The 134,216-nt window shown below is 34.5% G+C and overlaps 10 protein-coding genes across 10 annotated transcripts in view; 6 read left to right on the forward strand and 4 right to left on the reverse strand.

Annotated features, from left to right (window-relative positions):
- LOC125608739 (tobamovirus multiplication protein 2A-like) overlaps positions 1-1,930 on the forward strand; it is a 2,190-nt gene extending 260 nt beyond the window's left edge. The window contains exons 2-7 of the mRNA XM_048779202.1: positions 204-504; positions 584-683; positions 793-873; positions 940-1,044; positions 1,242-1,451; positions 1,557-1,930. Of these exons, the coding sequence (XP_048635159.1) occupies positions 269-504; positions 584-683; positions 793-873; positions 940-1,044; positions 1,242-1,451; positions 1,557-1,664 (840 nt within the window). The 5' untranslated portion in view covers positions 204-268 and the 3' untranslated portion in view covers positions 1,665-1,930. The remainder of the gene's footprint in view (positions 1-203; positions 505-583; positions 684-792; positions 874-939; positions 1,045-1,241; positions 1,452-1,556) is intronic.
- Positions 1,931-6,428: 4,498 nt separating this feature from the next.
- Positions 6,429-6,686, forward strand: LOC125608641 (glycine-rich protein 23-like). Its single transcript, XM_048779075.1, has one exon. It carries the CDS (start codon positions 6,429-6,431, stop codon positions 6,684-6,686), a length of 258 nt encoding a protein of 85 aa, XP_048635032.1.
- A 20,729-nt stretch (positions 6,687-27,415) lies between these two features.
- LOC106352957 (zinc finger CCCH domain-containing protein 12-like) lies at positions 27,416-29,110 on the reverse strand. Its single transcript, XM_013792609.3, has 2 exons — positions 28,151-29,110; positions 27,416-27,875 (listed from the first exon to the last, which is right to left on the reverse strand). The coding sequence occupies exons 1-2, from the start codon at positions 28,863-28,865 to the stop codon at positions 27,583-27,585; spliced, it is 1,008 nt and encodes a 335-aa protein (XP_013648063.2). The 5' UTR covers positions 28,866-29,110; the 3' UTR covers positions 27,416-27,582.
- A 1,914-nt stretch (positions 29,111-31,024) lies between these two features.
- On the forward strand, positions 31,025-34,346 carry LOC125608740 (ubiquinol oxidase 3, mitochondrial-like). The gene is made up of 4 exons (XM_048779203.1): positions 31,025-31,602; positions 33,376-33,569; positions 33,790-34,084; positions 34,173-34,346. Exons 1-4 carry the CDS (start codon positions 31,192-31,194, stop codon positions 34,230-34,232), a joined length of 960 nt encoding a protein of 319 aa, XP_048635160.1. The 5' UTR covers positions 31,025-31,191; the 3' UTR covers positions 34,233-34,346.
- Positions 34,347-38,271: 3,925 nt separating this feature from the next.
- LOC106352954 (E3 ubiquitin-protein ligase RNF14-like) lies at positions 38,272-40,955 on the forward strand. The gene is made up of 7 exons (XM_013792607.3): positions 38,272-38,828; positions 38,935-39,009; positions 39,092-39,599; positions 39,687-40,072; positions 40,143-40,369; positions 40,458-40,617; positions 40,699-40,955. The coding sequence occupies exons 1-7, from the start codon at positions 38,322-38,324 to the stop codon at positions 40,825-40,827; spliced, it is 1,992 nt and encodes a 663-aa protein (XP_013648061.2). The 5' UTR covers positions 38,272-38,321; the 3' UTR covers positions 40,828-40,955.
- Positions 40,956-56,072: 15,117 nt separating this feature from the next.
- On the forward strand, positions 56,073-57,023 carry LOC125608642. Its single transcript, XM_048779076.1, has 2 exons — positions 56,073-56,265; positions 56,500-57,023. The coding sequence occupies exons 1-2, from the start codon at positions 56,073-56,075 to the stop codon at positions 57,021-57,023; spliced, it is 717 nt and encodes a 238-aa protein (XP_048635033.1).
- Positions 57,024-64,079: 7,056 nt separating this feature from the next.
- LOC125608643 lies at positions 64,080-65,030 on the forward strand. Its single transcript, XM_048779077.1, has 2 exons — positions 64,080-64,272; positions 64,507-65,030. The coding sequence occupies exons 1-2, from the start codon at positions 64,080-64,082 to the stop codon at positions 65,028-65,030; spliced, it is 717 nt and encodes a 238-aa protein (XP_048635034.1).
- A 410-nt stretch (positions 65,031-65,440) lies between these two features.
- On the reverse strand, positions 65,441-71,201 carry LOC125608644 (beta-galactosidase 15-like). The gene is made up of 16 exons (XM_048779078.1): positions 71,132-71,201; positions 69,518-69,606; positions 69,221-69,429; positions 68,852-68,918; positions 68,673-68,765; positions 68,434-68,577; positions 68,263-68,351; positions 68,067-68,172; positions 67,881-67,968; positions 67,690-67,808; positions 67,451-67,612; positions 67,036-67,340; positions 66,851-66,956; positions 66,547-66,768; positions 66,249-66,460; positions 65,441-66,147 (listed from the first exon to the last, which is right to left on the reverse strand). The coding sequence occupies exons 1-16, from the start codon at positions 71,199-71,201 to the stop codon at positions 65,760-65,762; spliced, it is 2,469 nt and encodes an 822-aa protein (XP_048635035.1). The 3' UTR covers positions 65,441-65,759.
- A 12,489-nt stretch (positions 71,202-83,690) lies between these two features.
- On the reverse strand, positions 83,691-84,666 carry LOC125608741 (protein SAMBA). The gene is made up of 3 exons (XM_048779205.1): positions 84,407-84,666; positions 84,088-84,198; positions 83,691-84,001 (listed from the first exon to the last, which is right to left on the reverse strand). Exons 1-3 carry the CDS (start codon positions 84,555-84,557, stop codon positions 83,937-83,939), a joined length of 327 nt encoding a protein of 108 aa, XP_048635162.1. The 5' UTR covers positions 84,558-84,666; the 3' UTR covers positions 83,691-83,936.
- An 8,754-nt stretch (positions 84,667-93,420) lies between these two features.
- Positions 93,421-94,282, reverse strand: LOC106432390 (probable calcium-binding protein CML17). Its single transcript, XM_013873220.3, has one exon. It carries the CDS (start codon positions 94,156-94,158, stop codon positions 93,658-93,660), a length of 501 nt encoding a protein of 166 aa, XP_013728674.3. The 5' UTR covers positions 94,159-94,282; the 3' UTR covers positions 93,421-93,657.
- Positions 94,283-134,216: the final 39,934 nt, after the last annotated feature.

Consider the following 134,216-nt stretch of genomic DNA (forward strand, 5'->3'; position numbering starts at 1 on the left):
TCTAATTTTTGTTCTCCGGAAATACTTCGTGGAATCATTTCTGTGATGATTAGGAAAATTTGATTTATTTCATCTCTTTCTTGATTGTTGATTCTTGTATAGTCACGACATGTTGGATTTTTGAATTTTTGTAATAACATATTTCTAGGGTTGCCTAAGTAGTTTTAGTTTCGATTAATTTTTGTTTTTCATCCTTTTTTCAGCGAAAGGAAAAAAAAAAAGGGCTGAGTCAAGCATACATAAAGGAGCTGAGTCGTTAAAGAACAAAATGGCATGTAGAGGTTGTTTGGAGTGTTTGCTAAAGTTACTCAACTTTCTTCTGGCGGTTGCTGGACTTGGCATGATTGGTTATGGTATCTACTTGTTTGTCGAGTACCAGAGAGCAACCGATAACAACTCTCTTAACTTCACCGGCGACGACCAAAGCTACGTCTCTTACGGGAGACCCATGCTTATGTCTCTCGCTCTCTCTTCCAATGTCTTTGACAACCTCCCCAAAGCTTGGTATGTATATGTCTTTTACTAGTTATTTTTTTCTGTGTCCCAAAAAACATAATCTTGGTCACGTAAAACTGAACTGCAGGTTCATCTACTTGTTCATTGGTATCGGCGTGGCCCTGTTTGTTATTTCATGCTGTGGCTGTGTTGGTACTTGTTCCAGGAACGTCTGCTGCTTATCTTGTGTATCCTGGCTCACCATGCTTCTCTTTGATTTGTTTGCTCTTGTGAATCTGTCATTATTACTACTCTCTGCTTTACAAACAACCTTTTAGATTCCTTAATTGAGATTAGTACTCTCTGCTTCTCATCTTGTTGATCTTGGCGGAGCTTGGAGCTGCTGCGTTTATCTTCTTCGACAACAGCTGGAGAGATGTGAGTGTTCTGAAGTCAGGACTGTACTCAATTCTTAGCTAACCATTTTGTATATCTGTTCTCTAGGAAATTCCTTCTGACAGGACTGGAAACTTCGATACTATCTATAACTTCCTCAGAGAAAACTGGAACATTGTGAGATGGGTAGCTCTAGGAGCCGTTGTTTTCGAGGTAAGAGCAAGCAAGCTTTTGATATCAGTATTAAATATTGTTGATGAATAAAACTTGTCTGCAAAGCTCTCTTGAAAAATTTAATATCCCTGTGTAAGTGCTTGTATGGTCTTTACATTGAAATACTACTCAGAATATTGCAATGGAAACATACTATCACCTCTAAAAACTCTTAATGCTGTCTTGTTTACTCGCAGGCTTTGCTTTTCTTGCTTGCCCTTATGGTTAGGGCAGCTAATACACCAGCGGAGTATGACAGTGATGACGAGTTTATTACTCCACCAAGGCAGATCAGGCAGCCATTCATCAACCGCCAACCTGCCCCTGTTACTGGTGTCCCAGTCGCTCCTACTTTAGACCAACGCCCGAGCCGCAGTGACCCTTGGAGTGCACGTATGAGGGAGAAGGTAACATGATTAAATTGCTTAAAAGCTTTTGAAACAACAAGTGAAAAGAAACGAGATACTCTTGAGATTCGCTGATGTGTTTTTTTTTTTTTTTTGTTGAACCAGTATGGGCTTGACACATCTGAGTTCACATACAATCCCTCAGAGTCGCACCGGTTCCAGCAAATGCCAACGCAACCAAATGAAGAAAAGAGTCGATGCACCATCATGTGAGTCCATGCTAAAAGGTCTTCAAAAGAGAGAGTTCAGTCGGTTCTCTTTTCCTGTTTTCTTGTCTTCGTGTGTAGCAATCAAGAGAGTCAGTGAAACTAGAGGGTTGTTTCTAGGTTGATGATAATTGACTCCTAGCATTGGAGATCTCTCTAATCAACCTAGAAAACTCTTTTTGTTGTGTCTTTGTAGTCGTTTGTAATTTCATCTTTGGTTGTTTGATTCGGTCCTATAATTCTTATTATATATAAAATTCATCTGCTTCATCATGTTATCTAGGTTTTAAGACCAAGTTTTATGAGAGTTTTCATGAATACACACACCTAAACATGTTAAAGAGAGTCGAGAAGATGATATACATTTTTGGTTCTTCATTTGGTGACCTCCATCGGTCCAGATTTGAACAATTTCAAATATATGAAAAAACTTGGTCTTTTGGATTTTTGTTTGATTTAAAAAAACTAAAAGTGATACTTTGAGAACATCATGTTTAAATTTTGAAGTTTCTTTACAGAACGGTACGCATTTAAACATAGTTCAAGAATCAATATTCATGGAAATTCAAAAGTCTACCGAGTGCTCGACCTTTTTTTTTTTAAATGAAATATTATTATCAAAACACAGGTTGATTATTTCAGTATCGGTCGCACAGCTGAAAGAGTTTTTTGAAATTGAAACTGATAAAATTATTTTTCGTTCTACTATTTCACAAGAAATGTTAACTGGGTTGGCTACAGGAATGAATTGTAAGAAAAGTTATATTTCAACAGTAAATGATCTAAATATCCACTGTTTTTTATGTAGTGCTAATAGATTTGCCTTGTTCATAACCTTGAAAGGCTTGTTACTCAAAAGAAGATCAACTTTAATCATTAAGGGTCGATGACCGAAAAAGAAGTGATTAAAGCCCAGACGAATGCACGTGGCAAAGTAGTAGTTGGGGTCAAAAAAAAATATAAACATGATGTTATTGGTAAGTGAATTATCACGAATTTTGAAAATTTTTAGATTTCATTGTTATTGGTTCTTAGATTTCAAAAATCTTAATAAGTCGATGTATATAAATTTTCACAATCTACATAACTTTTAAAATATATCAATTCTTAAAATTCACAAACTCTACACAAATTTATCTTCTAATTACTCCCAAAAAATTATTGATTTATTTTAAATATTTTGCATCTACATTAGATATTTAAGTTTTTAGCTTTATTTATAAAATCGTTTTGATGAATTATAAAAATCACATCAACAAAAAATAGTATAAAATTGTGGATTTGCACTAAAATTATTGTGTAATTAAAAAAAAATTATACCAGTTTAGATCGGTTTATACTAATTTAAATTGATTTAGACCAATTGAAATTAATTTACAAAGCATTGTTTGCTTTATTATTTTTATTCTTTTACAATATACAATTTAGGGAGGCAAGCTTAACTTTGATAGATCATTACACTCCATTTAGCGAACGTCTTAAACATATTTTTATCTTAGAGCATCTCTAATGTATTACTCCAAATTTTACTCCAAAATGGTGTAACTCCAAAATAGAGTTGGATTTTATTCCAATGTATTACTCCATTTTTACTCCAAACAAAAGGATTTTTTTTTCATTTAGTTAATAATTGTTATTAGTACCTTCAACTTATAAAATATTAACAATTAACCCAATTATTTTATGTTTACAAAATTTCTATAATAATATATTTTATTTAAATTAAATATTTATCATTAAAAATACAACTAGAGATTATCTTCCAATTTCAATTCGTGCAGATTTTATCATATGCAATTTTTCTAATTCAAAAATATTTTTATGCATTAGAAGAACGTAAAGAAAAAATAAAGTTTTGTTTTGTAATTTGAATTATGTATTGGGTCATATTGTTGGTTTGTGCATATATCAAGTTCAACAAGTACAAATGTTATCAATCAAAATATTGACCCACAAAATTAAAAACTCATCTATTCCGTTTGAATAATACTTCACCGCTTTTGGTAGTTTCGAAAACAATTTACTGAATTAATTATTAAATTACTTATTTATATTATATTATATTTATTTTATATTTTTATTCTTAGTTTTGACTTTTATGAGTTTATGCATATTTTCTGTAAACTATAAAGTAGTAATCTTTTGTGGATATATTTTTTTTATGTTATTATGTTATTTTAAGTATGAAATAAAAACATTAAAAATCAAAAAGACCATTTCATAAATATAAAAAGTTCAACTCCAAAATGGAGTAATGGGTAAGATTACTCCATAAATGGAGTAACCCTAGCTATTACTCCATTTTGGAGTTGAATATGGAGTGGGGTTGGAGAAGATTTTACTTCATAATTGAGTTTGGAGTCAAAAATAGAGTAGGGTTGGAGATGCCCTTAGAGAAATCTCTGCAATTTATATTTGACACTATGTTTCCATTGCATAATATTTTATACATCAATTGTTTCCTATCTAATGTTGATTAATTTTCTTTTGTATTTCGGGGTTAAATTTTGGAGGAAACTCACTTTCAAATTTTCTTACATCATCATTTCCTATAAGAAAAATCCTAATTAGATATTTTAGATTAATTTATTTTAAATATGACTTATTACATAGGGTTAGGACTAAAAATTAATGTCCACATTCTTATAAGTAGTTACACCTCTTAAATAGTCGAGACAACACTTCTATTGCCTCTTTATCTTATAAGACAATCTCTGAAGGACTTTGGTAAAAACTATTTTCTTTTTGAATTATTTTTAATTCGAAAATCTAGTTGATTACATTTTTGTCCCTGATTATTATATCTATGAATCAGTTTCTATTTACTAGTTCTCCAATTTTTCCTTTTCTTTCTCTCTTCTTCTACGGCGTCTTTTCTCTTCCTCTCTGCAACCTTTTTTTTTGTTTCTTCTCCTTTTTCTTCGATGTAAAATCCAATAGTGAAGATTTCTTCTTTCTTTCTTCGTTTTATATCTAAAACTACATAATCAAAGATGGCAGAGAAGTTACAGCGGTTATAAAGTGCTTGTGGTTGAACCTGATATTAGATCTGAAAACCAGAAAAAGAAACAGATCCACGGTGGCTCAGCCTGATGTGGCGACGAAGAAGGTGACAAAAACAGAGAAAGAGATCAGATATTCTTAAGATCTACTTAGTTTTAGGGTTTTTATTGTTCTGGTGTTTTTCGATTTAGGGTTGTTAAATATATTTCTTGGTTTTTATGATTTAGGGTTCTTATTGTTCTTGTTCCTTCTTGTTTGTAATTGATTTTCATCTCCAGATCTGGATTCAGTATAACTTGGTATTACTCTCGGTACAACTAACTCAGTAGTATTTAGTAAAACTCAGTAGTACTTGGTAGAACTCAGTAGTACTTGGTATAACTCAGTAATACTTAGTAGAACATAGTATAACTAGTAGAACACAGTATAACTAACTCGAGTAGTAATTAGTTTTACACAGTATAACTCAGTAGAACTTGGTCTAACTGCACTTAGTAGTACCACTCAGTAGTACTTACTTGTAATACTTAGTAATTAATACTCAATATAACTCAGTATAACATAGTATAACCAGTATAATTCAGTATAACTAAGCATCAGTATTACCCAGTAGAATGAAGTATAACTCAGTAAAACTATACCGTATAATTTGAAATTTTGAAATTTTCAAAATTTAAAAATTTGAAATTTTTATTAAAAAATAATTTCGAAAATGAAAAGGGCAAAACCGGATATTCATGTTTCAATAAAGCAATGAGGGTATAGGAGATTTGATAGACCTATAGAAGATTATCTCTAGAGATAATGGAGGCATGGAAAAAGTTGGCTCTAAATAGTCACTTTTTTTTTTCTCATTTGTGTCCCTCTAAAAAGGTCATTTTTTGTTAAAAATATATATTATGATAAACCAAGCAATAATATTATTCTATGCAATTTCTAGGTGTATTACCATTAGATTCTCTGCACCAGTCATATAATTTTTAATCTTTAATCAATCTGTTATTTTTTCGAAATCAGGGTGTATATTGTAATAAAAAACTTCACATCCAGAAATTGATATTTTTCAATAATGATATTTGCATGTTCTTCTTTTGAGTATTGTCAATATCTTATACACTAGTCTTGTAGTTACTTCATTATCATTAGAATTATTTTTGATTTATGAAATTTTTGATTGATGATAAGTATTTTAAAATAAATAAATTTTGTTGAATATGAGTATTTTGTAAATACGATTTATTAATATCAAATAACTAAAATTTCCACTAGAGAATTGAATTGCCCGCGCGAATGTGCGGGTTTGTTTCCAAGTGTATAGAAATTTAAACCAAAATTCAATAGATCGGTCAAAAATCAAATGTGCGTAATGTTTGTATCTGGTCAGAGACCGCGTGAGAGATGACACATCGGTTCAGCGTAGAAACATCAATTGAAATTCAAATCCATTTTCTTTTGCAAAAAAAAAATTCAAAACCATTTTACCAGATTTGTCATATAATATTTGGCGTCAAAGCTTCAGAGGTTACGTTTTATTCAAGTTTTATCCGTAACTAAACCTTGTAATGATTTTACAAAAAAACCTATATCTTTGAATGTAAACATATAAATACTAAAAGTCTAAGTCAATGCAACCTAAACACGTTATTTATTTACAGGAAAACATCAGAGACAAAAAAAAAATATGAGTTATATATCATCAAGACTTAATATATAACGTCGAGATTTCAATCATCACTCTCAACTCAAGCCTCAGCTTGTGTTGTGTAACATGCATTTCTCAACAATAATCTTCATAATCGTTTTTGTTGTCGTTTTTGCTCTGGGGGTTCTTATAGCCATATCCAATGGATGTGCGACGGGTGTCGTTATAGGAGGAGGTGGCAGTGGGGGTACTGAAGGCGGAGGTGGTGTTGGTGGTGATGACGGTGACTGTGAATGCGGAGGTTTTGGTGGAGGCGGTAACTGGGGAGGCGGAGGTGGTGGTGGAGGCGGTGGCTGTGGAGGTGGTGGTGGAGGCGGAGAATGATTAAGAAATGAATCGTAACCAGGTCTTAGTTTGATTAGCTAGACTTCTTTTTTTTTTTTAACGCTTTGTAATCAATTTATAAAAACCAGAACAACATTCTTGGAAGAAACAGAGTATGGTGGAACCAACAGGGCCCCCAACTCCAGAAATTAAAAAACTACTAAGAACCAACACCATCTCCTTTGTTTGCACCCATCACCGTTGAGAGGATAATGAAATGCTTCAAATGAGCTGTAAACAAGACACAAGATCCTTCTTAGTATCCATTGTCCGCTCGAACAGCATCTGCATGAATCATAGGCAATAACCAAGAAGGTCCATCTTTCCCCACATACGAAGCATAACGCTGATCTCTTGTCACACTACGAGCAATGGCCTCCGCGCATTGGTTTGCTCCGCTGTGTACATAAGCTATAGACCACAGTTGTAACCTAGACAGCTTCTCTCTTATCGCGTCAATCAACCCATGAAACATAGGAAAATTATCAGGATTCAAAACTGCTTCTCCCGCCAAATATGATGAAGATTCAAACACCACAATTTTATGTCACAGCGTCGATAGGCTCTCTGCGGCCCACAGAAAACTTAGCAACTCAGCCTCTAGTTACGATGCCACCATTGAGTATGAGCGACGGCTGTGTATTAACGAAACACCCAAATGATTCTGTGTCAGCCAAGCGACCCCACAATTTCGGTTTGCATCTATCCAAGACGAACCAACGTTACATTTTATGAAACTTGGACATGGTTTTCGCCAGCAAGCTAAAGCAGATTCACCCACATTCTCATCAATGTCTTCCTTGTCACCCACGTTAGCCGCATTCCAAGCTTCAAACTCCAACTGACTTTTTCTCCATATCTCTTCTGCCCCTACGTTCACTTGTTGAAAGACAAATTTGTTTCTAGATTTCCATATGTTCCAAAGAATCCATGGAAATACCAAGCGAGTTCTCTCCTCCAACCTACTTCGCTTACATGTCTCCAACAGGTGATGAAAGTTCAGGAAAACCGAGTTTGTAGAGAAACCAGCTGCTGGCATAGGAAACTCTGATAGTCTCCAAATCTCCTTCGCTACCGGACAATGGAAAAGCACATGACAAATAGTCTCAGGCTGTGCATGACATAACTTACATGTCGTGTCTACCGGGATCCCTCGCGATCTCAGTCTTTCAGCTACGGCTAAGGCACCGGCTAATGCTCTCCACAGGAAGTGTCTGATCTTAGGCATCGTCTTCACTTTCCATAAATTAGACCAGAGCCGTTGCTCAATAGGAGGCAAGGAGGGTGCGGCTAGAGGATTTTCAACAATTTGTAGGAGATGCAGTAGCTTGTAGCCGCTTTGAGAGTCATACAATCCATTCCTGCTGAAGCCCCAGACCATTGTATCATGACGGTTTAGTTGTGGCCTCATTTCCAGAATCTGATTGGCATCTTCCTCTACAAACAGATGCCGTACCCGTTGAACATCCCACGTTCCATACCTCGGTTTGATATTTATTGTTTGCTTCTTACGGGTCATTTCTAAGTGTTATAGGACAATTTCTTTATTTTGTTAGAATTATACGGATCTTTAAGAAGAAGATTAGCACTCTGTGTATATAATTATCTATTCTATTAAAACAGTAACATGACCTATTGATAAATGTTATGTCCAACTATTATTTTCTTTACATAAGTGGATATACATATTAGTTTTAAGCAAATAATATATCCGTAATCCACTAACCCTATATTTGTTTTTGTAAACTAACCCACTAACCCTATATTAAAGGAACAGATAATAGATATATCAGAGCAAGAAATTATAATAGGTTGACTTCTACCATTAATTCACGTGCTATATATCAATATCAACACTGTTAAAAACAAAGTATATCAGACATTGTGGACATTTGGAAGATTTCGTATTATGTTTTTTTTATAGAAGGCTTAAATTTTCATAGATTATTATTAGAACTGCAATATTATAATATAAGGTCTATCTCCTATTACCTATAAGTATATCGTCTTCAAAATTTTATATACAAACTACTATAAGTAGACAACTATTCTTTTCGTTAAAATTTTGAAAATGAGGTCTAAATAATAAAAGTCATTCGAACAGGTTTTGATTGATATTTAAGTTCTAAAATTACAATCTGAAATATTCAATACAAAAACTAAATAAATTTGGATATATAAACAAATATATTAACAAATTCTTTTACTATATTAAACTAATATATAAGGAAATCAAGTATGTCTAATACATCAAATATTAATCTTAAGATTTTGTTTTTCAATATATTTGTTTCATTTACATTACTCCAAATAATATATAATCAATATATTTAGTATTTTAATTAATCAATATATTCAAAACATACACGCATCAAAAGGTAGGATTTTGCTATAAATTAAATTAACCAATGCATAGAAACATTCACATTTTTTTATTTAACCAAAAAAAAACTGTTTGTTTTCAACGCATAGTTCAAAAACTTAATAACTAACCACCCAATTACTAACTATCAACCTTGGATAAATCGGAATTCATATAAATGTCAGTTTCAATATTGTAATTCAATACCTAACAAAAATATTTATAAATATATTTTGAATAAAAATTATCATATATGAGTTTTGTCCAAAGTTTTTACTAATAAGAAGAGCAAATAAAAAAGAACTATCTTATTTAAATTTTATAACGTTAAACATAAAACTAAAATTAAGTGAGATGACTTAAATAAATGTATTATCCTACTTTGATACAAATATAGTAATACAAATTGTTTGATCATTCTTAAATATTTCAGATTTATTTAAAATAACATAGGTTATTTAGTAAAAATATATATCAAATTAAATTTACAATAACTGTATAGGTGACAATTAACAGATCAAAAACTAAATGTTATGAATATTGAAAATTATATTTAATAGGATTAAACTTTGATTATATTTGATAACATAAAATATATTCTCCCCTTCTATTTATAGATATAAATTCAAAAACTAAACATTAAAATGAGAAATAAAACTGAAAATGACATTTCTGTAAATATTTAAATTAAAATAATATTATGTTTTCTGCGGGTCAAAACTCTCGCCTAAAATCTTAATCCATCTAATATACCAACTAAAATAGTTCATGTAACCATTAATTATATATATAATTAAAAATTTAGATAAATGAAAAGGTTATCGTCAAAACGTTAATCGGTAACGTAGATTTTATTTCATTGGGTCAAAATTTACAAAATACATTTTATTTTGATGAATAGAATTACAAAGAAAAACACAAATATGATTACAAATAAATACATAAATATGATTACAAAGAAAAATACAAATATGAAATTAATTTTAAAATAAAAAAAAAATATATATATATATATAACAAAAAATATACCCGCTCTTTGAAGGGCGGGTCAGAATCTAGTGACTTCTTAAAACCGAAGGTAAGAAGTAGCGCAGACTGCTCCCATAAGTTGTAAAATTAATGTTTTGCATGTTTCACGTACGGTTGTTTGTTGTAAAATAAATGTTTTGTAGTTGTGATTTGTGAATATCCATCTAAATAATTAAAATTGCTATCAAAAGTTCAAAAACTACTTATTTTAATTTATTTATTTTATAAATATTTTACTTTATATGAACACGGAAAGTCACCAAGTACATATTTTAATCAAGCAGTCTATGGTTGGAAGAAATCTATAATGTGTGATGGTCATTGTTGCAAAGGCACAAAGAAGAAGAAGTTACATTATGAGTTTTTAAGAAAATTATATATTTAGGCAACAGACACGGACGAATCAATCAGCTAAGACTTGGCTTGACTGCACGCTTTTGTAAGGACATCTTTTTGCCACAATCATAAAGACGCACATATTGGCAGCGGTTAGACCAGCTAGCAACCAGTAACCAGTCCAACCCACTGTGGTTCAAGGTCTTACCGAACCAACGCTTGGTCGAGAAATCATCCGCTAGAGAATCAATGACTGTGATCACTAGATTGTTAAGGAAGCTTACCTGCGCCTAGCACGCTTAGGTAAAATGCTATACCTAAGCTTCTCATACAATATGGGACTTTGTCGTAGAAGTACTCTTGGAGTCCAACGAGTGAAACGCCTCCGCAGTGCCAATGACAATGAACTGAGAAGCAAGATGAAAGATTATTCTCGATTCTACGAAATTTTTATGAAAGTCTTTCATTTGCTTCTCTTCTATGGAAATTTTATTTCCCCAGAATATATCCTAATTTTGGCCTACTCCTTTTTCTGACGATCGATTCAACAAAACACACTCATGGCTCTGTTGTGTTCGGTACGGTCAAGTCGTATTTTCTCAACTAGAGCCAGTGGCGGAGGCAGCCACAGTATTTACCGGGGTCAATATAGTTATTGGTTTGGAAAATCTTGGCTTTAAACTGATTTTTAGCAAATATTAGGGGGGTCAATAAACAAATTTTACAACATTTTGTTAATTTTTCTTACAAAAATACAAGAAAAGTTTTATTTTCTGAAAAATCATAGGGGTCAGTTGACCCCCCTCCCTTCAACGTACCTCCGCCACTGACTAGAGCTGCAATGATCATTAATGTGATGATGCCTCTTTGGTTCAGCGTAATAAAACAATTGGAATTCAAATCCAGTTACAAGATTTATCATATAATATTTGGCGTCAAAAGCTTCACAGGTTACATTTTATTCAAGTTTTATCCATGACTAAATCTTTGAACAACAAAAGCAAACTGTCTTTTGAATGTAAGCATATAAATATTAAAAGTCTAATTAGTCAATGGACAACCTAAACACGTTATTTGTATACAGGAAAACATCAGAGACAAAAACAAATATGTGTTATATATCATCGAGACTTAATAGTTAACGTAGAGACATCAATCATTACTCTCAACTCAAGTCTCAAGCCTCCTCAACTTGTGTTGTGTAACATGCATTCTATACAAATAATATGTCATAATCGTATTTGTTGTCATTTTTGCTTTTGGGGTTCTTACGCGCATTTGCATTGGATCATGTGTGACTGGAGTCGGTATAGGAGGAGGTGGTGATGAGGACATTGAAGGCGGAGGTGGTGGTGATCACGGTGATTGTGGAGGCGGAGGTGGTGGTGGAGACGGTTGCTGTGGAGGTGGTGGTGGTGGTGGTGGAGGCGGTGGCGGTGGCTGTGGAGGTGGTGGTGGAGGCGGAGGTGGAGGCTGAGACTGATTAAGATATGCAATCGTAACCATGTCTTAGTTTGATTAGCTAGACTTCTATGTAGCGGTTTGTCTTCGGTTTGATGTTTTTTTTCCAGTTCAAAAGAAAAAACTATAGGGATTTTTTTAAGAAAGAAGATTATCAGTCTGCCTATCATTCTGTATTTTGGGTTGTGAATATATAAATAATAAAATGACTATTAAAACTATATGTTATGAATTATTACTCTGTAAATATTTATATTCGAAGTAGACTATTGTTGCAAGAAGTCTACAATTTGTGATCGTAGAGAATGATAATAGTATAAGCACTACGAGAAAACATATTTACGGAGTCCATGTCTGACAATACTTTTTGCGTTTCAAGATATCTTGATTTTGTAGTAATACCCTAAGTCGATTTCCAGAGTCCATGTCTGACAATACTCTTTGCGTCACGATGAAAATCTCATATAAATATCTTTTTAATATATATATATATATATATATATAATTTGTTTTTTAGTGTAAAAGTATTAATTAACTCTTAATCAAACCATCAAATTAATTAAGAGCTTTCACCAAAATCTTGATTCTATGGTACACTTTGTTTTAATGGGAGGGAAACCAGTGGGATTTTAATGATTAACTAGATTTTGATCCGCGCTTTCAAAGCGCGTATTTATTATTATTTTTTTTCAATTGACAAATATTTAGTAAATGTCATATTTTCATGTATTTGTGTTTTATTTTATAAAAGACTTAAACTTTTTATCTTTATTTATCGTATTTCATTTTAAATGACTATTTATGTTTAAATTTTATTTCTTTAATGAATTAAGTTAGTATAACTCTGATAAATTAATTTTATTATGTGGTTAATATTTTAATAAAAAAAATTTATACTTTTAATAAAGATTTATATATACTTTTCAATGAAAAAATTCAATTTTTTTTATGAATGCTTAAATTATATTAAGAAAAGAAAAAATAATAATAATTAAAAATAGTTGAAAAAAATTATTTGAACTTGGATTCAATGGCCCAAAGGAAAAAAAGTGAGAATTGAATCTGATTTCTTAATCAGTCCAAATGACCCAAGAGAGATATGATGTGGGCTGGATCTTAAAAAAATGGCCCAATATAGATGTGGACAATAGGATCCTGCTTTAATAGTATAGATTCAATCAAAATCAAAACCGGTTTACCACGATAATAAAGTCAATGGTTAAGTGTTTGATCTGAAATTCAAACCGGTTTGATTACACAAAAACAGGTTTTGGAAAACGCCTTCACTTATCACACAGTACATATGTGCCCTTTAGCCCCTAGGAGGATATACATCGGAGTCTCCGCCAAGACTCTTATCTTATAATTAGTATTCATTGTATCTCTCTCTCTCTGTGTGTTATACAGCAGCGATCATGATGAATTCCATGCCGACTGATCTCATTGTCGAGATATTCTCCAGATTGCCTGCAAAATCAGTAGCCGTATGTTGTTGCGTGTCGAAGCTATGGGCGTCAATACTGAACAGTCAAGATTTCAGAGAATTGTTCCTGACTAGGTCCTCGTCTCGTCCACGTCTCTGATTCGCCATTCAAGGATCATATAATAACATTTGGAGATTCTTCTCGTCCCCTCAGCCTCATTATTCATCAGATAAGTCGGCTCGCGTAGTTACCGCTGATTCTTATATGAAGTATTTGGAAGACATGCGACCGTACTTTTGCAGCTACGCCTCTGGTATGATGTGTTTCCGTCAATCTAGGTGGATCCGCAAGGAAACGGAATTGTATATAGTGCATGTGATATGTAACCCTAGCACATGACAATATGATTTATTACCTAAACTGATACTAAATTGTTTTGGTGACTCGACAAGCTTTTTAGGGTTTGATCCCGTTGACAGGCAATTCAAGGTAATGTTCACTGATTATAATGTTCAGAGAATTTTAACGTTAGGAAGTGGAGAACTGAGATGGAGAAATATCCACTGCTCTTTACCCCACCAAGGTCCGAATGAAGGGATATGCATCAATGGGATTTTGTATTACTCGGGTTTTACAGGTGTTTCATGGCCGTATTCTCGAATACTAGTTTGTTTTGATGTTCGGTGTGAGGAATTCAACTTCATTGAAGAAGAAGAAGTAGTAGAATGCTTTAATGGGTTTTTGATAAACTATAAGGGTAAATTAGGTTCTGTTAAAACATATTATGATGGCTATACCCTTCAGTTACGTATGTGGGTTCTAAAACATAAATGCATTACGCTCATCTCCACAGACCAAATCAGATAACAAACATAATAAGATTTTTTGAATTCATTACTGTAGCAGCATCCAACACAGTCTATAATACATACACGTTTACGTACGTAATGTGTATGATTGAATTCGAAGAAGATACAAGACTGCTCACCGCCGAATTGGAAATCGAGGAGCGGGAGAAGAGAGACGAAGACGAGGAGGCAAGGTACGATGGAACCTTCACGCCGGGAGGAGAAGTCAGAGCTAGCGACGCCATGCTTTATTATTATTATACGTCGGGGAAGGGAATCTACGCAGTATCAGATTCTCGCCGTAGAGACGAAAAACTGATTCGACGAAGAAGAAGAAGGTGCTGCTGGTCTCCGAGAATCAGACTTTTTTGTTTTTGTTTCTCTCAGGCGGTGCGGCGAAAGCTTTTTTCACTTTCTCGAGAGTGCAAAACGGAGATACTGTGTCGTTTGGAGTTTGGTTGCATTATAGAGACAAGAGTTAAAGAAAATAAGGTGAGAGGAATTATTGAGAAGGTGTTTGGTGATTGGTCATATATGACTAATTATGAATATAGCTTGGGTGGGAGAGTTTGGGTGGTTTGGAAGGATTCTGTTTGTATTATTCCGGTGTTCAAATCAGGTCAGTTAATAACGTGTTCAGTTGGGTTGCGAGATCAAGAGGTGTTCAATTGTTCATTTATTTATGTCAGCAACTTGGTTGAAGGAAGGAAAGAGCTGTGGGATGATCTTTGTCATCATCAGAACTGTGCTTTGTTTAAAAATAAAGCTTGGGTGATAATGGGTGATTTCAACGAAATTTTGGATGTGGAGGAAAGTTTGGGGTTATCTAGTCAGGGGAGAGTTTCAGGAGGGATGAGGGATTTTCAGAGTATGGCTCTGCATTGTAGGTTTGCTGATATGGGTTATCAGGGTCCATTGTTTACTTGGTGCAACAAGCGAGATGAAGGGGTGATTTGCAAGAAGCTGGATAGAGTTCTAATGAATGATGTGGCCATGCTGCGATTTCCAAGCGCTTATTCAGTTTTTGAGTCTGGTGGTTGTTCTGATCATTTGCGTTGCAAAATTCAGTTTTATCCACCAGATGTAAAGCTTAGAAGACCGTTTAAGTACGTAAATGCCATTGGGAGTCTGGATAATTTTCTACCGATGGTCAAGGAGTACTGGGACGCTACTCCAAGTTTATTTCATTCAACCTCGGCGATGTTCCGACTTTCTAAAAAACTAAAGAATCTGAAGCCTTTAATCAGAGATCTTGGGAGAGATAAGCTTGGAAATTTGACTAAAAGGGCTAAGGAGGCTTACGATACTTTGTGTGAAAAGCAGAAGCAAACTTTGTTGAATCCAAGTGATGATCTGGTTAAAGAGGAATCTGAGGCTTATGAGCGATGGGTTCATGTTGCTGGGCTAGAGGAAGATCATCTAAAACAGTGTGCAAAACTTCATTGGTTGGAGATTAACAAAACGTTTCACAATGCCATACGAACTCGGAAAGCTCAGAACTCTATTAGAGAAATCAGACGGGAGGATGGAAGTATAGCTTCTACTCATTTGGAGATAAAAGCTGAGGCAGAAAGGTTCTTCTCAGATTTTCTTAACCAGTCTACTGATGATTTCCATGGGGCTACTACTGAAGAGCTTGAGCAGTTAATTGATTTTCGATGTAATATGGAGGATTGTAGGAAGCTAAAGGAGGAAGTCACGGATGAAGAGATACGTAAAGTTCTATTTGTGATGCCTTCAAATAAATCTCCTGGCCCGGATGGTTTCCCTTGTGAATTCTTTAAAAAGACTAGGCCGGTACTTGCTCATGACTTTACGGTTGCTGTTCAGTCGGTTTTCAGATTCGGGTTCTTGCCTAAAGGGGTAAATTCAACTGTTCTCGCTCTGGTTCCTAAGAAGTTAGACTCAATGGTGATGAGAGACTATAGACCTATTGCCTGCTGTAATGTTCTGTACAAGGTGGTATCGAAGATTCTAGCTAATAGGCTGAAAGTTCTTCTGCCTCGGATTGTTTCAGCAAATCAATCTGCTTTTATCCAGGGAAGACTCTTGATGGAAAATGTTCTATTAGCCTCGGAGCTGGTTAAGGGATATCATAAGGAAGACATTACAGCCCGGTGTGTTATGAAAATTGATATATCCAAGGCATTTGACTCAGTTCAATGGGAGTTTGTGCTGAGAAGTTTGGAGGCTATAGGAGTTCCTGGAAGGTTTGTTCACTGGATTAAGCTCTGTATATCTACTCCTTCTTTCTCAGTCCAAGTAAATGGTGAGCTTGCAGGCTATTTTCAGAGTTCAAGAGGTCTTCGTCAGGGATGCTCCCTATCCTCATATTTGTTTGTACTTTGCATGAATGTTCTTTCTCTCCAGATAGACAAAGCAGTTGGGGAGAAGAAGTTCAATTTTCATCCGCGTTGTAAGTCTATCTCATTAACTCATCTCTGCTTTGCCGATGACCTCATGGTCTTTGTAGAGGGGTCTAAGCATTCTATTGAGGGGGTTTTATCAGTCTTTGATGAATTTTCCAAGTGGTCGGGGCTAAAGATCAGCATTGAGAAGTCGACTCTCTACATGGCAGGTGTTTCAGCAGATGAGCGTAGTAGAATTTTGTTGGATTTCCCCTTTGCTGTAGGAAGTCTTCCTGTTAGGTATTTGGGCTTACCGCTTATGACTAAGTCTATGAGAAGGCAGGACTACTTACCTCTGGTGGAAAAAATTCGTAGCAAGATCAATATGTGGACTTGTAGATTCCTTTCCTACGCTGGTCGTCTACAATTGATCAAGGCAGTGTTGGTGAGTATAGCAAATTTTTGGGCTACTGTCTTCAGATTACCAAGTAAGTGTATTAAGGAGGTTGAGCAGCTATGTGCCTCGTTTCTTTGGTCGGGACCGGCACTTAAATCCTCAGGAGCTAAGGTTGCTTGGAAGGATGTCTGTAAGCTAAAGTCTGAGGGTGGTTTGGGGATCAGATCATTAAAAGAAGTGAATAGAGTCTATGGGTTGAAAATAATTTGGAGGTTGCTGTCTGGGGTTTCATTATGGGGGCAATGGTTACAACGTAACCTACTGAAGAAGAAGTGTTTTTGGGAAGTGAAAGAAGACACTCAGGCTGGTTCTTGGATGTGGAGAAAAATGATTAAACTTCGAGATATTGCAAAGGGTTTTTATAAAAAAGAAGTTGGGAATGGATGTAATACTTCTTTTTGGTATGACAATTGGTCTACTAAGGGTGTCCTGGTTGAGATTTTGGGGCCAAGAGGCGTTATTGATTTGGGGATTAGTAATGAAGCTACAGTAGCTGAAGCTGTTCTCTGTGTTAGACGTAGAAGAAGGCATCGTACTGAGTTGTTAAATGCCATTGAGTCTGAGATGGTTGCTGTTAAAGAGAGGTTGCGGGTTAATGTGGAAGATGTCAGTCTCTGGAGGAGAAGATCAGGTTTTAAAGACAAGTTCTCTACCCAGGAGACTTGGTTTTTAACTCGTACCTCTTATGATCATATTGATTGGGTACATGCTGTCTGGTTCTCGCAGATTACACCTAAATATGCTTTTATTACTTGGTTAGCCATGCTGGATAGGCTAACTACTATGGACAGGGTTGTGAGATGGAATAGTGGAGTTGATGTTACTTGCGCCCTTTGTAAGAATGCTGCAGAGTCCCGAAGTCATCTGTATTTTGAGTGCTCCTACTCTTCTCAAATATGGGAGTATCTTATGCTTGGCATCCTTAGGGGTTCATATACTACTGACTGGAATGCAACTGTGGATTTGCTTAAACAGTCTGATAGAGATAAGAAGAGATCCTTTTGTTTGAGATATGGGTTTCAAATCGCCATCTATGTGATATGGCGTGAAAGGAATAAGATTAAGCATGGAGAAAGCCCAATGCCTGTGACTGCAGTGAAGAAGCTTATTGATAAGGGTATTAGAAACAAGTTAAGTCTACTGAGAACAGGAGGAGCTAAGGGCATGGAGACTGGCCTTCAATATTGGTTTAGCACTAGGACTTGAGTTTTGAAAGTCTGGAGGTTTGGGAACATTTTGGAGACTTGGGTGGGTTAGTAGTTACAAAGTTTAAATATAGGATTTTCTTTACTAAGGTCTACACTTTGATGTAAAAAGGCTTTTTTGATGAATAAAATTTAACATTCATTCAAAAAAAAAAAAGATACTGTGTCGTTTTACTTGCCTGTTCTCAGCTCACATGTCAAGTGGGGACTTCCTGTTAAAAGTAGTCAAAAGACTATTTTTTCTTTTTGAAAATATTACAGGACTTCCTGTTAAAAGTAGTCAAAGGAGGTTTTCTCTCTCCTTTCGCTCTATCCTCTCTCTAAATTTGTCACAGAGAAAGGATTGAGAGAAAACCTTTGCCGGAACTTCTAACAATCTCATCTCCGGTCAGTAACTTTGATTCTGGGAAGCGGTGATCCTTCTTACACCGCTATCGCCAGCTTTTGTCTTCCGGGAAACGGTGGCTCTGACAGCACCGGTTTCGCCGGCTTTCGTCTCCGGGAAAGCCGTGACTCGGGTAGCACCGTTCTTTCGCCGGCTTCTTCTCCAGTTTAATCCGGAATCAAGTTCTCGATCTGCACTTTTGGTCTTCCTCTGTCCAACCGACTCTCGATCTGAAAATCTGTATTGATTTTGGATCGATCGAAGATGATTGATGTATTCTTCTAATCGTAGATCGAGTTTGCTCGAGATCTATAGTTTCATCGGTTTTGGGCTCCACGGTGGAGTTGAATCGCGCTTTGATCTGAATCCGGCGGAAGCTGTTGTAGTTTTCTGGCGGATCTCCGACTATTGCGGCGACGAAGGTTGCATGCCGGTGAAGGGGTGGGCTTCGGTTGTAGGACACGTGCCCCTCTGACGGTGGTTCGGTCAAGACGTGGCGGCCTGGTGACGCGTGTCCCTCGCAGTGAGGATTTCAGCACGTGTCCCGTTTCACGCATCACGCGGGAATGAAGAGGCACCTTCTGGAGTACGATGATGGGCTTAGGGCCCAATAGGTTACGGTGTAGTTAGCCCCAGTGTGTTTGGGCTTAGTGTTTGGGCTGGTTAGTAATTATGGCCCATGTTCTGTGATCGGTTGGGCCTGGATGTATGGCCCAAGTTGGGTGAACGGTTGGGCTGATGGCCCATGTGTTTTGATTGTCCTTTTGTATGCCTTTGTTGGGTTTTATGTTGTTTTGGATTGGGCTTTGCCCTTTATATAATGCTAATAGATGGAAAAAAAATTAAAAAAAGTGTGCGAGGAGCAAATACACGTTTCACCTCTTCTAATTCATAAAACAAGTGAAATTTAATTAATTCTTAACTAAATATGAAAATAATATTTATTTTTAATCTTTTTAATATAACAACTTACGGTTTCTCTCTCGATTTATTTATCTTTCTCTTCTATCATTAGATTCGGATATGTCCTCATGTCCTTGAAAATGATTATTTTTTTTGTAAGTTAAGCTACATTTGCGTAAATTTGTTTTTTTGTTGTTGTTCATTTTATTTTACTCTCTAATATAATAGTTTGAAGTATTTGATCTGTAACTTAGTGCTTTGTTTTCTTTTCTTTTTTGCTATTTTAGACTTTGGACAAGAATCATTTGATGTTGACAAGATCTTGAAATATATTTCTTTCAGCTCTTTCAAAGAACCCATCTTCTTAAGGAATAAGCTTCATGACTCTTCAACTATTTCTTTGAAGGAGTTTCTAGCTACGTATAAGAAGCAGAGTTCATCAAGTTTTGTAGTTGAGGAAAGTGGAAGCTACCAACTTAGGAAGATGAACTCAAATAAGCCTTAAGGGCTTGTAGATGTGTCTATCAGTATATCTGTAGAAAGACAATACTTTGGAGGTTTTACTAGTAATGTTTCTGAATTATGTTCATTTAGCATTTGTCTAGAATATGTGAGGTTTTACTGGTAATGTCTTTGTACTATGTTTATTTAACTTGTGTAGATGGGATGAAGGTGAAACCGACATAGATGAGTTCTCATCTTATGATGATATGCTTGCTGCACAAGATTTCACTCACGATACAAGTTAAGAAGGCCAGAGAATATGTATTTCCAAGCTCATCATTTTAGAAAACCTATTAGGTGTACAAGTGAACTAATGTACATGTAAGGTTTTGGAAATGTATGTACATGTGAACAGTGCTAATTATGTGTACATGTTTGATAATTATGTGTACACGTTCGCAAGTTTTGTTTTTTTTTTGTACACATGTATGCCACAATTTCTATTGTACACATGTACACTCACGGATATGCACAATTTTGTCGTTCTCAACATATGAGATTATGATAGAGATACAAAAGTTTATCTATTTTTTTTAGAAATATTTTTATTATTGAAAGGTCGTGTAATCATTGGCCAATCAATTCTAAAGTGTACATTTTTACCATACCTACAAAAAGATTTCTATGTCATACATCCAAATTTTTTTGTACACATGTACGCCACAATTTATATTGTACACATGTAGACTCACGGATATGCACAATTCTTTTGTTGTGGACATATGAAATTATGATAGCAAAGGGTAGTATTGTAATTTTATATATCTTCTTCTTCATCGACACTTTCTTTCTACACAATTTGCAGCCATTTTTGTTTTCAGAAATGAATCACTATTTTTGGGATGATTTGCGTTGATTCAACCTCGTTTCTTTATTATTACCATTCAAATATGATAGATCCTTGATATAACAACTGATTTTTTTACTCAAATTACCATAACATAGATGTTTTTTAACTGACTTTGTGGCTGAGTATACTAAACTCGCGGTGGCGGCGAAGTCATGATGCTCCGGTCTTGGTGGTCAGAAATAGTTTAGGATCAAATTAAGGACGACAAAAATGCTAACCCAAGAAAAAATCCAGAAAAGCAAACCAAAAAAAGTTCAATGTTTTCTACGTTTTCTGGGTTTCAACATTTTAAGAAATTTAGAACAAAAGCAAAAAAAAAAAAATTCTTGTTGTTACGCTTAGTTAGGAGCACATATAATGAAAAACTAACTATATCTATAAGGATGACACAAAAAGAGCTAATGGTTACACTTTTCCAAGGCCAACAATGTTTTTAACCCCAAAAACTATCATAGTAGCACAAACTGCTCTTTTGTGTAATAAAAAGTCAAAAACTGACTCATAGTGTAAATCACTCTTTCTTTTTCAGGAATGTCGCTTTTCTGTATTACTTTTCTTTTGTATAATACGTGGAGATAAACAATATGAGTGATAATGCATATATATACATTGTCATGGGAAATTATTGGAACTTTTTAGAATTATATATTTGACTGTTGTGCATTCATTTGACACATTTTATACTATATATATAGTAAATGAGTAAATTTAATTAATATTATTAAGTTTAGATTAATCAGTATTCTAAAATCTATGATTTATTTTATTAACTATTAATATAAACATAATAAAAACTGTTTTTACAATTATTTCTATAGTATCATATGTATTTATATGTATCTCATCAATTTATATAATGTAATCTAGATATTTAATTATTTCTATAAACAAATTATGTTAATTCATCTATATTTAAGATATTTTGTATGTTTGGAAATATAGATTAGATTAGGTAATTCTATGAATTGTTTCCTTTTAAAAACTTTAATTAAATAAATAAAAAATGAAAAACCATCAACCAATCAAATTGTAACAGTTAATCAAAGAGCTTATCTATGAGCGACACATAACTTAAATCACTAAATTGACTTCTCAATTAATATATAAGAGGATAAGTTTACATTGTGGTTAATTTGATTTTCATAATAGGTCACTTTATGAGTTTTAATAACACTCTAAGACACTTTCAGCTCCTTAGACACTTTCTTTTAACTTTATCTTCTTTACTAACTAAAACAGAACTAAATGGGTAACCAATAGGACCCACTAATTATGAATTAGGTGCCCACTTAACACGCTTCTGTCAAACATAAATGCACATTTTTTTTCTTCAAATTTTTGTTTCTCACTTCTTCATCCATAGAATCATCAAAAGTAGAAACACATTTAATCCTTGAATCTTCAGCCATGCTTAAACTTAATCTGCTACCGTGATAAGCCAAGGGCAACGTGGCAGAGCAGTGAGGAGAGCTCTGTCGGTGACCTCAAACTGCCGCTCCGCCCTGATAGATCTCTACAGCAATCAGTGTCAAATTCAAGTCGTCTTCTCCTCCCCGTGGTTGCCATGGTTGGGAACAGAGTTGTGGCTTCCGAAATCATCGTCGTATTGGTCGCAAATGAAAGAAAAGCTTCACAGGAGCAACAATGGTGAATTGTTTTTATTTTCACAATTGGTCCTTCAACTTTTGTTTATTTTTCAATTTGTCTCAAATTTGTTCACGAATTTTTCTTTAGACTTTTAATTGTGCAATCCAGACCCAAAAAATATTCTGATTTTACAATATTGGTCCCTGTCATTTTGTTTCTTCCACTGATGTTTCTGATTTTCAAATAAATCCATTTTATTTGGTCTCATATTTCCATATATATATATATATATATATATATATATATATATATATATATATGTGTGTGTATATATTTAAATGCATCTTAAAAATGATTAATATGAGCTAAATGAGATTATAAATATCTGTAAAATAATAACATATCAATGGTGTATAAATTATTTCTTGTGTATATTGTTTATAATGATATTTGTATGTAAGTCATATGTACATGATACTGTGTACACAAAATTTCTTTATCCATATGTACAATAATCACATGTACACTAGTTAATTGGGCAATGATTCACATGTACACATTGTAAAAAAAAAATCATCAAAACCATATATTGTATTAAAAATACAGTAAATATTTAGAAAATATAAATTTGTTGAACAAAGAAAAAATATATTCAATAATAGACATGTTATCTTCATACCATTCGACATCATTCAACAGTAATATTTAAGTATGATCACATGTACAATGATTCTTGAATATCTATATGTACATGGAATGGTGCACACAAACATTTCGGTATCCACATGTACAACAATGAATATGTACACGGTTTTACGACAAATAATATGTACACAAGTTTTGTTGGTACATTCCGCAATTTTGAGTAACTTGTTTTAGTTCATTTTAGATCTCGTTAGGTTTCATTACATATATGCTTATATATTGAATTTGTTTGTATAATAATACATAGAAACCGGATAACATTTTAGTTACATATGCAAGAAATCACATACACCTGATAAATTTGTTAGAAACATTTTAAATTTGAAATATTTGAATGGTAAAAATTGTCATGGTATACACATATTTTTTTATTGTCCACATGTACAACGTTTCACCAAATGGAACACATGTACACCGAATTGGACATTGCAGAAATAATGATAATTTATGATTCAAATGATTTTGCGTATCTTGTTTTAGTTAATTTAGATCATTAAAATTTTTATTTATGTGTATATATTACATCTAAATGGTTTTTACCATTTTAATTTAGTTGAATTTAGACACTATTTGTTTCATTTTAATATTTTATGATTTTAACGGTACTTACCATTTTAATTTAGTTAATTTAAGTCACTTTAGGTTCTATTTTGTAATATACATTGCCCTTGTGTGTTCATATGTATATACCAAGAGCAAAAGTGCATATTTGTAAGTTTATGATCAATTAAAGAGGACAAATTTGTATATTCAAGAGTTTGGAGTCAATTGACAATAAAGCTAAATATGAAGGGCTTAAAATGTAAATAAAAGAAGTTGTTTGGGTAACACTCGCTCGATCCCAATCTCAGGCTCGAGTTTCAGTTCACCATGGGAGAAGTTCTATCAAAGCAAAGGATCATGGCGAGAGAAGGTCCTAGTAGGTAGCGGCGGCGACATGAAATCATTGAGAAGATTTGAAATCGTTGAGAACAAAAAGGGCTGCGGTGGATTAGAGCTTGTTGCGGTGGAGCTCGGATGGAGCCATGGATCTCTGTCTCTCTTTTTTTTATCAAGGATCTCTGTCTCTTTAAGCTTGTAACCATGAATCTCTGACTTTTCAAGCTTGGGATTCACAAAAAGAGATGAGCTTGCCGTCGTCTTCTGTCGGAGTAAACCCGTCGTCATCTAAGGTCACGAGCTCTACAACACTGATGCTTCTCAGCTCGGCCACAAGAACGGCAACTGTAATTTTCTTTGCTACTGGTTCAAGCTTGCGGTGATGGTCGTCGTGGAAGCCTATCTCATTTGCCTTCGTACCTTTTTCTCAATGTTTGTTAGGTAATTGAAATTTCATCGGAGAAAGGAATTTTTGTTATTTGTTTTAGTGAAAATTAAAGAACGTCGTGGATGAACTGAAAAATGTAGAATTTTAAACTTAAAAGAAAATTTCTTGAACATTTCAAAATTAAAAATATTTAAAAGACAAATCTTCTGACAAAAAAAAAAAGAAGAACTTGATTTGAGAAAGAAGAAGTTAATGAGAAAGGGAAGAAGTTCATAAGAAAGAGAAAACTGGGACCCATTAATTATCTTATTTAGTTGGTTTGTAGATAGAAAGTAGATTTGGTTTTTGTTCAAAAAAAAAAGTAGATTTTTTTTTTGGTGGGCAAAAGGGAGAAAAGCCTCCCTATATTATTAGAAAAAAGTCCGACAACTACGATATCACTACATGCCTAGGACGAGAAATGCCTAAGACATCATCCTCAAGAATCGAAATTACATCAGATGGTACATAATCGAAACTATGAATTCCTAATGGTAAAGTAAAAGCATAGTTGGCTAACCCATCGGCTAGACGGTTAGCTTCCCTATACACGTGATCAATTCGGACAATCCAGTCCTTTGAAAGATAGCCATGGCACAGACGTACCAGGAACGACAGTGGGTGAGTCTCCTCAATTCCTGTCTTAAGAAATCCAACCACAACTGCTGAATCCACCTCTAGCTCCAACCTTGTGATCCCCCTTTCCCATGCCAATACCAGTCCATAATACACCCCCCCCACAATTCTGCCAGTGGAGCAGAGCATCGACCAATATTCATTGCAAAGCCTCCGCACCAATCTCCAAATTTGTTTCTCAACACCCCACCTGCAGTTGCATCACCAGGGTTTCCATGTGATGCCCCGTCTGTATTGAGTTTAATCCACTCATCTCGCGGAGCCATCCACCCTATTCTTCTCTCCTCTCGTTGCGGCGCACTGTTCTGATTTCCCAGGGCGCATGTTGCTCTGGTCACCTCTGTTGCTTTCTCCTTGACAAATTTTACTCTGTCTCTGCTCAATCGGGTGTCTCCAAAAACATTTCCACACCTCCATTTCCACGCCCACCAAACCGTTACTGCAAAAAAGGTGGACCATGTGCTCTCTCCTACCCTCTGGTTATCCCCCAGGTTTGTAAACAGCCATTGGAGTAGTGGTTGGGTAAAGAAAATCTGTCTTTTACCCATTGGAACCACACGAATCCATATTCCTTCCATTGCTGGACAATCCCGAAGAACATGTAATACAGTCTCTGGAGCTCCCTTACAGACTTCACACGTATTCGTAGCTCCAAGATGCCGTCTGTATCTCTCACAATTGGTCATGATAACCTGCTGTCCAGCTAGCCACAGGAAACATCGTACTCTCTCCGGAGCAACCACCGTCCATATACGTTGATAGAACCTCTCCATGTTCTGTCTCGGTGAGACAACAGAAGTTAACTGCCTGTAGGCTGACTTTACAGAAAAGCTTCCATTATTGGTTCCTTTCCAAGCTACTCTATCCTTCGCTCCAGTTACATGATCAGGCACGACTGCAAGAAGCTCAAGTCGTTTATCCTCTGTAAGATACGGAGCAATGTTCTCCAAATCCCAGCCAATGCCGTTCTTCCACAAATCCTTGATTAGTTGATTTTCCACAAAAAAAAGTAGATTTGGTTAAAGAAAACTACATTTTAATAGAAAGAAGTGTTTTATAGTATAATATTAAACTAGAAAAGTGAACTATAATGTAAATGTTTCTTAAATAAATGCCAAATAATATACGGATTGTTGGCCGAAAAGACTAAAAGTTGGTTAAATAAATTGCAGGATAAAGAAGAGGCGCCTAACTCTTGTAGCTCATACAGTCAGAGAAGGCACATTAATGTGAAACGCTTGACGAGTTCGAAGCTCGAGTAAGGCACTAAAGAGAGAGAGAGAGAGAGAGAGAGAGAGAGAAGAAGAATCAAAATTGAAACCAAACATGACAAGAACATTAGAAACATATGAGGTATTTCAAAATATCTCTTTTTTATTTTTCCTAGTGTGTAATTGTGTAGTTGGCAGAGAACGACGAAGCTCCTCCACGGTGCAATCGCAGTGGTAATTCGTGATGAACGAACAAGTTCCCGTCACGGTGAAGAACATCTTCATAACTAAGAACCGTTTTGTGTAATTGAAGTGGTTCAAAATCTAATCAACCAAATGTTTACAGTTCTACGGGAGGATTATGTTTGATTGAAATGCACCAGTTTACAAGTTAAAAACATGAAATAGTTATAACATATCTAACTCATAACACTATTTTAGTGTCAAAACCACACTATTTTTATGCAATTTCAGCACTAAAAAGCGTTATTTTCCAACCATAACACCAAATTTCGCACTAAAAGTTATTTTATAATATTATATGTATTTATGTTTTTATTTGTCATTAATTTAATTATCCATTTTATTAATAAATTAAGTAAATAGTATTTTAGTGGGATGAATAGCGTTTTAGTGAGGTGAATAGTGTCACATCAAATTTGGTGTGAAATTATAGTGTTACACTAAAGGTACGAATGATAAAAGCAGTTCAAGCAGATCATGCAGATCAAGCGGGATAAATGCAGATCAAACGGGATAAGTGCAGAACAAGTGGATCATGCAGGAGAAATGGTTGTTTAAGTGTGGGAGATCTGTTTTTGTCCCACCCTTCCATTCAAACACTAAAATAGTGTGATTTTTAGTATTGGGTTGGAAAAAGGTTTTTGTGTCAAAATCAAACTAAAATAGTGTTTTGGAGTTAGATTAGAGATGGCCTTAGATACGATTAGGAACAACGAATACATGGTCAGCTTTTTGTTTGTTTGTTAAGAATGTAAATAACATAAAAATGAAATGTTTAGGTGATACAAAGTGAATTAACAATTTGTTTTAACCTAAAAGATTGATCCTGTGACAAAAAAAAACTTGAAAGAAAATTGAATTGATATGTTGTCAAGATCTTTCTGCTTTATATATCAATACATGGTTGGATTGATAAAAAAAATGGAAAGGATACAGAGAATCAAAGATGACATTTCAACTTCTTAGAGCAGTCATAATGTACAACAACAATATAACGAGATACAAGCCATTACAAAGATACAAAACTCTACAAACAAACAAACCAACAAACTGTACCATCATCATTTATCACTGGAGTTCAAGTAGAAGATAACTTTCATTCAATATCGTCAATCCAATCACCGTATATCAGACTGATTTTCCCCGGGCCTTTCCATTTCTGAAGAGTTCTGATCCCAGGCTTCTGCGTAACCGCACTAGAAGCTCGTTGCAATGCTACTCCACTGTGGTAACCAGCGTCTGAATGATGGGGAAGTCCTGGAGATAAAAGTGTCGTTGTTGTGTCTGAATGTCCTTTTGGGTTTGGTCCTGTTTGCTTTACGTCTGGATTAGGCGATATGCCGTCTTTGCCTTGTCCTTCTACAAGTCCTCCACCAAATCTATGCAACTCTGCCAATCATAAAGACTCAAAACTTTAAAGGTACACGACTTTGGAACTCCTAAAAGGTCAGCAATTCTAAAACTTGGTTACCCATAAGATCTAATTATATAAAGTTCCTTTTAAAGAAATATAAGCTAACCAAGAACTCAAATAAAACAGTTTCTTAAGATACAGAACCGGATAGACTTGGCAAATGTGGCACTCAGCTAAGAGCTTCAGGGTACAATGATCTTTTAATTACATTCTACGATAAAGCAAACAGAGATTCTAGAATGTGTTGTACCTGCAGCTCCGTGAGCAAAATGACACTTAGCACCAAAGGGACAATAACCAGTAATCTCCCACTTATTGCAAATCCTTGTCTTCCAGTTTGAAGGCTTCACAATCTGAATTCCAATTCCACCAAGCACTAGGAGGTTGCTATTACCGTAACCAGCAGGGCCTAAACTAATGGCAACGCTCTCTCTATTCCTGGAAGCCTCATCGTGCATAAAAGAACAGCTTTCTCCATAAGGACACCCTTCCTCAGTGTAAAACTTCTTGCAATGCCTTCCTTTAAACGACCTCCCACTCTCGTCCGTCGTCGACGGGATCTGAAACTCTTCCCTCTGCTCAACCGTAGTGGGCGTTCCCGCCACGATCTCCTGCCAGTTCGGCGGCGGACGACGAAGCTCCTCCACGGTGTGAGCGAAGTTGCAGTTCGTGACGTACGGACACGTCCCCGCGCGGAACTTGCAGCAGAGCTTCGTCTTGAAGAACATTTTCCCGATCGCTTTGGTACGGTTGCTCGCGGCGGAGGACGACGGAGACCCTCGACTTTTCTTGTTCGGAGGACCATTCTCGCCGTCCGGATTCACCGCCCAGACGCGATTGTAGTCGTCTTCCGTCGCCCAGACGGCGCTATCGCCGACGTTCGGAAACCAATTCTCCGGCGGAGGGTTGTTTGTGGGTATCACGTGAACTACATCTCCGCCGGAATCACGCCGGTGGTGACTCATCGTTTGCCTCTAAACCCTAATTCTGTCCTTTCAATTTGCAGAGATAGATCAGATGGGTATCCTCGAAAAGCATCAAATGCATTGATCAACGACAAGTTTTGAGACACTCAAAGCGATAAAACTGGGAAAATGAATTTGGACAGATGATTGAATAAGAAGTGACTACAAAAAATCGATATTTGGAAACACCAATGATCGCCCCAGAAAAAAATCAATATGAAAAAAAGGAATATTCCGAGCTTCAAAGTGAGAGAATATAATGGGGGAACTTACCGTGTTGACATCGGATAAGATATTTATTAGGACAATAATTTCAAACTGACTAGTATTGTCTATAGTAAAAATGAAATTAAATACAGGTTTGAGATTTGAAGTCAGAACACTGTATTAAAATTTGTAATGATTTATAGAGGTGGGTATGGATCAAATATCCAGATTTTCGTAGGTACTGGTGATTTGGTCCGTTTCATTTTAATAATCAATTATCTAATTCGATTTTATTCGATCCATAATCATCCAGATATTCGGTGTCATGGATATCCGGAAAATTTTGGGGTTTTAACCGAATATTCTATCTGATCCGTACGAATAACATAAAATTAAAAATTAAATAAAAATCCAAATAATAATATTTTATTACAAAAAATTACTCAGTTTTAAAATTCTAGTAACTAATATAATAAATTTAATACATCTCATGATGTTTTCTAACAATTTCTTATGTGATTTTTTTTTTAACAGTGATCCTATCTCAATTATAATTAATTGTCTTTATTCATGTGTATTCAAATAAAAAGAAGATGAGAAGTTAATTTTTGTCTAGTCTTCTAGAAGAGTTTGAAGTCGATGATATATCAATATTTGAAGATGTAACGAAGAAAAATGGTTCAGAAAGCTAGTATGGAAAAAATGTGGTCTAAGTTACCATATGAGGATATTTCAGGCAAGAAACCTTTGTTTGAAAATACATGTATGAAAATAAAAGGAAGATGAATACTGGTGGCCGTTAGACGAGGGAATTTGATGCCTTTATAGAGAAAGTTGAACCTGTTGCTGTTTTTCTCAGATAGAGTTCAATAGTAATGAGAGAAATGCTCCTGAGCAAAAGGAAGGGGGGGGAGAGACCATTGTTGTACGACCAAGTTCGTTTTATCTAGTTAATTGTGGGGTAGTACCCAGCCTTGATAAATATAGCTCTCTCTCACATTAAGAAAGAGGAGGTGAACACCGCATAAACAATCTTCAGTGTTCTTTGTTTGTTCTTGTTTTACCTTTTTGATTTGTGTGAGGCGATTCAAGTCGAAACCAAATGATTTCCTTACAAGATATCTGAAGGCATGTAAAGGATTGTAATAAGATCTGTTGAAGATAAATATTTTCAAATGTACTTTTGTAGAATACTTATTATATCTATACATTTTCAAAAAATAATGTAATATTTCTACCAGATTTTTATTATAGTGTATAATTTGGTGGTTTACAAATTACTAAATTAGCCAATGATTAAAAAATCACATATGAAAAACATACAATCAGACTCATTGACTCAACATTCAAGACTTTTGACTTTTGTAAATGAACTTGCTTAGATTGTTTATTTTTTTCGGACTTGCTTAGATTCTTCCGGATGACTTTACATGTAACTTCATTAACATGAGATTTTTATTCGTACATATTTCAGATCATTGCCCAATACAAGCTTTTAACAACTAAATCCATCTCAAAAGCAGTCCGGATTTATTTCTAGTTTTACAGAACTGGTTTTGGATCTATATCTAAACGCTCAAATGAATTTATCTTCTTTTGAAGTTAATTAGAGTATAGATTTTAAGTTAACCTATATTAAAATATAACTTAAACAGATATGCATATATCAATATGTCAATCTAAGGCAATTAAAAGTCTGTGAAATAGTACGGTAGTATCATAGTAACATAACCTAGCTAATTGATACGTATAAGAACATCCATCATGTAATATTTTGTGTTCAAATTTGGTAGTCTAGACTTTAGATGTGTATTAATTATTAAACGATAACAACTAAATTATGAGACTCACATGTTCTTTTACTTTTCCAGGGCAACGAAGCGTGTCAAACTTCTCCTCTGTTCTTAACAATCCTCCAAGAAACTTTGAATCTGACCGAGATTAGTTGTAATCAGTCGTACTATATATAAACTCTTCTCTTCCCAATTCATTTGCCACATAACCAATCTGAAGAAATATAAAAAAACAAAGATATAAAACCCACTCTCATCTATTAAAAGTTTCCATTATCATCCCAAAACTAATCGAAGTTACATCCAAACCCATCTGTTGGGTACTCATGTCCTCCAGGTCGATTTACCGTACTCTTCGACCGGTGCTATCATCTTCGGTACTATCATCCGGTTTAGGTACTGGACATGGAATAAATGGACATGTCATCAGCCACTTGCCCACTATTCGGTTTTTGAGCTCTGACACGTCATCTTCGGCAACTGGGAATAGGCTGCCGGAAAATCCTGTCCGAACGGCCGACGGCAAAGTCATTTCCACTTATTGGGGTATACCTCCGACTAAGATTACTAAACCGGACGGTTCAGCTTGGAAGTGGAATTGTTTTCAACCATGGGATTCATACAAACCGGATGTGTCCATTGACGTAACCAAACATCACAAACCGGCCAATTTCACTGACAAATTCGCATATTGGACCGTCCAATCTCTGAAGATACCGGTTCAATTATTTTTCCAGGTAATCTAGTAGAACTGTTCTATCGATTGCTTATTAATTAATGAAGACTTATTCTTGGGTTCACCTCCTAGGTAAATATGTAAGTTAACCAATCAATAGGATTGTGTCATTTTAGATTCAGTATCTTTTAAAAAAGGGAAAAAAATATTATTGAATTATATTATATGTTTAAAATAAAAATTATATTAATCACAAAAAGAAGTTTTTTTAATCGCAAAAAAAAAGAATTTGTTTTTCAAAATTATTTTTAACGCTTCCAACAAATATTAAACCCTAAACCCTAAACTTTTAGGTAAATCCTAAATTCTTGAATAAATCATAAATCTTAAAGTTTAAGATTTGATCCAAGAGTTTCGGATTTATCTAAGGGTTTAGAGTTTACCCAGGAGTTTAGAGTTTACCCAAGGGTTTAGAGTTTATCCAAAGGTTTAGGGTTTAGGATTAGGATTTAGGGTTTAGTGTTTTGTTGATTGTGTTAAAATATTTTTTTTTAAATTCAAGAATTTAAAATTTATCAAAGGGTTTAGGGTTTACCAAAGAGTTTAGGGTTTAGATTTAGAGTTTAATGTTTTGTTTATGGCATTAACTTTTTTTTCGAAAACTATTTTCTTGCAACTACTATTATTTTTCTTTATTTATACTTTTTTTAAAACGTAATATAATTTGATAATATTTTGTTTCTTTTTTTAAAAGATATCGAATTTGAAATAACTAAATTTTATTGGTTGGTGAACCTATAAGTTCACCCTAGAGGGTGAACCCAAGAATAACTCATTAAAGAAACAAGAAAGCATTAATTGGTTAAAAACCTTGTTTTTTTTCATGAGTTATTCTTGGGTTCACCCCCTAAGGTGAATCTCTAGGTTCACCAACCAATAGGATTTCATTATTTCAAATTCGATATCTTTTAGAAAAAGAAACAAAATATTGTCAAGATATATTATGTTTTTAAAATAAAAAGGTTAAAAAATTAGAAAAAATAGTAGTTAGAGAAAAACGAATTAAAAAAAAAATTTTATCGTCGTCAGCAAAACACTAAATCCTAATCCTTAAACCCTAAATCATAAACCCTATAAATCCTTGGGCAAACTCTAAACCCTTGGATAATTTATACTCTAAATCAAAAACACTAAATCCTAAAACCCTAAACCCTAAACCTTTGAGTGTTTAGTATTTTTGATTTGGAGTTTAGGATTTATCCAAGTGTTTAGGGTTTACCCAAGGATTTAGGGTTTAGGGATTAGGGATTAGAATTTAGGGTTTAGTATTTTGCTAAGGGCGTTAAAAATATTTTTTTAATTACTACTTTTTTAATTTATTTATTTTTACCTTTTTATTTTAAAAATATAATATAACTTATAGCTTGAGAAAATATTTTGTTTTAAAAGATTTCGAATATGAAATCACACAATTCTATTGGTTGGTGAACCTTTAGGTTTACCCTAGGGAGTGAACCCTAGAATAATTCTCATAACCCGACTATATGAGTTAATTATGAGGGTTGTTTGAGAAACGTCTACATCTTGGTGGAGAAAGAAAAAAGTGAGTTGTGATTAGTTTTTGGGATGTTAGTATTTAAAAAAAAAGATGATTAGTGAAAATTTTCAGTGATTTAAACTCTCAGCAATACTAAATATCCTTTTGTTAATCATCATCTTAGACTACCGACTTAGCTTGATAGCTAAACAAGCCTTTGATCAATACCCATATATACACTCATATTATATTGGACACTTACATTGCCTAATTTCAATGTATATATTTTGAGTATAGAGGAAGCATATGTGCCATGCAATGTTGCTGGAGACCGTGGCGGCTGTGCCAGGAATGGTGGGAGGGATGCTTTTGCACTTGAAATCTCTACGGAGGTTCGAACATAGTGGCGGATGGATCAAAGCCTTGCTCGAAGAGGCTGAGAACGAGCGTATGCATCTCATGACCTTCATCGAGCTCTCACAACCCAAATGGTAAATTACCGATTTAAAATACAACGTATAATTTGATCAAAAAAAAAAAAATACAACGTATACAATTGAGACAGTGAAATCAAATATCGACTTTTCTACATTTTGGTTGAGTTCTTGAACCAACTGTGGTTTGACCTGGATCAGTTATCTAATTGAAAAATATTTTCATAAATTTTTGAAAATGTATAACTGATTTATCCTTTTGAATTTGTTTTTTAAGGTATGAACGGGCGATTGTGTTTGCGGTCCAGGGTGTTTTCTTCAACGCATATTTCTTGTCTTATGTAGTTTCTCCCAAACTTGCTCATCGTATCACTGGATACTTAGAAGAAGAAGCTGTGAATTCTTATACCGAGTTTCTCAATGACATCGATGCCGGAAAGTTCGAAAACTCACCAGCTCCGGCCATCGCGATTGATTACTGGCGGTTGCCTAAAGATGCGACGCTGAGGGACGTGGTTTTTGTCATCCGAGCTGATGAAGCTCACCACCGAGATATTAACCATTATGCTTCGGTAAAGTTATATGTTTATTTGTAAAATGATATACAATATTAGGTGTAAAAATGTGAATTTCGCTAAAATATGGGATTATTGTTGGCAGGACATACAATTTCAAGGACGCGAACTCAAGGAAGCACCAGCTCCGATTGGATATCACTAAAGACCATGCGACACGAATTTGAATTATAACGATTAATAAATATGTTTTCGTTTGTTTATAAATTTAAAGTATTTTGTAATTTATATGTATAATAAAAAATATTATTTATCATTATATTCTCATTTTAACTAGATATGTGATTAGAATGACCTTTTGACGTTAAAAAAAAAAAAAAAAAAAAAAAAACTAGATATGTGATTTCACATGTAATTTTTTTATTAGTTTTTTTTTCATATGACTTAAAATTTCAAGTCAAACACAAAATAACCTATGTTTTTTTTTTGAAACTTTCATTTTCCCTATTCACCTTAGAAGTTTGAGTTATTCACAAAAATGCCATTATATTTTTTTTGGAAAATGATTCTTTTATCTTGTCATCCTCATCTTCACAAAGTATTTACAATATTGCCATTGCCATCAATACACTAACCACTATGAACAATTAATTTGAAGTTCTTAATGCATTAAAGTTTTCATTTTTACACTTAATATCTCATTACTTATGCATACAAATCACATATATTTGACTCTCTCTTTAAATTCATTAAAAAAAAACCACGATTTTGATTTCAAGTTTTTAAGGTTCATAGAGACATTGAAGCTCATGATTCGTGGTCATTAACGACTTGGTAGTTCTTGTAGTGAAGTTCTAAGTGCTAGGAGAATCTAATCAAGTAATCTTACATGCTCAAGGTATGAAATCATTTTTTCTCAAATCCGTTTCGCGAAGACTTTCAGAAGACTTTGCTAGATGTGTTCTCCATCAAGAAGACTTCTAGGGAAGTCTTCTAACTTTCCTTTATTAAGAAAAAAAAACTGAAAATCCCAGAGAAGACTTCTCGAGAAGTCTTCTCGGATAAATATGTTAGTTTTGTAATTGACCAAAATTTGTCAGAAATTTAACTTTTTATAGAAGACTTCTCGGGAAAAACTTCTACATAAATCTTCTGAAAAAATTGCTGAAGTCTTCTCACTAGCGCAAGAAGTTTGTGTGGGTTACTTTTGCAATTGAAAAATAATAGTAAAATATTTAATATAAATGAAAAGACTTCTGAAGTCTTCTTCAAATTTTATTCCGGGTTTTGGTCAAATCTTTAGTTACGAGAGAAGACTTCTAAAGAAGTATTTTCTGGAAAAATCAAATATAGTCAATTGCAAAAGTATCCCAAGTAGACTTCTTGCAACATTGAGAAGACTTTTAGAAGACTTCTGTATAAGTCTTTTCCGAGAAGACTTCCCGAGAAGTCTTCTCTAAAAAGTCAAGTTTTTGACAAACTTCGGTCAATTGCAAAACTAACCTGTTTATCCGAGAACACTTCTCGAAAAGTCTTCTCTGACATTTTTGACAATTTTTCATATTCAAAATTAAGCCAATATTTACAGTGGAAGACTTCTCAAGATGTCTTCTGTAGAGTAGACTTCTTAAGAAGTCTTCCATCATAAATTTGCAATTGCAAAAATGACCTAAATAGAAGACTTAGAAGACTTCTGTAGAATTCTTCTCTGAGAAGACTACTTAGGAAGTCTTCTACGTTAATGTTTAATATACTTTCATTTTCTCTACAATTAAATATTTTTTAAACATTTTCTTATTAATTCGTGTGTATTAGTCAATATTAGAGTTCGTGGATGAAATTCATTATGAGATTTCAAATATTTATGTTTACTAATGTTTCTAGTTAATCCTAGAAGACTTCTCCAGAAGTCTTTTAGAGAAAAAGTCTTCTACGTTAGATTTTCAAGATTGTTAAGTAACTTCAAGTTATGTTTATAACTTTCAAAAGTGTTAAGTAACTTCAAGAATATCAAGGTCATGTGGTTTTATGTGTCTTTTTAGATCACAAGGTAACATTTTTTTAATTTGCATGATATTTAAAATTTGAACTTTCACTTAAAATTCAAGTTTGATCTTTTGTTAATTTGACTAAGTTTTCTTGTGAAGTCTTCTCTTTTAGTTTTGGTAAATTTGACTAAGTTTTTGAGTTGTTGTGTTTTGTTATGAATGAGTAGAATGGTTTAAAAACTTCTTTGTATGTTGTAGCAATAACTTCAATAATGTCAAGTACTTTTGGAAAACATCAACATATATACCGAATTCTTTTGATTAATATCTCTTCAAGTTTACAAAAAAATCACAACTAAAATAGTACACATACAAATCATAAAACATACCATAAACAAAACTATTACACATGAAGGTAGATATCATTCCTCAACATAGATAAGTTTGAACTCCATTTGACATCATTCCTATTCCTTTGTACCACTTTGGATAAAAGATTTCGGACTTTGTGAGAAGTCTTTTAGCATAAAATACATTAGAAGACTTGCCTAGAAGTCTTATGAGGAATCTTCCGAAAGTCTTCTGAGAAGTCTTCAAAAGTGTGTCTCAGATTTGAAAAACCTGTAAATTCAAAAACATTCAAATGGCTTCAAAATAAAAGAAAAAACTTCAAAAATATAATTTTATGCTTAAACAATAATTTTGGGCTTCTTCAGATATGATTTCAGGTTTTTCGTTTTTGGGTTATCGGAGTTATCTGTTCGGGTTCGGTTAATAACATTTCAGATTCGGATATATTTTTTATCACCCATCAAGATCCATTCAGATATTTTTTACATTTTATACCGGATACATTGGTTTTTCGATTTGGGTTAGGTTTGAATATTTGGTTACAGATATTCGTAATATACGCTGCACGTGCACACTTTAATAAAAATTTCGGGAAAATCTTAGAAGCGGAACGTTGAGAAACCTCCTATGCAAGATCTTTTTCTGTTGATTCGCTCTATTCTTTGTGGTAAAAAGCGACTTCGTGTTATTTTAAGACGAACTATGGATCGTTTAAACATAAATATCTTGTTGTTTCTGGTTTGAAAATTGACCAAAAACACAAAGTAAATTGCCCCCAAAATCACTTTATAGTGGCCCTTAGAACCGTCTCCTCTCTCTCCTTGAAGTCTTTGATCAAAGACACGAGGGTGGACATATTTAGACAACACATAATTGCTTTTTATGCTAAATGTGGAACAAACATAATGGCTTTTTAATCTTTTGATAATCTCATTTTTCCCACTTTATTGCTTTATTTCTTATTCAAATTTAATTTTGTTTTTGAGGTTTGAATATATCCGATTGTAGTACCCATTACAAGGTGTCCGACGAACTATGAATATGGATATAAGGACTACTGATTTAGCCGAAAAAACCACCAGAAAAACTAACGAAAAACGGTCTCTGAATTAAAAGTAGGCCTAAGCATATTTATTTGGAACCAGAGAACCAAACCGAAAATTAATTACCCTAGCAGATTCTATATTTTAAAATTGAACCAGAACCGAACCGAGAACTAAATAGGTACCCAAATTTCTATAGTATAGTTTATTCTGAGGATACGGTGGTCGTGGAAGTGGTTGGGGGAGTGTATTACGGCTATGTTTAGTATGTGTTTTTACGGGGGTTTTCTTGGTTTTATCTTGATTGTTTTGGTTGTTCACTTTTTTTTTTAAAGTAATGCAATTCTCAGAGTTAAAAAAATATATTTATTTTTGAAGTAATTAAATAATATAAATATAAACCAAAATACCATAAAAACTAAAATACCATAATTTTTTTATCAGAAATATTTAAAATTATCTGAATTATCCAAATTTTATCCAAAAACCCAAAAATTGATATTAAATACGAAAAATTCAATCTTTTTTTTTTACTTTTAACCAAACTGGAACTGAATGGAATCTGAAATTACTTCAGATATTAGTCGATTCCTAATTTTGTAATCTGAACAAACCGAAAGCCAAATAACAGAATTAAATTTTCTAAATAACCGAATGGATTCTGAACTTCTAAAATCGAAAAACTAAAAGAAACGAAAGAACCAACCGAGAACTGAATAACCATGCCTATTCAAAAGTGCGTTCAACATCTTGGACTATAATTAAGGCCCAATTTAAAATTGTTGGGCTATTTTGACCCGATTCTGTGTCGGAATTCAGACCAATCTCTCTATAATAAATACGGTTTTTTCTTCCCTGTCGGGGAACTAAAGCTGTGTCTGGCCCCACCCCCACGTCTCTACCTCCACCGCCATGAGTCGAAGGAATCACGACCGCCGCTACATTCGCCGTGACGGCGTAACTGCTCCGGTCGTGAATCCAGTCAACGATAATCCCCAATCGGAGCATCAGCAAGAAGACACGACCTCCACGGATCGGTTCTCTGCTGCTTCTCCCTCTACTTCTACTTCTCAGCCATCGCAAAACCTCGATCACCCCACAAAACCTCGCCGTATTCGGCGCCGCCGTGGTGGATCAAAGTCCGCACCTCCCTCCGTGGAGAAATCAGAGGTGAATTCAACTGAACCCGATGCTACTGATTGCTTGGCCGATGAGTTAAGCACCTTAGACCTGAAACATAATTCAAATCCGGTTAATAATGATAATTCAAGTGTATACTCGGAGGATAAGCAGAGCCCTGAGATTGAAAGGAAGGAAGATATCATGTTGACTATTCTGAATGATTTGCGATCTAACGTCACTGAGCCGGAGCTAACCGATGAGCAGCAAAGGTTGAATGATCAGTTACAAGAAGATGAGGTAAAGTTTTAAGACTTTGAATTAAGCTAACCTCCAAAATGCTATTGTTGTGTGTTCAGTTTCTCTGTTCATGTAGACTTTACTTGTTGTTCGACGTTCTATGCAGCTTCTGGCACTAGGGTATATCTATGGAGGTAACATGTTCATCCTTGAACGGCATAAAGATATGCGATACTTTCAGGTCAATATATAATCTTTCATACTTATATGTGACATAAACAAGTGTTCTAGGAGATTTATTTATTTATTTATTTATTTTGTAGATTCATGTAAACGTTGAGGCAACTAGTGAACATACTATCTCTGCAAAGCTCTACTTACAAGCTGATTCAAGCAAAGAGTCAGATGATTTCTTATACTCGTTCCAAGCCCAGCACCTTCCTCCGATTGTGTTGACTTGTTTGTTACCAAATGCTTATCCTAGCCACTTGCCGCCTTACTACTTGATAAGCGTTCAGTGGATGAACCCTGATAAGATCTCGAGCCTCTGCTCCATGCTGGATTCGATATGGACTGAACAGCCAGGGCAAGAAGTCTTGTACCAGTGGACAGATTGGTTACAGAACTCGTCTGTTTCTCATCTCGGCTTTGATAATGAGATTGTTCTTGGTCCTTATGGCGTTACATCTTCTAGAGATAAACGTGCTGTCTCTGGAAGTCGTTCACCTGATGTAGATATCCCTTATATTAGGAGTTATGACGACGAGAAACGCCGTGAGAGCTTCCTTGAGAGCTTACACGAGTGCTGTATATGTTTCTCTGAATCTGCAGGTAAATTTAAAACTTGTTTCTTCTTTCAGTACTCTATGGGTTTAGGGTTGGTTCACCACTTTTGTTTTTTTTTCTCCCTCTCAACAGGTTTCGACTTTGTTAAGTTACCATGTGAGCATTTCTTTTGTGTAAAATGTATGAAGACGTATACAGACATACATGTCTCTGAAGGCACAGTCAACAAGCTTCAGTGTCCAGACTCGAAATGTGGAGAGATTGTACCTCCAGGTGTATTGAAGAGATTGTTGGGAGATGAAGCGTATCAACGTTGGGAAACTCTAATGTTACAGAAAACACTGGAGTCCATGACTGACGTTGCTTACTGTCCTAGATGTGAAACCCCCTGCATAGAAGACGAGGACCAGTTTGCTTTATGTTTCAAGTGCTACTACAGTTTCTGTACTCTCTGTAACGAAAAGCGACACGTGGGAGGTACCTGTATGAGCCCGGAGCTCAGGCTTCAAATCTTGGAGGTATCACATTTGATCAATCCTTGGGATTTAAACTGGAAGCCTCTTTATTACATGTAACATTATTTTGTAGGAACGTCAAAGTTCTTCATGTCTGGGAGAGGAACAAAGGCGAAAAGAAAGGGAAATGATCAATGAGATTATCAGTGTGAGTGTGATAAAGCAAAGCGCAAAGCAATGCCCGTCTTGCAAAATGGCCATCTCAAGAACCGGAGGCTGTAATAAAATGGTTTGTAATAACTGTGGCCAATTCTTTTGCTACCGTTGCAACAAAGCTATCACTGGTTATGAACATTTCAGGTTTGTGGATTCCTACATATATATGCATAAGTAGATAGCAGATCATGGAACTAAAGTAATAACCCTTTTTTTTTACTTGGGGGGAAAGAGAGGGAACATGTGAGCTATTCCCACAGGATGCTATCCAAGAATGGAATGAAATGAATGAACGACAAGTTTTTCAGATTCAAGCTCAGTTGTTTGCACCGCACGGTCAGTTTCCTCAGCGCGGTCAGATATGTCCTAATTGCCGCCAGTTCAACCTAAAGGTAAAAAAATGAAAGGTCAATAACAATGTGGAAACATACAACTTCTTGGAGATGATTCTTGATTTGGTAATTATTGTGTAGGCGGGAAACAACAATCACTTGTTTTGCTGGGCGTGTCAAGCACATTTCTGTTACCTTTGCAAAAAAGTGGTGAAGCGATGTGCTCAGCATTATGGACCAAAGGGTTGCAAGCAGCACACTGATGGGTAAAGGCGTGTTTCAGAAGATGTAGCACCCTTTTCGAACACACCAATCTTGATTTAAAACACTACTTAGATTGCAAGGGATAAAATCATATATAAAAAGTAAACTTTTATCTATTATTACTTATTTGTGTTCATTTAGGTATTATATATATATATATATATATATAATATATATATAATTAAATTAGAGTAAGCACGTAAATCAAAATAACACCGCTTGTTTATTTACGATATTTTTTTGATAAATAAATTAATACAATTATTTTATTTATTTAATATAGTATATAACTAAGTTTCAATGATATGGACGATAGATAAGTAGTATATTTTAATATAAATATTATTGAGAATTCATACTTATTTGGTAAACAAAAAATGTGCAATTTTTTCAATGAAAACTTCAAAATTAAAATACTAAAGTTTTAATACTTTTTCAATACAAATTTAGAAATTAATATATTTATGTATTCATATGTTATATAGTTTAATTTTAAACTATATTAATATATAATATGAATTTCTATTATATGCGATTTCATATTCATATGATTTATGATTATTTGTATCTTGTTATTACAAAAAAAACTAAATCATTGATCACAAAATTTTAGTATGAAACATTTAATGTTTTTAGTAATTTATAGTTATTTTAAAATTTAAAATAATAATATAAGAAAAAAATAATTTTTTATTATATGGTTAATGTTATTATTTAATATGTTTTAATAATATAAAATTAAACAAAAAAACTAAGATACAAAAATTGTTATCAAATATTTATTATTCTAATCATTAATGTTATATATACGTTATTTATATTAGGTAATTTTGTAGCGTTTACTTAAGGAAAGTGCGAGAATATTCTTTTGTATACTATTTATTGATTGATAGTTAGTTTAGTAAAAAATATAATATAAACTTATATTGACCAACCTATTTTTCTAATAATTTTGGAATAGATGATAATCCGCGCATGCGCAGAGTGAGTTTTTATAATAATATTTGTTTATGAAATGATTTTAATGTTTTGCAACACTACAATCTTTATCGATTATAAAATGATAAATACAAATGTTGGTCTCTTAAATATATCATCGTTATTGAAGAGTTAACATATTACATCTCATATGCACAAAAGAAAATTAAATTTTGTGGCTAACACAAATCACCAAAACTAAATAGGCAGCATCGATTGTATAATGACGAAAGGGGATTAGGTTTTCTGCCCTCGATTTGTTTACTGTTGACTTTCCATAAGTGATTTCAATTTCTATCTCTATAGAATTGTGCTTTCGTTCTCGTCTTTGTTTCATTGATATGAGTTAAGTTTCCTTTTTAACTTTTTTATGAATTTAGTGAATTACATAAGCGTCAATTAAAAAAGTTGGACACATGTAAAAATTAGTTTCACTCCATATTCATATCTAAGAATCAAAATTTTGAAAAAAAAATCACCGGCAAACTATATTAACAGGTTAATGTTCAAATTTAATATATCAAGCTGTTATAGAATGCAAGTGCAGACTCGAAATATAAATGTTTGTCAAGTATATATTTACCAGCTCGGTCTAAAAATCATCTAATTAGAACAACCAAACAAATTACTTATTTCACCGGTTCGGGTAATATCTGAATCCGTACGAGTAATATCCGAAACCGAATGGATATCCGAAGATCACTAACATAAGTATACTTAACTCTATATTTCTTGTTTATTTATCTCTTTTTTATTTAAAATATTTATATTAATGATTCTTATTGCTCAAAATTAGATAATATACATATAATTAAGGACAAAATCATTTGCTACTCACTTAAAATACATATCAAGTTCTTGTTTCTTGCATTAACAAAAGTTGCATCAAAAATTTCAAAACAACAACTAAATTAGTGCCTTTCTATTTTTAAAGTTTTATCTCCAAAGCCTTTGACGCCTTTGAAACCAATCGAACAAGTCCTTTCCATGGAATATGTTACCAAATTGTTTAACAAATGATAAATGTAAATACCATGTATAATACCTGTTGGATACATGTTCTCAAGCGTCTTAGCGATGGCCCCATGTTTGTCTGAAATAAAAGCCAAATGATGATCATCATCAATGACAACCTTTAGTTGTCTCATAAGCCATTTCAAAGAATGCTCATTCTCTGAGTCGACTACCCCGAATGCAATAAGATGTAAATTATAATTTCCATCTACAGTAGTTGCAACCAATTCTTCAAAAAGTCCCGTCAACCGCAATAACCCACCCGCCTCATGACTATGTTAAATCTTCATATTGATTTCCCAAATGCAATAATCAGGTACTGAAATCTCCCATTGCTGTCGATCTCATACGATGAATGTGTATCCGGATTAGCCTCTCTCAACTTGTGCAAGTATTTCGGCATTTTCCCATAACTTGTCTCCAGAATACCTCTAACTGCATTGACCACATATTCACGTGCATCCCTTGCTAAAGAATATGTGATCTCACATCTGTAATCCATACGCATAATCTGTATGATATCATTAGATTTTGGCCCTTCCTTGACGCTTTCATACTTATGCATAATCAGACTGTCTATAGTTTTGGCCGAAGCAGTCTTACCCCTTTTGGTTTTCTTGAAAGTGCGCATGTATGTGCACCAACATACTTTTTGAAAATGAAATATGTAGATTCATTCAAACACTTTGCTCAATACTCCAATTGCATGCATTATCCGCGCATCTAATATACCAAACTTCTCTCTCTGATTTGATAACCTGGTAATTGAAGTTATGCTTCATTGCACAAATCTCGAAACTCATTTTCAGCAAAGTTTTGTTCTCATAAAAGTTGTCCCTTCTTAACAACTTTGAGCAAAGAAATCTTGGACATATTGTTTCTCTTATATTTTTTAGAGATCATGGTATCAGCATCATAGGCCTCCTCCCCATCAAATTTGACACGTTTCATCTTTTATTTCTTCTTCTCGCTATGCATCTCTGATTCGTCCCTTCTGTAAAACGAGTTTCCCTCATTTTTATCAGTACTTGAATCTGTTGGCAACTTTGTTAAGATCAAATTCTGCTTCATTCCGATTCTCAGCCTTGGCTTTATATGTTACACACAATCGAGTCTAGACATTCTTTTTAACAAAAACAACAAAATTCTAAAGCTGTCGGTCGTTGATCACAGGTGGATATGTTGATGAATTGATCAACTCAGTAAGGATATAACTCAACTCCAAATCGGCTAAGCTATCTTCTTCAATACCAAAATCTTCCAAAAACATTCTCTTTAAATCCTCTAAGGTAAAACTCGATTCCAATAACAGTAACCTACCCCTTTTGTCATCAGCTGAAAAAATCTATCCCGTTGTTGCACCTAATTTTAATACACCACATGTCGTATAGATATGCATCATAGAACAAAAGTGTGTGAAAATCAAAAGAAAAACTCTAGAGAAATCATAGTTTGAAGAAGAAGAAAAGGTTAAATCAATTTTTTTTTTGACAAAGAAATCGGCCTGGCCTCTACACGTTTTAGGATAGTTAGAAGACTAAAAATATTTTCTTGGAATATTTACATAACTGAACTTCCAAAATTTTCGGAAATCAGGTTTTCTTATTCGTAGAATGTACCTTCTACACTGCGTAGAAACCAGAAAACAATTTCATAAGCAGATTCTACTATATGTAGTCTTTTGAATTGTGTGTAGATTTCGTATTCCTAGAATTTTAGAATTGCTTATTAAAGTAGAATCTGCATTCAAAGAAAATATAGTCACCTTTACAATGCGTAGACTTCACATTCTTTATATTTAGAATTTTATTTAAAAGTAGAATATTGGTTCTAGAGAAAGTAGATCAAGTTGTTTAACCTGGAATTCAATTTCTACCAAACCATCTTTTGTAGAATATGAAATTTACTTTCCGTAAAACAAAATTTAAAATTTTAATTTAACAAGTTTTTCAACCCAAAAAAATACAAGTTTGTGTATATGGGTATTTCATCTAATTTTTCTATTTTTTAATAATTTGTTTTGATTCAGAAAACCATTTTTATCCTGAAGGGTAAAACTATTTCATAGGTTTTGAAAATGTAAAGAGTAAAAAGGAGAAAAGGATAAAAAGTGTTTTATATTAAAGGGACAAAGAGGCTGATTTTTTGTTCTATTTTAGCAAATTTCCCAATGAAGAAATCACATTTTCCACATAAACTAGCAGTGGTCTTCGGGTTTTCGAGTTCTCAGGTACAACACTAATTCCATCCGGATTTTATATATGTTTAGATCGGGTTCAGTTAATAGCAATTGGGCCTCAAATGTATTTATAATTCTCTCTCTAAGATCTATTTAAGATCTTTACCACATAAGCCGAGTCTATATGCATAAGATACAAGAAAAAACTTCATATTTTTCATCTAGTACAAGGAATCAAAGAATTTGTTTCCAAACATGAAGACTCAGGAAAAATTCCTTTGAAAAGTTTATGCGAGAAATAACAAACTTTATGGAACAATCTTCCGTAAAACGGCTTTCAGAAAGTTTATGGGGAAAAAATTACATAAAATAAATTTTACGAACCAATCTTCCGCAGAACAACGTTTGGAAGATTTTAACGGAAAACTTTCATAAAACCAGTTATACGAAACAATTTTTCTGTAAAACGAAATTCAGAAAGTTTCCGTCGAAAAACTCTCGTAAAAAATATGCAAGATAATCTTCCACAAAAAAAAAGTTCCAGAAATATACGAAGCGATCAACAGAGAAAAAAAAGGAACTATAGAAAGGAATCAACACTCATGGGACCGACCTCCTTTCTCTTCCTTGTTCAGCATCGCACACCAAACACCATGTCCTTGCTCAGAATCACCCATGAAGCCTCCTCATGGCCCGTGGGGTCCACTTCTCTTATCCTCTCTACTTTGTATCGCCCATCAAGCAAGACATCTTGCTTTGAATCGCCCATCAAGAAATACATCTTGTTTTGCATCGCCCGTAAAGCTTAGCATCACGATTTGCATTGCCCATCATTCATGACATCATAATTTTCATATCCCATCAAGCATGGCCCCTCGTTTTGCATCACCTGTCTAGATTCATCTCGTTTTACATCGCCCGTAAAGATCCTCCTTAGTCCATATCACCCTTCAAGCGGCCTCATGCCTTCATCTCCCAACAACATTCCCATGGTACCTTCTCCTTGAGTCTTCATTGTCCGAACATCTTCTTCTCGAGTCTTCATCGCCCATGTACTCTCTCTTCCCCATCAATGTCTATTCACACTGCCTATGAAGCCTCATCATTTCGATATCCACTGTTCATCATGTTCTCGATTGAATCTCGCTCGAAATGTCCTTTTTAGTCGTAATCGGAATTTTCGGTGAGATTTTACAGAGAAAACAAGTAAGATGTTTTTTTCTCATAAAATTTTAAGTCAAATGTCAAGTCGAGAATGGTTAACTTAACACCATCATGATTGAGACAAAATGAATTGATTTTCTTCATTTCAGAAGACCAAGGACATAAAAACCGTCTGAAACGCATAAATCATATAACAGTCTGAAACAACCTAAACACGATGAAAGCCCCCTCATGACTTGAAACGTAAACCATCCCGGATTGCAATGTCGGTTTACTTGACTTTGATGAAGAAAAATGGAAAAAGGCGGATCAATTTAAAGTTTCCAAGATAAACATGAATTTCACGAAAATAAGGAAGAATCTCCGCAAAAGGATAAAACCAAATTAAGACATAAAAAGAAAGAAAAACAACAATAGATGCATATATAAAGGGATCCTAGGCAGAGGGGAAGGGACACATAATAATTCACAGAGAAACTCGACACTTAAAGAATTTTAGGCTTATTTTCGTTTAAGTTATCGAGCTGCTACTCAACTAGGTTTAAGGTTTAGGTGGTTAGAACTAGAGAGCTCGCTCACAGGTCTTGCTGCCACGAATTTTACAATCTGTTGTAACATCGCAAACGCTCTTACGATGTATTCGAAGAGACCCGGATCCTCAAAGAAGACCCGGATCTTAAGCATATTAATCTCTTGCTCTCAATTTCGTTACGATTTACCTTCTCTTTTTTTGAATATTGCTTGATCACTTGTCGTTGTATTCAAAGAGACCCGGATCCTCAAAGAAGGCGTAAAAGCTACGCTTTCTCCCCATACAAATTCGATAGTGCGAATTTTGGTTGCCACACATATTTTCCCGTTAAACTCGTAAAATCACATTGCCTGCTAAAAAAGAAATAAATAAATTTCCTGTCAAAACCGCAAATTATATTTCCCACCCACCCCTCCCTCCAAACTGAAAAATTACATTTTTTATGGAAAAACTACAAAATATCATTTCCGTAAAAACCTAAAAATCACATTTTCCCAAGAAACCGCCAAAAGAAATAATGATTAACCATGAAAACCAAAAAATTTGATTTTTTTTTAAAAAAATTGCAAAATCAAGTTCTAAATATATTTAGATCAAAGTATCAGGATTCTAGTTAATTTTCTAGTTGAAACTTCTATATATAGAGATGAAAATTAACAACAAATAAGGAAGCAAACCATTTCTTTTCAGATGCTCTATCCAACTGAAAATTTGAATATAAAAAAACAACATTAAGATGAATCATTTGACTGAAATAACTGAATAAACTATATAGATGGAATTGATAGATGAGCAAATAACCATGCCCAATGTGATTTAGTGATACTTGGGAACTATGCTTTCATAGAGGTCATTTCAAATCTAAACATCTCAAAAGATGAATGTATTTTGTTACTTAATCCTCAAGGAAACATAGTATATATTCATATACTGACTATGAAACAAAATATAAATTTATTAGTATGTGACAGGCGGAAAAACTTATATATATAGGATCTTATATAACTAAAGAGCTTTGTATATCTAAAGTGTATGATATAATACATTTAAATTCATAATTTAAAGGGCATAAATGTTTTTTTAAGAAGTCATTGCATGACTTTAAATATTTAAAGGATCTAGAAATAATATAAAATGATTTTTTTATGAAATATGTTGTCTTCGTGATGAAATTTTTTATTTTCCGCGCTTAAAATTTTATTGAATTTCCAGTAATATCTATAGGAAGGAGAATATAATACAATATGCATAAGAGTTTCAAAGATAAAGATCAAAACCAAAAGTCTAAGTTAGAGAAATGTGATATAAAGACATAGAATACATTGACTTAGAAGAATGTGTTTCTCCATGTTCTTACATCAGAAATCATTCTAAACATGTTCATTAAACATGTTAAGGTGTGGGAGGATCCATGGATCCTAACGGTCCCAGCGAGGCCGGCTATCCCTGTTACACCAGTTATGCATCCCAATATGAGAGTCAGTGATCTCATTAATCAGACAGCAAAGGATTGGGATGTTGGACTATTGGAGAACTACGTCAATCTTGATGACATACCGCTCATAAGAAGTTTGGCCATAAACTCATCTCATCGTCGTGATACTTTTTGCTGGAACTACACAAGAAATGGCCAATACACGTTTAAATCTGGATATTGGGTGGTCCATAATTTATTAAAGACGGGAGAAGAGTAGAAAATCTTGGAACCGAGTATCACCAAGCTTCAAGCCTTTGCTTGGAAGCTGAAGGCACCTACGAAAATATGTCATCTTGTATGGCAGTTTTTAACTGGGCATGTGGCAGTAACAAGGAATTTAGCAAGACGCAATATGAGATGTGATAACTATTGCCCAAGATGTGGAGAATTAAAAGTATCTGTAACACATGCCATCTTTGAATGCCCGCCAGCGCTACAGGCTTGGACCTTATCAGCAACTCCAACAAGCCCAGAGGTATTTCCAGTATCAAGTGTCTACACAAATATGGACAAACCTATTCTAGAGGAAAAACTCTATTATCGAGTCGGAACAAGACATGGACCCTTTTCCCTGGATAATTTGGTATATCCGGAAGGCTAGGAATGATAAACTGTTTAGGGGGATAGATAGAGATCCTTTCGAGTTGGTTCGATATGCAGAGAGTGAATGTCAGGCCTGGTTTGATGCGAACAAAGTGGTACGACCAGTGGTACAAGAGAACAATGTGGTCAGCCCCCAAGTCATAAGCTTGGGTAATATATGCTTGTTAGCTGAATCTTTGACAGCATCTGCCAATTTAAGTGGATGTGGATGGGTTTGGATGGACAGTAGGGGAATACTCAGCTCATAGGGATAAGAAATCTTACTAGACGTGAAATCAGCCTTGCATTCGGAAGTAGAAGCACTGCAGTGGTCAATGGAGAATATGCTCCAACACTAAACATGCCAGAGCTTCGTGACGGACTGTTAGGAGCTGATTGCAATGTTAGAGGAACCTCATCCTTGGCCAAGCTTTGCGATAGAATTGGAGAAGATAGAGACGCTACAGATATGCTTCCCGGATTTCTGCATCACTCATGTTCCATGAGCGCGTAATCAAATTTTAGATTTTTTAGCTAAGACTTCTAGATCCATCCATAGGGAGTTACTTTTCATTGGTTGTTCTATTCCGGTCTGGTTACCCAGACCACCTCAAGTTTGTGTAATAGAATGGCTGTTTGACGTAAAAAAAAGCATGTTCATTAAAAATATTTGATATACAAGAGAATAAAAATGTCACTGAATTCATTAATGATTAGATAAAATCATATGAGAATATATATGTAGTAGATAAGAAAGATATAAATATAAACAAAAGAGAAAAGCAATAGATACTGAAGAGAACAATTATCTTATTTTTGAGAGAGAATGGGGATTGTTGAGAAGAAATGACCATGGATTTTCCAAGAGAAAAAGAATAATGTGTACATTTATTGAATAAGTTCACAACCAGTAATGAGTAAATTGAACTAAATATTTGAAAATGAAAAGTACTACATAATTTAGAAATACGATAAAACACCATAAATCTAGAAAACACTTAACATATAGCTTCAATAGCGAGCCTTCTAGCAGCACCACTGCAATCTGGTACTCCAAACTTTTCTGCAGTGACATCAATGGAACACTTCTCTTTTCCGACACATTCTTTTGTTAGAATATCAACAGCGTTCTTACTTCCTTCGCAGGTTCCCTTTACGAAAGATCCACAATTTCCATCTGGGTTACCAAAAGAGGCAAATTTGATGGCAGAAATAGTTTTCCTATCGCATGAAAGCTCAATAACATTTTTCTCATAGACGTTGGCACATACACTTCCCACTATAGTAGTTTGAAAATTGACAAGCGATGGGTTTCCTCCCATCTCCTCAAACAAAATTAGTGTGTTATCTCCTTCTGTGATCAAGAAAGAACGAGGAACATGGTACCTGTTCATGAAAGGAATCAAGAAAAAAAATCCAATAAATGTTCCTCAGTTTTATATTTAAAAGATTTGAATTTGTAACCTAATAATTTGTAGAAAATGTACCATCTTTGTGTAGGTTCTCCACAATTGGTCTGACACTTTTCCGCATAATAAGCCCCTCTATAGTTACATTTCGCAGAACAACCATCAGAGCTTGAAATGAATGCCGGCCAATAGCGTCCAATGTTGTTTCCATTGACCCAAGCTGTACCTTTTCCAAGTCCCAAAAGATCGACAACAACTGGATCATTTCCCAATGGAGCCTTGAACGTAGTCTGAAAGACAAAATGATATGATATTATTTGATACTAAATCAACAAGTGTTTGGTTAGTAATCTTATGAATAATAATATCTAATTACCTTATACCAAGTCATGGTTCGGTTCAATGGTACACTTTGGAATGACCATTTAGACGGTGATTCCGTTTTAAAGAGTTTGTTCTCAAACCCATTTAAACCGGTTTTATAGCTCCATTTATGAGAAGACAAGTCCTTAACTATGGTTTCATCACCATTTCTTCCAATAATTGAAATCGGTCCAGTGATTCCAACTGGAACACTTTCGAAGAAAGCACCATAGTTCTATAAAGAAATTTGACAAAATTTATTTTTTGTTAGAATAGAACTTAAAAATGCAACATAATATAATATTTTATAAGTTACCTGAAGTCCCACAGTTATGCTAAGGAGAGAAATGACATTACGTCCGGACTTAAACTTTGCATCTTTCTCAAAAATATAGTGAAATTTTCCATTTTCAGCGTGTTGACTACCTAAAACATAAATCAAAGATTTTTTTTATTGTAAGCTAGTATTGTAGAGATTTTAAAAACATATACATGAGATTACTTACCAATATGTTTTCCATTGACAAAAACACGAAGGACATGAGCAGTACTATTGACGCGGAGAGACATGTTTTTACCCAAAAATGGATCTCGTTTTCTAAACTTAACGGTAGTCATATACCATAGATAATCACTTTGGTCATTGCTTACTACTTTCTGATCAAAGAGTTGTGTGTTTGTAGATTCTCCTTTTCCTCTCAAAAGGAAATTGTCCATGTTCTCTGGTCTCCATGACCATTTTAGAGTTGAAGGGTCCTCTTCAGCTTCATTTGGTTTCTTAACCATCATTGAAGTCTGAGTGGTAATCTAAAATTTAAAACCAACAAAACAATGAATTTTTGTTACATATTTGAATGAACAATGGTTGTTAGCATGAAATTTTAAAATCCACAAAAGAAAAATCTAAAAGAAATAACCTTGGCGGTGTTATAAGCCTCTGTTTTGCAATCCGGTAAAATGGTAACAGACCAAGCTGGGACAACATAAGATTCTCCTCTGAAACTAATTGCTGCATCTGAATTTTCATTTCCGTTTCCAAAAAAGCAGCTAGATCCTTCTTGGGTTGTATAAATTGTTGCCTATAAAACATTTTTGTGATAAGTAACTAATTCAAGAATAACATGTACAATACTGATAAAAAATTACAAGAATATTACCGATGCGGAGTTTCCAAAGTCAATGGTGGAGATGTTTCCGTATGTGAGAGTTTTCTCCATAGAATGAAGAACATCATGAAGTTGTTTCAAATGACCGTATTTTGGTTGGTTCAAATTACCTAGTAGAATCCCATGTTAAAAAAATAGAAACTGCAAAAATAGATTAAAATATGACTATAATTTAAATTTACCATATTCGTCTAGGGGAGCATCATAATCATATGAAGTTGTGATGTATGGACCACCTGCGGTTCTATCAAAGTTGGTGCCTCCATGGTACTATAAAAGTAAAAGTATTTCAATTTATTATTCTAATTAATGACTATTTTGTGTGCTTACGTAATTAAATAAATTATTTTTTAATTATTATATTTTACCATGTAATAATTATTAAAAGTTCCTCCTCTTTGGAAGAATCTTGCAACAGAAAATGCAACATCTTCAGTTGTTCTATGAGGATTTTTACCACCCCATTGCTTAAACCTAAACAAATATAAGACACACAATATTTATATATGATAAAATATTTTAAAAGCAAGAAAAATATTTAATCATACTGAAAATAAAACTAACCATCCGGTCCAATTCTCAGTCCACATCTTTGGAGTGTTGGGATTGTTTGGTGTAAAATTGTCACAATAAAAGCCATTACATGTGTTCAACTATAAAAGAAAACGATTTAAAATGGTTAACCTTTGAATATCTTAAAATAAATATTCATTATAACTAGGCTGATCTTGTTACCATAGGCTGAGGGGCATCATTTTGTTGACACATTATCCATGGAACACCAACATCGAGAGCCTGAGCCATGTTTGCACACCACTTAATGTATGATTTACCCGCTTCTCCATAGGGTCCCATTATATTTCCGTACTCATTTTCAATCTGTATGATTAATAAAAAAAATTAAAACAATTATGTTAAGAACTTTATATAACATTACCAGACGGGATAATGTATTTCAGACATAGATCGATCACCTGAGCAAGGATAATTGGACCTCCTTGTGATGCAAACAACTTTTCTTTTTTGACCATGTCTACTATCATAGTTGTGAAGTTTTGCATCTCATCCTATACATAAGTGATCCATATAAAATTTAATTAAGAAGAATACATATTTGATAAAAAAAAGAATATTTCTGATCGGTAAAATTACCATATATGCTTTGTTTGTAGTTCTGAACACCATTCCGGGCATGTTGTGCAGCCACACAGGGAATCCTCTATTTAAAAATGATTAGATAACTCACAAATTAAAAATATTACAAGGGAAATCATAATATCATAATACAAGAGGCTAACTCATTATGATAATTTATTATATATATATATATATATATGTATATATATATAATTTAAAGAGACTAGATGAGGACATTTACGATATATAAGTTTTGGTATATTGATTAATAAAATCAATCCAGTGGACCATTTACCGATCTAAACAATATATGGGAAATAGTTATATCACTACACAAGATGTTAATTATGAAGACTAATCAAACTGGTATATATACTGCAGTTAAAGAGACTAGTTAAATCTGTTTTATTATATTACCCGTAATTCCACTCGGCACATGCATATGGTCCTATGCGAAGAACACCATACAGTCCTTCATCTTGAATGGTTTTTAGGAATCGAATAAGATCTAGTTTTCCAGAGAAATCATATTGACGGCGAGTAGGCTCATGCGCATTCCAGAAAACATAAGTTTCGATCGCATCAAGACCACCTTCCTTACCCTTTTTTATAAGATCTGGCCACATCTAAACATATTAACAAAACAAATATAATTAGTAGTAAACACAGAAGAATAAGCGACTCATTGTGTTCGATGTATGGTATTTTAAATACCTCAGGAGTGCTTCTAGGGTAATGGATTGAACCAGAAAGGAGGACTCGGCGATGACCATCAATGGTGATGGCTCGACCATCATGAGAAACTATTGTGGCACATGCACAATTTACTAAGACACAACATAAAATAAATCTTAGAGAAGCCATATTTATTTAGAATTTTTTTTAATGAAGAAAAATGGAAGAAAACAAAGCTTTTTATAGCGGCATAAAATTGTTACTTACAGATAATTTAGATAATTATAGATTTTCTGCAATAAAAAGCTAAAAATTTAACTGAAATTTTATTTCTAAATTTTTATTATTTAAAAATAATTATCGTGACAGTAACAAAAAGCATTTATCCAGATATACAATTTAGATTTGATTTGGATAATAATAGATTTTATGCCAAAAAAACTGAATCGATATAGCTTGGTTGTTGAACTTTGGTTTCAATTTATTATATCTTAAAACATGTCTGAATAATAAAGTTAACTGTTTTGTAAATAATTTTGAATCTTAAAAGCTTCATATTTATATTAATCTACATGTTTAAACAATTTAAGTTGGAATCATTTTACTACTTTCCATTTTTCACAAAGGCGATAAAAATAATGTTCTCGACAACCTATGATTTTTATATAATAAATATCTTGTTTTTGTTGATCAAATATTATGTATGAGCATTGAATAACTGTTTTACTAACTTGACAACGAGAAATATATATATGATTTTCCAGATTTTTAAATATATACAAAAACTCGTATTGATTTATCCCCACTTTTTACTCAAAAGTAGTTGTTTTTAACATTTTGGTAGACATGTTAATAAAGAGTTTGATTTCATTTTGTTATATGTTAGATATAACAACTCTCTGTCTAGTTTTTTTTTTTTTAATTTATAACATATCAATTCAAACTTCTGAATACAAATAAAAGTTAGCAAATTTCTTAGAAAGGAAATAGTATATATAATTTCCAAACATCTAAACCACTTAGTCTCTCTAAATTGTTTTCGGGGAATCAGAACTTAAGGTACTATAATTATCAAACATATTGGGTACTTTGTCAACTTTAAAGCTTTAAGGTGCTATGCAATTAGTATAAGTTCTCCGGACACCGATATACAATTTAAAGAATTTTTGGCTTATTTTCGTTTAAGTTACCGAGCTGCTACTCAACTAGGTTTAAGGTTTAGGTGGTCAGAACTAGAGAACTCGCTCACAGGTCTTGCTGCCACGACTTTTACAATCTGTTGTAACATCGCAAACGCTCTTATGATGTATTCGAAGATACCCGGATCCTCAGAGAAGACCCGGATCAAGCATATTAATCTCTTGCTCTCAATTTTGTTACTATTTTCCTTCTCTTTTTCGAATATTGCTTGATCACTTGTCGTTGTATTCAAAGAGACCCGGATGCTCAGAGAAGGCGTAAAAGCTACGCTTTCTCCCCATACGAATTCGATAGTGCGAATTTTGGTTCCCACACATATTTTCCCGTTAAACTCCTAAAATCACATTGCCTGCTAAAAAAGAAATAAATAAATTTCCTGTCAAAACCGCAAATTATATTTCCCACCCACCCCTCCCTCCAAACTGAAAAATTACATTTTTTTCTGGAAAAACTACAAAATATCTTTTCCGTAAAAACCTAAAAATCACATTTTCCCAAGAAACCGCCAAAAGAAATAATGATTAACCATGAAAACCATAAAATTTGATTTTTTTAAAAAAAATTGCAAAATCAAGTTCTAAATATATTTAGATCAAAGTATCAGGATTCTAGTTAATTTTCTAGTTGAAACTTCTATATATAGAGATGAAAATTAACAACAAATAAGGAAGCAAACCATTTCTTTTCAGATGCTCTATCCAACTGAAAATTTGAATATAAAAAAACAACATTAAGATGAATCATTTGACTGAAATAACTGAATAAACTATATAGATGGAATTGATAGATGAGCAAATAACCATGCCCAATGTCATTTAGTGATACTTGGGAACTATGCTTTCATAGAGGTCATTTCAAATCTAAACATCTCAAAAGATGAATGTATTTTGTTACTTAATCCTCAAGGAAACATAGTATATATTCATATACTGACTATGAAACAAAATATAAATTTATTAGTATGTGACAGGCGGAAAAACTTATATATATAGGATCTTATAAAACTAAAGAGCTTTGTATATCTAAAGTGTATGATATAATACATTTAAATTCATAATTTAAAGGGCATAAATGTTTTTTTAAGAAGTCGTTGCATGACTTTAAATATTTAAAGGATCTAGAAATAATATAAAATGATTTTTTTATGAAATATGTTGTCTTCATGATGAAATTTTTTGTTTTCCGCGCTTAAATTTTTTTTGAATTTCCAGTAATATCTATAGGAAGGAGAATATAATACAATATGCATAAGAGTTTCAAAGATAAAGATCAAAACCAAAAGTCTAAGTTAGAGAAATGTGATATAAAGACATAGAATACATTGACTTAGAAGAATGTGTTTCTCCATGTTCTTACATCAGAAATCATTCTAAACATGTTCATTAAACATGTTAAGGTGTGGGAGGATCCATGGATCCTAACGGTCCCAGCGAGGCCGGCTATCCCTGTTACACCAGTTATGCATCCCAATATGAGAGTCAGTGATCTCATTAATCAGACAGCAAAGGATTGGGATGTTGGACTATTGGAGAACTACGTCAATCTTGATGACATACCGCTCATAAGAAGTTTGGCCATAAACTCATCTCATTGTCGTGATACTTTTTGCTGGAGCTACACAAGAAATGGCCAATACACGGTTAAATCTGGATATTGGGTGGTCCATAATTTATTAAAGACGGGAGAAGAGTAGAAAATCTTGGAACCGAGTATCACCAAGCTTCAAGCCTTTGCTTGGAAGCTGAAGGCACCTACGAAAATATGTCATCTTGTATGGCAGTTGTTAACTGGGCATGTGGCAGTAACAAGGAATTTAGCAAGACGCAATATGAGATGTGATAACTATTGCCCAAGATGTGGAGAATTAAAAGTATCTGTAACACATGCCATCTTTGAATGCCCGCCAGCGCTACAGGCTTGGACCTTATCAGCAACTCCAACAAGCCCAGAGGTATTTCCAGTATCAAGTGTCTACACAAATATGGACTACCTATTCTGGAGGAAAAACTCTATTATCGAGTCGGAACAAGACATGGACCCTTTTCCCTGGATAATTTGGTATATCCGGAAGGCTAGGAATGATAAACTGTTTAGGGGGATAGATAGAGATCCTTTGGAGTTGGTTCGATATGCAGAGAGTGAATGTCAGGCCTGGTTTGATGCGAACGAAGTGGTACAACCAGTGGTACAAGAGAACAATGTGGTCAGCCCCCAAGTCATAAGCTTGGGTAATATATGCTTGTTAGCTGAATCTTTGACAGCATCTGCCAATTTAAGTGGATGTGGATGGGTTTGGATGGACAGTAGGGGAATACTCAGCTCATAGGGATAAGAAATCTTACTAGACGTGAAATCAGCCTTGCATTCGGAAGTAGAAGCACTGCAGTGGTCAATGGAGAATATGCTCCAACACTAAACATGCCAGAGCTTCGTGACGGACTGTAAGGAGCTGATTGCAATGTTAGAGGAACCTCATCCTTGGCCAAGCTTTGCGATAGAATTAGAGAAGATAGAGACGCTACAGATATGCTTCCCGGATTTCTGCATCACTCATGTTCCATGAGCGCGTAATCAAATTTTAGATTTTTTAGCTAAGACTTCTAGATCCATCCATAGGGAGTTACTTTTCATTGGTTGTTCTATTCCGGTCTGGTTACCCAGACCACCTCAAGGTTGTGTAATAGAATGGCTGTTTGACGTAAAAAAAAGCATGTTCATTAAAAATATTTGATATACAAGAGAATAAAAATGTCACTGAATTCATTAATGATTAGATAAAATCATATGAGAATATATATGTAGTAGATAAGAAAGATATAAATATAAACAAAAGAGAAAAGCAATAGATACTGAAGAGAACAATTATCTTATTTTTGAGAGAGAATGGGGATTGTTGAGAAGAAATGACCATGGATTTTCCAAGAGAAAAAGAATAATGTGTACATTTATTGAATAAGTTCACAACCAGTAATGAGTAAATTGAACTAAATATTTGAAAATGAAAAGTACTACATAATTTAGAAATACGATAAAACACCATAAATCTAGAAAACACTTAACATATAGCTTCAATAGCGAGCCTTCTAGCAGCACCACTGCAATCTGGTACTCCAAACTTTTCTGCAGTGACATCAATGGAACACTTCTCTTTTCCGACACATTCTTTTGTTAGAATATCAACAGCGTTCTTACTTCCTTCGCAGGTTCCCTTTACGAAAGATCCACAATTTCCATCTGGGTTACCAAAAGAGGCAAATTTGATGGCAGAAATAGTTTTCCTATCGCATGAAAGCTCAATAACATTTTTCTCATAGACGTTGGCACATACACTTCCCACTATAGTAGTTTGAAAATTGACAAGCGATGGGTTTCCTCCCATCTCCTCAAACAAAATTAGTGTGTTATCTCCTTCTGTGATCAAGAAAGAACGAGGAACATGGTACCTGTTCATGAAAGGAATCAAGAAAAAAAATCCAATAAATGTTCCTCAGTTTTATATTTAAAAGATTTGAATTTGTAACCTAATAATTTGTAGAAAATGTACCATCTTTGTGTAGGTTCTCCACAATTGGTCTGACACTTTTCCGCATAATAAGCCCCTCTATAGTTACATTTCGCAGAACAACCATCAGAGCTTGAAATGAATGCCGGCCAATAGCGTCCAATGTTGTTTCCATTGACCCAAGCTGTACCTTTTCCAAGTCCCAAAAGATCGACAACAACTGGATCATTTCCCAATGGAGCCTTGAACGTAGTCTGAAAGACAAAATGATATGATATTATTTGATACTAAATCAACAAGTGTTTGGTTAGTAATCTTATGAATAATAATATCTAATTACCTTATACCAAGTCATGGTTCGGTTCAATGGTACACTTTGGAATGACCATTTAGACGGTGATTCCGTTTTAAAGAGTTTGTTCTCAAACCCATTTAAACCGGTTTTATAGCTCCATTTATGAGAAGACAAGTCCTTAACTATGGTTTCATCACCATTTCTTCCAATAATTGAAATCGGTCCAGTGATTCCAACTGGAACACTTTCGAAGAAAGCACCATAGTTCTATAAAGAAATTTGACAAAATTTTATTTTTTGTTAGAATAGAACTTAAAAATGCAACATAATATAATATTTTATAAGTTACCTGAAGTCCCACAGTTATGCTAAGGAGAGAAATGACATTACGTCCGGACTTAAACTTTGCATCTTTCTCAAAAATATAGTGAAATTTTCCATTTTCAGCGTGTTGACTACCTAAAACATAAATCAAAGATTTTTTTTATTGTAAGCTAGTATTGTAGAGATTTTAAAAACATATACATGAGATTACTTACCAATATGTTTTCCATTGACAAAAACACGAAGGACATGAGCAGTACTATTGACGCGGAGAGACATGTTTTTACCCAAAAATGGATCTCGTTTTCTAAACTTAACGGTAGTCATATACCATAGATAATCACTTTGGTCATTGCTTACTACTTTCTGATCAAAGAGTTGTGTGTTTGTAGATTCTCCTTTTCCTCTCAAAAGGAAATTGTCCATGTTCTCTGGTCTCCATGACCATTTTAGAGTTGAAGGGTCCTCTTCAGCTTCATTTGGTTTCTTAACCATCATTGAAGTCTGAGTGGTAATCTAAAATTTAAAACCAACAAAACAATGAATTTTTGTTACATATTTGAATGAACAATGGTTGTTAGCATGAAATTTTAAAATCCACAAAAGAAAAATCTAAAAGAAATAACCTTGGCGGTGTTATAAGCCTCTGTTTTGCAATCCGGTAAAATGGTAACAGACCAAGCTGGGACAACATAAGATTCTCCTCTGAAACTAATTGCTGCATCTGAATTTTCATTTCCGTTTCCAAAAAAGCAGCTAGATCCTTCTTGGGTTGTATAAATTGTTGCCTATAAAACATTTTTGTGATAAGTAACTAATTCAAGAATAACATGTACAATACTGATAAAAAATTACAAGAATATTACCGATGCGGAGTTTCCAAAGTCAATGGTGGAGATGTTTCCGTATGTGAGAGTTTTCTCCATAGAATGAAGAACATCATGAAGTTGTTTCAAATGACCGTATTTTGGTTGGTTCAAATTACCTAGTAGAATCCCATGTTAAAAAAATAGAAACTGCAAAAATAGATTAAAATATGACTATAATTTAAATTTACCATATTCGTCTAGGGGAGCATCATAATCATATGAAGTTGTGATGTATGGACCACCTGCGGTTCTATCAAAGTTGGTGCCTCCATGGTACTATAAAAGTAAAAGTATTTCAATTTATTATTCTAATTAATGACTATTTTGTGTGCTTACGTAATTAAATAAATTATTTTTTAATTATTATATTTTACCATGTAATAATTATTAAAAGTTCCTCCTCTTTGGAAGAATCTTGCAACAGAAAATGCAACATCTTCAGTTGTTCTATGAGGATTTTTACCACCCCATTGCTTAAACCTAAACAAATATAAGACACACAATATTTATATATGATAAAATATTTTAAAAGCAAGAAAAATATTTAATCATACTGAAAATAAAACTAACCATCCGGTCCAATTCTCAGTCCACATCTTTGGAGTGTTGGGATTGTTTGGTGTAAAATTGTCACAATAAAAGCCATTACATGTGTTCAACTATAAAAGAAAACGATTTAAAATGGTTAACCTTTGAATATCTTAAAATAAATATTCATTATAACTAGGCTGATCTTGTTACCATAGGCTGAGGGGCATCATTTTGTTGACACATTATCCATGGAACACCAACATCGAGAGCCTGAGCCATGTTTGCACACCACTTAATGTATGATTTACCCGCTTCTCCATAGGGTCCCATTATATTTCCGTACTCATTTTCAATCTGTATGATTAATAAAAAAAATTAAAACAATTATGTTAAGAACTTTATATAACATTACCAGACGGGATAATGTATTTCGGACATAGATCGATCACCTGAGCAAGGATAATTGGACCTCCTTGTGATGCAAACAACTTTTCTTTTTTGACCATGTCTACTATCATAGTTGTGAAGTTTTGCATCTCATCCTATACATAAGTGATCCATATAAAATTTAATTAAGAAGAATACATATTTGATAAAAAAAAGAATATTTCTGATCGGTAAAATTACCATATATGCTTTGTTTGTAGTTCTGAACACCATTCCGGGCATGTTGTGCAGCCACACAGGGAATCCTCTATTTAAAAATGATTAGATAACTCACAAATTAAAAATATTACAAGGGAAATCATAATATCATAATACAAGAGGCTAACTCATTATGATAATTTATTATATATATATATATATGTATATATATATAATTTAAAGAGACTAGATGAGGACATTTACGATATATAAGTTTTGGTATATTGATTAATAAAATCAATCCAGTGGACCATTTACCGATCTAAACAATATATGGGAAATAGTTATATCACTACACAAGATGTTAATTATGAAGACTAATCAAACTGGTATATATACTGCAGTTAAAGAGACTAGTTAAATCTGTTTTATTATATTACCCGTAATTCCACTCGGCACATGCATATGGTCCTATGCGAAGAACACCATACAGTCCTTCATCTTGAATGGTTTTTAGGAATCGAATAAGATCTAGTTTTCCAGAGAAATCATATTGACGGCGAGTAGGCTCATGCGCATTCCAGAAAACATAAGTTTCGATCGCATCAAGACCACCTTCCTTACCCTTTTTTATAAGATCTGGCCACATCTAAACATATTAACAAAACAAATATAATTAGTAGTAAACACAGAAGAATAAGCGACTCATAGTGTTCGATGTATGGTATTTTAAATACCTCAGGAGTGCTTCTAGGGTAATGGATTGAACCAGAAAGGAGGACTCGGCGATGACCATCAATGGTGATGGCTCGACCATCATGAGAAACTATTGTGGCACATGCACAATTTACTAAGACACAACATAAAATAAATCTTAGAGAAGCCATATTTATTTAGAATTTTTTTTAATGAAGAAAAATGGAAGAAAACAAAGCTTTTTATAGCGGCATAAAATTGTTACTTACAGATAATTTAGATAATTATAGATTTTCTGCAATAAAAAGCTAAAAATTTAACTGAAATTTTATTTCTAAATTTTTATTATTTAAAAATAATTATCGTGACAGTAACAAAAAGCATTTATCCAGATATACAATTTAGATTTGATTTGGATAATAATAGATTTTATGCCAAAAAAACTGAATCGATATAGCTTGGTTGTTGAACTTTGGTTTCAATTTATTATATCTTAAAACATGTCTGAATAATAAAGTTAACTGTTTTGTAAATAATTTTGAATCTTAAAAGCTTCATATTTATATTAATCTACATGTTTAAACAATTTAAATTGGAATCATTTTACTACTTTCCATTTTTCACAAAGGCGATAAAAATAATGTTCTCGACAACCTATGTTTTTTATATAATAAATATCTTGTTTTTGTTGATCAAATATTATGTATGAGCATTGAATAACTGTTTTACTAACTTGACAACGAGAAATATATATATGATTTTCCAGATTTTTAAATATATACAAAAACTCGTATTGATTTATCCCCACTTTTTACTCAAAAGTAGTTGTTTTTAACATTTTGGTAGACATGTTAATAAAGAGTTTGATTTCATTTTGTTATATGTTAGATATAACAACTCTCTGTCTAGTTTTTTTTTTTTTAATTTATAACATATCAATTCAAACTTCTGAATACAAATAAAAGTTAGCAAATTTCTTAGAAAGGAAATAGTATATATAATTTCCAAACATCTAAACCACTTAGTCTCTCTAAATTGTTTTCTGGGAATCAGAACTTAAGGTACTATAATTATCAAACATATTGGGTACTTTGTCAACTTTAAAGCTTTAAGGTGCTATGCAATTAGTATAAGTTCTCCGGACACCGATATACAATTTAAAGAATTTTAGGCTTATTTTCGTTTAAGTTACCGAGCTGCTACTCAACTAGGTTTAAGGTTTAGGTGGTCAGAACTAGAGAACTCGCTCACAGGTCTTGCTGCCACGACTTTTACAATCTGTTGTAACATCGCAAACGCTCTTACGATGTATTCGAAGAGACCCGGATCCTCAGAGAAGACCCGGATCTTAAGCATATTAATCTCTTGCTCTCAATTTCGTTACTATTTTCCTTCTCTTTTTCGAATATTGCTTGATCACTTGTCGTTGTATTCAAAGAGACCCTGATGCTCAGAGAAGGCGTAAAAGCTACGCTTTCTCCCCATACGAATTCGATAGTGCGAATTTTGGTTCCCACACATATTTTCCCGTCAAACTCGTAAAATCACATTTTCTGCTAAAAAAGAAATAAATAACTTTCCTGTCAGAATCGCAAATTATATTTCCCACCCACCCCTCCCTCCAAACTAAAAAATTACATTTTTTTCTGGAAAAACTACAAAATATCATTTCCGTAAAAACCTAAAAATCACATTTTCCCAAGAAACCGCCAAAAGAAATAATGATTAACCATGAAAACCATAAAATTTGATTTTTTAAAAAAAAATTGCAAAATCAAGTTCTAAATATATTTAGATCAAAGTATCAGGATTCTAGTTAATTTTCTAGTTGAAACTTCTATATATAGAGATGAAAATTAACAACAAATAAGGAAGCAAACCATTTCTTTTCAGATGCTCTATCCAACTGAAAATTTGAATATAAAAAAAACAACATTAAGATGAATCATTTGACTGAAATAACTGAATAAACTATATAGATGGAATTGATAGATGAGCAAATAAACATGCCCAATGTCATTTAGTGATACCTGGGAACTATGCTTTCATAGAGGTCATTTCAAATCTAAACATTTCAAAAGATGTATGTATTTTGTTACTTAATCCTCAAGGAATCTTAGTATATATTCATATACTGACTATGAAACAAAATATAAATTTATTAGTATGTTACAGGCGGAAAAACTTATATATATAGAATCTTATATAACTAAAGAGCTTTGTAGATCTAAAGTGTATGATATAATCCACTTAAATTCATAATTTAAACGGCACAAATGTTTTTTTAAGAAGTCGTTGCATGACTTTAAATATTTAAAGGATCTAGAAATAATATAAAATGATTTTTTTATGAAATATGTTGTCTTCGTGATGAAATTTTTTATTTTCCGCGCTTAAAATTTTATTGAATTTCCAGTAATATCTATAGGAGGGAGAATATAATACAATATGCATAAGAGTTTCAAAGATAAAGGTCAAAACCAAAAGTCTAAGTTAGAGAAATGTGATATAAAGACATAGAATACATTGACTTAGAAGAATGTGTTTCTCCATGTTCTTACATCAGAAATCATTCTAAACATGTTCATTAAACATGTTAAGGTGTGGGAGGATCCATGGATCCTAACGGTCCCATCGAGGCCGTCTATCCCTGTTACACCAGTTATGCATCCCAATATGAAAGTCAGTGATCTCATTAATCAGACAGCAAAAGATTGGGATGTTGGACTATTGGAGAACTACGTCAATCTTGATGACATACCGCTCATAAGAAGTTTGGCCATAAACTCATCTCATCGTCGTGATACTTTTTGCTGGAGCTACACAAGAAATGGCCAATACACGGTTAAATCTGGATATTGGGTGGTCCACAATTTATTAAAGACGGGAGAAGAGTAGAAAATCTTGGAACCGAGTATCACCAAGCTTCAAGCCTTTGCTTGGAAGCTGAAGGCACCTACGAAAATATGTCATCTTATATGGCAGTTGTTAACTGGGCATGTGGCAGTAACAAGAAATTTAGCCAGACGCAATATGAGATGTGATAACTATTGCCCAAGATGTGGAGAATTAAAAGAATCTGTAACACATGCCATCTTTGAATGCCCGCCAGCGCTACAGGCTTGGACCTTATCAGCAACTCCAACAAGCCCAGAGGTATTTCCAGTATCAAGTGTCTACACAAATATGGACAACCTATTCGGGAGGAAAAACTCTATTATCGAGTCGGAACAAGACATGGACCCTTTTCCCTGGATAATTTGGTATATCCGGAAGGCTAGGAATGATAAACTGTTTAGGGGGATAGATAGAGATCCTTTGGAGTTGGTTCGATATGCAGAGAGTGAATGTCAGGCCTGGTTTGATGCGAACGAAGTGGTACAACCAGTGGTACAAGAGAACAATGTGGTCAGCCCCCAACTCATAAGCTTGGGTAATATATGCTTGTTAGATGAATCTTGGACAGCATCTGCCAATTTAAGTGGATGTGGATGGGTTTGGATGGACAGTAGGGGAATACTCAGCTCATAGGGATAAGAAATCTTACTAGACGTGAAATCAGCCTTGCATTCGGAAGTAGAAGCACTGCGGTGGGCAATGGAGAATATGCTCCAACACTAAACATGCCAGAGCTTCGTGACGGACTGTAAGGAGCTGATTGCAATGTTAGAGGAACCTCATCCTTGGCCAAGCTTTGCGATAGAATTGGAGAAGATAGAGACGCTACAGATATGCTTCCCGGATTTCTGCATCACTCATGTTCCATGAGCGCGTAATCAAATTTCAGATTTTTTAGCTAAGACTTCTAGATCCATCCATAGGGAGTTACTTTTCATTGGTTGTTCTATTCCGGTCTGGTTACCCAGACCACCTCAAGTTTGTGTAATAGAATGGCCGTTTGACGTAAAAAAAAGCATGTTCATTAAAAATATTTGATATACAAGAGAATAAAAATGTCATTGAATTCATTAATGATTAGATAAAATCATATGAGAATATATATGTAGTAGATAAGAAAGATATAAATATAAACAAAAGAGAAAAGCAATAGATACTGAAGAGAACAATTATCTTATTTTCGAGAGAGAATGGGGATTGTTGAGAAGAAATGACCATGGATTTTCCAAGAGAAAAAGAATAATGTGTACATTTATTGAATAAGTTCACAACCAGTAATGAGTAAATTGAACTAAATATTTGAAAATGAAAAGTACTACATAATTTAGAAATACGATAAAACACCATAAATCTAGAAAACACTTAACATATAGCTTCAATAGCGAGCCTTCTAGCAGCACCACTGCAATCTGGTACTCCAAACTTTTCTGCAGTGACATCAATGGAACACTTCTCTTTTCCGACACATTCTTTTGTTAGAATATCAACAGCGTTCTTACTTCCTTCGCAGGTTCCCTTTACGAAAGATCCACAATTTCCATCTGGGTTACCAAAAGAGGCAAATTTGATGGCAGAAATAGTTTTCCTATCGCATGAAAGCTCAATAACATTTTTCTCATAGACGTTGGCACATACACTTCCCACTATAGTAGTTTGAAAATTGACAAGCGATGGGTTTCCTCCCATCTCCTCAAACAAAACTAGTGTGTTATCTCCTTCTGTGATCAAGAAAGAACGAGGAACATGGTACCTGTTCATGAAAGGAATCAAGAAAAAAAATCCAATAAATGTTCCTCAGTTTTATATTTAAAAGATTTGAATTTGTAACCTAATAATTTGTAGAAAATGTACCATCTTTGTGTAGGTTCTCCACAATTGGTCTGACACTTTTCCGCATAATAAGCCCCTCTATAGTTACATTTCGCAGAACAACCATCAGAGCTTGAAATGAATGCCGGCCAATAGCGTCCAATGTTGTTTCCATTGATCCAAGCTGTACCTTTTCCAAGTCCCAAAAGATCGACAACAACTGGATCATTGCCCAATGGAGCCTTGAACGTAGTCTGAAAGACAAAATGATATGATATTATTTGATACTAAATCAACAAGTGTTTGGTTAGTAATCTTATGAATAATAATATCTAATTACCTTATACCAAGTCATGGTTCGGTTCAATGGTACACTTTGGAATGACCATTTAGACGGTGATTCCGTTTTAAAGAGTTTGTTCTCAAACCCATTTAAACCGGTTTTATAGCTCCATTTATGAGAAGACAAGTCCTTAACTATGGTTTCATCACCATTTCTTCCAATAATTGAAATCGGTCCAGTGATTCCAACTGGAACACTTTCGAAGAAAGCACCATAGTTCTATAAAGAAATTTGACAAAATTTTATTTTTTGTTAGAATAGAACTTAAAAATGCAACATAATATAATATTTTATAAGTTACCTGAAGTCCCACAGTTATGCTAAGGAGAGAAATGACATTACGGCCGGACTTAAACTTTGCATCTTTCTCAAAAATATAGTGAAATTTTCCATTTTCAGCGTGTTGACTACCTAAAATATAAATCAAAGATTTTTTTATTGTAAGCTAGTATTGTAGAGATTTTAAAAACATATACATGAGATTACTTACCAATATGTTTTCCATTGACAAAAACACGAAGGACATGAGCAGTACTATTGACGCGGAGAGACATGTTTTTAACCAAAAATGGATCTCGTTTTCTAAACTTAACGGTAGTCATATACCATAGATAATCACTTTGGTCATTGCTCACTACTTTCTGATCAAAGAGTTGTGTGTTTGTAGATTCTCCTTTTCCTCTCAAAAGGAAATTGTCCATGTTCTCTGGTCTCCATGACCATTTTAGAGTTGAAGGGTCCTCTTCAGCTTCATTTGATTTCTTAACCATCATTGAAGTCTGAGTGGTAATCTAAAATTTAAAACCAACAAAACAATGAATTTTTGTTACATCTTTGAATGAACAATGGTTGTTAGCATGAAATTTTAAAATCCACAAAAGAAAAATCTAAAAGAAATAACCTTGGCGGTGTTATAAGCCTCTGTTTTGCAATCCGGTAAAATGGTAACAGACCAAGCTGGGACAACATAAGATTCTCCTCTGAAACTAATTGCTGCATCTGAATTTTCATTTCCGTTTCCAAAAAAGCAGCTAGATCCTTCTTGGGTTGTATAAATTGTTGCCTATAAAACATTTTTGTGATAAGTAACTAATTCAAGAATAACATGTACAATATGATAAAAAATTACAAGAATATTACCGATGCGGAGTTTCCAAAGTCAATGGTGGAGATGTTTCCGTATGTGAGAGTTTTCTCCATAGAATGAAGAACATCATGAAGTTGTTTCAAATGACCGTATTTTGGTTGGCTCAAATTACCTAGTAGAATCCCATGTTAAAAAAATAGAAACTTCAAAAATAGATTAAAATATGACTATAATTTAAATTTACCATATTCGTCTAGGGGAGCATCATAATCATATGAAGTTGTGATGTATGGACCACCTGCGGTTCTATCAAAGTTGGTGCCTCCATGGTACTATAAAAGTAAAAGTATTTCAATTTATTATTCTAATTAATGACTATTTTGTGTGCTTACGTAATTAAATAAATTATTTTTTAATTATTATATTTTACCATGTAATAATTATTAAAAGTTCCTCCTCTTTGGAAGAATCTTGCAACAGAAAATGCAACATCTTCAGTTGTTCTATGAGGATTTTTACCACCCCATTGCTTAAACCTAAACAAATATAAGACACACAATATTTATATATGATAAAATATTTTAAAAGCAAGAAAAATATTTAATCATACTGAAAATAAAACTAACCATCCGGTCCAATTCTCAGTCCACATCTTTGGAGTGTTGGGATTGTTTGGTGTAAAATTGTCACAATAAAAGCCATTACATGTGTTCAACTATAAAAGAAAACGATTTAAAATGGTTAACCTTTGAATATCTTAAAATAAATATTCATTATAACTAGGCTGATCTTGTTACCATAGGCTGAGGGGCATCATTTTGTTGACACATTATCCATGGAACACCAACATCGAGAGCCTGAGCCATGTTTGCACACCACTTAATGTATGATTTACCCGCTTCTCCATAGGGTCCCATTATATTTCCGTACTCATTTTCAATCTATATGATTAATAAAAAAAATTAAAACAATTATGTTAAGAACTTTATATAACATTACCAGACGGGATAATGTATTTCGGACATAGATCGATCACCTGAGCAAGGATAATTGGACCTCCTTGTGATGCAAACAACTTTTCTTTTTTGACCATGTCTACTATCATAGTTGTGAAGTTTTGCATCTCATCCTATACATAAGTGATCCATATAAAATTTAATTAAGAAGAATACATATTTGATAAAAAAAAAGAATATGTCTGATCGGTAAAATTACCATATATGCTTTGTTTGTAGTTCTGAACACCATTCCGGGCATGTTGTGCAGCCACACAGGGAATCCTCTATTTAAAAATGATTAGATAACTCACAAATTTAAAATATTACAAGGGAAATCATAATATCATAATACAAGAGGCTAACTCATTATGATAATCTATTATATATATATATATGTATATATATATATAATTTAAAGAGACTAGATGAGGACATTTACGATATATAAGTTTTGGTATATTGATTAATAAAAACAATATATGGGAAATAGTTGTATCACTACACAAGATGTTAATTATGAAGACTAATTAAACTGATATATATACTGCAATTAAAGAGACTAGTTAAATCTGTTTTATTATATTACCCGTAATTCCACTCGGCACATGCATATGGTCCTATGCGAAGAACACCATACAGTCCTTCATCTTGAATGGTTTTTAGGAATCGAATAAGATCTAGTTTTCCAGAGAAATCATATTGACGGCGAGTAGGCTCATGCGCATTCCAGAAAACATAAGTTTCGATCGCATCAAGACCACCTTCCTTACCCTTTTTTATAAGATCTGGCCACATCTAAACATATTAACAAAACAAATATAATTAGTAGTAAACGCAGAAGAATAAGCGACTCATAGTGTTCGATGTATGGTATTTTAAATACCTCAGGAGTGCTTCTAGGGTAATGGATTGAACCAGAAAGAAGGACTCGGCGATGACCATCAATGGTGATGGCTCGACCATCATGAGAAACTATTGTGGCACATGCACAATTTACTAAGACACAACATAAAATAAATCTTAGAGAAGCCATATTTATTTAGAATTTTTTTTAATGAAGAAATATGGAAGAAAACAAAGCTTTTTATAGCGGCATAAAATTGTTACTTACAGATAATTTAGATAATTATAGATTTTCTGCAATAAAAAGCTAAAAATTTAACTGAAATTTTATTTCTAAATTTTTATTATTTAAAAATAATTATCGTGACAGTAACAAAAAGCATTTATCCAGATATACAATTTAGATTTGATTTGGATAATAATAGATTTTATGCCAAAAAAAACTGAATCGATATAGCTTGGTTGTTGAACTTTGGTTTCAACTCATTATATCTTAAAACATGTCTGAATAATAAAGTTAACTGTTTCGTAAATAATTTTGAATCTTAAAAGCATCATATTTATATTAATCTACATGTTTAAACAATTTAAATTGGAATCATTTTACTACTTTCCATTTTTCACAAAGGCGATAAAAATAATGTTCTCGACAACCTATGTTTTTCATATAATAAATATCTTGTTTTTGTTAATCAAATATTATGTATGAGCATTGAATAACTGTTTTACTAACTTGACAACGAGAAGTATATATATGATTTTCCAGATTTTTAAATATATACAAAAACTCGTATGGATTTATCCCCACTTTTTACTCAAAAGTAGTTGTTTTTAACATTTTGGTAGACATGTTAATAAAGAGTTTGATTTCATTTTGTTATATATTAGATATAACAACTCTCTGTCTAGTTTTTTTTTTAATTTAAAACATATCAATTCAAACTTCTGAATATAAATAAAAGTTAGCAAATTTCTTAGAAAGGAAATAGTATATATATTTCCAAACATCTAAACCACTTAGTCTCTCTAAATTGTTTTCTGGGAATCAGAATTTAAGGTACTTTAATTATCAAACATATTGGGTACTTTGTCAACTGTAAAGCTTTAAGGTGCTATGCAATTAGTATAAGTTCTCCGGACACTGAAAATGTATTAGGAATTGAATGTAGAACTTAACAACAGAAGTTGCAGGTCATAACTAACAACTGAAGTTGCAGATCTGGTGTAACAAAAGAAATGTCAGTAGTTCAAAAAAAAAATCCTTATCTTATTATCCTTCCAGGGAAATTCCTCAACAATGGCTACTAAATTTTTTGTATTCTTTGTCTCTCTTTTGAAAGCTACTCTTCACTACAATATTCGGATTTTTCATCGGAGGCCAATAAAATCTGTGACAGTTAGGACCATCGATTTATTAAGATAATTAGCTATTTCAAGCTTATGATGGAAGCCTCAAGCTTGAAAGTTTGTCTGTATGCATATTTTGCGGTGGGCACACATACCTTTTTCAGGTAGCTTGTCTTTGTTTTAGACAGTTTTAGACGGTTCAAACAAACATCTCTTAACAACATAACACCATCTCTTAACATAACACCATCTCTTAGTACATCATACACATATAAAGTTCTATTTTATGTCGGATTGTGTCACTTACCGCACCTATAAGGATGGCGAACTTCCTTTCTCGGTACAAGAAATGCATCAATAGCTGAGGCAACAACCATAGGAAAAAAGTCATAGGATTTGTGGGTTTTTACGATCCACCAGACATTATGATCAACCAGGTTAATTTTTTGTTGTCTATAGACAAAGCTAAAGAGATATAATATCAAAATATTAAATCTGATCTATAACCTTTGGTTTCAAGCAGGAAACGGAAGAGAGATTGATATACCATGATTTTCACCCGCTTTTATACATGGTATATAAAAGTTTTAAGACATATTAATCATGTTTTAGAGTCTTTTCAAAGCAAATACAGGTCTATTCACCTGATTGAAGGAAATGATACTTTTGGGACAATTTGGAATGCTTTTACGCAAGGAAAATCGATCGACGTTAGAAGAGCAACATCGGTCGATCTTAATCACTTATTATCAATCGACATACAGTCTTGTGCATCGATCGATACGCAGTCACACTGATGAAATCGCAAACTAAAAGATTTCATTTCCCAGAAGATCTATTATTTACAACTTAAGTCCCTGGCCGCCTGTTAGGCAATATGTACTAGGGTTTTGTATCATTTCGAGGACACTTGCAAAAGACCTAGTTTGGAAAAGGAGCATTTTGGCTACCATTATGAGAGCTTAGGATTGGAGAGATAGATCTGAGACTGCAAAACAGAGAAGATCTTGAACTCCTTTATTTCTATTACTCTATCTATTTGTGTTCAATGTTTCATTTGAGTTTATTTCACACTATCATGACTTTGTCTCTCATGAATATGTTTGAGTAAACCAACTGTTAGATTTAGGTTTCTCACCATGGTTGAAAATATGTACTGCTAATATGACTGTTAAAAAGGTGTTTTGATTGTTCTTTCATTGCTTATAAACTTAATGCTAAAATTGAGATTGATCACCTTCATTTTAGATCCTAGGATTAATTGAGTCCGACTAACCGTTTCCGCTCAATACCTGAACCCATTTGCGTGATCTAACTGACTCAGGCGCAACGACAATTGGTCTGAGAAGGTTAGAGAACAATTTAAACCCGTTCGTAAAGCTCACTAGAATAACCGTCGATCGACGCAACTATCGTTCTGTCGGTCGATCGTTACAAAGGTGTATCGGTCGATGTACATAAAGTCACATCGATCGACACTTTCTCGAGATCAAAATACAACAGTTGAGATCCGAGATCTAGTGAAGATAATCTATCCGGTTAAATTAACGTTTAGTTCAAGAACCATTGAACCATTTAGTTTAAACTAAGTGCATACATTTTACACCTAAGAATTACCTGGATCTAGCTACTTTTCCAATCTTGAAACCACATCAATTCAATCTATTGAATCACTGTTGTTTTCGATTTATCATTTATTGCTTTTAAAACTATTAAAAACTTTCAGTCTATATTCATTTCTAATTATTTAAGTCTGTTGAGTAATCCTAGAGTCTCTGTGTATTCGATCCCTAAGTATTATATCTGAACCTCTTTTGATGAGAGTAATACTCTTTAGGGTAATTTGAGTGATATCAGAGATTCAGAAGCTGATTGAAGAGATAAGTTGGGAGATGGTACTATCACGAGATAATCAATCTAGGAAACATTTAATATAACATTTTTTGGGATGAGAAACATTCAAAAACCAATCCTCCAAAATCTCCAGAGGAATACCATCCTTCTTATTAGACGCTGGAGAAAAAAAAAAACACATCTTCGAATAGATGAATGTATTTGAGAAATAAAGAAACGGAGGAAGTATTCATATATTGATGATTAAACGAAATATGGAGTTACTAGTATGTGACCAGAAAACAATTTGTCTGTATATCAAGTATTATATATATATATATATATATATATAAAGTTTTTCCTATCTAAAGAGAGAAGGGGTATTATAAAATACGCTTATATTTGAGTTACTTTTTATTGGTTGTTCTATTCCGGTCTGGTTACCCAGACCGACTCAAGTTTGAGTAACAGAATAGCCTTTTGACGTAAAAAAAGATCATAACATTCTTTTATAAACGGTTTTTGTGCGTCTTTAAACATTTAAAACGATAAGATGATTTTTGTTGAATATGATGTTTTCTGCAATGGAAATTTTTATTTGTCGCGCTTAAACTTCAATTGAAGTTTCACTAATAGCAATGGGAAAGAGGCTATAAAAAAATTAAGAGTTCTAAGATGAGGTTTATACAACAACAACAAAAATCTAAAATAGATAAATGTGATATAAAGTACATAGATTACCTTGATTTAGACTAATGTGTTTTCTCCATGGTCTTGCATGAAAAGAAATGTAAAATTGAGTTTATTAGAAAAATTTGATAGCCAAAAGAATGAGAATGTCATAGACTTCATCAAATCATTAATATTTAGATAAACATATGCAAGTTAATACCAAAATTTTATCCATTCTGATATTTTTCTAGTTTTGGTTCGGGTTCAATACAACTTTTTTTGTTCCGGTTGGGTTCGGGTTTTCGAGTTCTGATATTTTGCCGAGCTGTAGAGATAAGGATCAACTCTATATAAAATGATAACATCCATACCTGTAATTATCCATATATACAAACCCCTAAAGATTATGATTCTACTTATTGTATATAAACACTACTTTGTACATCTGTAAGACACACACGTACTAAACTAAAAGAATTTTTGACTTACTTTTTTTAGCTTAAATTTTATTTTCTAGTACTCCTACTTTCTACATGGCTGCGTCTTCCCTAGATAATGGCGACAACATCTATTTCAACCTATGGCGTAATGGAAAGCTCTCTAGATAATGGTGACAACATCTATTGCCACCTATGGCGTAATGGACAGCTCCACTTCACTTATTACATACACTTTACATCCCTCGGATAACCTATTTGCATTAATCACACCGGTTCTGCTTCAAGGAGACAATTACTCGGAATGGGCAATGGAGGTTTGGAATTCTCTCCAAGCTAAACAGAAGGTTGTGTTCTTGATGACACAATTCAAAAATCAACCTCAAATCCTGATCTAAATCATTGGACCTCTACTATCTTATGTTTGTAGGATGGATACGAACATCTACTGAGCCTAGGTTTGATCCATAGTTTCTTTTCTTCCAGGTGATTTAAAGCTATGGGATTCTCTCACTCGACACTCAAGAACATGTTGTCCATTCTGTTTGCAGTTGGTGATTTCATTCTCCATAAGATGCTTTCATACAACATATGTACCTGTGCAGCGTCAACCGAAACTGAAAATAAAACTCGAAGTTGCAAAGGTTCACAAATTTCTCTTCGGCTTCGACAAAATACACCTCAGCACACTCCATTCTTAAATCATTGACAAAGAACCACTACGTTATCTCAACTGTGAGGTTTGGTCAAACCCATCGGACTTGTTCATCGGCTGGGCCGACTTGCACAAGTTAAACGCGGACAATCTATGGGCTAGTCGAAGAAACCCATTAGGTCAAGTGCTGCCAATACAAAGAAGGAGAGATCACAAAAGGGATCTCTAAGCACAAGCCAAGTCTCTGGGAGGCAGGAGCCTCAAGCATCCATAGAGTGCTTCCATGGCGTCTCTTGGAGAGATAGAGTAAGCTAGATATAAATATGTTATTCTAGGCTTAGTTCTTATCCATGTATTCTCTTGTATTATCTCTTCTATACTCTCTAGGGTTACCACATCGGAGGTGTTTTCTGATACTTCATAGTGGATGTTGTGGATCATGGATCCACCCAAATGTCGCGGTGCGGCCGTGAACTGGGTGAAAAATTCTTTAGTCATGAACAAGGATTGGATCAATGGGAAAGATCAAAGGACCTGGGATTAGGAGCGAACGATACAATAGCTTTGAATCTCCCGACAAGTTCTTGGTAGAGCTGCGATTGAACTCTACAAGTTGTATCAGAGCTATAAATTCCGTTACAATTGGTATCAGTGCACATGTTCATTGAATCACGGATTCCACGTCTCATGGAGGAGAGACATATGAAGAACCTTCCTAGCAAGACAGAAGAATCGTAGGGTTCAATGGAAGCTAGTGGTCACGTGGTTCTACACACGTGAAAATCTGATTAGGATAAAAATCAGATGATACACCGCGATCAAGATCAGGTGAAAGAGATTTTTGGTTTACAAGAGAAAAAAGAAAACTGTTGGACGTTCTTCGCTGCAACTGCACAAGTTTATAGAGGAAGGATTCACGAGTCAGTTTAATCGGTTGAGATTATTTCTAGTTATGAAATCAGGGTTTCTCTGGAGTTCTCTAAGGGTGCAAGAATCTGCTACTGTGTGACAAGGACTTCGGGTTACTCACAAGATAAGATGGTGGCAGGGTGCTAGCACAAGAGAGAGAGGTTTCAGAGCTGTCTTCGATCTGCAGTCACAAGGAGTGTGTGACAGTCACAAGGCGTGTGTGACTATATGCATTAGAGTTTTGTATTTCTTCATATTCTGCAGGTTATTGAAACTGAAAGCATAGTGGAACACAAGGAGTTTCACACTGGTTTTGCATGGGATTGTCTGAAGATTCAGTTAGGCATTTCACAGTGTTTTTGGGTAATCTCTACATGGTATATCAGTTGCAGGTGGTGTTCTAATATGTGTGGTTATTTCAGCTCGGTATCTCATGGAATTCTTGGAACTAGGGGACTCCTAAGAACCTTGAATGATATGAGTGTTTCATGGCTGTTCAGATGGTATTCTTAGTCAGCGTGAAGGGTGTTGCAAAAGGGTTGAAGGGAATCGACTCATGCAGGTTCGTCTATGTGTGATCATGAGAGTCTACAGTTCAGAGAACAAGATACTATAAGGCTGCTATTTTCAGAGGGAATGCAGTGTGGCTTCCTAAGCAGATATGTGTTTGGCGTAACACATAGTTTTATGCTGGGATGGATCTGCAAGAACGAGGAGTTACTTGTTTAAGGCAGAGTTTGGCTGAACAGGTGACGGTGTCAAATCGAGATTGATTCAGAATGGAAACATGTATGTTTCGGGTTTTCTGCATGGGATTCAGTAGTAGTTTGTTTTGGCTTCTCAAAGCATGTGAGAGGGGAAACAAATGGGTCTACATGGTATCACGGTTGCAGAGGTAATGATTTGTTTGAGCAGAGATTATTTGTGTCGAAAGCCTTCTTAGTAAGTTGTGCTAAGCGGCTGGTTTTGTTGGCAACATCAGCGGTTCCGAGTGATGTACAAGGCAAGGTGTTCATTCAGATTGTTACAAAGGAAATTCTTAGAAAGTTGGTGTCTGCAGGCTATTGAGGTTGGTTAGGATTAAATCAAAGGGCTTCTAGTTTGAGGCAGTGGTGATTCAGGTTCCGCAGGAGCTTCAAATTAGCTTCGACATCAGCTTGAAATTCTGGAGAAAAAGAATCAGTAAATTTGTAGTCACGATCTTATGACTATTTTAAGGTGTGACGAACCAAGGATGATGCTGAAAGATAGACATTATCAAGGAAGAAGCAGGTGGTGTTAGTTTGTGGTAGTCAATGACAACGTCAGAGACAGAAGAAGAAATGTTCACAGAGGATTGTCTCAATGCACGTGATGGTTTTAGGTTGGTGAAATCATGATGAGAGACTTGCAAAGGATGCAACTGTATTTGCAAGAAAGAGAAGACCCGCGTAAGCTGCAGCAAGAACAGCTGCACATGTGCGCGTGTTCACGATTTGCAGTTGGAGATTGATTGAGTCGTTTGAGATGAAGAATATCTCAAGGGAAGACAGACTCACATTAAGTCAAAGTTATTCTTAAGGAGAAAGAATCAAAGGTCATCAATCTCACAAGGAATGAAGGTTTTTCAGAGATCACAAAGAATGCAGGTTATCTTTGCGAAAGATGATCAACAGATCTTGCAGCTGCACAGGTTGGTTGTCGTGTGACAACAGTATGACGAAACAGAGGTGGTTTTTTTTTGGATCAGTTCAAGTTAGTCTCGTGGGTGCATGAGAGAAAAGGTTTTTGGCTGTGAGAAGAAAGCCAGAAGAGTCACCAATTCAGTGCGGCTAAAACATGTTGAACCTCCACGAAAAAGCAACTAGGGCAAGGACAAAGTGTGTAAAACCCTACAAAGGGGTATGTTGGAGCAAATGGCTATTTGTGGTAACAAGATGTAGCAGCTTTCGTAAGTTTGTGAGAGTGACAGGAAAAACCTAAGGGAAAAGGCGATTCAAGGTTAGACTTAGCTTGAAGATTCTGGTCAAAGGCAGAGAAAAATGTCCAGGTGGAATCGAGTTGAATATGTTATTACGACTAGTTGTAATCTTGAGGATAAATGATATGAGACAACAGTCATCAACACTTCTTCAAGAAGCCGAAAGTCGCTACCACAGCTAGTAGAAGCGTGTGTGAGTTATACCTTAGGTGAATCGTCAAGGATGTCTGAGTCGGAAATTCAAGATGAATAGACTCAGAGGAGAATTAGGGATGCCGGTCTGGTGTCACGACTATAGGTGTCAAGGTGGAGCTCTCGAAAAAAAATCAAAGCTCGGAAGCAAAATGAGAAATTTGCAGACTTGACCAGGTCGGAACTTCATGCTTGAACATGTTTAGGTTCAAGTATAATTACAGCTAGAGAAACTCGTCATGTGCTTGAGTTTGACATGGGAGAAGCTGTATGGGAATATCTTAGGAACATCACATGCGTGGATGATGAGAGATATGGTTAATATGCCTACAGAAACAACGAACAGTTGAAGAAACTTAGTTACAAAGACATGGTACTTCTAAAGGGTTATTTGATTCATGTAGAACCACTGAGATTATATAAGGATTGATTCATCATGGATATATAATCTGATTCCAGGTAGAGTGAATCACTGGTTTTCTGTTTTAGAAGATGTCTTGATTAGTTCAGTTGAAGGGTAAAAGTTTTGGTTAGCAACTTGGTCAGCTCAAGAGAGTAAGAGCTGAAAGGGAAATTGGTTCGTGGACATGTTCAGAATGTCAAGGCCAGGAGTGTCAAGATCTGTTAACAAGTATAAGGCACATCATAAGGAGATTTGTAAGAGGAGTCTTACATAAGGTAACTTGTACGCGAGATAAGTGAAATCGACATACGTATCAGGAATACACTGCAGTGAGGTTTCATACAGAGGACCAAGAAATCTGATCTGAGTATGATGCAGGGTAACACGTGGTGGGATACTTAGTTAAACAGAGGTATTGAGCGATGAAGAATGGTGAGATGAAGCAAAGTAAGAAACTGTTAGAAGACATTGCAGGGATTGCAGAGAATTGTCTTACAGTTTGTCCATTTCAGGTAGGGTAAAACTTGTTCTCCACAAGCAGACTCATCATAAGTTCAGGTCATCGAACTGAAAGAAGTTTCATGAAGGGTATAAATGCAGAAAAAGCCGGTTGCATTTATGGAACATAACAAGTGTATTTCTGGATATATGTTCGCATCAAAGGGGGAGTATTGAGACAGTTTTCCTCAGGAAAGTCCATTAGCAAATGGCCAGATACTCATCGATGGCCAGGTACTCATCAGGCTAATGGCGGGTTCAATGACTAACAAGCATGTTCAAGTTGTTTATGGTGATGCACATGTTTCGGTGTTTTGAGACATCTTAATACAAGAAGGGTATTGAGATAATGAATTCACAGCTGAGTAAATGAGAGATATCAGGGATTCTAGATAAGATGTCATAGGCAGCTCGTGAGGAGAACCAAGGCGTATCATGGATTAGATGGTACGAGGGTCAGTTCATTTAAGTAGTAGTGCGGTGTAAATCTGTTAGTGGAGATTCTGTTGTTGCAGAACAGGTTGATCAGATAGTGGAGTAAAGATATTTGTGTCGTAAGTCTTCCTAATCATGTGGTTTTAGGCAGCGTGACCTACTTGTGATAGTAGCAGTACAAAGTGATGCTCAAGTGTAATCTGTTCAAGAAAATCAAGGGTAAGTCAAAGACTGTTTCAGAGATATGGAGCATAAGTGTCTTCAAGGGTTTGCGGTTGATTCAAGAAGAATTATGTGGTAGTAATTTATGTTAACAACATGAAGGGTGAACCAAGATTTTGTCGAAAGTCTGTCCAGCAGTGATGGTTGGATGGCGGGTCTTGTTCAGAGTAACAACGGTACAAAAGGTGTTCAAGGCTGCAGTGTTTTTAAACAAGTAGAAAGTCAGAGGTTGTTTCAGGTCTGAAGCATATGTGGTTCGAAGGTTGTTGCACCGTATTCAAAGACTTTGATTCAAGGCTCAATGCGCATGAGTGGAATCAAAAGGCCAAGGAGAAAATAAATTTGCAGAAGGATGTTCAGGTTTCTGTTCAAGCACTTAAACATGTTCGTGATTTTGACAGAAATTTTGTGTTGTTGATAAGTTCACGAGAATAAACAAGATATGAAGTAACACGACATCAGTGAGGAGTTGATCTTGACACTTGGAGTGTAACAGCTGGGTTCGCAGCTCAAGACAATAGATGAAGGTTTCAAGAAGATCATGAAGGGACTTCAAGCTTGTGTCAAGGTGGAGCTGAAAGAAGTGAGAAGAGATTAAAGAAGACAAGGAGAAGCAGAAGATGAGTTGGTTTGCTCAAACATCAAGAGGTGTCGCCACAAAGGAAGGGTTATGGACTTGGATCAAACAGGTGGAGTTTTGTGAGGTTTGGTCAAGCTCATCGGACTTGTTCATCGGCTGGGCCGACTTGCACAAGTCACACGCGGATAATCTATGGGCTAATCGAAGAAGCTCACTAGGTCAAATGCTGACAATGCAAAGAAGGAGAGACCACGACAGAGATCTCTAATCCCAAGCCAAGTCGCTAGGAGGGAGGGCAGGAGCCTCAAGCATCCAAGAGAGTGCTTCCATGGCGTCTCTTGGCGAGATAAAGTAAGCTAGACATAAATATGTTATTCTAGGCGTAGTTCTTAATTAGCCATGTATTCTCTTGTATTATCTCTTGTATACTCTCTAGGGTTTGTATACACAGAACATAGAGAGTAACGATCTTGTAAACCACATCGGAGGTGTTTTCGATACTTCATAGTGGATGTCGTGGATCATGGATCCACCCCAGATGTAACGGTGCGGCCGTGAACTGGGTGAAAAATTCTTGAGTCATGAACAAGGATTGAATCAATGGGAAAGATCAAGGGATCTGTGATAAGGAGCGAACGATACCATAGCTTCGAATCCCCCAACAAGTTTTTGTTAGAGTTTTGATTGAACTCTACAAGTGATATTAGAGCTATAAATTCTGTAACATCAAGGCCTTCTATTCATGGTTTTTTTAAGCTGAGTAACATATCAATAACATTCGCTTAGTAGAAAACAAACAAGCATTTTAGGGCGCTCTGCGAAAATAGAACCCTTAATCCTACCTTCTTGTTCTACTCTTTCTGCTGCTAGTTCTCGTTTTCGCGATCTCTCCTGCACCCACTGCAAATGAACCATTCATGATACATCTGAGTGTATAACAGCAATGCTCGGCATCAAGCGGCACACCGGAAACAGACAGCAGAGGTCGTGGTTGTCGTCTCTCACTCAGTGGAGGATGACAAGGTCGTTATACTACTGCTTCCGCCTCTACAAATACAACTCCTATTCCAACCGATCAGATCATGGTACTAATAACTCTACTACAGAATCAGAAAAACTAGCTGTCCGCTGATCATCTTTCTGGTAAACCAAAACTTATTAATATTAATTTTAATATTTACGCTGTTGTGTCTCACCGTTTTAAAAGAGACTTATCATTATTACAAGATTTGACCAATATTATCCCTTCTGTAGTAACTTTCCCAGGCGAAATGGCTTCTCGTGCGACCGATATTATCTCTTCCTCCTTGCGTTATTCTTTTTTCCTCCTCCTTTAGTCTCACGCACGGCAGGCTATGAGATTTATGGGATTTAAAACAATTACTAAACAAGTATGTTTGAATCATTTGGGGGCCAAACAATATATACATATTAACCACTAATATTTTAGAGACCATAGGAAAATATTTCATCTCATTATTGAAGAAATGGGAGAGGATGGGGTTGCAACAGATAGTAGTCCATACAACTCACTGCTCCGAGAACATTTCCCAGATGGTGACTTAGCCAAATCTGCTAAACTTATTTGAAGAAGTGAAGAGTTATGGGTGCTTTGCGTATGCTTCCACCATAAATATAGTTATGAATATGTTATCTGATGGTAGATTGAATAAAAGCTTTCTGGATATGCTTTCTTAGAATATTTGATCTAGTTGGAAGAGACAAAGTCACAGTTAGTGTGTTTATGAGGTGTATTTGGGCTTATTAGTTGAAACTAAGTGGCTGTTCGTTTCACCATTTATCATTTCCATCCAGATGTTCCATTTGTATGATCTATTCAGATGATTCATTCAGATTTTTGAGACTGTTTGTTTGTCCATCCCGATGGTTCTTCTAGATGAATCATTTAAATGAATTTTATGTTTGTTTCATTATTTTCATTTCCATCCAAATGAGTTTAGTAAACAAATTACCAAAATACATTTTGTCTTGATTTAATCATATGTTAAAATTTACTACAATAATAACTTCTAATAAACAAAAAATTTGATAAACATGTATTTGAAAAAAAAACTTTAGAGTTTCAAACTAAAAGAGTATTAATAATAAACCGACTATAACTTCGGTTTGGGCGGAAAACGATTTTTTCGGTTTTGACGGAAAACGAGATTTTTCGATTTTGACGGAAAATGAGATTTTCGATTTTGACGGAAAACGAGATTTTTCGATTTTGACGGAAAACAAGATTTTTTTTTGGCGGGAAAATACAATTTTTGGTTTTGGCGAGAAAATGCATTTTTGCGGTTTTGGCGGGAAACGAGTTTTTTTGGTTTAAGCGGGAAAACACGTTTTTCGGTTTTGGCGGGAAAACAAGATTTTTTTGGTTTTGGCAGGAAAATTCAGTTTTTGGTTTTGGCGAGAAAACACGTTTTTTTGGTTTTGGCGGAAAAACAAGATTTTTCGGTTTTGGCAGGAAAATGATAATTTCGATTTTGGCGAGAAAACATGTTTTACGATTTTGGCATTTTGGTGGAAAAAACGCGTTTTTGCGTTCTTGGCGTGAAAATGCATTTTTGTAGTTTTGGCATGAAAACGCGTTTTTTGGGTTTTGCGGAAAATGTGTTTTGGCAGAAAATATGTTTTTGCGGTTTTCACGAGAATCAGTTTTGGCGGGAAATGCATTTTGATGAGAAAACGCATTTTTTGGTTTTTGGCGGGAAAACATGTTACGACGGGAAAACATGTTACGGCGGGAAACACGTTTTGTGGTTTTGGCGGAAAAATACGTTTTGGGGTTTTGGCGTGTTTTCACGTTTTTGTGATTTTGGCATGAAAACATATTTTTGCGGGAAAACATGTTTTTGCAATTTTGGCGGGAAAACACGTTTTTGCAATTTTGTGCGAAAATTCATTTTAGGGTTTTGGCGTGGAAAATTCGATTTTAGGTTTTCGCGGAAAAATATGTTTTTGTGGTTATGTTAATTTTTGTGTGTGACAAAATGATATTATGTTTATGTTTGTAATTTGTGAATTACATCAGGGGCATAATAGATATTATACCATATTGAATGAACCATCTCCATCCAAATGGTCCAAATTAGATCAGCTGAATGGACTTTAAAATTAAATCTAAATTTTCGAAAGTCATCCAAATGATCTATGTGTATGAATTGCACTTTCAGTGCATAAACGAAGAAAACTCTCATCTCAATCTAGATGGTTCATCCGGACGGAGAAACAAACATACCCTAAGTTTGTTTGTACAAAATAGAGCTTATGTCTTCAGTCTTCTCCTTTTTTTATATATATCGCTTTATTTATTCATGTTAATCGCTTCTGATTCATGCTGATGTATACAATGATGCATGGATTTAGGGTGGAGAGAGTACATTCAATCTCTAAAGCTTGTATTTACAGTCATAGACAGAGGCATGGAGACTTCCAAGATCATGAATTAACAGAAATCCAACACACAAAAAAAAAGTGAGCTAGTAATGGATTTAGTAGGTTATAAACGATGAAACCATGAAAGGTGAGAAACTTGGAGAGGTCAGTTACTGATGTCCCCATGAAATACATAGGTCCACTTTGACACCATGAAGTAGTTTTGAAAGGGTCAGAGTAATTGTTACCCTAGTAGGAGGCTGAGACACTTGGAGAGGTCAATTATTTGAACATCCGAGTTTTGCTATTGAAAAACTCTGTTTTATATCTGAGGTTATGGTGGGGGGGGGGGGGGGGGGGGGGGGGGGGGGGGGGGGGGGCATCAAAGAGAAACCAAAACTTGTTGAAGACAGTTCAGTGATCGTTAAGTTGCAAGGAGAGAGTAATATGTATGAAGTACTTTGCTGTTTTTGGCCATGAAATAGCTTGAGAGAAGAGAAATTCGTTCTTGTGACCAATAAGTGTTTCGCTTGTTCATTTTACTACTTTTCACGGAATGTTTGTTTATACATTGTGGTCAAACTCAGATTTGATATTTGTAGTACTCAATGGAATCAACCATTATACAACACCATAGAGTTAAGATTTAACAACCAGTTAACCAAATGCTGTTGTAAAATATAAAATCTGGAAACGAAACATTGATTCAGAGGCTTGAGATGTTAGATTCAAAAATCAATTAGATACAGTGGCTTCTTCTTTTTGGCATCAATCAAGCCAGTGACTTTTTTTAACAAAAAAATAGCAGTAGGAAAGGGAGGAAAAACAAACAAGAGAGTCAACGTTTTAGTGGCATTTGTAACCAAAGAGAGATGTATCAAGCAAAGCTTTCACAAACCCATTTTTCCTGAATTTTTCATCTTTAAATCTGATCATCTGGGCAGCTGAACAATGCTTGATTTAACCACAGCTTCACCGTCTCTCTTGAGAAAGTTACCTACTCAGAAACCCAATATATGAATGAGCAGTGTGTCTTAGTGATCTATCATTGTTTTGAATAAATGAGAGAGAGAAGCAAGTAACCTCTTCTGGAGATAAGATGGATACGAGAACGAGGACCTTGGAACATCCAACTGTCTTCTTCCAATGATTTAACCTCTTTCTCTAGCTCTCCCATCAAATCAGTTTTCAAAACTGCATCATCAATACCCAAAATATTTGTTGATCCTCTCATGTCCCCTAGTTATTTCTGAGTAATTAGCAGAGAGTACCAAATCATATCTAAACAAGGTACAAAGATGATTCTAAGGATCCAATTCAAAGACGCAATCCCAAATCTATGAGAAAATTCGGCTCCCTAAATAAGCGAAAACACATCGAAGGGAAAGAGAGAGAGAGAGACCTCGCATGGCTTCGTCCTTTCGGTCCTGCATAGAAGGAATATCCGGTGGAAATGGGAAATCGTCTAGTCCAGCTGCGGCTCCGCTGCTTCCACCGCCTCCTGCTACGGCTGTTGTCGATACCGATGAATGAGCTGGAGATGCGCCGTTCATCACCCTACTTCCTCAATCCGATATCGGAAGTATTCCCTTTCCAAAAAGTTTCAGATTGGACCAGACAGTAAAATCAAACTGAAATTTAATTCGTGACGGACTTCTTTTTTTTTTCTTTTGATCATTCTCAAGTAATTTTATACTAAACATTTATTTCCTTTTCATTTTAAAATTATTAAAATATTATTATTACATATATTAAATTAAGATGTATGCACTCAAACTTATTAAGAAATTATCTTTAACATTTCTCTTATCAATTTCATATATCTATATTATTAAAAGAGAACATTGTGCTATACTTAACATTTATTTTGTAAATTTTTTAATTAAATACATATTTCTACTTTATAATTAAATCTGAAATAAATCAAAAATATTATTTTCTTTATTCTACTATTTATGTTTCCAAATAATATTCCAAACAACACTATAAATAATTTTATGTCCAAACAATATAAAATATTAAAAATTATATTTTAATAATTGCTAACAATTTTACTTCACATTATTTAAATAGATTAAAAATTGAAAAAATCCAATAAAAACAGAAAATAAATATAAATTATTTTAACAGGTTTAAATACTACAAAAAAAATTCGATCAATAAAAAATCAATTAAAGTACCATATTATTATGAAAAATGTTATACATTGTACAATAAACCAAAATAATTATGAAAAATGTTCAAAATATATGTTATCTAAAGAAAAATGCTTAACACTAATTGTTAAAAAATAATTTAAACTGATTATAATATAAATTATTAACACGATAAATTACACAAAACAATTATAATAAAATAAATTAAGCTATATAAAATGAGTAATATGATTAGGCATGGGCATAAAATTTGAAACCTGAGATCCGAACGAAACCCGAACCGAAAAATATGATCCTTTATCCGATCTGAAAAGTAAAAATACCCGAACGGCTTTTGTACGGTGGTACGAAACATAACCGAACCCGAAGTGTTCTTAACCGAATCCGAATGGGTAACCCAAAAAAATCCGAAATTAAAAGTCAATATAAATATTTGAAATATATATATAAGCATTTCAAATACTCAATTCAATATTTATGTTGATATGATATGATATGGAAAAAGTTAAATTTAAATAAATACCTTATAAACTTAATTAGGTATAAATAAGTACTTTATAAATTTGTTTGCTTAAATAACAAGTCTATTCTATTTATAAGGCAGTGGATATTATTTACAAACAGTATTGCTTTTATGTTTGATTTAACACTTTATCGTTATTTATCAATTTGATGTGTGTTGGATTAAATTCTATTTAATTTAAGTGTTTTTTATGTTTTGCTTATAATTTTGTTTTTTATTTAGGATATATCCCAAGGGCCAACAGTCCCGATCAGTACATAAACATGTTACATGTGTGAAAACATACATCAGCTAGTACAAAATTTAATTTGCATACGTGAACTTTTAAAATTTAGTTTATCATACATTGACTTAATTTTCAGTCAAACGTTGAGTTGCCGTTAACCAGTAACAGAAAATCGGCTAATTCCTACATCAACAGAGACCAATGGTCCAGATCAAAACATAAACATTTTACCTGTGCAAAAACATACATCAACTGATACAAACTTTAAATTCAATACATGAACTTTCGAAAACTACTTTTAACATACACTAAAGCTTGACATGCGCGTCCGCGCGGATATTTGTTGTTAATTTTTTATAAATTGTTTAATGATGTTCCTAAATATATAAAATTTTGTTTATTTTTATGTTCCTACACATAAAAACCAAACCCACCCGGATCTGGAAAGCCCTTATTTGAATCCTACCAGAAAATTTATAATACCCGAACAAAACATAATTTCAAAACCCAAAAAAAACTTGATATCCGAAAAAAAACAATACATACACAACCGCATACCTGATATCCATATCTTAATGAAGTAGTTAAGAAGTATAAAAATGTAAAAGATATAATTAAACACTTAAATATAGGTAAGTTCTGTTTTATATTTCTATAAGACATGCTGTCAAATTATTTGAAAAAAATGCAATTGATAAAGTAATTAAGTTGAGTGAAAATGAGAAAAGAAAAGATGTAATTAATCTGTTGAAAATAATATTAGTTTTATTTTGTACTTAAATTTAATAAAATAGATTTACCTAATTTTCACTACTCAAATAATACTGAAATTAAATTGTCTGTCACGTGTTGATTAAGTAAATATTTTATTGTATTATGTGATAATTAAAATATAGTACGAGTAATTGACAGAGATAAATGTGAATGTTTAGCTTATCGAAAACATTCTCTTTTCTCTTTGTTCAATTTTGTCTTCTTTCGTTTTCTCGGTGTTGGTGTTTTCTGTTATTGAAAAAGTTGAAGAAAACAATTAAAGAGAAAAGCTAACTAATGAATTACGCGAGAAAGAAATTGTTTTACCTACATGATTTATTTTTCTCATTCAATTACTACATAATACAGTTTAATTATCACATAATACAATAAAACCTTACTTAATCAATACCTGACAGACAATTTATCTTCGATATTATTTGACTAGTGGAAATTAGGTAAATGTCAAACTTTAGTGTATGTTAAAACCAGATTTCAAAAGTTCATGTATTTAACTTAAATTTTGTATTAGTTAATGTATGTTTTTCCACAAATGAAGTGTTTATGTATTGATGTGTATTATTGGTTCCTGTTGATGTAGGAATTAGCCGATTGTCTATTACCGGTTAAAGACAACTCAACATTTGACTAACGGAAATTAGGTCAATGTATGATAAAACCAAATTTTGAAAGTTGATGTATGAAAATTAAATTTTATACTAGTTGATGTATGTTTTCGCACAGGTAACATGTTTATGTACTGATCAGGACCGTTGACCTTTGTTGATGTAGGAATTGGCCGATGTCCCAATAAGTGAGATATAATTTACACCAACTTTACTAGTGTAACAATACGATTCCGAATCGATGCATTTATTCACTATTACTCTATTCTTACTTTACTCTTTTTTCTCTTTATATATGCTTGTTGGGGAGGAAGAAAGTGAGTGAACGAAGTTTCCGATACTATCGAGATTGAAGAACAACTTTTTCAGATAGAAGAAGATGCCACCGGAGAGTAGGGATGTCAAATGAGCTTAATGACCATGGGTTAGCCAAGACCAAATCCAAATGGTCTGATCATATCAGACCCAAAAATTAAATTTGTCCAATTGGACTGACACCAATTAACTTCAAATTAGATGGGCTAAAACCATTTTGACATGGACATCCAATAAACCTAAAAATATAGATTTTTTTTAAGTTGTGAAAAAAAATAAAATAAAAATCAGAAAATTAAAAACATTTTTTCCGGCCAAATTTGCAAAACCGAAAATCATGTTTTCCCGCCAAAACTGCAAAATTAAATTTCCCACAAAATCACATTTTCCTTCCAAAACCGCAAAATTATGTTTTCCCGCCAAAACCGTAAAATTACGTTTTTCCGTCAAGACTTTAAAATCATGTTTTCCCGCCAAAACCGAAAAACATGTTTTCCCACCAAAACCATAAAATCATGTTTTCCCGCCATAACCGCAAAACCACGTTTTCCCGCCAAAACCGCAAAACCATGTTTTCTCGCCAAAACCGTGAAATCACGTTTTCGGCAAATTTTTCAAAACCGGGATTTCTCGTTAAAATCGTAAAATCACATTTATCTCACTGTATATGTTTTTTCTTGCCAACAAACGTCTATTCCATTATTTAAACTTGAGGTGGTGTGGGTAACCAAACCAGAATAGAACAATCAATAAACACAAAGATATATGTGAAATGAGCGTGTAGTCGTAGCTAGCAAATCAACAATTTTGTTTTGCGCCCTTGGAATGTAGGAGATCTTGAAGTCTGAGAAGCAATTCTGAAGAGTTTGAATGACATCCAGCTCTGTTGAGAAGTTTGGCCAAACTTGTGGGTTCTTTATCATTGCAATCATGTCCTTCCAATCTGTACCAAAACTCTGACATGACGAATATTGTAGCATGCTCTCCATTGCCCATCTTAGCGCTTCCAGTTCTGAGTGCAATGCCGACTCACAGCTTCTTAAGTTTCGCGTCCCCATAAGTTGGATCTTTCCCATATTATCCTTATATACCCATCCACTTCCACTGAATTGAACTGTAGAGGTCCATGAACCATCCACCATACAAATATTACCCAAGCTTAAGACTTGTGGTCCTTCAACAATATGTGCCTGTGGGAGAGCAAGTCTTGTCTCATTTGCATTGTACCAAGCTTGATACTCACTCTCTGCATACCTGACAAGCTCCAATGGGTCCCTATCTATACATGTGAATAGCTTATCATTCATAGCCTTCCAAATATACCAGATTATCCAAGGATAAAGATCCCTATCATGTTCCGGCTCCAGAATTGTGTTCTTATTCCAAAAAAGATAGTCCATATTGGCATAAATACTCGAGATAGAAAATGTTTGTGGGCTTGACGTAGTTGATGATAATGCCCATGCATGTAAGGCCGGTGGGCATTCAAAGATCGCATGAGTAACAATTTCTTCTCGTTCTCCACATTTGGACAATAGTTATCACATCGCATATTGCAGCGGACCAGATTCCTTGTGAGTGCTACATGCCATGTAATTAATTGCCATATAAGATGACATATCTTCTTAGGTGCATTTACTTGTCAAGCAAAGGCTTAGAGTTTGGTTATATTGGGCTCTAGAGCTTCATTTTCTTCATCATTTTCAGTATATTTCTAGCCACCCAATATCCAGACTTGACCGTATATTGACCATGTAGCTCCAGCAGAAAGTATCACGACGATGAGTAGGGCTAATAGACAACCTTCAAATCATTGGTATATCCTCATGATCTACATATTGTTCCAGTAGTTGAACATCCCATTCTTTTGATTCAAAATTAATAAGGCCACTGACGGTCATTTTAGATGTACAACTAAGGCCATGGGCGAGCCAGCCTGGCTCGTGTTGAGGGAATCAATAGATCCTCCCACACATTAATTTTGTATCCTGATTGCACTTTGTTTCTGATACCCAGAAGTAATAACTTCCTTGTCTCAGTAATACTCGTCCACACATAAGATGGGTTGTCCACTGAGCATATTTGCAAAGGCGAGCTCGTTTGATAGTATTTTCCCCGTAATACTCTTGCCACTAGTGAATCTGGAAATTGAATAAGACCCTAAAGCTTCTTTACTAGAAGTGCTAGGTCTAATTCATGGATCATACGGAAACCAATTCCTCCCTCCTCTCTCGATACACACAACTTTTCCCATTTTACCCAGTGAATTCTCCTTTTTGGTTGATTTGAGCTCCACCAAAATTGTGCAATGACACTTGAAAGGTTTTCACATATCTCTAGTTGAAGCAATAAACTGGACATGACATATGTCAGAAAAGCTAACAAAATAGATTTGATTAGTACTTCCTTCCCTCCTTTTGATAACCATCTACCAGTCCAACCATTCACTATGTGTAGAAGTTTTTCTTTTAAGAAAGCAAATAGCTTACACTTGGATTCAATAATATCCTCTGGAATTCCGAAGTAAGAACCCATTCCACCTTCATTTTGGATTCCAAGTGTATCTTTAATCTGCTGCCTATCATTTGCTGGAATCCTCTTACCAAAGAATAATGAGGATTTGTCAAAGTTGATACATTGACCTGATGCTTGTCCATATTTCATGACTAATTTCATAACTTCTTCATATTTACGGGACTCCGCCTTACATAAGAAAAGGATATCATCAGGAAAGAAAAGGTAAGATACCGAGGGGCTAGCGCGTGAAACCCGCATCCCCATTATCTTTCCTTGATTCTCTGCATGTTTAAGAAGGCTAACGAGCGCTTCCGTGCATAGAATAAATATGAAAGGAGACAAAGGATCTCTTTGACGTAAACCTCTTTCTGGGACAATGTTTCCCCTTGGCTCTCCACTCATAGGAACCTTGTATTTGACCGAGGTGATGCATCTCATAATTCAGTCAATCCATATCTCTGAAAAAACCCATTTTTTGCATGGCTACCTCAATGAATTACCATTCCATCCTATCGTATGCTTTACTCATATCCGTTTTTACGGCCATTCTCTTAACTCTTCCACCTGGCTTGATTCTCAACGCATGGAACATCTCTTGAGCTATCATGATATTATCTGTAATATGTCTTCTAACAAAAAGGCTAACTGGGTTTCAGATATCCGTTGTGAAAGGACCTTCTTTAATCTATGGCATAAGATCTTAGATATGATTTTGTAGCTGACATTGCATAGACTAATAGGTCTAAACTTTGTCATCTCATTTGGCTTAATCGTCTTAGGGATTAGGCATATATTTGTATCATTTAGCCCTTGAGCCATTGTTCCTTCAAAAAGAAATTGATTAACCATACGAGTTAATCTTCTTTTACAGTATCTCAAAACTTCTGGTAGAAGAGGGATGTCATTCCATCTGGTCCTAGGGCTTTTTCTGGCTGTATAGCGAAAATTGCTAGTTTAACCTCCCACTCAGTTACCGGTGCTGTAAGATCCTCATTTATTGTCCCAGTGATCGTTGTCGAGACCTCAGCTAATGCATCTGCTATATCCTATGGGCTGGATGACTCAAATATTTGCCTAAAATAGCTAGGATCAATGGCTACTAGTCCCTCCTCACCCTCAACCATATTTCCATTTTCATCTAAAAGTTGTGTGATCCTACTCCTCGCTCTTCTTTGCTTTGTTAGCGCATGAAAATATTTTGAGTTCCTATCGCCTTCCCTTAACCAGAGAACCCTTCTTTTTTGTCTCCAAAACATCTCTTCTGCCTTAAAAGAAGTTGATAGTTCCTTTAAAGCCTCTGCTATTTCCTCTGAAGTAGCATCATCATTCGAATATAGATTCTCCACCTTCTCCTTGAGCTCTTCCACTACCTTTTTCTGAATTCAGGTTGTTCTACCTCCTCCATTGGCCCAAGGCTTTTCGACAACTAGCAATATGTTCCATTATATTCGCTTCAGGATCCAAATCATCTGATTTCCATCCATCAAGAATGACTTTCCTTAGTTCCTCATTATCCAACTAACCTTTATCAAATTTGAATTTTTTAGCTGTCTTAATTGGTTTTGTGATGTATCTTTCGTCTCCATTATCCATTGCGTCTATCTACTGCCTCTCCAACCCCAGTTCGAAATGCTATAAAGAAGAGAAAAGTTAAGGGTATGGAAACAAGAATAAATTAATTTATCTTGTCTAGCAATTACGTCAACTATGTTTTTGTCCACATCTCACATCCCGCGGATAACTTTTGAATATGTAAAATTGATCCAAGATCTTGATGAATTTATGGTGTACACTTGGGGATGGATGGCTTATCAATTTTTGGTTACATCCCTTGTTCGGGGATGAAATTGCACTGAGAATGTCTCCCCTTTAAAGAGGTTGTGGTTCAGAATTTGCATGTTGTAGTGCTAGATTATATGACAGTGAAGGTGATACAACATTAGAAGAAGTTGAGATGGATTCTAAAGCTTCTGCCTGAGCGAATAAACTTTCAGCAATTTTAAAATTAAGTGTCATTCCAGGACATGTTAGAGATCTCGACATCGAATGTCAGGTTAGTGTCTTCCTTTTTAAACTTTTATGATTATGATTGAGTTTCAGCTATCGGAACTTTCACAAACTCAATCACAGATGTAAAGAATCAATAAATCAATGTAATTGCACTTTGTATAAAGAATCAATTGAGAATCGCTGGTTTAACCCAGACGAGTTCTCCTCAAGTCTCGCGAGTCGCGATTCAATCTAAAATACAAAGCTATCTTTCCCGAGAGGACGATCATGTGCTTTTATACTTGATTCTTGTTCAACTGCAAAGTCGGTAAAGCAAGTAGAGTATCTCCTCAATGCCAGCTCAGCAAACGAAGACTTCACCAAGCTTATCAGATTAACTCATGTAACCTCAGAGCAAAGGTAACCGTTTTGTTTTGGTGACACTGTATCTTACTACTATAAATCTCCAAGTAATCTTGTTAAACCATTCAGTTAACCTTACCATGTTTCTGTATCAGATAGCCATAAATAAATACTAAAATGATTTGTTTCAAGTTCAACTAGATACTGTGTCATGAATAAGTACACTCTTGACATAACACAAAACGCATATGTACTGACCCATATATTTGATGCGTAGGTGGAAGTGAAATTTGTATTCGATGATCCATCCAAAAACTGCTGTGTGTGGGTACATATCTTAGGTGGTCTGATGAAGTAGATGATGTGTTGGTAGATAAAACAGGGAGTTTTATTGGCGAGGGTTTTGTTTTTCAGAAATAAATGTTTAAAGGTTGTCTTATTGGTGCGGACTTGGTGTGTTCAAGGATGAAAAAGAAGCAAAAGGAAAAAGGGGAAGCTAAAGAATCAGATAGAAATTCTAGTGATTCAGGTTAAATTAAACGAGTCTGTCTAACATTAGTTATGTGTATGGATTTCTCCCCGTAATCTTTGTTACTGAATTTCACAATCAACATTGTAAATTATGATTTCATTGATTAGACCAAGAACACCCATGAATGTCACCCTCATTTTCTTTCGTTTTGATAAAATGCAAATCATATTAGTACCAGAGGCAAATGTTCGATTACAAGAAGCATTAGCAGAGAGCTAGCCTAAAAAAAAGAACCCCAAGGAGTTGCTACAATAGATTAGACTTGTTTGAACAGGTTAGGACTTAGTTACCCAGTAAACCAAGCTGGTAATAGGAGCTGAGAACACTCTTTACGGTGCCTTTTTAGGGGTTTATGTTGTTTACTTTTCTGTGAGACCGTAAGTACAAAGCCAAGCAGCATATATTTGGCCTCCACAATTGGCGTGCATGTTAATGATAGATGTGCCTAAGGCTAAGACACAGACACAGTCTCCACTTTATACTGGTGCGCATGTAAGTAAGCATACCGTTTCCAAAAAATTCCCAGATCGAACCGGACTTTCGACTTAAGTATTATTTTGATGCGAAGTACATAATTTTTTTTTGTAGATTAGTGTTCATAGAAACTAAAAATAGTAAATGACAAATGAGGGAAGAGACACGGTGAAGAAATTTCAACCCCACAAATCATCAAATGCGGCAGAATTAATGGCCTTAGAGAACTCCTGAAAATTAATCCGGCCGTCTCCGTCGCTATCAGCCTCCTTAATCATCCCTGTTAATTCCGCCACCGTCAAGGCATGGCCAAGCCTAGCCATGGAATGAGCCAATTCCTTCGCAGTGATAAACCCATTACCGTCAGTATCGAATATCCTGAACAACCGGAGAAGCTGCTCCTCCGTGTAAGGAGTCCTCGTTTTCTCTTCTGAAAGAAGCTCCGGCGAGACCAAAGACACGAACTCTGGGAACTCCACGAGTCCGTTACTTTTAGTGTCAGCTTTGTCGATCAGTGTCTCAAATTGGTCTGGACTCGGTTTAAGCCCAAGTGCTCGGAGAAGTGATCCGAGTTCGAGCTGTGTTAAGCTTCCGTCTTTGTTCCGGTCGAATGAACGGAAAATCTCCCGGAGCTCATTGATTTGCTCTTCGTCTAACTTCTTGGAGACTTTGTGACTCATAATCACTTGCTTAATCTATACCTTTTCTTATGTTTTAAATCTGAGAAAAACACAAACGGAAACTTTTGTGTTTTGTAGTATATTCAGTTATTAAACGATCAAGAAATGTGACAGATAGGTTTCAGATATGGGAAATTGGATTAGATTCAACGACAAAGGCAAGGTCTTGTTCTTTGGCTCCTTTTTTGGTGGATCTTCCTTTTTACTAGGGTCCAAACTTAAACTTGTTTTAAACCAAAAATAATAATAATAATAATAAATCTTGTTTAATAATTCTACTAGATTTTGATACGCGCTTTCAAAGCACAAAATTATTCATTTGTTGATTAAATTGATAGTTTTTATAAATTTATAAGTTTTTATTATAAAGTATAGAATTTATAAGAGTTATATTATAAGTTTTTTCATAAATTTGTGTCAATCATTTATTTGTTATTATTCAATAGATTATAATTTTTGACGGTATAGAAAATATTTACTTGTGCTATAAATGATACTTTTAGTTTAAATATTTAAGTTTTATATGAATTTTATTTTCTTGTAACAACAAACATAGTTGTGAATGTTTACTATTGATCTTAAATTCATAAAAAGTAGATTATGTTTTTAGTAAAAAAAAAATACATTTTAAATATATTCAGTGTTTGAAACTGAATTAGTATTTCAATAGAAACTACATTCTCAACTTTATTATAATGCATGTTTGTAATTCAAAAAAACGTATTATTTAATTTTAATAAGATACTCATTGTATTTTTGGAGACTATATTTCTTTCGATTAATCTATAAATGATGGTAAAAAAATTTTAAATCCATTGTAAAAACATCATTTTATAATGAATATATTTTTATATGCTATAAAGTTGTTAAGAAGTATGATATAACAATTTATGAACTAAGTATAAGATTAGGATATTAAATACTTTTCAATCGTATAAATATAAAATATGGTTATTATTATAGAATGACCTCTCTATCAAAAGCAAAATGTATATATTATTATGTTCGCGTAATGTTGGTTATTGCTAGTAGTTTCAAATAAAAAATAAAAAAGCTTAAAATAGTTCAATGTAGACCACATAAAAATGTATGTTGCTTATATTTAGGAATGAAATTTGTTCATATAAAATGTACACAATTTTGTATATACAAAGTACTCTATTTTGTATATTCGGCGTTATCCACCGTATTTTGATCAAAAGTTGAAGATAAAATTACGGTACTTAATAAAAAGGTAAAAATGATACAAATCTTCAGTGACTTATAATACAAAGTATATTAATTTTTTTTAGGATTTATGGGGTAGAATATAGTTTTGTGAATAAATTAAAATAATCAAAGCTAAAATTATTTTAATCATTGATACTAAAGTAAATATATCATTATTCTAAATTTTCTAGGTTCTTCTATAATCAAATACTTTAGTTTCATTAGTTCTAAAAAATAGGCTGCCATGTCATAAAGATTGTCTAAAGTCTAGAGGTCTCATATGCACACACTAACGACTCATCCAAGTCAAGAACTACATGTAAACACATCTTCGGTTCTAAGACCTACTTCAACACTACCGATAGCTATTACAGTACATTTCTTGATTGCTCATACCCAGACTCAGCCAAATGATACACCAAGGAACTTTTAAAGGTTCCCTTAATATATTTCACAAAGAACTTTCACCATGAAGTATAAATGGAGAAAACCAAACTAAATGGAGAAAACCAAACAAAACAAAACTAAACCAAACTAAAGGTTCCCTTACTATATAGCACGATAACTCAAATTGAAGTGTTGAAAAACAAGAATTTGCTTAATGTTTTATATTTGTTTGTTTACTGAAATATATTTCTAAAATTTATACTTCTACTAAAACTTACGGCATAGTTCTTTGGGTTCTCAACTTTTCATTTAATTTTTCATCATATATATTATATTTCATCTGTTTATATTGAGATAATGAAATAGCACATGAAAAATGACTTACCAATTTAATTGTCGTGTTAATATTTCTACATTAATTATATTATTATATATACTAGGGGCATAGCTTTGCGCAAGCACGGGGTTGTGGATGTTGTTGTTACTCTATCTAAATCTGGGGAGATGTTTGTGAAGTTGGTGTTTTGATGTTGTCATTGATTCTTCAAGATTTGTAATGTAATATGGTTGAGGTGGAGTGATGACTTGTGCTACTTTTTTGTGGTTGGTGTTGTGTATTTGTTGTGTAGGCAGAGTAGTGTACATTGTTGGATTTATTTGATGGTGTATTTATTTTCAAATAATGTTTATATTCCCAAATTTAGTAGATATTTGTGTTACTTCTTTGTAATTTGTAACTGGCCGTAATTTGTGTGAAAATTGGATACGGTAAGTGTAAGTGGTTGTTGGGCTTTAATTACCAAAAATGTAGCAAACTTTTTTCTATAAAGATAAACTTTACAGGTCGTACCGATATGGGGCCTGTAAGGCCAATTCGTAAGAAAACATAAGCGAAATGTTGGTGGTGGTCTTGCCGCCTTTATGTAGCTCATAAGTTGTTTCTGAATTTTATTGTTGTGCATGTGTTTGACTGTATTATTTTGTTGGAATAATACATATATTAAGTTCGGGTTTAGCTGAATTTACTTTAATAATCAAATTATAAATTTGTAATGTATTACTGATACTCAATTTTGTATTGATAAAAACTGGCTTCTTTCATTGTAAAACTAAATTGAAGCATATAAGGGCTGTTTAGAATGGCATTTGTCTTTGACAAAAAAAAATGAATGGAATCTGCCTAATCTTTAATGTACAACATTTGTTTGGTACAATTATAAAAATAGAAACTGGGCTCGAGCATGATTCACCATTTTCTCCTATTGTGATGTTTAATTGTCTTCATCTCATTATTCTTCTTAATTGACATAAAGCCATCAAAGAAAAATAGCACGCAGTACATTACAACTTCCATGTTATTCTTTCTTACAACTACTGTATTCCAAGGTCTCTCTTTTGAATGCATTTACTCTATTTTGTATGTATATTTTGATGAGGGACAATTTGAAATGGTGGTCATCCCCAATTCCTATCAATAGTGACTAAACTAACATATATAATTGATTGGTACAATTATAATTCAAATGTATATTGTCAACTAAAGATGATTCTCAGGTATCTCTCTTGATCATAAATTCATAACTCTTGTACTTTTCTAAAATGCAAAGAAATTTGAAAAATATAGAAAAGTACTATCTAAATGACAACATAAAGCATCGAGGAAAGAAAAACAAACAAATGTCAATGAAAGTTGAGCTTAAGATTTTATTAAGATTGTAAGCAACAGAGGTTTCTCTGAGCTAATAGATACTATGAATTCCTAATATGTACAGAACATGATCATGATCTAATTGCTTCTTTTTATAGCATCATGTACCATACCCATTTCTATTGACTATTGTACCTACTATGTGTCAACCTTCTCGTTGTCATATCTGAACGAATTTGCCAATATCACCAGCGACTGTGCATTCTTGTATCAGACTTGAGCTTCTTATGAGACAGCTAAAAGACAAAAAAAACACATTTTTGAATATCGTAAATGTATGAGAAGAAAAACCTTAGAAAGGAAAAACTCTGTAAGAGAGTTGTCGATAAGAATAGATTGACCTTGCATTCTAGATAGATGTTTCTTCACTTTGCCTTCACATCCTCGACAGTGACAGTGAAGAGACACTTTAAGAACAACCACCTGCTTTTCCAAAACAAACACACAACAAAATCAACCCTCAAATCTCTCTTTGTTTTACACTCAAGCTCTACTCTACTTCACTTGCCTAGTTGTCTGAACCAGAAAAAAATTCTTTTTCTCTTCCACGGCAGTATTAGAGCCTCCTCTTACCTCGGAAAATTCACCTTCCTTCGCTACAACCGTATCCTTACCCGAAGACTCATATAAAGAATCCGAGTCGGTTCCAATTTCTGGTGAAGGAGTCCGACAAGGCCCCCAAACACACTTAGACACACAGACGTGTCCCTGCGTAGTTGTAAAGTGGCTAGTTTGGAAATCAGTAGTAGTTGTTCTAATAAAGAGACAACAACCTAAAAACTCAGTTGGGATAGGGACATCAAATACAGATAAATCAAATTCTCACCTCTCTGCTTTGTGTCTGTTAAGTTTTGGATTTGAAGCTGATGATGACTTGAAACATTTATATTGTTACATCTTCCCCAAATTTCTATGAGGAAAACATAGCCTGAGCTTGCTGCGGTCTTCGGGAGATAGCATTTGATGGTTTGACGAGAATGCATGGACTGGTGTCGTATCGATGTTCGGAAGAGTCCGGTCGCTACGCAACGACTGAACTTTGGCTAGAGCCCGGTCGCTACGTAGCGACCGAACTTTGGCTTGAGCTCGGTCGCTACGTAGCGACCAAGCTTGGCCGAGATCGGTCGCTACGTAGCGACCTAGCTTTGGCTCGAGCTCGGTCGCTACGTAGCGACCGAGCGGGACGCGCGCTCGGTCGCTACTTAGCGACCGAGCTTTTGCTTGAGCTCGGTCGCTACGTAGTGACTGAGCGCTCGTCCCGTACTACGTAGCGACATCGGCTCAGACTTGGTTGCTACGTAGCAACCGGACAGCGTGTATGTGCGGTAGTTACGCAATGACCGAGCTTGGTTCGTTGCTTTGAATCTTCAAGGATACTTCTTCGTAAAAACTTCGTATTGGTTATTTTTTACGAAAATTATATCTTTCTTTTTACTATCTCTTTCGGAAATGTGATTTCCGAGGGTTTTCGGGTGATAATTCTGTCGTGACCGTTTTTGACCTCAACACCCTTGTAACATAAACCAAAACCAACAATGCTACTAAGAACCTTCTGTCAAAATAAGGCCGCTAAACAACATATTCTCTGGCGGCCGAAAGCACAAGCTTCCTTGGCTTCCATCAAGGGCCGCCTCTGGGTCGGACCCCCATCGGGTTAATGGATACCCGACTCAAATATGCCCTTACCCTAAGTATATCATTTCTTCCCCTTTTCGATTTCGTCTGCTCCTCGAGATATTCTGAATAATATATCACCATTAACTTCTCGAAAGATTTTGATTCACCCAAATCTCAATAACCTTTCCTAATAATGATCCTCTCCGACTTCTATTCCTTTTCTGTTCAACGATATCAAAAATTCGAAACCCTAGAATCTATCCCTTATTAAGCAACTTCAATTGCTCGAATTGGAGATACAAAAGCACCAAAATTCCTCGCCTCTTCTGTCAAGAAATCACAGATAGGTGATTCATCTTCCTATTCTTTGCAATCGATTAATGGGTCTTTAGTTTCTGGGTTTGTACTTCGGGTTTGTTCTTTGGGTTTCTCGGATATGTCGGGTTTGTCGTGTTCGGTTTCAGTTGGTCGTTTTCTTTTGTTGACATAATGGTGTCTTAAGTCGAGTCCTTGTTGTTTCTTCTCAGATTTCAGTTTTTAACTATGTTGGTTTTGAAATGTGTTTAAGTTGTAGTGTACTTCTTTGATCTTGGTTGTAGTGTTTGTCAATAACAGTTGCTGGAAAGGTATCTTGTGTTGGTTATGGAATGTGTTTAAGCTGTTGTATTGTTACTTACAAATTCTAATTTTAGTATTATATTAAGATCGTAAGCTGATTATGTGATGTTGGTTCACCACTTGCAGATGGATGCATCATCGTCCAAGATCCCACAAGACAATGGAGCTGAGTCATCTAAGAAAGGAAATGAAGTTGGATATGAAGACCACCAAACTACTGATAGGCATGGGAAGAGGAAGGGAGCAGAAACCCCATGCGAAGAAGCTTCTCAGGCGAAGAAGTTTAAAAAAGTTGTTGTGTCAAGGTCTGATGTTTGGAACCACTACAGCAGAACAACGCAGAGCCGTGACAGGTGCATTTGCCGCTACTGCCAAAAGGTGTTTTCATGTGCAACCAAATCAGGAACTTCCAATCTCCAGAAGCAGTTGCTCATCTGCAAAGAGTACCAGGCGCACTTGATTAGCAAAGGGAAGAATCAAACTTCCATTGATGATGAAGGGAGTTTGAAGCCATCAAAAGTACCTGAGAAAGTTGTCAGAGAAGCGGCGAATGAGTTATTGGTGTTAGTTGAGTTGCCTCTTTCTTTCATAGAAAGTACATGATGGTAGTATTTCTGAAATAAGATAAAGCTTTGTATTGTTTCAATCTTTACGTGAAGTATTTTTCTGATTTCTGAAACTAATGTTTTGTTTTTCCGTGAAGGTCAATCTTTACAAATCTCACTCAAGGCGAACTGCTACTGGAGACATTGTGGAGATGTTCCTGAAGAAGAAAGAGGCGTTGAATAAATGGTTGTACACTAGCCAACAAAGAGTTTCCCTCACCACTGACATTTGGGTTTCTCAAGTGACATGTAAGGTTCTTTCTTTCTGAAAAGTGAGAACAATTTTCTATTTTTATTTATTCTAATATCATTGCTTTTGCAATGTTGGCAGGTGTAAGTTACATGGTTGTAGCTGCACATTTTGTTGACACAACTTGGGAGCTGAAGAAGATCATCCTTGGTTTCAAACTGGTCATGGATCATAAAGGTCAGACGATTTCCACTGTTCTTTTAGACTGCTTAGTTGACTAGGGAATTGAGAAGCTGTTTTGCATTACGGTAGACAATGCTACTGCTAACACCTCTGCTCTTAGGCGTTTCCATAATGAATTTAGATCAGTCTCGCCTGATGCTTTAGTCTTAGATGGTAACTTTCTTCATATGAGGTGTTCTGCACACATTATCAACTTGATAGCTAGGGAGGGTCTATGTGATTTAGGGGAAAATGTGTTGGCAATCTGCAATGCAGTCCAGTATGTCCAGTCTTCTACCATAGGCTAAACGCGTTTGACCAAAGAGTTACTACTGGAAAGATGACAAGAAGAAGTCTGCCGATGGATGTTAAGACTAGGTGGAATTCAACCTTCCTCATGTTATCTAGAGCCTTGCAGTTCAAAGTGGCGTTTGATAGGATGGAAGCAGAGGACAAATTGTACAATGACTAATTTTTAGAAGTAGAAAATAGTGTTAAGAGGTGTGGACCGCCTGGTCTTAGTGACTGGAATGCTGTGGAGAAGCTAAAGAGGTTCCTAGTCATCTTTTATAATAGTACTTTAGTTGTCTCAGCTTCCTCAAAGGTGAATTCCTACAAATGCTATGGTGAGATAGTGACTGTTGAGAGGAATCTCACAACACTGACCTGCAACTTGGACGCGTATTTGAAGTTGAAAGTTGAAGACATGTTGCAGAAGTTCTTGAAGTATTGGGACGACATGAAGAATGTGAACAAGATGTTGATTTTTGCAGCAATCATCAATCCCAGGAAGAAGATGACTTACCCAAACTTCTGCTTTGAGAAGCTGTATGGAAAAGACTATACAGAAGCCAAAGAAATGAGTTAATCTGTGCTTGATCTCCTTACCAGTATGTTCAATGAGTATGCTCGCCGATTCAAAGGGGTTAGTACCGGATATTCTCAGTCAAAGCAGGCTGAATCTGTTGTTGTTCAGGAGAGTCAGGATCATTTGGATAGGCTAAAGCTGGTTGTTGAAGACTTTGGGTATTTGAGAATGGATTCTGAGTACAAGAATCTTGCTGTTGATTCAGGAAATGAGCCAAGGGATGAGCTGGAGATGTACCTAAGGGAACCTGTTGAGAATCAGAAGCTTATGATGGGATTTGAGTTCGGCATACTCGGTTGGTGGAAGGTCCACAGAATCAAGTTTCCTGTGCTGGCAGAGATGGCGAGGGATTTACTTGCGATGCAGGTTTCATCAGTGGCTTCAGAAAGTGCTTTTAGCACAAGTGGTACAATCTTGGAGCTATATAGAAGCTGTTTAACCCATTACTTGATCGAAGTTTTGATGTGTAGTGAGCAGATTTTAGAAGAATTTGAGCAGCTAGACAAGCTTGAGAAAGGTATGTTTTTATTTATCTTAGTTTCTTTCAATGTTTCATTCGATTGCTAGAGAAGCTGATATTAGTTATCTTTTGTTTGTCGTCTCAGAGTTTGGGAATGTGAGAATTGAAGATTGAAGATTGCTCTTGTAGTTTGAAGTTTTTGTTTTTTTTTTTTTGGTGTTGGCTTTGGATTTCATTTCGCCTTTGATCTCATTAGAGATGTCTTTTGCTTTGACAGTTGCATTTAAGCTATATTATGAACAAGTTTGATTTCTTTTGAAGTTTAATAAAAGTTCTTTTGAGTTTTCCTTTCACTGTTGCAATTTACTTAACGAACGTGTTCTAGTCTTTGTCCACGTTTAAGATAGTTGTGTTATTCAGGTTGTGTAATGCACAAAGCTGGACCTAAGATAGTTGTGTTATACACGTTTTAAGATACTTGTGTTCATTTACGTTGAACCTAAAATTGTCTTGCTTAGTGTTGACGTGTTTTCCACCCATGTTAACGAGTCTGTAGTGTTTCAATTGTATTGTTATTATTTTTTAGCATTACAGAGCCTGTAAGTGTTTCATGAAGCAAAATTATTTTGTTCAGATTTTCGGGTAATATAAGGTAATTCGGGTAAAATGAGTAGTATTGATAACCGAAACCCGGTCTAGAACCGAACCCGAAATTTAATTGGGTTCAACCGGGTTTAGACTGTGCTACAGGATCCGACCCGAACCCGACATAACCCGAACCAAGACTGAACCGAACTTTTATAATATCCGAATGGGGCTGATTTATGTGAACCCGAAAAACCAAAACCCGAAAAACCAAAACCCGATTAGAACCGACCCGAACCCGAATGGTCACCTGATTGCCGTGCTTAATTTTAACCTATTTTCATCAATTAGAAAACAAGTGAGATCTAAATAGAAAACACGATAATATTGCATTTGATGAAATATTTAATGTTCAACTCGTTTGTTTCGTAGATACTGTATCGCCGGCTTGCCGAAATGTACTCTACGATTTTTCAATTTTGGGTTGATTAATGAATTTTTATAATTAAAATATATGAATATTTAATGTTTAGAATGGAACAGAGAAAGATAAGGGAGTGATTGGTTGGGTTGTAACTCTAGAAAATTTACTTTAGCATTTTGTCTGTAGGATTTTTGATTTAGCTTTAAGTGATGTAGCTTTAAAATTTCTTACAGCTAAAAAAATGGAGCTTTAGAAAATAAGATGTTTACAACCATTTTTTGTGTGCTTTTGCTGTAGCTTTAATTTTTTGGTTGTAGCTTTAAAAACCAAGATAAAGCATGATTGGTAGTATTTAAGGTTGTAGATGAAAACTAAAGCTAAAGTCACTTCCTACAGCCCAACCAATCACCCCCAAAGTTTCTGGTGATGAAGCTTAATATTCACCTACTAATTAGTGTTAAGGTTTCGACATCGTATATAATAAGATATATGTAAAAAATACATCTATTAATGATTTCTTATAAAAGAAGTATATCTGATTGATAAAACAGGTAGAATGGTCTTTATATGATCAGGATAATGGGTACCTCGTAATTTATTGCGACGTGAGGAAGAGAAGGAGATATTAGAACCCAGTATAACTAAGCTCCAAGTCTTTGGTTGGAAGATAAAAGCTCCACAGAAAATTCACCATCTTATATGGCAATTGATAACAGGTCATGTGGCAGTAACAAAAAAACTTGATAAAACGCAATATGAGATGCGATAATTACTGTCCAAGATGTGGGGAACCAAAAGAATCTGTTACTCATGCAATATTTGAGTGTCAGCCTGCTTTGCAAGTTTGGGTCTTATCTTCAACGCCAACGAGTTCAGATATTTTCCATGTCGCGAGTATCTATGCTAATATGGATTACATCTTCTGAAGGAAAAACATCATTGTCAGGCCAGAATTAGATAGGGATCCATACCCCTGGGTAATTTGGTATATTTAAAAGGGTAGGAATGATAAACATTTTAGGGGCATAGACAGAAACCCTATGGAGTTAGTTCGTTATGCAGAGAGTGAGTATCAAGCCTGGTTCAATTCAAACGAAATGATCCCACCGACTATACATGAGCATAGTAGTGATCAATCTCAAGCCATAAGCTTGAGTATTATTTGTCTAATAGATGGATCATGGACATCCACATCAAAGTTAGGCGGGAGTGGATGGGCTTGGATGGACAGTTTGGGGAAGGCTCAACTTATGGGGACACGGAATTATACTCAACGAGAGTCTCCTCTGCACACAGAAGTAGAAGCACTAAGATGGGCGATGGAGAGCATGCTATAATACTCGACATGTCAGAGCTTTGGAACAGACTGCAAGGACCTGATCGCTATGATTAATGAACCACAAGTTTGGCCAAGTTTTGCAACAGAATTGAAGAGGATAGAAACTTTGCAGATATGCTTTCTGGAATTCGAGATTACCCATGTTCCATGGGCACAAAATCGGATCTCTGACTTCCTAGCCAGGATGGCAAGATCTTTCCATAAAGACATTTATTTTGTTGGTTGTTCTATTCAGGTCTAGTTACCCAGACCACCTCAAGTTTGAGTACTAGAATAGCTTTTCGATGTCAAAAAAAAAAACAAGTAGAATTCAATTACGAATACACAGGGTATCTAAGACCAAGAACTATTGAAAGTATAGAATTGCTTTAAAAGAACTATGATCTCCTTTTTCTTGTCCTTGGTCTCTCTTTTATAGGTTTTCAAGGATGAATCATAATGGCCATGTGATCTCCAGTGAGTATATGGGATTTTATTGATGGTCTTTAATGTTTTGAATCTTTTTCAAATCAGGTTTGACTGTGCGAGCTCGGCATGACAGTCTCTCCAGCTTGGGATGGGTATGGGCCTGCTATCTTTTTCTGGTTTAAGTGATTCTGGGTCTCGAATCGGGTCTTGACTGGGGTGAAGCCGCCTCCAAAAATACCCCCCCCTCCGGAAGACCGACGTGTCTTAAGTTAGCATCCAGCTCGGGTGTAGGTTCTGAGATGTATAGTATGCTCGAGATTGTTTCTTCTGTAGGAGATCTAGAATCCGAAAACTGCCATTACATTCAAGTCAATTCAAGATATAAGAGAGTCACTCAAGGTTCCTGTGGAAATGGTTTTCTTCCCTCTTTATGAGGCTGATAGGCCTTGGCTGGCACATTCAGGGGTAGTTTACTATGTACGAGGAGCACTTGTCACATTTGATTCCCTCTTTCTTCCATCCTGGTTAAATATTGGGATAGACGTGGTATAGTTGTTTCACAGTTGACGCTTAGTCGGATTTCGGACCATTATAGGCCTCCTAGTTCTATCATGCGAGGTCGGACAGGAGATGGTGCCTTAAATGCTTGAGGCTATGGCTGCTTTTAATTCGGTCTCGTCAAAGCTTGGTGCGTATGATCTCTTCGGAAATTCACGAATATTGTTCACTGTTAGTGATTCGCTTAAGAACTGGGCAAGTAAATATTTCTTTGTCAAGATAGACGAGAATTTAGTCCTCGGAGATTTTGTGAGGTCGGTTTGGTCAGAATAGAACGCGAATCTTGGTAGGTATTTTTGACGATATTGTTATTGTTCTACATTTTGGGTTTAAACTCTATAGTCTTAAGGTTTATATATTTTCCTTTTTTGTCAGCCTATATTGGGGCGACATTGGTAGGCCTCGAGGCAGGAAACCTGTGATTTACGAGTTGAAAGACATTTCCCCTGTATTTGGAGTTCGTTTACTCCTATTTGGATTGCGGCCATTTTGAATGCTCTTTCTGATAGGTATAAAATCAGTTAATCTTGGCCTTGGCATTTTTTGTGTCCTTACATCATTTGCCTTTTTTGTCAGGTCGTCCCAATGATCCTCCACCTTCCATTATCCATCCTTTTTGGATCTAGGAAGCGCCTTCTGGGGAGTCCGAAAGTGGTCTCGAGATAACTGATTTGATAGTTTTGCTATGGAAATTAATGCTTTCGGATCTCTTGCTTTTCATTCCTCGTCTGTCCCAAGTATCCGATCTTAGGGAGTTGTTCATCGGTTTGCAGCGATCAGCAGCCATTGGTCTGACACAGGTCGTCCATCGCCTTTGGATGCCCAAATGTTGAGGGGTGTTACTTTATTGAGTGGAGGTTGGCATCAACGAGGCTCGGGTTGTAGATACCAATGCCAACCTTCTTCTTTTGGAGTCTCAGGAAGTAGGAACACTTCTGCTTTGTCTGAGAGGGTTAAACATAATTCAAAGGTCATGCCTCTTACCACTGGTGTGCCCTCTTTCCAAGCAGGAATTTTTTTCCATATCTTTCAATTTTCCTGGTGATTTCCCTCTCGCTGAGGATGGCTCGGCTTGTGTTGACATTTATTAGCATTTCCATCTGGTTGGTTATAGACTATGGATTTGACCCATTTTCATCCATAGTTTATAAGTGTTTTTACTAATAATTATATTATTATAGAGTCTATTTATTATATTTATAAGATCATGAATGTTTTTGAGATAAGTGATGATTTTGGAGTATTTTGGAGATATTTGGAGCAAGCACCCGAGATGACCATCGAGATCGACTATCGGTCGATATTGGAGAGCTAGAATCGATCGATACACAAGACATGGTATCGATCGACAGCAAAGCACACAGGAAGCCCGTTTGGTCATAGCCGACTTGAAGCCCAAGATTTCACTATTTTACAAGATTGCCCCTGACGAGTTTTTAACCTAATTATATAAGCTTTGCTGCCATGTTAGAGGCAAAGTGTGCTTTCTTTGTGTTTCATTGTTTTATTGATAGATAGGAGAGAAGATCCAAAGTTATAATTTGTGATTGGAACTCCATTGATATCTAGTTTATCTATTCTATGAAGTTTTTATACTTATCCATTGTTATGAATTGCTTAGCCATGTCTGAGTAGTTCTCTTGTTAGATTTTAGGGTTTAAATAGGTTAGGAGGGATTAGCTCCAACTATAGATTGCTGAGTTGTGATAATCATCTTTAGGATTGTTCATTAATGCATGTTTCTAGATTAGCTACCTAGAACCTGCCCTTGGATAGATTGATAAAAGCTATAGCTTTATTCTCATCCTGAAAACATTCTAATAGAGCTATGTTTCTTGCTATGAGCAAGGCGAGAGCTGATCTAGTGAGCTTAGTAAGCATTCATTCAACCTGCGCATAAAGCTTGACTAGAGCGCGTCGATCAATATCATACTTGAATAATCGATCGATGGTGCAAAAAGTGTATCGATCGATACGCCCATTGGAATATCGATCGACACTTTCTATAGATCAATATAACGAGAGTTGAGATCATAGATCTAGTTAATAGACAACAAGTCAATGCCCGCAAGAGCCGAAAGACTTGTTGATCAAATAGTTGAGCTTTTCAGTATTATGCATGCAACTCATTAGGCATCTAAAGGATTATGATTTCAACTTTCCTGAATAAAAATCCTAAGTCTAGCTATTTCCTTTTTAAGCACCAAAACCCCAAAAATATGCTATTGAACAAACACTTGTTTAATGTAAAACTGCAATTTACTTTTAAAACTCTTAAAACATCCTTGCTTAACAAATCATATTAGAATCCTTAGGTTCCCTAGGTCCCTGTGAATTCGATCCCTAAGTACTACAACTCGACATCTTATTTGAGAGAGTATAAATCACTCTTTAAGGTAATTTGAGTGGTATCAGTTCGCGATCTTATCGTAGAGATCGATCCCTCTGTGCAGAGCGACCTTTATCATAGCATCTGTCAAACCAACGCAATGGTAGGCATGTTTATCTTTAAATATTTTGTTGTTGCTATGCAGTTTGCTTGGTTAACGATCTTCTTTCTTTTTTGCAAAAAATCCTGGTGAATCGACTCCATTCGTCTTACGATCATACGCTCCTTTTTTTTGGGAGGGAGAAGGTGACAGTTATGGAGCCTTCCAACAGCCGAGATCATACCGCAATGAGGATAACCCGGAAAAAGAGGTAAGAATTGACTCGGCGTTCATCTGAGCTGGAGGTTGAGTTCAGGATACTGAAGCTCAGTTGATGGGGCCGAGATGAGCGTCTTAAGGAGTTAGAGGCATCAGGTCCCACCCTTCTTATACAATTGAAAAGCACACATTATTCTCTGTCGACATCTGGAGCTGTGGTTGTGCTAAAGGAAACCGAGCTCAAGAGGCTTATCGATGATGCTCAACATGATTGTTGTAGTGTCAAGACCACCTTGATCTAGAGCTGAAGTCTCATGAGGATAATGTCTGTTTTATGAATGTTTCCATGGAAGGGAAGATGCGTGAAGGTGAGAAGAACATCCTCGGATATGCTGTCAAGAAGTATCAAGCCCAATTGATATAGCGAAGCGAGCTTTTGTCGATTCAGAGGCTGTCCATGAAAGGGATCTCTTGGTCTCTAAGGCCACTGAACGGTTGATATGATCAAGGAGTTGATGTTAAAGGAAGTGATTGGCCTGGCAGAGGACCTCGGTCGTTGGGAGAAGTCCAGAATATCTCTAGGATGACCTTGATGAGATGGTTGTGGACGAGCTTGATTTGGATAAAGAGCTCGTCGTATCTCCGGTTTCTAGTGATTCGGAATCATAGTTCATATGTGACATGTGTTTTGAAAATGCTTTTGCCGTAATTTTTGGTGCCTGTGAAAGCTTTTTTATAAATACACTAGCAGGAGAGGCTTTAATATTTTTAACTATTTTGCCAAGTCCTACGTATTTCTATGTGACACTGGGTGCATAAGAGCCTGGTTTATTCCAGGTGTGATATGGCAAACCCATATATAGGTGAGAACTGATTTTTGGCTTATCATGTCCTGACATGGATTTCAGTGTGGTATTTGTCAGGCTTATCTTGTACTCACTTGAGATTTAATCGGTTGCTTGGTAGTTTTTGTTTCTCAATCGTTTTGTGGAGTTGAGCCTTGGTTGACTATAAAATAGATGTGCATACGTTCACGCACGGCGTGAGAAAACTTTAACAGTTGCTTCATCAAGGCACCTATGAGAGATGCACTAGATTAAATCGGTTCCCTGGACAGGATACCAATGTATCAGAGGGAGATGATGAACTCGTAAATCAGAAAGAGCTGATAAAAATTATTTTATTGTTAGCTGAACCCTAATTGGATTGCCTTACATACACAAAAATGGAATCAATCCTTGTTGTAGTTTACTTTATTACAAAGTATTAGGTTCTTATGGAAACCATGTGTTTTTTCTTTAGTAGTAATGATACTTGCGTAAGTTGATGTAGTTTCAAGATCATTCCACAGGTTTTCCGTCCATTTCCATCGGTTCGTACACGTCGGGTGTGTAACTCATATTTCTTGGTATGGTCCTTCCCAATTCTCACCAAGTTTTCAAGCTCGTTTTTCTCTCGCTTTTCCAACAGCACATCATAAAACCAGATCTCATTCAGCGAATGTCCTAGTTTGGATCTTTTCTTGGGCTTTCTGAGTCCATAAGAGATGCATTTTGAACTCCAGAAGCGGTTTTGGTACATGCCACTTCATTGGACTTGGTTTGTCGTAAAATTAAAGATACTTGCAATCGGGTGGGCTAGGGAACCTCTATTTTATAGATGGAATAACTTTCTGGTCCGGGCATATTTTGAGATCATTCCAGTTGGCCTTGAACCATTGTTGTGTAGAATTTGGACCAATTTGTTTCATGATCAAAGTCCTCCTGGTTGGAGAGATAAGGCGTTTTGAATTACATGTATCCTTATTGATTTTTTTAGCTATCTTCAGGTCCATGCTTTCTTCTCTATATCTACTGATCCTTTTCTTCATGATTGATGATGACGATGACGATATTTTTATCAAAACTAATTCCTTAAGAAGCATCTCACGGATAAACTCTTTCTTTTGGTATTCCTTTTGGCGCTTACCAAGTGTTTTTTCCATGACTATTAATATTGGGTACATGTGCCGGATAGTATTTTCATTTTGATCACTTTGCTCTAGAATTTAGTTACATTTTACTTTGACGTGGATGCGATATTTGCTGGATAAATGTGTGTGCAAATTATTTTATAGTTCATCTTAGATCTAAGATATATTTGAATAGAAAAAACTTTTCATCATCTCTAACTTTTCTTCTAGAAGATAATTTAAGTTGCATGGAACTGGAAACATGGAAACATTGTTAGAGATAACCTTGAAGTTAACTTGGGAACCAAGTTACACTAAACCTATTCGAGTTATGTTTAGGTTAGGAAGTCCTAATGAGTTTAGGAACTTTAGATCTCTATATAAAAGGAGTTGCTGAGTTGTGGCAACACTTGTGAGTTTAGAGATTGTGTGTGACAGATTAAGGTTTTGAGATATTTTCCTTAAGGTTAATAAAGCGAGTTATACTTTATTAAGCGTTCATATACAATCATTAAACTTATATTTGGTATCAGAGCAAAATCAATTTAACAATCGACAGCTATGGGAGACATCACCACCATGACTACGACAAAGAAGGATGGAGGAGGAACATCTTCAATCAAATGCCCGATGCTAAACACAACTAACTATACGGTATGGGCTATACGAATGAAGATCTTACTCAAGGTTCACAAGGTTTGGGATGTTGTGGAGAATGAAGTACAGGAGAGCGATAAAAACGATATGGCAACAGCCTTAGTGTTTCAATCTATTCCAGAAGCTCTCATTCTCCAAGTTGGTGAGCTGGATACTGCAAAGAAAGTTTGGGATGCAATCAAAGCTCGTCACGTAGGAGCAGATAGGGTTAGGGAGGCACGCCTACAAACCCTAATGTCAGAGTTTGACAGATTAAAGATGAAAGAAACAGAGAAAATCGATGACTTCGTTGGCAAGTTATCCGAGATATCTTCAAAATCTGCGGCCTTAGGAGAAACGATGGATGAATCAAAGCTGGTAAAGAAATTTCTTCAAAGTCTTCCTAGAAAGAAGTACATACATATTGTTGCTTCTCTCGAGCAAGTCTTAGACCTAAAATCCACCAGCTTTGAGGACATCATAGGGCGCTTAAAGGCATATGAAGAAAGAGTTTGTGAAGATGATGATGATAATCAAGAGACTCAAGGGAAACTTATGTATGCAAATATGGAAACTCAATCTCAACGTGATTACCATGGAGATTACCGAGGAAGAGGTCGTGGAAACAGATTCGGTGGCAGAGGAAGAGGCCGAGGCAGAACGTATTGGGGAGATATATCGAAGATCATATGCTTTAGATGTGATAAGACTGGACACTTCGCTTCTTCCTGCCCGGATCGACTACTAAAGTTACAAGAAGCAACTGAAAATAAAGATGATGAGACACAAGAGGCAGACGGGTTGTTGATGCATGAGATCGTGTATTTGAATGAAAAAAACGTGAGACCAAAGGAGTTTGAGTCAGGGAATGATGGAGATCGTATCTGGTATCTAGATAACGGTGCAAGCAATCATATGACAGGAAACCGAAGCTACTTCAACGCACTTGATGAAACAATTACAGGCAAAGTACGTTTCGGTGACGATTCAAGGATCGACATTAAAGGCAAAGGAGACATTCTCTTCATCAGTCAAAACAAAGAGAAGAAGATTTTAGCTGATGTATACTTCATACCAGATTTAAGAAGCAACATTATCAGTCTTGGACAAGCTACGGAAGCTGGATGTGATGTGAGAATGAAAGAGAATTTTCTCACACTCCATGATAAAGATGGGAACATGATTGTAAAGGCAATAAGATCGAGGAACCGACTCTACAAAGTACTAATGGAGATAGATGAAGCTAAATGCCTACAATCACAAGTACAAGATGATCTCACGCAGTGGCACTCGAGGTTAGGGCATGTTGGAGCCGATACTTTGAAGCAAATGATAGGGAAAGAGCTGGTCAGAGGAATACCTAAGCTAAAAGTCGAGAAAGAAACCTGCGAATCATGTTTGGTAGGGAAGCAAACAAGGCAACCTTTCCCAAAGGCAACCTCGTACCGAGCCGAGAAACTACTTGAACTAGTTCACGGCGACTTGTGTGGTCCTATCACACCACCAACCGCAGGAGGAAATCGTTACATATTTGTTCTTATCGACGATCATTCACGCTATATGTGGTCCATACTCTTGAAAACAAAGAGTGGAGCGTATGAGAAATTTAAACGTTTCAAAGCGATTGTTGAACAGGAGACAAGAGTATCGATCAAGGTCTTCAGAACAGACAGAGGTGGAGAGTTCACAAGCTCAGAATTCAATCAGTTCTGTGAGACATCGGGAATACAAAGGCATCTAACTGCTCCATACACGCCACAACAGAACGGGGTCGTAGAGAGGCGAAACCGGACGTTAATGGGGATGACGAGAAGTATTCTTAAACACATGGAAGTGCCAAATTATCTTTGGGGAGAGGCAGTAAGACACTCTACTTACTTGATAAATCGTGTAGCTACTAAGACGTTGATATCTCAGACTCCGTATGAAGCACTAAAAGGAAGAAAACCGAATGTGAAGCACTTAAAGATATTTGGTTGCATTGGCTACACTAAGACAGCGGCTACACACGTAGGAAAGCTAGACAGCAGATCACAAACTCTTGTGCATCTAGGAACCGAACCCGGCTCGAAAGCTTACAGGATGTTTGATCCCGTGAGCAGAAGAATTGTTGTGAGCAGAGACGTCGTATTTGACGAAAGTAAGAGATGGAAGTGGAGCGATCCACAAGAAGATAGTGCTGAGAAGCCGGGAATGTTCGACGTATCATTTGGGGATTATGGAAACCATGGTATAGAAGACAACGAAGAAGCTAATACAGGCGAGGATCCTAATCATAGTCAAGAAGCTGAACATTCAGAGGAAGATGCAGGAGAAGAAGAAACACAGCTGAGAAGATCAACTCGAATCACTAGAAGGCCAGCATACTTAGAGGATTATGTTTACTTTGCAGAAGAAGAAGGAGAACGGCTTCTACTCCTGTTGAATGAAGAACCATGGGATTTTGCGGAAGCCATGGAAGAAAAGGTATGGCGCGACGCCTGTAAAGATGAGATAGAGTCGATCATCAAGAATGGAACGTGGAACCTTGTTGAGTTGCCAAAAGGAGCTAAACCAATAGGTTTAAAGTGGATTTTTAAAATCAAACGCAATGCAGATGGAAGCATCAACAAATACAAGTCAAGACTTGTCGCTAAAGGTTACATACAGCGACACGGGATTGATTTCGAAGAAGTATTTGCTCCTGTTGCACGTATTGAGACTGTGAGATTCATCATTGCGTTTGCAGCATCAAAAGGATGGCAAATCCACCATCTGGACGTAAAGACCGCCTTTCTTCACGGTGACCTAAAGGAGGACGTGTACGTAAAGCAACCTGAAGGTTTCGAAGTTAAAGGAAGCGAGGACAAGGTCTATAAACTGAAGAAAGCTTTATATGGTTTGAGACAAGCTCCAAGAGCTTGGAATGAGAAGTTAAACCAGGTTCTTGAAGGTTTAAAGTTTGAGAAGTGTTCGAAAGAACCTTCTTTATACCGAAGACAAGCAAAGGCAACAGTACTTATGGTGGCAGTGTATGTCGACGACCTACTTGTTACCGGTTCTGATGTTCACTCAATTGTCGAGTTTAAGAAAGAAATGTCATCTAACTTTGAGATGAGTGATCTAGGTTTTTTGACCTATTACTTAGGTATTGAAGTCAGTCAAGGCGAGAAGGGAATCATGCTGAAGCAGGAGAGATACGCAGGCAAGATCTTAAGTGAGACAGGTATGGGAGAGTGTAATGCCGTGCAGATTCCAATGGAGTTCGGACTTAAGCTCTCACGAGCAGAGGAGGAACAGAGCATCGACGCGACAGAGTTTAGAAAGACTATTGGTTGTCTGAGGTATTTACTGCACACACGACCTGATCTTACATTCTGCGTGGGAATGTTAAGTAGATATATGCATGATCCAAAAGGCTCGCATGGTGCTGCGCTCAAACAAGTCTTGAGGTATCTTAAAGGAACACTCTCGGTGGGTCTTATTTTCAAGAAGAATGCAGGAATAGAGTTGAGTGGTTACAGCGATTCAAGCCACAATATTGATGAGGATGATGGCAGGTCAACAACTGGTCACATTTTCTATTTGAATGAATGTCCGATCTCTTGGTGCTCTCAAAAGCAAGAGACAGTAGCTCTATCTTCATGCGAGGCAGAATTCATGGCTGCAACTGAAGCTGCCAAGCAAACTATTTGGCTACAAGAACTCTTAGAAGAAGTCACTGGAGAACCGTGCAAGAAAGTTGTGATCAGACTCGATAACAAGTCTGCTATCGCACTAACGAAGAACCCAGTCTTCCATGGGCGAAGTAAGCACATTCATAAGCGTTATCATTTTATCAGAGAATGTGTCGAAAACAATCAAGTGGACGTTCAACACATTCCAGGCAGCGAACAAAAAGCGGATATTCTGACTAAAGCACTTGGAAGAATCAAGTTTAAAGAAATGAGAGATCTTGTTGGAGTTCAAGAGTTGAGAGATGTTAACTTCAAGCTTAAAGGGGAGAATGTTAGAGATAACCTTGAAGTTAACTTGGGAACCAAGTTACACTAAACCTATTCGAGTTATGTTTAGGTTAGGAAGTCCTAATGAGTTTAGGAACTTTAGATCTCTATATAAAAGGAGTTGCTGAGTTGTGGCAACACTTGTGAGCTTAGAGATTGTGTGTGACAGATTAAGGTTTTGAGATATTTTCCTTAAGGTTAATAAAGCGAGTTATACTTTAATAAAGCGAGTTATACTTTATTAAGCGTTCATATACAATCATTAAACTTATAAACATGACCTTTAAAAATTAGAAAAGAAAGAAATTGTTTTAGAAACGTTTATAAATTTAACTATATCCAAATAATCAAACTGTTGACTCTTTATAGATTCTATGAACTTTTTGTCAACAATTAGAAAATAAAACAAGTTGTTTTCGATAAAACAATGGAACCAGTTTTGTTCTAAGTCTATTATCATATGATAATTGTAACAAATATTAAGCAATGATGTTAAAATACAAGTCAAGAATTAGTCATTCCATGTTAAACATACAAAATAAAAACAATTATTCTTTAAATATCAAATGTAATTCTTTTGCATTTCCAGAACAGAATCGCTAGTTTTAAAATAAAAATAAAAGCTTCCATGCGTTTAGAAAAGAAAATTTTAACTTGATTTCCAAAACAATTATGATTCCGAATCATTTTTAAAACATGAAACAGACTTTCAGCCGAACTTCCATGCAACTTTTAAAATCTTTATTAGGATAAATATTTGAGAGAGAATCAATTCATTCTTCCACTAAATTAGTACTTTTGGCACATTACTAATCTTTTTCATCATCTAGATTTTAATTTCAATTATATCCTAATTTCCTATATGAGGAATAATGATTTTAGAATAATATCTTTTAACCACCAATAAAGTATATATGCATATATGTTTTTCTTCGATCATGTATATGACTATGTTATTAACTAATTGTTTTAAATAATTAGTTGGAAGAACGAAATTACGCTGTAGACTCAAGTTTTTTTTATACAACAGCACACACAAAAAAACTGATAATGTGTTAGCCTAATAGTGTTTTTTACTTGCTAAATAGTCTAATAGTGTTCTTACAAGAATATTTTCGTTGAGATAATTTATTCAATCCTACTATATAAAAGGAGCTAAATCCTAGCTTCCTAAGCCTTGCCACATGGGCAAAATAATCAGAACCAACCATTATGCCATGTCATTCTGGATTGGGTTTAAAAAAAAAAACAACCATTAAAATATGTGAAGAATCACGGTTTAACCCGGTTCAACTCGGTTCAACTTCAATTACATTACATCATAATAAAACAATGCATGCATTGATTGTTGATTATTAGGCTTCTAGCTACCACATCTTTGCCATCCTAAATCAAAATCGATTTCTACAACTTTAACTTGCCCCATACTTAAAATTCTTATAGCTGGTGAACAATTTTATTTAGAAAATCGTTATATTTCATGACAAAAATGCCTACTGCATTCATTGAAAATTAAATAACATATATTCTACCATTAGGATCAAGAACTCTAATCTGAAGACCATATATTCATCCCCTCTCACTCTGAAAAAACCACCACCGCCAACCGTTCAAGATTTTGTGTAAGTCAATATTTGAAAGTCACAATTTTGTCAATTTCTTGGCGTAAGTGATATGTTTAAGAGTTGGATAGTTAAGTCCGTAAGCGGTTGGGGACGTGGGGTTTGGCTCACCTTCCAATGTTTATTTTCAATTGTTTTAATAATAGATTCATATTGATAATCTATGCGAACAAACGTATAAGATTTTAGTTGGTTAAGATTAAACATAGACCGACAATCTTCCGTCTTTAGCTATTGGTCTCCGCCAAAAAAAATTGATTTAATATAATAGTTCCTGCCTGCTAAGCTACTACAATTGTAGTTGACATCTATCGGTCATATAAAATATTTAGTTTTTTTTTTGGCTTTATAAGATTTTAGTTTGTAATTAATCTCATGGTTTGATTTTATCCATTGGGACCTTTTTCACTATATTTTATTATCAAGTCATTTCACTTTGCCTAACATTTAAATATTCTTTCCTTTGTTTAAGGATCTATTGTTCCTCAATACCATGGTCAAACCAACCGCCAAAGATCCTCCGCTTATGGGAGGTATTTTGAATTTACAAGTACATTTTTGAATCAAAAGCATTATTAGTATTGATATATTAATTTAATACTTTAATCCAAAACTTTAATAAAACAAATATAAAATACAAATTATGTTTTATATATATTTATTTTTTATAGATTTTTGACTATTTACATCTTATTAAATTTGAAGCGCAAAAAAAAAAGTTACATCTTATTTGATAAGATTCCAAATATGTAAATGAAATGCTACGTTTTGATTTTTGTTTATTGCTACGAAACGTTTTAAAAACTTGGGAAAAGGTAAAAATACAGACGACATGACCAGCCACTCCGTTTCCCTCGGTTTGCAAGAATCTAATTGAGTTGCTTAATATTTGTTCCAAATTAATATATAGTCCCACTATAATCATAAATTAATAATTTATCTCTATATAATTTTATGTAAGTACTAAATAAAGATATTTTTATTCATTTTATAGTTACAAAACTCAATAAAACAAATATAAACATTATTAGTAAAATATATTTTTTATTTAAAAATACAAATTATGAAAGAAACCACAATTAGTTCTTAATAAAAAAACCCTGCTCCCAACTGTATCAACAGATTCCTTATTCACTCCTAGAAGACACATATAAGAATAATTAAACATTTTGGTTAAAAAAAAACATTTTTGTGATGAAGATTTTTAGATGATGATTGTTTTCTATAGAAACATGCGGTACTTTTTCACCATTGTTTTAATCCCAGGAAAACGTGTAGGAATCTATTAACACAAATATTAACATACTTTAATTAAATATGTAATCCGCGCGGAGCGCGGACACCGGCTCTAGTATATTATAACAGTTGTGTTGCGTTTAAACTATTTATTGATAATGTTTCATTTACAATTTTCCATCCATATGGCTTTTCGAATCAGCAATGATTCCAAAAAGATAAAAAGTGATCTAATAAAAGATTACAAAGATTGCAAACTGATATTTGTAATCATAAGTTTGTAATTTGTACATTAAAATTTTCACTTATTATTTACATAATATACATCGAGAGATATCTCTAATAAGTACCGGAGCATTTAAAATACTGTTTATTAATTAGACAATCTCTAGTGGTTGTTTTTAATTTTCGCTCTAAAAGCAAAGTACTCTATAAATAGAGGAGAGTTCGGCGTTAGTGGTTGCATTTATTTTTATTCTGAAAATAAAATATTCAAAATATTTTCTTTTCTAGTTATTTTTTTAATTTATTATACAAACATTAATTTAAAAATATTAAAAGTTCACTCGTTCATTTTATTTTATAACAATATACTACCACAATTACACTATTTATACAACTAAATGATAATTTTAAAATTAAAATTTTATTACAACACATAATTATAAACAAACGTGTACTAAACATAGTGTTAAACTTAAATGTGTAAAGTTCTACTATGTAATTTTATTTGATGAAAAGTGAAAAAGTTATAAAATGAGGAGTTAGTCTGTAAAGAAAAAGTTCATATAGTAAAGAGGTATAGTGATATTCTATATTTGCTATACTACTATTTGTTCATGTATATTTGGAGCAACATATATAGTACCATTGGAATGATTTTTACTCTATATTTCTTGTTAGAGAGAAGAGTAGAATACCATTGAAAATGATCTTACTAATATATATACAGAAAAAATGTAAATGCGAATTTTTCGACTTGTTTTATCAAATAGAAAATGAAAATTGTGTTAAAGTTGTGTAGTTCGAGTTATTTTGGAAGAAAAAGATATGATTGCGATGGCATCATCTTTTGTGTAGACAATAGTTTTTATTTTTTCATAAACCTTTTTTCTTGGATCTTCTTAATATGTCATTTGCGTTAATTATTCTCAGAAAAGATTTGATGTGAAATAAAAGTTTAAGTTGCAGGAAAAAGAGAGGCTTATGTATCACGATGAGACATATTAACCTAAGCAAAGAATCATGTTTGGAAAAAGTATTCTAATTTACCAAAAATATAATTAAATGGATACCAAATTCAACATGCACATATATAATTGTACACTTTAGAATTAAAGAGAAATAATATTCCACCTGAAAAGAGCGACCATTCAATGAGAACAAAATCGTTTTTGTTGAATGTACTATAAAGGTTGAAATTCAAAGAACATTACTAGAATGTTTGTTTTGTGAGGTATGATCACACAAAAAAGAATGAAATCTGCTATTTTATTTATTTTGGAAAAGACGTTCCCTAACAATCATCTTTAATTCCTTATCAAAGAATTTTGTTCTTAATAATATTAACGTACATATGTGTCTTAGTGGTTGAAGTTCTAGTCTTCTAATCTTATATTTATCACACTAGGTGATAACCCGCACAGCCCTGCACGGGGTTATGAAATAAAAGAGATTATAATTTTAAAACTATATTGCTTAATTATTAGTGTAATTTAAATATATTTGAATAAAAAAATGTGAGAGTAAACAAAGACTTATATAAATTTATTATGAGTTTTTGATAAAATAGAACATAAGCAATAAAATTATTATTTTCATAATATAAATTATGAATATAAAAAGAAGAAAAAATAGATAATATAATAATAAAATACTAAAGAAACAAATTTTAAAGAACCAAATTTTTTAAAAAGACTGATAAAACCACAACTGAGAAGTGTCTTTAGAACTCTTCGTTTGCAATCCTATAAAAAGACATAACAAAGTATCAACTTAGTAAAATAAACACAAATAATGATAGTCCAAATTCACTAAAAGAAATGATATACCACTTTCTGAAAACATCAATTTTTGGAACATCATTGGGTTAAAAAATAATTTTCGAAAAACCCATCAATTTTAATTAAAATATTACATTTAACATTGAAAAAGATTGTAGAAACTTACATTAGAATCAAAGAGAATCATTTAAATGGTTAGTCCACCAGCAGCAAAACATTGCTTCCACAATCAAATAATACTAACCCTCACTCTCCACATTGTCTTAAAAGGTTTCAAATCGGCTTACGGAGTTAAAGCCTGCCATGAGTGATGTGCAAGCTCTAAAGTTTTGGTAAGGATGTTTTGAGAAGGAAACGGTGGTGAGGAGAAAACAATATAAAGCATTGTCTTTATAGATGCATGGCGGGTCTATGGTATACTTGCATATCTGAGATTTATTTTAATTTTCGTAACAATAATTTTTTTTTTTTTACAACAAAAGGCTAGAGAGAAACTAAGTAGATTCCTGATCCAAGAGCCACCTCGGGAGAATCGAATCAACATAAACCATAGCTGCAGGCTGATTTTTAGCACCTCGTGCTAGCTTGTCCGCTATTGTGTTTTGTGCCCTCGGAATATGCTGAATAGTAAAAGGATGAAAAAATTCTTTACATTGCAGAAACTCCTCCATATGTGTAGTGAACGCCGGCCATTCTGTTGGTGTAGACACCATCTTCACCAGTTGAGAGCAGTCAGTTGCAAACACCACTTCTGAGATTCGTAGGGTCTTCATACACTACATCGCCCATATCAACGCTTCACATTCGGCATGTAAAGGTGATAGACTTTTGCGAATAGACATGGCACCCATCATAGTATCAGTTGATCCACCTGCTTTATAAACCCATCCTTGTCCTGTGCACACATCTTGTGCTCTCCATGCTCCATCTATATGACACCTACTTATGTCACCCGTACTAAGGATATCCACATTGTATGACGATCCCACCGATGGATAATCCTTGGTCTGTGAATCCGTCCACATGACGCTTTCTATTTCCGCCGTCCGAAGGAGCTCGAAAGGATCCCTTGTCTGATTCCTATAAATTCTTCCATTCCGATTCTTCCAAATAAACCATAAAATCCAGGGAAAGCAACTCAAATCTGGTTTTTTTGGTAGCCGCCAGAATAGATAATCCATGTTTGAAAAAATAGATGAGGTCGGGAAAATCCCTGGGCAAGATGGAACATTAGATAGTGCCCAAATTTGAAGTGCGAAAGGACATTCAAAAAAGACACAATTAATAGATTCCTCCTCAGCCCCAAACAACTGACACTGCGTATCACATTTAATACCATGTGAGTAAAAATTCTTATACACTGGTAAGCAACCCGAAATTATTTGCCAGACAAAATGTTGAACTTTTGGTGAGCACTGCAGCCTCCACGAATGAGCCAATAGCGGTAACAATAATTAATATGAAATTTTGAGAACTTACCTTATTCCTTGCTCGTCGAATCAATAACGTTAATCACTAATTCTCAGTTATTATGTACAATTAAAAGGTAATAAAAGCGTTGAGGCTAATTGGAGAAAATAATATTTTGACTTTCTTATTTATATTTTTTAATTAATTTGGATGTGTACTAAGGTAAACCGATGTTAATGCTGATATATTATTTTCATCTTCTGATTAATACGGTGAATAGAAATCTTATATTCAAACTATACTTAATGCATTTAATTAATATGTAATTTTGAGAACTTACGCTCGTCCAATCACATGGTGTATTATAGGAAACAAATAGTTAATTTGGTCAACAAAATTTAGTTTTTAATCAATCAGTTTTGAAAATATGCTAGCAGACTCAAAACGTGTGACATTATGTAAGGATGAGTAAATTCATAATATCAGTTTTGAAATATGTAAGCTGACTTTAAAATTTAAATCAATCAGTTATTACCTAGGATCATATCATTAAATTTGGTTGGTATAGTTAAATTTTAAATCAATCACTCTTTTCTTTATGTCTATATGAATTGGAAATAATGGACGTGAAACTTTTAAATGACCGGTTTTGATCAAATATTTTATATGTAATATGAAAACCAATTTAGATAACCACATATATATATATATTAGATATGTCACGAAAGTAACATTAAAATAAACATTAAATTATTACAACATACGTTAAGGCGATAGTTCTTGTCCCAACCCGGTTTTAAATTGTTAAGGCGAGAGTTCTTGTCTCGAACCGGTTTTAAATCGTAAGTTACCAATTAATATGATTAAAACATTATGTTAAGCACCAATTAATGAGCAATGGCAAAGTATGTATAAGTCTAGTAAAGAGAGGGTTTTTACCTAGAGAGTGTGAGAATGAATATGGTGTTGCCATATAGGAAATGGCATATTTGTTAATAGCACATGAGCATAAGGTTACTCTTTAAAATGCTCCTACTTTAATATTAAGGGGATTATATATATAAGGTTTTAGATACGAAAGTTTTAAGCATTACTCATTTCCGAAAGCAATTACAGCTTCAAAATTTGATGATTATAGTTTTAAAACACTAAGTGGTGTTATTCAATATTGGACTTAAAATTAATTCTTTAGGTTTTAGAATCTATTGTTATTCAATTATTAATGGAAAAATTGTCAAAAATGACTCAAAGGTTGATTTTAAATTTTAAAAAAAAGATACCCCAAAAATAATGTAGTAATGTTCTAAACCAAAAACCAATAAGCACTTTTACGAATATAACACTGGTAAGTCTTCAGTTGTTTTGTAAGTCTTCTCCGAGAAGACTTCCTCTCAAATAAGACACAGATGTAGATTGAGTCATGATATTTAGTTTATGGTTTGGACATATCTTATATTATTGTTTGTATTTTTAGGGTCAAACTTTGGAGTAATTATTTTTTAATAAAATTAAAATTAACATATATGTGTTTAGTTTTGCATATATTAAACATTTTAAAACTTGATTTTAAATTTAATGAAGTGTTTATTCCTGTTTAGTTACTTATTTGATTTTAGGGTTTGGAAAATTTTCAAGAAGTCTTCTAACAAATAATGCCTTATAAGAATTCTCGGTAGTCTTTTTGGAGGAATAGTAAATTAATGTTTATAAGAATTTTTGGAAAGACTTCTCCGAAAGTCTTCCGAATAGAAAATATTTATCCTAATTAGAATTTTTGTCTCTCTATATAAAGAAAATTTACACATTCTCTCTATTTTTCTCAAATGGCTCCAACAAAAATATAATGTTTGGCATTCTAAATTTTCCCCATCTCTATTTAATCACTTTGAACTTAAAAACATCAAACTTTATATCAATTTCTCATTTTTATTTATCTTGTTTTTGCAGGTTTTTCATTACATGGTTCTCATCTTCCACTCTTTTAAAGACATATATATAAATTTTATATCTGTATTTTGTGTGCTTTATATGTTAGATTCTAAAAAGTTATAGATTCAACCTAATGGAATTGTTTTATTTATTTTTTTAGCATTAAAAATTATTTTTGAAACTTTTCTCTATTTTGAAGTTGTTTAACTGTTTCTTTATATGTAGAATTTTCAGATCTGAGTTAAACTTGAGAAGACTTATGGGAAGAATTGTCGGAAGTCTTCTAACATGTAATGCATTAGAAGACTTCGTCAAAGTCTTCTCCCATATCTCATTTTTCATAACATATCTCAGTGTTTTGGTAAGTTTCTATATCTGATTTTTCTTTATTTGGTAATCTATTGTTGCTCAAATCTATTAACTTTCCCCAAGCTATGTTCTGAATCTTTGATTTAGTTTCAGATCTGGAACTGTCAAAGTGGAGGAGCTGTCCGAACTGGAGCACTACAAGAAAACGTGCCTCTAACGACGAAAAGTTACGATGAAATATTTTCCTCATAAAGTTATGTCAAAATTACAACGATTTTACGTAGAAACTAACTTTTGTCGTAGCTTTTTTGTAAAGATAAAAGGAAAATAGGTCGTTGTAAAAACCATGTAACTTTACGACAAAAGTACAAGGAAAGATAAAGTTTGATGTAAAGTCCTTGTAAGCTTACAATGTTCTTACAACGAATCATGTTACCGTTAATTTTGGTGAAAACATATTTTCAGTGAGTTTCACCTAACTGCTATCGTTGTAAAGTGGTTGTAAAATAGAAGTTAAGGGCTTATAAAATCCTAGTAAAAATATTCCTTGTAAATTCATTGTTATACCTTCATGCAACGAAAACAAAGAAAAAAAATCAAGAAAAAAAAAATAGAAAAAATGTCCGCTGGTAGAAATATAGGAAACATTGTCCAGATATACACAAAAACAAAAACCCGAAATACACTAACTAACTAAAAACACTCTTTCTCTCATACTTTCTCTTCCTATCTCTCTCTACTATCTCTCTAAAAATCTAATTCACTTTTTTGGTTTTTTGGAAAATACGCCCAAATATTTATAAGTTACGGAGTTGGATGTATACACACAAAGATTCCACCGGTAGAGTGACGGATGCATTTCTTAGCGGATTAGAGACATCCATGTACCAGGCGGGCTGTACACCGATCATGCAGAAAAGCGGTAAGATGTTCTGTCCTTCTTTGAAGTGCAAGAATTCAAAATTACCAGTAGTGAAACTGTATGGAAGCATTTAATAAACAGAGGTTTTACACCACTGTACTATATTTGGTTCAACATAGAGAGGGTTATACTGGAAATGAAGCTAGTAGTAGTAATAGTAATTTTCAGAATGCTGGTAATAATGAAGAACCGAATCATTTGCATAATGAATATAGTTACCATCAGAAGGATCAGATGGTAGATCATGATAGGGTTCACGACATGATTACTGATCCATTTTCAGAAACTACAACAACAATAGCTGATGAAACTGGAAATATTGAAGAACTTAATTTGGGTGCAAAAATGTTTTATAAAATGCTAGATGCTGCAAATTAACCAATCAACACTGGGTGTAGAGAAGGTCTCTCTAAATTGTCTCTAGCTGCTAGGATGATGAATATTAAACAAATCATAATTTACTTGAGAATTGCATGGATGCATGGACCGAGCTGTTTAAAGAGTATTTTCCAGAAGACAACGTATCAGTGAAAATTATTATGAGATTCAGAAATTGGTTTATAGTATTGGGTTGCCTTCGGAGATGATAGATGCTTTCATTGACAACTGCATGATCTACTGGAGAAACGATGAGAAGTTAGAAGAGTGTCGATCATGCAAGAAGCCACTATTCTAACCGCAAGGACGTGGGAGGAACAGAGTAATGTACCAAAGGATGTGGTACCTACCTATTACAGACAGGTTGATAGGATTATATCAATATGAGAGGACTGCTGGAATGATTAGGTGGCATGCTGAACATGTCCAGAGGGATGGCAAGGTCGCTCATCCATCAGATGAAAGAGCATGGAAACATTTCAACACAGTACAACCAGATTTCGCTAGAAATATTCCGAATGTCAATTTTGCGTTATGCAAAGATGAATTTAGTCCATTTGGAATATCTGGGAGACAATATTCTTTGTGGTTCGTTATTCTTACGCGGTACAACCTACCTTCGGAGATTTGCATGGAACAAGAATTTATATTCTTGACCATATTAGTCCCTTGCCCGAAGCATCCAAAATGGTTGCTAGATGTTTTTCTTCAACAATTGATACAAGAGCTGAAGGAGTCTTCAATTCTGGAAGACGATACAACAAATTTGAGCCTTTCGTCTTGGCTTCTCACGCCGAGCAAGTTAACTTCATTCCATATCCTCGCCTTAAAGATATGGGAATCACTTGGTTGGCTGCAATCAAAATTATACCTCATGGACGAGTAGTTTCTGGAGAAGAACCACATTTGCAAGAAGAAGTGTGTATTACTGAAATCGAGTTACCTGATCTACAAACTGATGAAATCCTTCTTATTGACCCAGATAACCGTTAATATGAAGATTTTCCCGACAATGTGACGGATGAAGTAGGTAGATGCGAGTTTGATGGAACCGATGATGATCATTGTACTGACATTGATAAGAACTCAAATGATTCAGAATGATGTAATATATAGGCAATTTGTTTAGGTTGTTTAGGTGGTTAGTTTAGGCAATTAGTTTAGGTGGTTAGTTTAGGTAACGGAACTATATTCAAAGATTATGTTGTGGTTTTTAAATTGATTTTTTTTTCTTAATTTAGATTTGGATCTTAGGAAAACATCACGTGCATCTACTTATTCCCAGATGTTTGGCGACCATGTTGGGACATCTTATTCCGGCCCATCATTTTCGGAGGTAGTTCCTGACTCACAGACATCTCAGAGAGTTTTTTGGACCCCTCCTCCTCATGCACCTCAGATACCGGCTCAGATGCCTCCACCTCCTCCCCCAGCACCTGAGCCTGCCCTAGCAGCTGGAGTTCATTCAGATTTGTGTGTGCCTCCATCTACACCATACGCAGGATATATAGTGGAGGATCTTTTTGTCCAGCCTGGACGATAGGATTTAGATATTCTGGACCCCGATCGACCGAAGGGTACTTATTAGTAAGTTTTTTATTTTTTATTTTAATATTTTACTTCATATTAATTTTCTAAGAATTAGATACTATTTCCAGGTTTTGAGCCATTAATCGTGTTGGCCAGAGCGTTTCAGACACGATCAAGGGATATTTCATCGAAGCCCATCTGAACTGGATTTTGACTCCAGACCACGCTAAGTTGTGTGGTTTAAATGTTTTGCGGTAACTTTTTCCCCTATTTTTATATTTAATAATTATTTATTCATTTAAATATTCTTATAATATTTTTTTCGGTAAAGGTGGCATTGGTCCTTAGCAATCAACGAGAGAATGAAGGCGGAATTTGTGGCAAAATCAAAGGTTTGCCTTTGCAACACCGTCTCAGATTGGAAGGACAAATGGGAGATCTATGGTTATGAAGGGAAGCCCACCGAGATCAGGAAGGATGTATGGGATGGCCTCATCGCCTATTAGAAGCTACCCTCCACAATCCGTAAGGCCAACTCGTGCTCTGCTTTCCGAAGAACGAAGGATAAGGATGGTCATTTGCCCATGGTTCATAGAACCGGACAAAAAACCCACGCTGGGATCCGTCTAGAAGTTGTAAGTTTTAATTGTACTATTTTTTATTATTTTAAGCTTATATTTATTGCTTAATTTTAATATTTAATTTTATTTATTCTTTATCTTTGTAGTTTGAGAAGACGTGAGTCCTACCATCTCTTTCTGATCTATTCAAGATGACTCACGCCACATCAGACGGGATTTTTATCAGTCCTGCAACCGAGAAACTCTTCAACGAAGTGGCTGCTCGGGCTGAAGAGCGGGAGACACAACTAACCCAGGACTCTACCGATGGATTACCCGTCAAATTGACAACAGAAGAGATCGACAGGATCTTCGAAGAGGTAAAATTTTAAAATATATTTTAGTTTATTTGATTATTTTTATATATTTAATTATATTAATATGTTTTTTTAAAGGTGGCTCCTAAAAAGAAGGGACGGACAGTGGGAATACTCTCCGTAAACGAAGTCGCAAGGGAGACTTCGTCATACTCTTCGAGGTGGGATGAGGAGACTGCTCGGATGAAGGCTCGAATGGATGCCCAGCAGGTTCGCTTGGACTCCCTTGAGGATCTGCTCGACGTTATGGTGCTGGGAAACCCGCTTATGCAGAGAGCGTTGGACGCCAGACGACGGGATGCGACAACCTCCTATCGAATGCACAGATCGAGACACTCCAGAACCGAGCACCCACCCAAACTATTTCGAGAACGTGTCCCGTAGCTTTTTTATTTTGTTTCGTTTTGTATTATAAATTAAAATATTTTGTTCTGTTTTGTATTATGACATTTATATAGTTTTTTTTATAAATAAATTTTTCGTTTTACAACTTTTTTAAAAAAATTTGAATATTTTGTAATATTATATATAATAATAATATACTCCCTCCATTTCAAAAAGATAGATGTTTTAGAAAAAAAATTGTTTCACAAAGATAGATATTTTGTGTTTTCTATGAGAAAATTGTAAACTTCAAGAAAATTAATTGATTTTATTGAATTATTATTGGTTAAAAGATATTAAAAATTGCAGAAAACGATACATTTACTGTAGTGATTTAATGTGTTTTCTTAATATGTGTGAAAATGCTAGAAAATCTATCTTTGTGAAACGGAGGGGGTATTATACATATATATATATATATATATCAATGTAAATTCATCGTAAAGTTTACATGAATTTTACAACGAATGACTTGTTAAATCCTCGTAAATGTTACGAGGTGTTTACAATGCAAGACTTGTAAAGTCCTCGTAAATTTTACGAGGCCAGTCCGAGGAAAGTTTACGACGAAACTTAACATTAACATTACGACGAAGCTTTTGCTTGTTTTTTACGACGAAGCTTTTGCTTGTCTTTTACGACGAATTCTCTTCGTCGTAAATTTTACACGGAAGTTACGATGAAACCTCCATTACGACGAATGTTTTACAACAAAACGCTATTCCTTGTTAATTCGTCGTAACTCCGTATTACGATGAATTAACAAGGAATATAGGCCTTGTGAAAAATATTTTTTATTGTCGTGGAGGAAGAGGTTTCAGAGTTTGCTGCCGGAGGTGTCAAGGTGGAAGAAGAGGTCTTGTAGGTTGAAGCTGATGGTGGAGTCACAACAGATCTGAGATTTTGGGTAAGTCTCTATGTCTTGAATTTTTTCATCTAGTAACCATCTTGCTTAAAGCTCTTGCATTTTTCTTCATCTAGTAAACAGATCTGAGTGTGTTAAGGCCAATGAAAGTTTCAAGTATCAGGTTTTCGAAGACTTTATGGAAGACTTTCTGGAAGACTTCAAGGAATAGAAGTCTTCCGAGAAAATTTATGCATGTGAAGTATTCCATGAAGTCTTTTGTAGTCTTTCTGGAATTAAGAACTTCGGAAGACTTCACATGCATAAAGTTTTCTTGAAAGTCTTCCTGAAAGTCTTCAAAAATCTGAAACCTGAACAGGGAGGGCTATAAAATGGTGATGTCAAGTGGAGTCCAAACTTATCTATGTGGAGGAATGATCTCTAATTTCATGTGTAATAGTTTTGTTTATGGTATATTTTGTGATTTATATGTTTACTCTTTTAGTTGTGGATTCTTTTGTCAATTTGAAGAGATGTTAATGGAAAAAAGTTGGTAAATATGTTCATGTCTGCAATATTATCTTGCGAGAGTACTTGAAATTATTGAAGTTATTGATACAATTTCAATAACAAAACACAACAAAAGAAAATTTTATTCAAATTTACAAAAACTAAGGGAGAAGACTTCTCGATAAAACTTAGTCAACTTCAAAAAATATCAAACATTCCATAAGTTGAAACATATAACACTTTCACTAAAAAATTTTGGGAAGACTTCTCGGAAAACTTCTCAGAAGAACTTAAATTTTAAGCGGAAAATTAAAATTTAAGCAAGAATCTTAAATTTTAAGTGAAGAAGAAATTTTAAATCTCATGAAAGTTCAAAAGTATATCTTGTGATCTAAGAAGACACATTAACTTGATATTAATGAAGTTACTTAACACTCTTGAAAATACATGTTGTAAAGAAACTAACATAGAAAATTTCCGCAGAAGTTTTCTCTCAGAAGACTTCTTAATAAGTCTTCTCGGATTAGTTAGAAACATTAATAATCTTGAATGTTGGTAACCTCATAATTATAATCAATTAAGTTATGAATTTCATTTAGAAGCCTCAATATTGACTAATATACATGAATTGACAAGAAAATTGAAAGTGTTTTTTTTTAATTATACAGAAAATGAAAGTTTATTAAACATTGACTTAAGTCTTCATGAAGTAGACTTTCGTGGAAGTTTTCCATTTAGATCATTTTTGCAATTGCAAATTTACTAAGGAAGATTTCTTGAGAAGTCTACTCTACAACAGACTTCTTAAGAAGTCTTCCTTTGTAAATATTGGTTTACTTTTGTTTTTCAAAAATTTTCAAAATACCAATGAGCAAAAAATATCTTCTACGCGAACAGATCAGACTTTATGTAAAAATTAAGAAGACTTCTAAGAAAATCTTCTATAGAAAGTCAAATTTCGGATATGATTCGGTCAATTGCAAAACTAACATGTTTATCCGAGAAGACTTCCTTCTCGGTTTTTTTGTTAATAAAAAAAAGTTTGAAATCTTCTACGCGAACAGATCTGAAAAAAATTCAAAGATCATTCTTAGATCCGGTGAGCTTCATGTTTAGCCTCTTCAAGCACATATAACTTCTTAGTGAAAGTTACCCACTCATTTTTGACCAAAATCATGAACTTAGTTACTCTAATAAGCTCATAATTTCAAAATCAAAATTTTGGGATGAAATAAGAAAGGAAGTGAAAGGAAAATAGTTTGTATGTGTAAAAAATAAGAATATGAAAATGTAGATGTTGATTGTAGGTGTATTTATAGCTTGAAATTGGTTGTTCATGGTGGTTGTTATATTGATGACGATGAAAATGTTGTAAATAAAAGAAGAAGATGAAGATGATTGAGTAAAACAAGCATTTTCAAAATAAAAAAAATTATTGCATTTTTATGAATAGCCTGAACTTCTGGAATGAAAGAGCAAATGAAAGTTCCAAAAAGTTTAAGGATTAGTTTTGCATTTGACTTTTTATTGAGTCATTTTTGCAAAATCTCCATAATTAATTTACAATCTTTTAATAAAATCTAGTGTTATTATTTTTTATATTTATGATCTCTTCGTTTAGTGATTTTAAAATTTGTTGTTATTCAACTCAAGATTTGAAAACAATATTCAAATCCAGTGTTATTCATATTTGATAGATTCTTTTAAAAAATGACTTGAAAGAGTGAATGGATTTTGAACACAATTTCACGTGTAAATTATATATATCAAAATCTGACATTTTACCTTCCTATTTTCTAATCTTAACATTACTGAGAAATCTATCTTCCAACTATTATCACATCTCACTTTTTGAAACTTAAAACCCCAGATTTTCATCATTTTATCAAACCCAGTTTCTCTATCAAATTAACGAAATCCAGATTTTTGAAAATCATCTCTCTCTCTCTCTCTCTCTCTCTCTCTCTCTTTTATTAGGTAGATTACATGTGTTACAGATATCTCTATCTTATTCGGGTAACCTTTCTAAAAATTACCATAAACTTCCATTAGAAATAATTTGAACCAACAAAATCAAAATATAAAAATAACTTCATATCAAATTTTAAAATTATCATCATCACACCAGTACTAAATATAACAAATTTTTATCATAAAATATTAACTCTATATTTATCTTTACATAATTAAATGTTTATGTTTATACTAACTTTATATTCATCTTCACCATGATCTCACTGTATACTTGTATTAAAGTTTAAAATTATTTTCAAATTGAAATTCTCTTAAAATAAAGTTCAATTCTATTCTAGAAATTAAATGATGTCATATTGACTTATAAATGCATTGACACGGATTTAAAATATTTAGATAAATCTTATATCTTACATTTTAAAATGAATAAAAAATCAAAAAATAGAAATACAGTTAATGAAAATTTGATCTAAGACTGAATAACACTATATTATAAAAAAACCTATAATATATATTATAAAGAAAAACTAGATTATAGACCTACAAAATTAAGTTGAAATCAAACATTGAATAACAACCTATAACTGTACCCCAAAATGTAAGAAAACAGTAGAAGTCTTTAAAATATTAATGATCTAAAAGTCTTTTAAAACACAAACAAAAAAAAATTATTTATAACTATTACCTTTTTGTCACTGTGTTTATAACTATTACCAATCTTAATTTTTATCACTGGCTATGATAGCCTATCCTATTGTTTGAATACATGTAGTTTCAAAGACGTACGTGCAGGATCGGGCCTGAATGTGCTGAGATTAAGCATCTGCTTGAGGGTTAATCAGTATAAATTTATTTTGGGACCAATTTTCCAAATGATTAGGTAGCTGAGATGGTGCAAGCGATTGTCAATCGATTAACTCCTATCCAATTGACGCAAACTAGTTAAAAAGAAATAGAATAATGATCATCATTAACTATACATATTCCTAAAAAATACAGTTATCAAAACCCAATCGACTGTTTTCTCATTATTTTCTTAGCTCTCAATTAGCAAAGTAATGAAGTCTTTTGTTTCTCCGACATCATCTATGACTTGCCATCTATGACTTGCTATTACAAAAATTTTAACTAAAATTCAACAAATTATATTGATGATTGATTATGTCAAAAATGTTAATAAATTATAGAAGTTTTCAAATAAAAATTACATATTAAGATTTTCAATGTTATCCAATACTTATATTTTTAAAAATTAAAAGTTATAGCAAAAAAAACTTAGGGGGCCAAAAATATCTAGCTTCTAGCCGAGAAAATATCAGACATGGCCCCGCGTACGTGGCTATAATCTTGGTGTATAATAGACATGTAGTTTTTTTTTTGGTAAAAATAATAGACATGTAGTTAGTAGGGGTTCAAATTTTTAATTTAATGGTGGAATCTTGCGGAAAAGGTATCTACCGTATTGTGCATATATATAACTGTGTTTTTCAGTAGCACATTCACAACTAGTGTTGAACTGGAATAATTAAACTGATTTAATATGAATAGGCTTAGATGAAATTACAAACAAAAAGACATGTATATATCTATATATATTATACTATAATTAAATATATGGAAAAACAGAAAGCTGAATGGTTGGTTGTGGCAATCAACCAAACTAGAAGGTCGTTAGAGAGAAAAAGCTCTATCATCTCTCTAAAACTCAGTTTTTCTCTTCTGATTTGGTTAAGGCCAGTGTGCGTGGCTCACACAACCACGACGTCGGTCATTGTCCTTCTGTTAGCTTGATTTTATCGTTTTTTTCTTGGTGTTTGGCTGAGGTTTCGTTTGGGTAGTTGAGTAGTTGCGGTGGAAGAGGTTTTCCAGTGAGTTCCCCGGTCATATCTAACAGATCTGTTTTATTGAGATGAAGAAGATGCCGGGTCTGGTGGATCTACGGAGTAGTTCACCTGAACTCGTCTTCTTCTCTGATTTTTTTTTACTTAGTTTATGTTCAGATCTCGTATTCCCGTGACCTAATCCATCAAATCACTCCGTGTTTTGGGATCTCTTCGCTCTTTATCCTTCACTCGCTTTAGTCAAATGTGTTGATGGCTTCAGAGAAGCTGAATCTGAGGCGTCTTTGGTTGGGTTTTAGTGTTTGTCCTCTATTATCTTTGTCTAGCAACGGTGTAAGGGATCTGTGATGGTGTGTCGTGATGTTGTGTGGTGAGCAGAACATGTCTAACATCTTTGAGAAGTTTCAGGTTGCTTGTCACGCTCTTGGAAGGAGTCTTTCTCGCTGCCTTTGAATAAGTGTGGTTTCTGGTTTGTCTTCTGCTCTCATGTTCCTCGGTCGCCTCTGCTTGTTGAAATATAGAGGTTGAAAGTTTTCGGCGTTCCGATGAAGGTTCATTTGAGAAAGGGGTGTGGTCCTGGGTGTTGTTCTTCTCTGTTCAATGTCTGATGTTATTTTTATGGGTTTTGGCTTGTTACCGTGAACTGGAGATTTAGGTAAGTCTAGTCTTTTTTTGTTGTTACGGCCAGTGCATCGCTTTCTGTGTCTTATGTGGTTTCTTTTGTGTAGTTTCGGCGAGAGTTCCGACTAGATGAATATTGATATCTCTTGTCAGGGTTTTTATACGGATTTGGTTGGAGAAGTGTACACAACTTTAGTGATTGTGTAGTTGTTTGTATGTGTCACCCGTTGTTTAGGTTTGGATTTCTCTCTTGTGGGCTATGTTTCCGGAGATTGTAAGGTGTGTCCACCGGCTCAAGGATTTCAATCTTGTATGTTTACCAGATTCATTAATCAAAATCAGATGAAAAAAATGGTTGGTTATGGTAGTGTACTTATATAAATATATCATCGAACTTCATGTGAAAATATTTGTATCTATTACAGTCCACCAAAATTTTAATATTATAAACGAAATAGCAGATAAAAGAAATTTAATAAATAACAAAATATTAAATAATGGGCAATAACTATCTAAACTATTAAAGCATAATTCTATTGTCATTTTTACCTTAACATGTTATTTTATTTACTAACATTGCATGTTTCATTAAGGGCAATCAAGTAATATTAATACCACATCTATATTGAATCATTTTTTTCGGATCTAGCCCACATCAGATCTCTCTTGGACTATTTGGGCCGATTAAAAAATCAGATCTAATTCTCACATTTTTTTCCTTTGGGCATTGAGTCCAAGTTCAAATAATTTTTTTTCAACTATTCTTAATTATTATTTTTTTTTCTTTTCTTAATATAATTTAAGCATTCATAAAAAAATTAAATTTTTTCATAGAAAAGTATAAATCTTTATTAAAAGTATATAATTTTTTTTATTAAAATATTAACCACATAATAAAATTAATTTATCAGAGTTATACCAACTTAATTCATTAAAGAATTAAAATTTAATTTTTTAAACATAAATAGTCATTTAAAATGAAATACTATAAATAAAGAAAAAAAAGTTTAAGTCTTTTATAAAATAAAACACAAATATATGAAAATATGACATTTACTAAATATTTGTCAATTGAAAAAAAAAATTAACCCGCGCTTTGAAAGCGCGGGTCAAAATCTAGTTATGTTTTAAAATATTTCCCTCTAGCTTTCAATAGAGATAAAATGGTTTTTGCTTTCTTTTTTTGAGAGAA

The sequence above is a fragment of the Brassica napus genome, chromosome A5 (genome assembly GCF_020379485.1).
Source record: "Brassica napus cultivar Da-Ae chromosome A5, Da-Ae, whole genome shotgun sequence".
In the NCBI taxonomy this organism is placed as follows: domain Eukaryota; kingdom Viridiplantae; phylum Streptophyta; class Magnoliopsida; order Brassicales; family Brassicaceae; genus Brassica; species Brassica napus.

Excerpts from the sequence above, each read along its gene's own strand:
- LOC125608641 (XM_048779075.1), top strand. The coding sequence starts at position 6,429 with ATGCATTTCTCAACAATAATCTTCATAATCGTTTTTGTTGTCGTTTTT.
- LOC106352957 (XM_013792609.3), bottom strand. The coding sequence starts at position 28,865 with ATGAGTCACCACCGGCGTGATTCCGGCGGAGATGTAGTTCACGTGATA. Across the intron at positions 27,876-28,150 it reads TTTTGCTCACGGAGCTGCAG|AGTTGCATAGATTTGGTGGA; the intron begins GTACAACACATT and ends TATGATTGGCAG.
- LOC125608740 (XM_048779203.1), top strand. The coding sequence starts at position 31,192 with ATGTCCTCCAGGTCGATTTACCGTACTCTTCGACCGGTGCTATCATCT. Across the intron at positions 31,603-33,375 it reads CGGTTCAATTATTTTTCCAG|AGGAAGCATATGTGCCATGC; the intron begins GTAATCTAGTAG and ends TTTTGAGTATAG. Across the intron at positions 33,570-33,789 it reads GAGCTCTCACAACCCAAATG|GTATGAACGGGCGATTGTGT; the intron begins GTAAATTACCGA and ends TTGTTTTTTAAG.
- LOC106352954 (XM_013792607.3), top strand. The coding sequence starts at position 38,322 with ATGAGTCGAAGGAATCACGACCGCCGCTACATTCGCCGTGACGGCGTA. Across the intron at positions 40,073-40,142 it reads TCAGGCTTCAAATCTTGGAG|GAACGTCAAAGTTCTTCATG; the intron begins GTATCACATTTG and ends ATTATTTTGTAG. Across the intron at positions 40,618-40,698 it reads GCCGCCAGTTCAACCTAAAG|GCGGGAAACAACAATCACTT; the intron begins GTAAAAAAATGA and ends ATTATTGTGTAG.
- LOC125608642 (XM_048779076.1), top strand. The coding sequence starts at position 56,073 with ATGTTCATTAAACATGTTAAGGTGTGGGAGGATCCATGGATCCTAACG. Across the intron at positions 56,266-56,499 it reads TGACATACCGCTCATAAGAA|TAACAAGGAATTTAGCAAGA; the intron begins GTTTGGCCATAA and ends GGCATGTGGCAG.
- LOC125608643 (XM_048779077.1), top strand. The coding sequence starts at position 64,080 with ATGTTCATTAAACATGTTAAGGTGTGGGAGGATCCATGGATCCTAACG. Across the intron at positions 64,273-64,506 it reads TGACATACCGCTCATAAGAA|TAACAAGAAATTTAGCCAGA; the intron begins GTTTGGCCATAA and ends GGCATGTGGCAG.
- LOC125608644 (XM_048779078.1), bottom strand. The coding sequence starts at position 71,201 with ATGGTTGTTGCCTCAGCTATTGATGCATTTCTTGTACCGAGAAAGGAA. Across the intron at positions 67,613-67,689 it reads ACTTTGGAAACTCCGCATCG|GCAACAATTTATACAACCCA; the intron begins GTAATATTCTTG and ends AATGTTTTATAG. Across the intron at positions 66,461-66,546 it reads GAACCATGACTTGGTATAAG|ACTACGTTCAAGGCTCCATT; the intron begins GTAATTAGATAT and ends TTTGTCTTTCAG.
- LOC125608741 (XM_048779205.1), bottom strand. The coding sequence starts at position 84,557 with ATGAACGGCGCATCTCCAGCTCATTCATCGGTATCGACAACAGCCGTA. Across the intron at positions 84,199-84,406 it reads AAAGGACGAAGCCATGCGAG|TTTTGAAAACTGATTTGATG; the intron begins GTCTCTCTCTCT and ends TTGATGATGCAG. Across the intron at positions 84,002-84,087 it reads CCATCTTATCTCCAGAAGAG|GTAACTTTCTCAAGAGAGAC; the intron begins GTTACTTGCTTC and ends GTTTCTGAGTAG.
- LOC106432390 (XM_013873220.3), bottom strand. The coding sequence starts at position 94,158 with ATGAGTCACAAAGTCTCCAAGAAGTTAGACGAAGAGCAAATCAATGAG.